Source organism: Nelumbo nucifera, chromosome 1 (assembly GCF_055504915.1).
Source record: "Nelumbo nucifera cultivar China Antique chromosome 1, China Antique-T2T, whole genome shotgun sequence".
In the NCBI taxonomy this organism is placed as follows: domain Eukaryota; kingdom Viridiplantae; phylum Streptophyta; class Magnoliopsida; order Proteales; family Nelumbonaceae; genus Nelumbo; species Nelumbo nucifera.
Window position 1 is genome coordinate 170,625,329 of NC_142649.1, and position 144,179 is coordinate 170,769,507.

Sequence of the window (144,179 nt, forward strand, 5' to 3'; positions counted from 1 at the left end):
ACGGTGATGAAAAAATTTCTCAGAGAAAGAGAAAGTGACAAATAGAACTTTAGAAGATAAAGCCTCAAGCGACAAAAGCAAAACAAAAGGGTAAAGGCCAAGAGGTTTTGAGCTCAAGGGTTTTAAGTGTTAAAAGTAAAATTACAATTTTAGGCATACATATAACTCTAAAACATGTATATATAATCGGTTCAGGTCTAGTCGGTTTGGGACAGTCAAAACTGATCCTAAACTGATATTAATCAGGACACATAAAATAAAACTAAAACCGATCCATCGGAATGAATCATAGAACCAGAACTGATAAATATGATTCGGACGATCCAGATCTATCGGATAGACCCAACCCATTGACAGCCCTATATAAAACGGCTCCTAATGCTGAAGGATTGACAAAAACGATGGAACCTAAACGAATTGGTTATTTTGAAAAGTTACAGGGTGGTTCTCCATCATCCACTACTAATACGAATTCAAATCAACCCCCCATAAGATAGTTGCCCACGCCGTCTATGCCAGTTTATTAAGTTATGCTGCCTCACTGTGTGTAGAAATTGAATCGCGGAAATAATGAAAGCTGTACATTGGGCCTCAGTAGCCTCAAGCCCAGATGGCCCAGACCATGTCTCTCTCAGGCTGGGTTACCCAATTTAAACTTTAAAGCTAAGGCTAAGAATGGGTCATTCTTTGGGCTATGAGTTTAACTTGGGTTGGGCTTGGATTAATGTTGGCCCGCCCGAACTATTTGTTATTGTGGCCTTACTTCCTTTTAGACCTAATTTACAACATCTTTTCCTTCCATTTCATCACCAATTCATAGCTATTTAGCTGCCATATCCCTTCTTTATGCTGTGGCAATTTTATTAATACAATTTGTTAACGATTAATAGCTAAAGAAGAAAATGCAAATGATTTTACGACCACGGGACCCAATATAGGAGTTTTAGCTAAGGGGGCATTCTGCAACATGAAAGTTTTTGTTATCATTTGTTTTTGGAATTGCCACATCAGCAAAAAATTAACCAGATTCAAGAACATGTTTTTGGTTTCAGTTTTGAAAACAGAAAATAAACGCACAATCAAAAACATGGTTTTGTATTTTTGTTTTGAGAAACAATCTGTTTTCAAACCAGATGGTTTTGATATTTCTTTTTTTTTAGAACCGGCAATAAGAAAAACAATCCATGTTGTAGAACACCCTGTAGGTAAAATTGAATTCCAAATTATGTTCATTTTTTGAGGTCACAACATGCATAATCCAAACTTTTATTCCACGCTTGTCCCTGCTGCTGATTGGAAGGAGGTTGCTGGGAGCATAGACCAGTTTAAAACTAGGTTATTTAGACCATGGTTTTAAATTTATCGTTGATCTGAGTGGTTGAACCGTGCAACTCAGTAACCGGTCACCTATCTGGTTCTGTTTTTTACATATCCCCGATTTCTCCAAAAAAACCATTGAATCAGTTAGCGAACTACTGACCCAGATGGTTGAATCGTTAAATCATTGAACCAGATAACAGTTTTTGGGTCTTTTTTTTTAATTTTTAAAAATGTCAAAGGCTGACCATTCGGACCAAATGGTCAAACTGTTCAACCCCAAAACTGGTGGCCACGGTTCCATTTTCGGATTGGTTTTTTAAATTTTGATTTAGATATTGAAATCTTAGGAATGTGAGACCACCACGAAGTCAGCAAATTGCTTAGGCTGCATTTGGAAACAATGCAAATAACTGTGAATGGAAATATGTAGAGTGTAAAACGGTTCATATAAATTGTAAAATTGGGTTAGTTTTGCACTGACAAATTTATTTTCTTACCAAACAGACTTTTTAGCTATAATGGATGTAAACATGAATTCCAATAAAGCATATGTTTTTTTTTTTTATCAAAAGCCCACTTGAATGCAAATTTACTTCTTTTTTATCCATATACTTTTACATCTTATTATCAATGTAAATATGTATTAGTCTGTCATTTGTCAATGCATAAATAATGTTGCCAAACACAGGCAATTGTGAACCAGAGTGCAAATTTACCCTAAACCAGGATTTACACTCCATTTACATCATTTTCAAATGCAGCCTTATGCTCAGTTTGAAAGGAGTACAAATACATATAAAATAATATAAAATATAAATACATATAAAATAATACAAAATACAAGGTTTTGCCTTCTACCTTCCAAACTAGGTATATTATACTGAATGGGCTGAAAGTAAAAGAGCTTCTTAATACTGTATGTTGTACTGTGGATTAGTGAATCCCTTGTAACGAAAGGCTTATACATCCATATATAGTACATTTCATGTACCCACTAAAGCAATCCAAACAAGCACAAGATGGCTCCACCTGTTTGACCAGACGCATGAGAAAGCAACAGAGAGACTGTATGGATGATTGTTATTAAGGGAATTGAGATGGGTTTATCTTTGGTGATGTTAACAGGAACTTGCCTGCAGAAGTCCTGCGGTCTTCTAAGTTACGATTTTCTTTCTCTCCTCTCCTGCATCCCAAACTTACTGCTCGTAACCAGCAAAGCCTTGCAGAATATATATATATACCTATTAATTTGTAGGTAGAACAATATAATTTTGGATTATATAGCTGAAAACTTACACTTTGTCCAGAAGTAGGATGGTTTAGATTGAGATGCTGTTGGGGACTCCCCTACCAGTCAGCCCCCCAACACCGGTATAGTTTGAGGTGTCAGGATACAGCAGCATGTATGGCACTTTGACAGGCCCTACTCGGTTTTTCCACCGTTTGTCATTGTTCATCTCTATGATTCTGTTCTCGATCTCCACAAGTTTCTTTCCAAATCTCTCAAATGCTTCCAGTGCTGCTGCATCTGATGTCCACTCAGGACTCTCTCTTTGGCCTAGATAGACCTCATCAGAGGAATGCCTGGATAATATCTCTATGAGGGACACACCAAGGAGGGTTTGGAGCTGGGCTGTAATTGTTTTCAGGTAGACCTTATCAGGGTTTGACTCAAGCTCAGCATAATCAGGAGTCCCTGGCTCAGGCATGAACCGACGACTTATAGTCGGACGGTTGGGGAGGTAGCCTGCATAAGGATACTGTCCGAAATTCACTGCCGCATGGAAGGCTGAGGCTACCCATATGATGATTGTGCATGTTTGGGTCAAGTCCGAAAGCGTTTGCATCTTGGGCCACCATGGCTCGTCCTTCTTGTCGCCATGCCCCACATTGCGGAGCTCAGTCCACCAGCATTGGAGTTCAGAGTCACCCTGGATCAAGTCATCGTTCGGGTAATAGTAAGAACAGTAGTCATGGACCCATCTTTCAATGGCGGACCATATTTCGAGTCCATCAACGGCATAGGGATAATCTTCAATGAGAAGGCGGAGGCCATGGGGGCTGTTGCTGTCTGGAATTGCTATACCCCTGTACAGAGCAAAATGATCTGAGAGAATTGTCATTCAGTGAAGACCCAAAAGTTCAGTACTGTCTAATGTTCTTTCTAGCCTCTGTACTTTTACCTGTTGATGAGATCTACTGGGAGTGCCAGATCCGTGAAGACCCAGCTCTTGTAGAGCACGGAAGACATTTCCATGGCAAATTTTGCCGGAAACACAGTCTTTTCAAGCACTCCACCAGCATTGATGAGAATCTGCCGGGCCAAGGCATTTATGTTCAGTGTGTCCCGGAAATGAGGATGCAAGAGCTTATGGATCGGATGTAGCACGCTCAACTGTCTATTTGTTGCAATCACAAATGGCTCAATGGTCGCGTGAGTGTTCAACCTGCAAACAGAAGCATGACAGTTGAAGAAATCCATTCCGAATTCTGACTGGCATTTCCCACCAAATTACAGAATTGTATCACGTACGGGATCATACCAGTGGCTGATGAGCTGATGATAGCCGGAGTCATTAACAGCAACATAAGCTTTAGCCAGCTGCCAAATTGAACCCTCGACGCCATGTTCGGATGGAGTGAAGACCTTACTAACTGAACCATGTTGCACTCCTTGTGGGTGTGGTAAGCTCAACTCAATAGCCAACGGCTTCAAGGTCCCATCATCTTTCAGGAAGAGGATTGTTCTGGATGCATAGGTTTTTGTGATAGTCGAATTAATCCTCTCCAGGTAAGGAATCAATGCATCGTGATAATCCAATATGAATAGCTTCTTCTTCCTAATAGCCTACACAAAACAGAGCATTGTTATATCTTCCATCAAGCACCTGCACCTCTAAGCAGAAATTATCACTTTGACTATGAAATATGTTAATATATGAATATAATGCATACCTCGTCGACTGATAGCAGCCCATTCAGGTTATTCTCTATATGTTCTCTGGTTATCGAACTAGTCTGGTTGCCGTATAATTTAGGATCAAGCTTGCTTGCCGGTGGAAACTCCTGCGCGTAAGTCTCTTGTCAATTACTGATCGAAGAAATGAAAATTCATGAGCAGATGCCGGGATTAAAGCAGCAAAAGCAATATTAGAATATGTGGTTAAATTTACTTGAAGACCGCAGATGCAAATTGGGTTCACTCCAGCGAGCATTTCTCTTGCAAATTCTTCGTCTGTCCTCCAAGCAAACTTATCGTCTGCAGTTATGTCATGAAAACAATCTCAAGGACCATATTCTTAATTTTCTCCCTTAGTGTGCTAATTAATTACTCAAATCAGAGAAAAGAAAAAGAAAGTTGGTGGTGAATGTTAACTTAGATGCATACGTTGGATAACTTGAGGCAAAGGGAATTTGAGGAGCTGTTCACCGTCGGTCCGGAAAAGTTCTTTGAGCATCTCGAAGGGGATTGCGTCCTTGAGACGATCAAATGCACCACTGGGTAGCTGGGTTCCTCCTTCATAGAGATTAAACACATCTTGAAAAGTGTCGAACTCGTTAGGGGTTTTGTCACATAAAGCTTTCAGCTCCGGGAGCAAGAATTGAACCAGGGATTTCAGCGCATATGCAAGGAAATCCGACATCTTCAGGTGACCAAACCGTTCATCTCTGGGGACGTAAATGTCCAGACTGGGAAGTGGCGGCAATCTGCTTTCTGAGTTAGGATCTACGACCAATATGGGTAGCGTTGAATTAAGATGCTAATTAGGTTTAAGTTTAACAACAAAAACAATGTACCAATGCTGAAGAGTGAAGATGCCATCGAACTGAGATTCCAGAGAAGAAGCAAACCTGTCATGGTGGGTTTCCGGCCAGTTCTTCCCCTACGAGGATATGGGTACTCTGTGGAACCTCCAAGGATGGGACGGGCGTATTCAGGACCCTTGTCAGGATCACCTAAGTCATTGTAGTAAGCATAATCATAGACTCGGTCCCATTCCTGGAGCTCTTCGGTTCCATCTCCTCTAAGATTAACAAGCTCTTCCTCCCTGTACTTGCGCAAGGGTTCTGGCGTTTTAGCTGGTAGGTAGCTCTGTAACAAAACCACGTTACTTAAAATACCTTCAAGAAAAAGTTGAGAAAATTTGAAAGTTGGTGAACTTTTTACTCCCTCTCTCTCTCTCTCTCTCTCTCACCTGTAATTATATTGCACGTACCTGGTTGGTGAAGAAAACCCGATCATTTTTGTAGCGCTTAGCCGGGTAAATCCAAGAATTACAGAGGAAGTGGAGGCGACCCACTCCTGGAACGTCTTCGAGCGTGACAGTCTTGAGGAAGAACTCACTGTGATGAAAGTTCTTAATAATGAAAGCTCCCGGAACTCCGATATCAGCGTCCCAATCAAAGGTGACCTTGAATGACGATGCACCGGCCGTCAACGGTGTCACGGTTGTAATCCACTCTTCCAAATAAGCAGCCTTTCCAACCTTGCCTCGCATCCCATTGACTGCACAAATGCCCACAAAACAAAATAAATACGTTTGCTTTGGAATCACCTCAAATTTCAATGTGATTTGTAAATCGTAGTTCGTGAGACGCATCACAAAAGTCCAACGTTCACGTTGAATCGTTGATTATGAGTTCGGATCAGGAAGGCACGACGTATAAGCACGTTCAATCGTCACTTTAAAATCAATATAAGGAAAACTTCCTTTGGTTCTCCAACTTTAAATGCAACAAATCAATATCTCAATTTTCAAAATAATACAATCTGGTACCTATTGTTAACAGGTTGTTAATCAGATGTTAATTGGTATTTGACAAATACATAAATGCCTTTGATTGTCATCTAATTTTTTTTTATCAACCAAACAAGAATTGACAAAAAAATTATAATCTTAAATCCTTGCCTCTTCTATTCAAGAAAGTTGGCTCACTCAAACATGATTCCAACTTTTTTGAATGGAAAAGACAAGGATTTAGATGGTTGACAAAGAAAACTAAATAACACTTGAAAGGCATTTATGCCTTTTTCAAATGCCACTTAAAGACTTGTTAACAGCTAGTTAATGTAGGTACTGGATTGTCACGTTTTAAAAGTTTGGGTATTGAATTGTCGAATTTTAAAGTCCGAGGACCAAAGTGGCACTAGGCCCAAAGTACAAGATACCAATCGGGAATTTTCCCTAAAATTTTTTATGACACATTCCTTGAAATACCCCCAACCACCCTAACTTTTAAAGTTTCTGACAATCATTAATCGGAAATTTTCCCAAAAACCTTCCTTAAAGTTTCTGACAATCATTAAAACCTCTTCTATAGTTTTATTTTAGCAAAAATCTTCCCTAAACTTTTAAAGATCTCGACAAAAATCTCCCTTTCATCAATGATTCAGACGAAAAAACCAATAAAAATATGAAATTGCCCCTGATTAATTGCCAGGGAGTCAATAAAATATTTCAAACTATTGGAATTGCCCCTCCTTCCTCTTGCAATAGAATGGAATAGTGTGAAATCCTTCCCCATATCTCCCTTGTGTGTGTGTGTTTTTTTAATTAACCAAAAACCGCACTGGTCCTTTATTTTTCAGAAATACCAAATTGGTCGATTTGATTAACCATATTTTTTTGTTCAGTTTGATTAATCACATTTTTAGATTCCATTTTTTGGGTTTTTTAAGAGCACCCCTAACCAATATATAATACTATGTTTGATATATCCCCATATATGACGATTGTAATTATGATTTGCATTAAGTCAACCTTATACGAAATTTTTACTTTTTATCTCAATTGCACAAGTTAACAATGTAAATTTTTCACGTACCACCTTACACTTACACCTACCACAATTCTCTCTTATGTAATGTAGGATTACATTTATGTTGCCTCCTACAGTCCTACCACACTGATAATTGATATACAGATAACCCTCCTTTCCTCTCTTCTACCAAAAAAAGTAATATAATGGTGGGATGGGGGATGGTACCATTTTAATTCCTATTTGAGGTAATTAAAAACTCTGAAACAAAAGTAAATCAGAACACACTCGGCCCATTTACACTAACCAAACACAGTCAAAAGAATCAGAAAATTTGGAACCCCATGTACATGTTACATGTTGATGAATGATGATACCCGGGAAAAGCACAGAACAAGAGTAGAAACTTTTATGGGCCAAAACTGACATGTAACCTAACAATATTATGGGATTCAGAGAATGGTTGCTAATTTTATTTAAATAGGTTGTCAATAAATGAAAGTTTATTGTGCATCGAAATTTGTTCATCTGTCCATCATCTTCAAATATTAGAAGGTTGCTCTTTTTTTGGGGTAAGGTAAGAAAGAAACTCATCCCCTTAAACCAGACTCAGAAACAGAGTCAAAACGTGATACAGAGAAGGAAGAAAATTCAGGACTAGAAACACCAATAGACCTAACAAAACAGGAACATATCAGACTTAACCAAGCGAGGGCAATGGAAACCCAGCAGCCATCGGGGACAGAGGTTCAAGTTTTAGCCAAGGTTGCTTAAATGGTAGTGGACTGGACCTAACTTTGACTCGTGGGATCCAGGAGGCGACCCTTTTCTCCAAACGGCATTTGAGTTTTGACAGATTAAAAACAATGATCTCCCCCGTGAAGTGTACGCCAGATTCCTTAGCGATCTCTCCCAACACCAAGTCACGAACCAAACAAACATATTTTGATAATTTAATAATTTATCTAGTATACACCACCCAATACATCTTTTGGCAATGTTAGAGAGAGAGAGAGAGAGAGAGAGAGAGAGAGAGAGAGATGGGGTTGTCGTGGATTGCTTAATTAACAAGGCATGGTTCCTTCCGTCCATCCTCTATGAATGGATTTATGCACGTGACATGTTTGTTGCTTGAAATCTATCAAACAATGTTTGTTGCTTGGAGCGTTACAGAGGAGTGTAAATTACTCAACATAGAGTGCTTAAAAATTAAAATCAAGTCAAAATTAGAAGGTCCAATCCAAACTAAGTTTGGTTGTTATTGATTGGCCATTTGAGTCTCCTTGTCACAGCTCGTTGACTAGTTTTTGCATCACAAGTTTCATTTTCTCAGGTACCCCAGACTCTACTACTACACCCAAAACTAAAAGGCCAAAACCTTTAAGCAACAAATATTTATATAACACCAGAAGAGTACTGTTTCTGCTTCCCTTCTACCAAATTCCCAAGCCCATGATGGAAGGTTCTGTTTGTGGGAAATTTAATTGGATTGGCAGCCCATTTCCCATCATCTGTTCTCACTGAGTTCTAAGGTGATCTTATCAGCCCCTGAATCCATTAAAGGTTTGCATCATGGATATTACTCTAGCAGGCCACCCACCTGTCCAACTGCTTGCTAAAATCATGATCTTCGACCCATATAAAATGACTTTTCCTTTTTTTTTATTTCTAGTTACCCTTCTCTTATAATTTCCTTCAGTCTCTCACTAGCTCCTCAACAGAAAACAGAGAAGGAAGAAAAGGCAAAGAAAATCACAAGAGAATGTCCAATGATGATGCACTTAAACTAAAATAAAGAAGAAAAATCAAAAGATAAGTTCTGATAATTATTTTTATGTAAGAAGCACACAGAATCAAGTAAGCACAAAAACAACAAATTAAAGGTTATATTAATTTAACAGAATGCAGGTTTCAATTCCCAACTCCTCAAGTCAGTATCTCATTTCTTCTCTAGTTATGCAACTCAACAAACTTATCAGAATCCTCTACTAAGCTGATTGGGTTACCCAGAGCAAGTGGAAACAACTCACAAGAGAATATGGAAACCAACCAACTGGGAATCAAGGAAGAAAAAGCAGGGTCAAGCCTCAAAGTCTTACCTGGGTCTGCATTAACAGAACTAATGAGCTGCAATGCAACTCCTTCGCCAAGTAACTCATCAAACCGATCGAGGACCGAAGCGTGGAGGTCATTGAAATCCAGCAAGTTCTTCTTCATCAACACAACCGTTCCTCTGATCTTCGTCTTCCCGCCCATCTCATCATTCAACTTGGTTTGGGTTTCCTTCCCTGCAATCGTGTCTACAATCTTGTGAATCATCCCTTCAATTCCTATCGAATAAGCAAAGGAAACCGAACAAGGAAAGTAGAGGAAGCGATTAGGAGATAGTAGAGAAGAAGAAATTTAAAAAAGATTGTGGTAAAACAGTATGTCCAGTTTGTTGGTCATATTTATAAGCAAAGAAAGATTCATCAGCAGTGAAATTTTATCGATCTCGTCTGTCTTCACTGTCTCATCCTTAATTTTCTACTGCCTCCCTGCCAACAAAAAAGTATATATATATATCTACTGCTCGGAACAGTGGTATATAATGTACGCGTAGTGCAGCTCATCCGCTCTGATTTGATATTTGGAAAGCGATTTATTTTATCTTGGCATGCAGTTGTCCTTCGGTCCTTGTTTCTCAATATTTATTGCTTTTATTATACGTTTAAGGAGCTTGTAATCAATAATCCTCTTCCAACCTGGCCAAAAATTTTTCTACATGTGCAAACTAGATCCACCTGTGCATATTAAATTAAAACATTGAAGGATCGAATTGAGTATCTTCATCAGCCAACAAAACACGTTCCAACTCTTTACCACCTTGATCTAACATCGTACATCTCACTACAAATCTAGAACCCACCATAAAAGTGAGACTCATCATGACATGAGATGTGCAGTGTGAAATTATGTTGGTAGAGAGTTGGAACATGTTTTGTTGGCAGGTGATTCGGGCTCCAACATTAGTGATCTACACTATAAATTCGCTTCAGTCAGTGCAAGACACGTTTGAACAGACTTTATGGCCTTGTATTGGGAATATCTCCCCATGAAATCAGGTACATAGTTACGGAGGTATTCGCAGTGCAAGGCTAAAAAAACTGTACAAATAGTGTTCCAACGGGGCCTTGAACTGACTGAAGCCAATCTCTCAAGATAGATGCATGGTTGATATGGATAGGCCACAACATCTCTCCACGTGACAATAATAGGAGGGTTTGTACACGGAAGCTTCCTAGTTGGCCCCCGTAAGTAAATTTCTCTCACAAATCACATCCCATATAATAATGTGTATTTGAATTATTACATATGTTAAAAAAAATAAAAAAGGGGAGCAAAGTTTGGTTGATATGGATAGGCTCACACCATTTACAGTGGAACCCATAAATTTATTATTAGCTAAGAACTTCATCATTGATTCCTGAATAGCCATTGCTTCAATTAATCTCAATTCTTGTAGATGATCCATCGCCAAATATATCAAAATTCGTGATTGCTCTAAATATATAGCACTTTTTTTTGCAAATATATACGTTACTTATGGTTTGAGTGGTTGTGATGGCGCTTCCTTGTGAAATGGTTTAATATGCGTAGATGATTTCTTCTACCACTCTTTTTGAATCCTGATCATCTATTCCTCTGAAAATTATTTTGTTTTTATCTATTGTCTTGTTCTTACGAATGCAGGTCGGGTACCTGAAGAATTTATAGTGTGCCCAAGTGCACTCTTAGTTGTTTTCACTTAACCATTCAAAAATTCTAATAAATGAAAAAACCTTGGCTGTTTGGGACAAGAAACAAAAGAAACAATCTGGGCTTTTGAGAGCTTCTTTATGGTGATACGTGGGATAAAAGAGTACATACTGATAAGGATTACACTCTCAACGGAAGCCTAGAAATTGCGTTTCCAGAATTCACTTGGGCTTATCTATCTCATATCTTCTATAATATCTTACCACTTTTACTATTAGATTTCTACTACTGTATTAGAACCATCTTAGACCTATGCTAAAAACACCATGTCGACTTCATCCATTACCCAATCTATGTCATCTGAGAGTCAAACTATTATCCAAAGTGGAAAGATACTAAATCTTTCAAACAACTTTGTTGTTCGTGTAGATTGAACCAATTAATTTTTCAAGAAAATCATCCATTCTTCTAGTTCTGAGAAGAAATCATCTCTTGGGTTTCACCGATGGCACAGAAAAAATGTCCACCCAAGCAAGGCAACCACAATGATACTGCTGAAATCATCTACTAAAGTCACCGTAAGCTCGGCCTATCGAGACTAGGTGCAGCTAGACCATGTATTAATGGGTTGGTTGCTTATGACACTTAATTGCACAGGTTATTGGGATGCACTTCCTCCCGATCTGTGTGAATAACCTTGGAGCAGTTGTATGCCTCCAAATCAAGTGTTTTCATTTTGAATTGCGCAATTTGAAGAAGGGAACTCTTTCAGTTCCTCGGTGTCTTGAAAAAGTAAAGAATCCCACATATAATTTTGTTGTAGTAGGTGAACCTCTCTATCCTCAACTATTCTTAGTGGACTCAATTCAGAATATGAATCATTTACTACTGTAGTCACTATACGGGTTGATGCCTACACAGTGGAGGACATCAAAGGTATGATAATATTGCAACCACTTATTTAATAGCTAATCCTATTTTTCACGCCCATACAAAGCATATAAAAATTGATTATCACTTTGTATAGGATAAGGTAGCATCCAAACAACTTGAAGTTCGCTTTATCTCATCAAAAGATCAACTAATTGATATACTTATTAAGTCGTTGTCTTCTCAACAGTTTGCTTTTCTAAGATCCAAGCTTCAAGTTGTCAAACCCCTCTTCAGTTTGAGGGGGCTGATAAGGATTATACTCTCAACGAAAGCCCAAAAATGTGTTTCCAGATTTTTCTTGGGCTTATCTATGCTATCCTCTATATTTTATCACTTTTACTATTAGACTTATACTATGACTCACCTACTTGTATATTTCTGCCACTTGTACATAAGATGTATTCAATTAAAATCTATATAAACACACCAACCAAGTGTAAACCCGTGTGTGATCTTTTCTTTCAACCCTCAACCATTTTATATACAATTGATCAACCCAAAATGCAATGGCAACACAATACCACCATACCAAACACCTCCAAAACCTCATTCATCTCATCTAAATGTCTCAAGCCCAATCCCCCCTCAGTTTTTATGGTGTGTATATTTTCCTACAACCTTTGGTGCATGCACTCATTTTTTAATTTGCACCCTTTTGCCAAAACATAGTATATAATGTATTCATTGTCATATATATAGCATAAGAGAGCATTGGTTACAACATCCTTCAACCCTTTTTTTCTTCACTCATATCACACCTTTTTCATCAATATATTGAAGACTATTAGGAGCATTGGGTAAAGAGAGGAATTCTCTTTAGAAAGGAAAAGTAGTCCATATGCCACATTTTCATCAATGCTTTGAAGGCTACCAAATGGAGCATTGAGTAAAGATGGAAATCAGCTATTAACTTTTGTAATTTTTGTGTTCGTCCTCTCAAAGTTTCAATCTAAAACTTAAGCTATTAGGTGAAGTCTTTGAATAGGCTCTCATTCTCTAACATGCCCCTCATAAAAAGCCTATAGGGTTTGAAGTGTGGACAAGCACAAGTTCACCCATACCTTATGTTAAAATTTAATTTATTATAACGGTGGTAGAAAGTATCAAACACTAAACCACTTGGTCAAACAAACTTTAATACTACCTCAAAGAACCACTAAGATGTTAAGTGCACACCCTGAATAAGTTTTTATTCTCTAAAAGGTTCCATCCAGTTTCTAATTTGATCAATCAAGTCGATGATCTAATTGAACCACTTGTGCTCTTATGTTGGTTCCATTCAGCAATTTTAATTTATTAATCCAGCAGTTAGGTAAAGATGATATTTGAAAGTGTGGATATGAGAATTTACTATTATCTTTATTATAGTTCCTATTTTTTTTCCATATCTTTTTGTCTTGCTACAACTTAAAATTGTATTAGTCCATTTAGTGGCCAGGGGTTTTTGTAGGTACTAAAGACCCCCTCTTGTTTACCTACTAACTCATTCACCCATTGTAAGGCCTTGTTCGCTTTTCGGGAAGTTATTTACCCGGGTAAATGCATTTACCTAGGTAAGTGTTTAGCAAAAATATAGGAAAAGCACTATACATTACATCATAGAGAACTAAGGCCCCGTTCGCTTTTCAAGAAATTACTTACCCAAGTAAGTGTATTTACCTATGTTCTTTTATTTCCCAAGTAAATAAGACAATGATTGTTTTAACCATAAAAAACCATTATTAAAAGGTATTGGTGGATATGTTGTTTCAACTCAAAGGCCTAACTTGGTTAAGACATTGATTCTTTTTTTTCTGTATTTTATCCATTTTTGTCTTTACTAACAATAATTATAATTTTTCAAACATATTTTTGTTTGATATGAAGAATATATAATATTAATGCATGTTCAAATTTTTATAAAAAAAAATCTATATTTTTATTTTTATTATTTAATTTATGATATAAATAAAAATTATTTATTTACAAGGTGGAAATTAAATTCTAATATATTGTTTGAATATTGGTTCTTAATATTGTGGTCAAATCAATTGATTAGATTGATCAATCCACCACCCAATTCAAGATTGTAGGTCCATTTACCACCAAACCACTTGCCTACGACGACTTAGATAATTAAATCATTGAACTATTTGACATGGTTAGTGGGGTCATGTGTTAGACTTTAATGCTCTTTATTTTTTTTCTCTTAATTTTTATCCCTTTTCTGTCATTAATGAAAACAATTCTCATTTACACTTTTTTATATGATGATATATAATGTGCCCAAATTTATCTACAAATTTCTACATTTTCTAGAATTTTATGCATTTTATTATTTAATTATAGCATCATGTATTGATCCATTTAAAAATTTTTATTCTTTTTATTATTTTTAAATGAAATTTTGATTAATTTTCAATAAATAAAATTAATTATAAAAGCTAACATTTTTATTAATTTCATTAATAATTAACAATTATATAGGAATGACAAAGGGGTGGGTTCAGGGCAAGGCACCCCATCCCTTTCCCTGCCCCATAGTCAAGACACTCTACCCAATTCCCGCCCCATCCCTAGTGTCACGCGGGTTCAGGGCAAAGGTAATCACTCCTTAATGTCAGGCGAGTTCAGGGGTAAGACATCCCACTCCTCATCAAGGATGAAGAGTCCTCGAATTTCTCTACCCCATCCCCAATATTGGGCGAGTTCAAGTAGAGGTGTAAATTGGGTTGTGCTGGGTCGGCACAACACGATCCGCATGTGGCCCGCACAAAGTGTGCATCGTGTCATGCTGGCCCATGAGGCGTCCTGGGATGTGCCTCCCTCCTCTAGGAAAATTTGGGGGGTCGGTTCGGCACGGCCCACGGATCGAGCCCGCACGAACCTGCACCATGCCGTGAGTCTCGGGCCTTGGTCCAAGCCATGCCACACACCAAGCCAAGCTCGAGGCAAGGCGCCCACTCCCCGTCTAAGGTTTTTAAAATTGGACCGGATAGGGAACCATTCTGTGGTCGAACGGTCTGATTGTTTGGTCTAAACAGATGATCCGCTCTGAGAAAAAATATAAAAAATTAGAAAAACAAAAAAGACCAAAAACTGTTGTCTGGGTTGACAGTTCAACCGCCCAAGTCAGTGGTTCGCTAACCAAAATAAACGGTTTTTGGACAAAAAACGGTTTTGAGGTGAAACGATGTCTGGTTTCCAATTTTTTCGGTCTAACCATCTGGTTTGATCTAGTTTTGAAAACACTATCCCCGTCAACCCAATATTCAATTTGACGATAAAAATGATCAAAATCATATATTGAGTATCAACCACATGGTAAATTTCTAAAAGTACACTAAATTGTCTTTAATATTCAAAAATGTAATTTTATGAAAATTTTAGAAAATTTATTATACGTGTGTAATTTTGAAAATTTATTCAAATTTATTTAAAATCTTATTAAATAATTTGTTTTCTTTTTAAATGGCTTACTTACAGAATTATACTAATTTATCTTATAATTTCTAATATAAACTAACCAATAATTTCCTTTTTCCAATATTATACTAATTTATCTTAATAATTTGTGTAATTAGTTGTTCAAATTATAATTTTCCATTTCCCATAGTCATTTATCTTTGATAATTTTCAATAATTTGCAATGAAAATTACATAATTTTTCAATGGTTTTCCAAACTCTATCATTTTATGAAAATGTAGTTTTATGAAAACTTTTGAAAAATTTATTACAATTGTGTAACTATGGGGATTTATTGAATTTTTTAATTGTTATTAAATATATTTTTATTTGGTAGTTTACTAACAAAATTACATGAACTTATCTTTTATTTTTCAATATAAATTAATTAATAATTTCACTTTCTAATATTATATTATTTTATTCCCCATTTGTATTTGGTTATTAATTATAATAATAACAATAACTAAAATTTTATACTTTTTGATAATTGTTAAATATATATAATTCTCTATTTTATAGAAATTAGTTAAGGAGATTTCAATTTCTATAAAATGTTGTTAATGAGTTAATTAATAACAATATTTATTAATTTTTGGTAATTTACTAACCATACTAATAAGAGGATTTAATTTTTGGTAATTTACTAATTGTATTTATTAACTTTTGGTAATAACACTATTTAATACTCATTGAATATGGGTGGGATTAAATATTAACCATATTTAACTATTTATTAATTAATATGAATATTTTAAATGAGGCAGAGTGGATATAGATTGGGAGGGATGCATTTTAGGAATTGATTAGGGAATGGGGCAATATGATATTTTCCTATTGGTTTAAATGAGATACCTTATAAGAGAGATTATAGGAATATTTTTAGGTAGTTGGGTGACATGGCTTAATGGGAGTGGTGGGAAGGGGAGAGGAGAGAAAGTCAAATAGAATGCAGGGTGGGGATAATGGAGCAAGGAGAGGCATGGTGACGGGGACCCATGCTTTGTTAAGCGAAAGTTAAACAATAGAAATACATAAGAGTATATAAATGTTTTATATTTTAACTTTTTAATAAACAATCTGATCAAACTCAACCTGAGTTGGCCGGTTTTATAGTATTTCAGATCAGCTTTGGTTTAATAATTATATATCAATATTTTATATTTTAAATTTAATTTTTTAATACAAGAAAGTAGGAAAATTCCCATAGTTGTTAGTCTAACATATTTTATATCATAGATTTAATTTTTGTAATTTATTTTTTAATAATATCATTGTAGCTTATGAAATTTAAAGTTAATTTTTAAGTTTAAATATTTTAAATAAACAAATTAAGCCAAAAATAGACCCAAATCGATACAACCTGAGTTGGTGGGTTTTCGCTAATGGTCAATCGGTTTCGAGTGACAAACTGCAGAGTTGACCAGATTGATTTGGTTGGCGAAACAACCTACAACTGAACTAAACCAATCATTGAATACTCCTAATTTCAACTAAATTTTAGTCTAATCTCTAATAAATAACAATAGTTTAATATCCAATGGTTATTGAAAATTTATAGCAAACGTACACAATCATTGAAAATAAGTTTATAATGAAAATATAATAGATATATAATAAAAATACAATAATTACAAAAATATAATAAATACTAAATTAGTCAATAAATAGTGTAATCTTAAATAACAGTTTAATCTCTAATAAGTATTAATCTATAAATTATAAAAAATATATAATTACTAAAAATAAATTTATAACAAAAATACAATAAATACGATAAATTATAATTTAAAAGTTAAATAATAGTTGTTTAATCTCCAATAATTATTGATAATTTTATATTAAATAAAAAAAATAAAAATACATTTATAAATAATTATTGAAAGCATATTTATAAAAAAACAATAATTAATTACTAAAAATAAAATAAATATTAATTGTAGTGTATAAAAATATATAATGAATATACACTATTATTGTAAAATTATTACTAATAAATATAATTTTATTGATAGTTATTTTCTATAATTATTAATTGATATAAGTGAAATTAGTTATTTACAATATTATTTAGTTATTGAAATAATATTGTTATTTAAATTCTTAAAATATTAATTTTTATTGAATTTAATAATCCATAAAATTATAATTATACTATTATTACATAATTCGTTATTAATTTTGTAAGATATTAAATTATTATTAATATAAATATTATGAATTCTATTATAATTATTTTTCTACTTTTAAGAATTCTTTTTAAATTTATTACATAATTTTGTTATTTTAACTATTTAAAATTTTGTCATGTTAGATATTTTGTTATTTAAAATTTTTCGTTATTTTAATTTTATTTATTTTAATGTTAAACTTTTATTATTTGAATAACATTTAAATTGAATGATTCGTAAAATTATAATTTATATTATTACAACATAATCTCATGATGAATTTTGTAAAAATATTGAATTATTAATAATATGAATATTATTAAATCTATTAATTTTTTGCATTTTGAATAAATATTTTAAATTTAGTATATAATTTCGTTATAACATTTAAATAGTTCTGAATTTTTTTATTTGAAACTTTCTTTGGACAGATATAGATAAAAAGTGGGGGAGAAGATAATTAGGAATTAGAGATAGTTTAGGAGAGAATCTCTCTACTAAATTAGAGATAATTTAAGAGATAAATAGGATTTAGAGATTATTTAGGAAATAAATAGGAATTAGAGACAATTTAGGAGGAAGTTGTATATTCCATGTCCATTTTAAGTTATATATTCCATGCCCATCATTAATAACATTATTTCAAAATTTCTTTATTTAATATGTTTTTGTATATTTTATATTTCTAAGTTTGTATTATTTAATTATGGCATCATGGAATTATTCATTGGACCCAAATAGTTGAATTACCTAACCACCACCTAAATTGAAAAATATAATTTCATTTCTAGGTTTATTTTATAAAAGTATAAAATTTCATTATATTAATAATTATTGTGTATGGATTTATTAGTGGAATTTAATGAAGATAAACAAAAGTATAAATTTTATATTCAATGAGAGAGTGAATGTGATTTATTTAATGACTTAAATGTAAGATTTAATGAGAAGTAATTGAATGTACTTAAAGAGTAAATTACAAAGACCCCCCTATACTATGGGATTAGTGATAAAGGCCCCCTTGCACTTTCTTTTGGGACAAAGACCCCCTGAACTTTAGCGTTAGACAAAGACCCACCTCCATTATCGTTCCATTAGTTAATTTCGAAAAAGATTCTGATTCGATTATTTAAAATTTTTTAAATACCCAAACTACCCTTGTATAATTAAATTTACCTTTTTCTTTAATTTATGAAATCACCGTTGTTTGCCCCTTGGCATCCCGGGAAAAGGCCGGTATAGTCTCATGCTCTTACAAAGCGACACATGACTGTAAACCATATTCTTCACCTGAGGGTGACTTAGATATTAACTAGAAGAACCGGGTCAAGGCTGCCATGTCGTGTCTCGACCAGCAAATTTGGGAAACTGTTTCCAGAGCATCAGGTTAATTGAGCTGAACCTTTCATTGCTAAGGCGGACAACACTTCCAAATGCAGTGGTGAATTCTGGCAATGGAAACGAGGGAGACAAGTATTCTGGGTCAAATTCGAAAGCAATCTTGCAAATGTTGTCAAGGCAAATCTCTGGAAGATATCTTACAGATTGATCACGAACTTCTCTATGGCGACCGCTGAGAAATTCTGGCAGTATAACTAAAAATGCAGCATTCGAATCCATGGACGTAGAAACAAAGAGCAATGATCTAGAAGACAAAAGAGAAAAGGGACAACGATACCTCTAACAAGAAAGAATGATTTGACCTTTCGATCGATTGAAATCTAACAATCCTACATCCAGAATGGTCCTCTGTTTTAGCATCATCTTGCAATGGACCTGCAACTAAACCAGTCAAAGTTATTTGGCGTCAACAAATAACAGTTGTAGGTAGAAGTGATGCAAGAGAAAATTAAGAGCTCCATAAATCATTGCATATGGTGCAATAACTTAGCCCCTCCACATCTCCCTTAATTTCTTGACGTCAATGATTAACTATTAGGTCTGCTCTTCAATTTGTTTACCTTCTCTCTAGATTGATGACTTGTATTAATATATACCAAGATGTTAACGTCCCTTGACATTTCACAAGTGTCCTTCATTATTGGATCGATCTTCCATGGAATGGTTATACCTTGACGCAATCACCTTCCAATTAAATCTTTAGCCAAATTAATGGCCTCCCATCCAGCAATATTAATGGCTTCATCCTTGAGCCGTATCTATTGTCATGTTGCATGAAAATCATAATTGTGACCCGTGAAACATTTCCCTACAATCTCGACCATCGTTTTCAAAACTGACGGTCAGATTGGAAAAATCGGGAATCGGTCATGTGATTAGTTTCGGTTTTTCTTAAAATCGAAAAATTTTCTAAAATCATTGATTTTGGTTAGCAAACTACTGACCCGGGCAGTTAATCATTCTAATGGTTTTGACCTTTTTTTATTTTTTAGGCCAACCGTTCAGGACCCCAAACCAGTTCGGTCTCCAGGTCGTTTTTAAAAACCATGATCTCGACCTGCTACTCTTCTTTCAGCATCCCCGTTAGCTCCAACTGAAGCATTGAAATTGATTTTAATTTCTGGGTATGAAAGAGGCTTTCATTAGACCATTACAATGCTTCCCTTTTAAAAAGTTAGTATAGATGAGGACCTCATGTTCTTTGTTTGTTTCTTTTTTTTTTTTTTTTATACAACCAGAAGGGACTACACAGAAAGGGGGTAGCACTTTCCAAAAATCAACACAAGAAATAGCAATTAAACCCCTAAGAGTGTAACTATTGCAGAATTTATTAGAGTGAGCATGATTAACAAGCAAATCTGCGGTTGTCAGACTAATCTTCTCCCTATTTGCTAGAATGAGTATGATTAAGCTTTTAGGTTGAATAATTCTTTGAGAGTCTTTTCATGTGATTGGACTATTTATTCTTTGCAACCCATTTGCTACTGTTGTCAGACTAATCTTCTAATGTGGTTCAGAAATCTCATTTCATGAAAAGACTAATCTTTGCAACCCATGGCATGAAACCATCCCTTTGCTACTTTGGTTCTTTTGGTGAAAGTTTTCTAGAAGTTCAACATATGGACCTCACCACGGAACAAATCTTCAACAGAGGATTGTAAGTTGTAACCCCAGAAGACGCATTTTTAGGTGGCCAGTTTTGGTTGATGTGTTGGTTCAAGATTAAGGATGAATTTGCCGGAGATTTTTCCTTTTCCGACAATGATCACTGAAGAGAAAATTAGATTTCTCACTGTTGGAGGTTTTTCACCAAAGAAAGTTAGATTTTTCCTTTTCTGATGATGATTAGAAGTACTTTTTGATAGGTTTTAAGAGAGAATGTCAAGAAAAAGAAAATAGAGAACGTTTAGTGGGGCATTTTAGTAATTTAATGGCTTTTGTCATCTTGACTTTTTTTTTTTGCTTCATGGGACTACACAACAAGGGGTAGCCCATCCCCTTTCCCTTACCCCCCCTCCCCACCCAACCCCCGGTGGCAGTGGGGTCATCTTGACTTAATGGCCAAGGGGGTCTTTGTCGCAAATTAAAGTATAGGAGGGTATTTGTTACTGACCCTATAGTACAAGGGTGTCCTTATGATTTACCTTTATTTTAATTACATTTTTTGCCCTCTCAATAGAAATAAATGAAATTCAAAAAAATAATATTTTAGTGAAGAAAAATCTATTTCATTCACACTTTTATTTGTAGTATAAAATAGAATAGATATAGATATAAATATAGATGAAGAGATATTTCCGATGTACAGCTGCAAGTGGCTGTGAACATAGTGTGAGAACAAATTTGTGAGGACTGAACCTGATTTGAGCTTAAGGTGATATTTATTTATTTGATAACTTTTCTTTTTCTTTTATTTTTATAAACAAATAAATATAATTATTTATTTTTGTTTTCTCGGAGCAGAAAACATCAGATCAATAAACATTTTCTCCGATGTTCGAACCATTCTGACTACTACTATAAGTCTATAATAATATTAGTATATCGAGTAATGAGCTTTGGGGTTATTCCCCGTGGATCCGAATCGAGTACAAGGTGCGCCTGGTGTTTTCACTTTTTACTTTTACTTGCGTGAGGTGAGGAGAGGAGACAGGTTAATCATGGGCCAGGCCGGGCTTGGAACATATGACATGGGTTACAACTGGGCCAGGCGACTCTGGGTCTAAAAATAAGCCCGGGTTCGGCCTCTCACTTAGGCTGGAACATATGACATGGGTTACATTAGGAGTGCACTTTCAAAACATAGATTGGGTATTTTAAACCTAGGAGCAGCTTTGGTAGGTGATAAAATGAATGCAACATAAATGTGTACTGTGATGGATTGTTGGGAAAATTAGGAATCTAAGGCCATAAATGCAACATAAATGAAGTCATTGAAAGGAATTTAAGGTGATGTTTTGCTCGTCCTAAGTAAGAATGGGCAAAAATGGATAAAGTTAGAGTGTTTGGTTATAAAATTCTTGTCATTAAACTTTTTTTTTATAATGAGAAATCAGCCTATAGCACAAAAGTTGAGGTAGCCTGCATGAAAAATAATCATGCCTTATCTTGCTCATTTTCATTCTTTAAAGAAAATCTATGCTAGTGGTCATAAAATCGCCAACCAAAGTCCACAAAACTATCACCATAGATGTTTACTGGCGGACTCCCATGATAACTTCACTAAGCGGACATTGACCGTCGTCCATCTGCCAGTAAGCATCTATGCCAATGGTTTTGGAGACCTAGGCTGGCAATTTATGGCCTGCTGGCACAGAGTATTTATGAATATTGAAAATGAGCAACACAAGGCATTTGTCGGTCTGAAAAAATAGATCAATTTTAGGGAAAAAACGTTTGGTTCATAGCATTATTTTCTCATTCTGCCCATTTTTGTTCATTTCAGAATTTCATCTTGAGTAAAAATGATAAAAAATGAGAGTTGAACCAAACATGGCCTAAGATGATTTGGGCATGTACATAAAAGACCATCTATAGCACTTAAAAGAAGAGCCCAACTGGAACAAAGCCCAATTTTAGTAGACCCGGATTGGACCAGGACCAGCTCATTGTAGAAAGATTCTTACTTAGTTTCTAGTACTTTATTATGATCGACCATTTCTAGAGTTGTACGTCTTTGGGACCCAAGTTCAACCGCATTGGATTGGGCTCGGGGCCTCGGATGTAGGCCTCAATGCTTAGCCCAGGACCAGCGCAATTACACCTTCAGGGAGGGCTTTCCTCTGAACCAACAACTTGGCCTAAAAGCAGGCAAAAATACATTAAAAAAAATCTGAATTGAGTTATGCTTTTTTACGTCCATCCAATTGGTCAGATGTGTGAAAAACGGTTTTTTTCACTATTTTGGTTCAAAATTCTGGACCAAGGAGGTCAAGGGTACAGTCCGGATCCAATCCGGTCCTAGCTTTCAGTCCAATGCAATCCAGTCCAACTTTGAAAAAAATAATTTGCTTTCACTTTCTTTGATTCCAATACATCCTTTTAGTGAGTAACTCGAATCCAGATTTACTGCTCACTTTCTCCACCCACGCCCCACATATCTGACAATATAAGATGGGGATGTGTGGCTGCAATTCAACCTGGGTAGAGAGTTGTGGGCATGAAATCCAAACACATGATTGACTTCCATAAGAAATATGAGATAGAATTCTGCCTTCACCTATTAACAGTTTAACACATATAAAACTTGAGAAGAGAGAGACCATGAAAGAAATGCCAATACTCAATCCATCATCTTTGCTTTGCTTGCAAGTCTCTTATTCTTTTTTTCCTCTTCTTTCTGGTTTCATCTCAATCACAATATTGATACGTTGATATCGATCGTCTCTATTTATCGCCTAACAACCGGAATGTCTTTTCTTTACCTAAACTAACTTCTAAACAACACAGTACTTAGACAATACAAGACACTTCCATTGAGAAAAAACTTCAATTTTGGACCATAAATCGATCTCATTCGTGCCGACTAAAAAATGTTTCAGCTTTCGCTTTCTGGGTCTATCGTCGTTTTATGTGATAGTCCAAAAGGAGCCGTGGGGGAAATTTTCATGCACGGTGGACTCCTGATAACCAAACAAAATTCGTCATAATGTTGTCCCAAGCAAAATATCCAAATGAGTAATAATTCGTAGAAAAAAGATTATTTTTATTTTTAAATCATAATAGCTGCATAGGATTGATTGTTTGTTTTAGATAGTAAAAAGTGTTGAAATTTACATGTAAGCGGATCATTTTTAAGTTAAAAAGTATTTCTATACAAGATTCACCTACAATCTAATAGCAGATAGCTTAAACTTTTGTGTTGAATATGTTATATAAGTTCTACACACATTTACGAGTTCAGAAAATTTGATGATTTATCCTAAAACTCAGTTTCTAAAGGAGTATAAATACAAAATATAAGGTTTTGTACTCTATTTGTATTCCTTCCAAACTGAATATATGGAAAGAGTACAAATACATGTGTATACAGTATAAATATATATATATATATATATATAAAATAATATAATATATAAGACTTTTCACTCTATATATTTGCATTTATATTCCTTCCAAACTGAACCTATTTTTCTTAACAAATATTTTGCCCCTTAATTTCCTACCATTATCGTGGCCTTTAATTTACATGAAAACAAAACCCTGATTGAATTTTACATCGGCGGAGCCTAGAAAAATAAAACAGAGGGAATTATGGTAGAGCTAATTGCCCTCGGTTGACTATCAAATAAAAAGCTAATTGCCATTAGAAAACCAAAATGGTAGGGAGAATGCTACCAATCGTCATTCTATCTCATGTCCTATTCCTGTTTGGATTTTTTATGAACCTTCCGTTTTTATTAGGAAGGGTCAGCGGTCAGCCCTTTTTTTTTGTACAAATTGGCAGATGGGAAGGGGAACCTCCAATGTCAGAGGGGCACGGTCTGTGAGCAGTGTCAGACCTGATCGCTGAAACCACCGTCTGAATTATGTCTCGTTGGGTTGGTCGGTCAATATATGCCTCTCGGTCAGGATCAGGTTTGGACCAGGGATAGGGTTAAAAATAAAAAACTATGAACCCAATTTTTGGGTTGGGTTAGGGTTGAGACTTTCTTTTTTTAAGAAAGCAAATTTCATTTGCCAACAAACCATATATTTTGGTGAGATTCAGAGTTGACAACTTGGGATCCATTTATTGATTAATATCATGCCAATTCAAATCCCTGAGCACACCTTATAGGTTTGGGGGTTCAACAACTCAAATTCGGGTTGGATTGGGTTGTCCAAACCTTTAATCCTCATCCAATTTGAATTTTTCCCCTTCTGAATGGGTTTGTAACTTTGTATATTTCAACCCAACCCCAATGGCCCAATCCAATTTTTTTGGGTTGGGTTTGGTCTAACCAGTCCAAGTAATGGGTTTTCATAAGGAGTGAATGAGAAAGACCTATTGCAATTTTGAGGCGATTGAGTATCCTTTTTTTCAATATTTGAGTATTATTAACTCTCAAAAATCAACACTTAGGTTCATTTGTTAGTATTCCGTCAGTTAAACATTACATAATATCAAAAATACCCTTTTCATGTATTTTCGAGATCATCCTCACGTAACCGAATGTCTCCCCATGATGACATTCTCACATAGACAGTAAATACCATATTCAAATTTTCTGATGACGACATTCTTCGGTAATGATTTTATTACATAGAATCATCTCAGAAATACATGAGAAGGGTGTTTTTGCTATAAATTTTTAATAATTATTGGAGATTAAAATATTATTATTTATTAGACTATTAATTTAGTCATAATTAGGAATGTTCAAGGATTGGTTTAGTTTGGTTGCAAACTATTTCACCCAAGGTTCAAAATATCGAGACACCCGATATGCCGGTAGGGGCGTATCGGGTGATATTGATAGTGTGTTTTATGCTTTTTTTTTCAAAATTAGTTCATGGAGGCCGGTTTAGGGCTCCTCAACCCCCTAAACCGGTCAAAACCCTGACACACCCCCTGTAGGGCGTATTGGGAAGCCACCAACACGATGCATATCGGCCGATACGGGTGATAGGTAGTGATACTTTGAACCTTGGTTTCACCAACCAAATTGACCTAGTTAGGTCGGGAGTTTGTCACCCGAAATGATTGATCATTACAAAAAACCCGCCAACTCGGGTTGTCTCAGTTTGGGTCTATTTTCGGTTTGGTTTGTTTCTTTAAAAGATTTAAGCTTAAAAGTTAAATTTAAATTTAATAAATTATAGTGGTATTATTAAAAAATTAAATTTATGATATAAAATATTTTAGACTAAGAAATATGGAAAATTTCCCAATTTCTTGTATTAAAAAGTTATATTTAAAATATAATATATATATATATATATGGTCGAGTCAATTCAGTTTTGGTTGGTTTACAAATGGCGAAATCAAAACTTACCTAACTTGGTCAAGTTGAAAAATTGCTAAATCAAAACCGATCAGAAATACTAGAAAACCAACCAACTCGAGTCGAGTTTGACTGGATTGGTTATTAAAAAGTTAAAATATAAAACAATTATATACTTCCTATATATTTCTATTGTTTAACTTTCACTTAACAAAAGCTTGGGCATTGCAAGACGGTCCACGTCAGTATGCCTCTCTTTGCTCTATTACTCTCCCCCTACATTCTCCTTGACTTTTTTTCATTTCTCCTTCCCACCACTCCCATTAAGCCATGTCACCATTCCTAACCCAACTACCCAAAAATATCCCTACAATCTCTCTCATAATTAGGGGTAATCATTTTAGACTGGCCCGCCCCGGAAATTCCAAGCTTGGGCCTTGGTTTTGTGTTCAGGCCCGGCCCGGGCCCGGGCCCACATCAGGTCCGCAAATTTTAGGGTCGGGCTTGGGCTTAATACTTCAAGCCCGACCTGGCCCGCATATATTTAAACTTACACATTTTGTGTATAATGTATACATGCTATTTTACATTATATTCATATATAATTTATATTATATATAATAGTTTATATTATATAATATATAAAATAAAAGTTTATATGCATGTTATGTCATTTAATATAAAATATTATAGATATGTAATGTTTTATATATGAAAGACATTGGCCCGGAATCAGGCATGGCCTGGCCTGGGCCCGTGGAGACCTGGGCTAGGGCTTATGTTACAGGCCTGGAACCTAGGGCCGAGTCCGGCCCAGGCCTAATCTATAGCCCTTATCATAAGTGCAAAGCCCGACCCGGCCCATGATCACCCCTACTCATTGCTAAACAGTTTTGTATGCCCTTAGCTTCAATCAGAATGATGTACTTTATGAGTTTATTGTAAATGAATGAAGATACATGTTTGATTCATGTTCCCTTGGTATGTTTCTGTGTAATACCCTTAAACTGGACACTTAATGAGACTCGTGTTAGTTTAGAATGTTCACAGCCAGTGGGTCGGTCTAGGGAGACCTATCCTGACAAGGTTGACACTGTGGTGCCACCAAGTCGGTTGGGGTGGCCTGTCTCAGCTGCCAGGGTGAGACCCTAGGCACATACAGTGTAGGATTAATTGAATCTTTGAACTGGACCAGATTTCCAGTATTGCCCTGGACCTTGGAGATTGATGGGCAAAACTGGAAAGTTACACCCGACCCCTAGACTCGATTATGATACTGCACTAGGTGTCAGATTGGGCTATCTTTGATGTACCAATCAGTGAGATCCTTAGCGGGGGTCAAAACCTGGGTATGTTGGGACAGTCCGAGAATTCATCTGAGTGGGTGATCATAGTGACAGGATCAACCCCTTTGTCGGACAAAGGTAATGATCGGGGATGCACTCTCACTGATGGAAACCAAGACTGCCGGCAGCCGATTTCAACCGTTGAGATTTGTTTTGCAAAATATATTTTATATAAGATATAAAAGTATATATATTATGGTTTCTAAAATGTTTTCAATAAGGTTTTAATTCCCGGGATCCATATGAGTGGAGAGTGCAACACTGTTCCTTGCAGCCAAGGGAGAGGTCCTCTCTTGTCGGGCAGTGTATGATCATTATGGGCTGAGAGGTTAAGTGTAAGACCATTGAGGATAACACCTGATGGGCTAATCTTGCATCTGCCCACAGTCCCTGGGTGTTACAAGGTGGCTTGGCCCAGGGACCACTTAGTGTAAGTGTTGGGCCCATAGAGCCCATTTGATGGGTTTCAGGGGGTACACTATCTTCAGCAGTGCATTCGGCCAGGCCTTGTAACAAAGGCTGGGCTGAACCCATGTGGCTGATGTGTAGATCAATGCTTGGGTCCCACGCCATACAAGGAAGCCCAACTGGGCAACAGTTTGGAAGGCTTTTTGAGTACATAACCTTAAATGGGTCTTAAGCCCATTTCGAACTGGGCTGATTTGATCAGTCATTTAAAGGGAGCGAATTCTGAAGTGGGTCAGCTAAAAGGATTGGGCTTAGACCCTATCCACTCAGAGAGTCCAAGATCTAAATGAGATTTAGATCTGGAAACCTCCTAATTATATTAGGAGATAGCTGATCTGATCTGCAGATAAGATAAGGATTATCCCTTATCACTAAGGGACTTCTAACCCAAATATGATTTGGATTAGCAACTCCTAATCTGATTAGGAGCTGATCCCTTTGAGATTATAAAAGGGGAAGGGGGCGGCAGCCTTTTAAATCATCAACAGCATTCTTCTCTTTGAAGAAAGAGAGATTGAGAGATTTCCTGCATACAGCAAATTCTCTCCTGCCGCCACCTTCCTGCCATTGCCATTCCTTCAGTTCGATCTCTAGTTCTTGGGAGCAATCAAGATTTGATCTTGATCTCAATCTTTTGGGAAAAGATTGGTTGGAGCTGTACTCACAAGCCATCCAGTTGATTCTTGCGAAGGGTTAAGTTCTTTTGAAGAACATTGTTGATTCTGCTCCATCCTTCACTGCGCCATCTTCAGTGGGAGCAGATTTTGGATCCTTCCTTGGGCGTGAACACCTCCATTGGGAGATAGTATTTCTCCGTATCAGGTATAATCCTCTTCCACTCCTTTTGGTTCAGATCGGGTTTAGTTTATGGTTCAATATTGATCATTGAAAATATGATTTTCTAAATAGGGAATACGATTCCCAGTTGAAGGGAGAGATAAATTTTTGAAATTCGCCCCTTATTCTGCAATCTTTGGGCGTCCATAGGATGGATCTCTCATCCCTTCACTCATAAGGTATCTCCTCTAAGCCATTAGAAACTTATCATGCTACCCCACTCCCTAATCAATTCCTAAAATCTTTGCCTATAATCTATACCCACTCTCTCTCATTTGAAATATTCATATCAATTAATAAATAGTTAAATATTTAATATTTAATCCAACCCTTATTTAATGATCAAGTATTAAATAGTGTTATTATCAAAAGTTAATAAATATGGTTAGTAAATTACCAAAAATTAAATATTCTTATTAGTATAGTTAGTAAATTACCAAAAATTAATAAATAATATTATTAATTAACTCATCATGACTTTTTAAAGTATTTTGGGTAAATATTGTTATATTCATGTTAATTAACAACATTTTGGCTAAATACTGTTAGATTAATTAACTCATCATGTTAATTTCCAAAATTGAGAATTATATATAAGAATTATCAAAAAGTATACAATTTTAGTTATTGATATTATTATAGATAATAACCGAATACAAGTGGGGGAATAAAATATTATAATGTTGGAAAATGAAAATTAATTAATTTATGTGGAAAATAAAAGACAAATTAATGTAATTTTGTTAGTAAACTGCCTAATAAAAATAAATATTTAACAATAATTTAAAATAATTTTCAATAAATCTTCATAATTATATAAATGTAATAAAATTTTCAAAAAACTTCAAAAAACTACATTTTTGTAAAATAATATTTGGAAATTAAAAGATATAAAATTTTTGAAAGTTTATTTAAAATGTATTAAATAATTATTCAAAATTATTGGAATATTTTGGAAAAGTTATTATATTTGATAGATTTTGGAAACTATTGAAAAGTTATATAATTTTCATTGTAAATAATTGAAAATTATTAAAGATAAATGAGTATGGGGAGGGAAATTGTAATTTGAACCAATAATTACACAAATTATTAAGATAAATTAGTATAATATTGGAAAAAAAGTAATTAATGATTAGTTTATATTAGAAAATATAAGATAGATTAGTGTAATTCTGTAAGTAAACCATTTTAAAAGAAAATAAATTATTTAATAACAATTTAAAAACAAATTTGAATAAATTTTCAAAATTACAAAATTGTTATAAATTTTCCAAAATTTTCATAAAATTATATTTTTAAAAATTAAAGACAATTTAGTGTACTTTTATAAATTTACCATGTGGCTGATACTTATATATCCTATTGATTATTTTTGTCATCAATTTGAATATTGGGTTGATAGGGAATGGATGTTTTGCCTTGAACCCACCCAACATTGGGGATGGGGCAAGGAAATTCGAGGATTCCCCGTCCTTAACAAGGAGCGGGTGCCTTGCTTTGAACTCACTTGACATTGGAGACGGGGTGGGATGGGGTAGAGGGTCTTCTACGGAGCAGGGACATGGATGGAATGCCCCGCCTTGAATCCACCTTGTTGCCATTCCTATATAATTGTTAATTATTACTGAAATTAATAAAGATGTTAGCTTTTATAATTATTTTTATTTATTTAAAGTCAACCAAAATTTTATTTAGAAATAATAAAAATAATAATAGTTATTAAAATTAGTACAAATGATTAATAAAATTAAACTTATTAAAAAATATATATTCATATTAAATTAATAATAATTATTTTCTGTAAATCAACATTAAATGAAAAATAGAATTATTAAAATTTTAAATATTAATAATAACTTTGAAAACTTTTAATTGATTAACAACAAATTTTGATTATTAATTTATCAATCGATTAATACTAAATAAAACTATTCAATTATTCAGATTTTCCCGCGCATGGAACGGATCTCCGCTAGTATTATATAAAAATGTAGATATTAATCTTGATTTTGAGATATACCACAAATTAAATTCGATAATATTTATTACTTATGCACTTTTCCTGAACAAGTTAAGACAACATAGTCGAGTAGGAAAATTCCCATAAATAATTGAGTGCACTGACCCTAAAATGGGGGACAAATACACCCAAGAAAGTGAGAAACCACTACGAAACATCGCTGTAATATCCTCCACGAGGAACAATTATTATTTCTCATTATTGTGATCAGAATTAATTTGGCATAAATAGGCAAATGCTCAGGAAGGAGCAAAGCGCCATATATTAATTGCGTTGTATCTTCGGAGAAATGATAGAACAGAACAGAACGCTACAAAACATAACAAGAGACAAAAAGGGTAAGGGGTCGGTGGTTTATCAGTTGAGATATCAGCTCCGTTGGACGTTGGTTGGCCTCCCAAGTCTTCATATCTTTCCAATTGGTGGGCCCGTCCCAAGTCCCAAGTCCCAAACACTTCTCACTTCTTGTGGAGTCAAAAAAGCCACGGTGACTGGGTTTGGGTGAGAGTTTCGACAAACATGTCTGGTCCCTCCTCCTAGCTCCTACCTCCTTAGGATATTATTCTTACCGTGTGGTGTGGGCTACTGGGCTTGGCTTCAGTTCAGTTGGGACTTCATATATCAGATAATCCAGGACTAGGAGGAGATTCATCGTTGAATTGAATGCCGCTCATCTCTGATTATTCCAACCTGATTTAGATATGAAATGAGTTAGTTCCACAAGTGATTGCAATAACTAATTATGACGAGGAAACTTACAACCGGAGGACTACACTGGACAATGAAATAATTCCATTTCAGGTCAATTTCATCATATCATATTGGTAGTTAGAGTAAATAGTAGAGCAGCGTCTGCGTAGGATACTAGGATCCATCCAAACAAGGACAATTGACAGAAACAGAGACGAGACGAACTGCAGCAAGGCCCCCCAACTCGTAAATGATTCCATCTACAGCCACGAGGGGCGTTTAGCTGTTTACAGTTTCTGAGGGGGATTGCAGTCCAAAAACCCTGACAGGGGGTGAGAAGAGGTGTAACAAAGCGTGCGTACAGTCTCTGCCCTGCTGCTACAGCCTACAGTAGTGCTAGACCAGGGGGCTGAGGCGCTGAGCAGAGCAGGACTGCCGTTGCCGTGCGTCACAACGCAACTGCACTATCACGGAAACTTCACTTTTCCCACGCTCCCGTGATCCTGATCCTCATTTTGGACAGAGTAGTAGTCCACCAGTCCGTCCATCTAGGAATCGCAACGGGGCGGGATCCCCATTTCCCATTATTTCTTATAATGTTAATTATTTTGTTTTTGTTTTTTATTTTTTTTAAAAAATAAAAATAAAATAATTAAAATTTATAATCCTATTAAAAAATATTTAAATATATTCAACCATATTTTTTAAAATATTAATATATAAATATAATTATATATATTAATGGAGATTCCAAGGAGCAGGGATCGAGCTTCCCACGGGACGAAGAGTGCTCTCCCCGTCTCTGCCCAGTCCCCATTAACGGGGATGAAAATTTCCACATCCCCGTTTTCGTAGAGGGATGTGGAAATTTAAATATATTCAACCACATCCCCACCCCATTTGGGACGAATCTCCACAGAAATCGAGAAAATGAAAAAAATTGCCATCCTTACGTCCATCCCTAATCCCACCTCATTTTCCCTTTGTTCCTACCCCATTCATTTCTTCTGTCCGTGCCCTGCCTGCCCGGGTGTGCTCAATCCTCAACTGAGACAGACTGAAACCAGATGCCTCTGGCCTGGCCTGGCCGGCTGGCCCTGCCCTGTTTCTTCTTCCTGCTTCTACTACACTCTCTAGATTCTGGACTTAAAACAAAATAAAAAAAATTGGCTCGAATATGATACCGAGAAATGGTAACCGATCAGTTGGTATCATACCTTTCGGCATCGTACATTTATCAAAAACAGAATTTGACCTTCATGATGCTTTGATGAAAGGAATCTACTGATATAACCTTTTTTATTGCCAAAATTGCCCCTAAAGTTGTAGACAATTACGTGGTTTTATCACCTTCGGCGGTTCGGCCGTACCCTACAATTATTATTATTGTTTATTTATTTATTATTTATTTGTATAAGATAACATGGTTAATTCCAAAACTATAAATAACGTTGATGGGCCCCTCTTGTCGCACTGGGCCTGGCTGCACGCTCGGAGCGGTAGTAAAAGGCTAAAAGCTCTGCGTTGCGTTGATCCTTGATCGTCACGCGAACCATCTCTTCCCCCTCCGTTTCTTCTCTTGCCTCCTGCTAGATCTGCAATTCCATTCCTAAACCATTTAAGGATCCGATATATTTCTTTTCTTCTACTTTCTTCCCCCTTTTCAACTTTTTGGATTTGCCTTCAGCCAATCGATCGATCCGGATCTCTGTTTTTGAGGGTCCCGTTTGCGATTTTCGAGGCGGTCTCTGTTTTGTTCGGTATACATATGAAGCATTTTCTAGGGTTTTGAATTCGTTATAGTATGTGATCGGAAATGGGGTCCGGAATGCCTGCCGTGTCCCCTTCGTCCTCTTCCGCTCTCTCTGCAGATATTGCTGATATTACCATCTCAAGTGAGTTTCGCAATTTCTTTTTTATTTGCTTCGTCGCTTCAGTTATCGTTATTTTTACTAGTGTCACAATGACGATGTTCATGTGGAATTCGTTTTCCATAAGTTGAAACCGTAAATATTCTTTTGAACTTAGGAGAATTACTTCTGGCTTTTCCATTGTAAATATATAATTTTCCGTCTTCTTTAGGACGGACCGTGCGGGTTTTAGCTGACGAAATATAGGATGCACTAGATGCTGAAAAGTACAGCCTCCCCAGTGCATTAGTCCAAGCACTGAAGGTCTTAGATGTGTGTGTGGGTCTGTGTGTGTGAGAGAGGGAGAGAGAGCGTAATCTATCGTTGCATTAAAATTTATAAATATATGGTTGACAATTGGAAAGCTTTCAGCCGGTCGGATTAGTAATGTATGGATACTCACCTCGGATGAATGCTGGCATCATTTGGGAGTCTTGTGACGTTGGAATTTATTGGAAGGTGTATTGCAGAGTGCCAGTATAATCTGAAATGATGCAAAGGTTTGGGTAGAGTTTCAGGATTAGAACACTTGGCATATTAATTAATACTGTTAGACATATTTATTGTGGTGAGAGTTTCAGTCTTTGCACGTGGATTGGAAAAAGCGTAATTGCTGAATTGGAGATAAAATGTGTCATTTTGGAAAGGATCTCCTTTTCTTTATTTCTTTCTTTCTCTCCTTTTCTCTCTCTTAAGGAAAAAGGACAAAAAGGAGGGAAGAAAGAGTAATTCCATCATTCCATGCTTAAGCATGTTACATTGTTTCCATGGGCAGAGCACCATATTTTACGCTATCAATAGTAAAAGGGAGAAAGAAGGAAAGAGAAATGACACTCTTATGAATGTTATGTTGTTTCCACAGGAAGTGCACTACTTGTGATGTCAGCATCAGCAATAGTAAAAGGCTAGTTGTTTATTAGAGTTATTTTTGTTTTCCATTCCTATTAAATCTGTTGCAGTCGGTGATATTAAAGGCACACCTCTAGGCGCACAGGTGAGGCGCATTTTAGGGTAGGCACCTTGCCCAGGCCCTAGGCACAGCACTTTCAAAAGGTGCACACATGGTGTGCCTAGGCGTACGCCTGATGCACCTTGCACCTTGGCTCAGGCTTGCGCCTTTTGAAAATTGTACGTTTTTTTTTGCTTTTTCTGAACCTAGCGACTGGGCCAAGGCTCTATTTGCCAATATTATTCATTCATTCGTCTTAGTAAAATATCTTCTTAAAAGGCAATTGAAATTATAAAATCATTATTTTTTGTGTGAGAATTAAGAATTTAAGCCCCTAAAATAGACTTGCCTCGAGGGGCGTGGCACAAAGGTGACTCGTAGAATCAGTAATGTAATATGTTTTACATCACATTAGCTACTTTTGCAATTGAGGAAAAAAAGAGATTGTGGGCTTTACATGCTTGGAAATGTTTTATATGTTGGATTTTATTTTTTAATTTTCATTTGAATATGCTTTACATGTTAAGTTTATGTATTTTAATTTTAGATAATAGGTTTTTTAAACCATTAAATTTAAAACTTAAGTTTATATTTCTTATTAATATTATGTTTAATATTTTTTATTTTTTTGGCATTTTTTTGAATTTTTCTGACTTTTTTTTTTATTTTTTTTAGCAATTTTTTTTTTTGTATTTTTGTGCTTTGCTTCAAAAAGGCGCACACCTCACCTTGCGCCTTGCGCTTTTAAAACACCGGTTGCAGTATCTTGATTGCTTCTTGTATGGATATTCTGGTTCTTTTTCTGCAATTATCTATTAATACAGCTCCAAACATGGTATACATCATGCATTTTCTTACCATTAGAAAAAGAAGGGTGGGGCAGAGATATGCTATGAAAGAAAACAAATTATCATGCTGAGCAAAACTGGAACTTCAAGATTTTTTTTTTGTCTGTAATAATCTGGAAATTCAAGAACTTTTCTCTAAATAATTCAATTGTTGGTATTTGCTTATTTTTGCAGAACTTCGGGAGAGGCATCAGGTGGAACTAGAAAATTTGACCTTAACTACCCAACCATTCAAGACTTCTAAGCTTTTTGTATTGGCTACTGCTCAATATCTTAAGAAGCCAATATTATATATTCTGACAAGAGGTGGTTGGCCTTTTCTTTTGGGTTCTTTGGTAGTGGCTACTGGATTTCTTCTTATTACCTTTGATGGTCCTCATGAAAAGGTATTTTGTTATGTCCCATCTTTCTGCCATTTTCAATATGCTATGTGCTAGTACTAGGTTATAAAACATCATTCGAATGTTATCTTTGCGCAACAAAAAAATGCTTTGTGGAGTTGTTCATTTCACCATTCATTTTCTTTTTTTTTTTATTTTTTGCAAACTATATGGTGGCTAATGTTGTCATACAACATAGTTTGTTGTAGTGGAGCTGATTTTGAGGGTGTTTGGCATAGCTGCATTTTTTAGCTGTTGTGTGTTTTTCTTAACTTGCCATTTCAGCTTTTCAGCATAAACTGTTACTTTTATGACGGGGTGTTTTTGTTGGGGGGGGGTTGCAACAACACCTCTGATGTGGCATATTGAAAGTAAGGTACCAGGAAACTTTTTGAGTTGTTACATCCTAATTGGAGCACAATGTTTTAATAACAAAAGCAGAATTCTTTAAATGTCACATCAGCATTGCCTCTCCCAAACAGTTTTCTACTAGATAAAAGCATAAAAACCTGGGGCATTGGATTGCTGATTGTGGCGAACCAGCAATAACAAAAAACACAGCCATGCCAAACACCATCTCATGTTTTTACCAGTGTTTTTTCCTTAAACCTGTTAATTCTCAATTTTTTTTTCTGGAATAAGTCTGATTAACATAACTAACATTTCATATGTGTCTAGCATGCTCAGGAATTTCTTCATTACTTCCAATTTGGTTTGTGGTGGGTAGCCCTTGGTGTGGCATCATCAATTGGTTTAGGTAAGTAAAATTATATTTAACAGCTACTAGAAGAGTCCCATCATTGCATCTATACATAAAGTATTATTGGTGAATGATTTTTTGTTGCTGGGGTTTAGTGGATATTGTAGCTATTTGCATCTTAGACATCAAGAAATTTACCTCTAGACGGCTGCTAAACAATTAAATTAATTTCGTTCTTTGTCAAAGTCAATATAAACATTTATGTAGATTATTATATTTGTTGTTTTTATGCTAACTCCAATTCTGAATTCTATTGATCATTTCTGTAAGCAGCATGGTTTTTTAACTTTGGTCAGAACTGAAGTATTTTAGCCTAACTGAGTTCCATTTATCATTACTATCAAAAAATGGTTATAGCTGATTTGCAAGGGGGTCAGACCGTGAGTGGGTGGTAGTTATTGCTTTCATGGAAATTATGAACTGAGATCAACTGATAAAAACAACAATTGGGGTTTAGGTTTGACAAAAGCTCTTCCTTTTGTCTTCAAAGTAATTTTAGGTTTTTGTATTCTTATTATCTGCATTGTTTGCAAAAATTTTCCCTTCAATCCACCTCTCTTCAGATACCTACATGCTTGTTCATATGTATTCAGTTTCATGTACCAACTTGTATGGCCTGCTCTAATTTCATTTTTGAATAATGGTGTCATCTGTCAAACATGATAACACAATGTATTATTCTGAGATCTTTTTCTAAGGTTGCCAAACCTTTTACTTGTCTTACTCTTGGGGTTCGAGGGGCTTATCTTTACTTTCTATCCAACAGCCAGACAGAATGTGTCTAGTTCTCTTGTTTGTCAGTCTGCTTTAAACTAATCTTCTTTGCCTTCCTCTCTCTCTCTCTCTCTCCAGGATCTGGTTTGCACACATTTGTGCTGTATCTGGGCCCACATATTGCACTATTTACGATAAAAGCCATGCGCTGTGGCCGAGTTGATTTGAAATATGCTCCCTATGATACAATTCAATTGAACAGGGAACCTTCATGGCTTGAGAAGGATTGCTCAGAATATGGGCCTCCAGTCTTTACATCTTCACATGGTTCAAGGGTTCCACTGGGCAGCATACTACCACAAGTTCAGTTGGAGGCTATTTTGTGGGGCATTGGAACTGCACTTGGAGAACTTCCTCCTTATTTTATCTCAAGGGCAGGTACATTCAATTAGAAGTTGATTTATGTGTTAACTAAGATCTTTAACATCATCATGTCTTCAAACTGTAGAGATGCATACACACATATATTTTACATATGTACATGCATGTTTTCATATGCAGGTATGAGCATGATGAGGAGTAAAAAATTCATGACATTTTCTCTAATAAATGCATGATGTTTTTTATTTTGGTAGTAGCACAGATCATTTGACATGAATGGCTTCCCAATACATGGCTTTACTCAAATTTTAACTAACTTTGAAAATAAAGATTGTATAGCATATTGACTTATTTCTCTATCCAGCAAGTATGTCAGGAAGCAAATTGGATGCCGTGGAAGAACTTGAGACCTTGCCAAGTGAGGACGACAGCATCATATCTAGTCACCTGAAGCAAATCAAACGCTGGCTCCTTTCACACTCCCAGCATCTGAACTTCCTTACGATTTTAGTACTTGCTTCGGTTAGCTTAGCTTCCTTTTCCTCTTTTTATTTAGTGGCATTTTCTCCAGTAGAAAAATTGACCATCATTTCTGGCAAGGGGGAAATAGTATTTTTCTGTGGACTATTTAATATTACATCTCCATAATTAGTAGCCTTTTGTTCAATTAGATGGACTGCCCATCAATTCTTCTGTTGGGCTTTTTGTTGTTCAGCTTTTGGAAGAGTACTGTCTTCTATAAATAACTGCTGTATGTCTGAGATGAGCAGTTTTTTTGTGAAACATTGTCAAGTCCATTCTGAAAATTAACTTCATCTATTCGGTTTTGGATATGAGCTGTGTTCTCATCTTGGTCTTTTAGGGCCTTCTTCCAATCTATATGACAGCACATGTAGATGTACTTGTACAAAAATCCACACTTCATGCCAGCATATTTGGTAAGATTTGCGGGTGAGGCCACAAAGAAAGGTCCAATGCAAATGAAGATGATCTAGAGTCTAGACTTACTAAGTTAAGTTGGCTAAATTCTACAAGACAAATTGTGGGTACTATGTGATAGGTGCAAGTTGAAGGGGCTAGAAGAGCTAGGGAGACCATATTATGTAAATGAACATATAGTTGGGGGGGTAGGTGGGTTCAGCAAAATGCTGTAATTATGCACCCTGCTTCCCATATTCTTGAAAAGTAGGGAATTGTCTTATTTTATTAATAAAATCACATATTACTTTTGCTTACCAATAAAATTGTCTTGAAGTATCATATTCAGTTTGCAGATGGCACTATTTTCTAAAGCCAATGGTAAAATGTCTCTCAAACTCAGGGGTGTCTTTAGATGTTTTGTAGATTTTTAAAAGTGCAAGGCACAAAAAAAAGCACAAGAGGCACAAGGCGAAGCATGCACTTTTTCAAAACAAGGCACACAAATGCAAAAAAATAAATGATTGAAATGCAAAAAATGCCAAATATGAAACATAATATTAATTAAAAATATAAACTATAATTTTAAAATAAAGGAGGGTGACAAAAACACACACTTCTTTCACAAAATGGCAAATGCCCATGCTAGAGTTTCTTCTATTAGCAAGCTGGTGTGGGAAGATAAGAGCGGGGACTTGTGGGCAGAGATTAAATCAGTTGCAACTTCTTTTTATAAGAAGCTCTATAAGGAGAGTTGGAGGTTTAGACCCTTTCTTACTTACCTCCCATTTAGGCAGCTGGATGAAGTTCAGAAAGTTTGGCTTGAGAGATTTTCCGAAGAGGAAGTTTGTTCAGCAATTAAGAAGTTAGAAGGAGATAAATCACTGGGGCCAGATGGCCTCACAAACCTTTTCTACATGAAATGCTGGAATTTTGTGAAAGATGACTTGATGAAAGTGTTCCAGGCGTTTCATTAAAATGCCTCGTTGCAAAGAAGCTTGAATGCCACATTTATTACTCACATTCCAAAAATTGAGGGGGCTGTTAATATTAAGGATTTTAGGTCAATCAGCCTTTTGCACAGTTTTTACAAAATCTTGGCTAAAGTCTTGGCAGAAAGAATGAAAGGTGTGTTAGGAAGTGTAATCTCCAACAACCAAAGTGCATTTGTTCCAGGGAGGCAGATGGTAGACTCAATTCTAATTGCTAATGAGCTAAGCTAATTGACTCGAGAAGAAGAGAGGGAACTCCGGGTGTGATTTGTAAACTTGATATTGAGAAAGCATGTGATTTCATCAACTGGAATTGTCTGGATCGTGTGTTGGACAGAATGAACTTAGGACAGAAATGGAGAAATTGGATCAGAGTTTGCATTAAGACACCAAAATTCTCAATCTTAATTAATGGTCAATCTACGGGTTTCTTTGGCAGCTCTAGGGGTTTGAGGTAGGGAGATCCTTTGTCCCCTTTGCTGTTCATCTGTGTCATGGAAATTCTCACACCTTTTAGTAAAAAGGCGGCAGATTTTGGTTTATGGAATGGGTTTGCAATCTCCCCTGGAAAGGAAAAGGTAATATTCTGCAATTTGCAGATAATACCCTATGTTTTGTTGATGCCTCTGTGATTCAATTGGAATCAGTGTTTGGGATTTTGAGTTAGTTTGAAGTGGTGTCTGGTCTTAAAGTTAATCTGAATAAAAGCTAGATCATCCTAGTGGGCCATGTTTCAAATTTAGAAGAATGTGCAAAGGTGATGGCTTGTCAAATTGACTCCCTCCCGGTAAAATATTTAGGACTGCCTCTCGGGGCTAAATTTTCTTCTTCTTCTTCTTCTTCTTCAATTTGGTGCTCAATTATTGAGAGATTGGAGAAGAAACTGGCCTTGTGGAAGGCAACATACCTTTCATTTGGGGGTAGGCTTACTTTGATTAAGAGTACTCTCTCCGACTCCAACCTATCTACATATTTCCTCTCCCTTTTCCGCATCCCAAACAAAATTGCAAATAGACTGGAGCAACTTCAAAGGAATTTCTTGTGGAGGGGTTGGGAGGATGAGAAGAAGATTCACATTGTAAAGTGGGATCAAGTATGTCTCCCTAAGAATGCTGGTGGGTTAGGAATACGAAAGCTAAAGAAGTTTAATTCTGCCCTTCTTAGCAAATGGTTATGGAGATTTGCTTCTGAGAGGAATGCATGGTTGAGAAATCTTATTGCGGCTAAGTATGGTGTGGAATAGGGTGATTGGAGGTCTAAGGAGCTTAATCTCAATGGGGGAAGATTCCTCTGGGCAGGTATCTTGAAGAACACTCCTCTCTTCCTGGATGGGATCAGATTTAAAGTCGGTAAGGGGGATAGAATCAAATTTTGGAAGGACCCCTGGTGTTTAGTGGGTCCACTGGCTGATGTTTTTCCCCTTATTTTCCAAATTTCTGTGAATCAAGATTCTTCTGTTGCTGAAAATTTTAGCATTTCTGGTGATTCTTTCATTTGGACTCCTCTTTGTAGGAGAAATTTGTTTGACTGGGAGGTGGAAGAGTATGGGGAATTGTTGGGGCTGCTCCAAAATCAGATGATTGATTCGAATTCAGAGGATGAATGGGTTTGGAAGTGGAATGCAGATGGTAGTTTTTCAGTCAAATCCCTATTTCTGAAGCTGTGTGGTTCAGGTCATGAGAATTTCCCTGTTAGACAGGTTTGGAATCCAACTAGTCCCTCAAAGATCAATTTTCTGGTCTGGACTATGGCCCTTGATAAATGTCTGACCAAGACTAATGTGGAGAAACGAGTTATTCAGATCCTGGATCTCTCTTGTGGTTTGTGTGGAAAGAGTGCAGAAACTACAGAGCACTTGTGCATCCACCGTCCGGTTTCGTCTGTGTTCTGGGGGCATTTTCTTAAGGCTTTGGAGATTAGCTGGACCATGCTAAAATCTGTGAAGGAGCTGCTGATGTGTTGGAGAGATGAGGGCCTCAGCAAGAAAGGAAATATTGTTTGGAGTTCCATCTCAGCAGCTGTGTTTTGGTCCATTTGGACTGAAAGGAATAGCAGAATCTTCTGTGGTAAATTTAAAAGCCCGGATGAAATCTTGCAGAGAGCTGTGGAGAAGCTATGCTCCTGGGTGTCTGTGAATGAGGAATTTAAAAATCAGAATGTACCCCTGTTGTTTTGTTCTAAGTCTTGGAACAGCTTGTAATGTGTATTGTGCCCAGGCAGATCTAGTGGTCTGGATCTTGTTGTATCCCTCTTCAATATGATGAATAAAGTGCTTTACCTTTTTCCAAAAAAAAATTATGATCTCCAAGTTAACCTAGAAAGGACAATGTTGCTGGTATCAACTGCAGGGATATAGACACTGGAAGATTTACTGATATCTTTTGGCATTTAGGTGTGGGTATTAGATTATCTTGGTCTCCATTTAGATCGGACATTTCAAATTTCTTGAGTGATCTGCAAATTATGGAGCAGGCGCAAATATGTTTGTCAGAAGATATTTGATTCTGTAGTTGAGGATCATCTGATGAAACTGAACGTGTCTTGGGAGTTGGACTAAATAAAATAAATCTCTAGTTTATCTAAATAGAAAGAAAGAAGAATGTTGGATCTTGTATTTCCAATTCCATTGAATAAAATCTTCTAATAATACAGCTGTGGCAAATAAAATCTATTTATAGATGCAAGTCTGTGCTATCTGGTATACCATCTTGGTACACTGGTCAAAACCAAGCCCTTTAATTTGTTTACACAAACGCTAATAAAGCCATATTGCAATATTATATATATTTTTATTTTGTCAGTCTCAAGCAATCACTATTATGTTAGGACATTGTGTTGATTTTCATGATAGTGTTTTAACTGAAAATATATTTTTCAGGTGCCAAACCCACTATTTGACCTTGCTGGAATTATGTGTGGCCAATTTGGGATCCCCGTTTGGAAGTTCTTTCTTGCAACATTGACTGGAAAGGCAATTATCAAGACCCACATACAGGTTTGTTAACTGTTTATTCATTCTTCAGACCTGGAAAGCAGTGTGGACCAGAGCATTTTTCCTTTATGCTGTTTGCTTTGGTCAGCATGTTTTTCCTATTTTCTGTAACTGAAGGACTGACTTTGGTCTTTCTCTTTGCTTTATTCTGGTTAATAAGATTATATTTCTTTTGATTCTAACCCAAAACTAAGTTTGAAGAAATAACTATATATACTCGTATATATTTATTTTCCTCATATATACTAGTGCTCTTCTATCAAATATCTTGATCTGTTACTAGTTTTGGGAATCTGGATCCAGTGTGAAAATCTGATTTCCCTCTCTGACAAACTTGCAGACAGTTTTTGTCATCTCGGTTTGCAATAATCAACTTCTTGAATGGATAGAAAATGAGTTGATTTGGGTTCTTGGCCATGTCCCTGGTCTCTCATTTATCCTTCCCAGCATTGTTGCTAAGCTGCATTCAGTCAAAGAGAAGTACATAACTCCCCCACCTCCAGTGCACTCTACTGTCAAGGTATTGTCAATGTATTTTGTACTGATATATGCATACAATCTCAGTCCCTGTTACAAGAAAATTACTGCATTGTATTGCAATTCATCTGTTAGAGAGTGATGTAATTTCTCTTTTTTTATTAGTGATATAATTTCTCTTTGTTTTAGAGGTTTTCTGTATTTTTTCCATTTCTTTCTATTTAGAGAGTAAAAAAAAGTAAAAGATTTTACTGCATAGTCTTACAATACAAATTTGGAGTAAAATTGATCAGCAACAGTATCAAAGTTCTATTAATTATTTGAAAAAAATAATTACAATAAATTGTGCCAGGCACCCCTATTGTAGACTTTCAGTTGCTTCCACACCCTCTGGTTTTTGCTATTACAAAGCATTTCCTTCATAAGTCATACCCCTATATAGTGCTCCCTATTACAACTCTTTGGCTGAATTTCTTATTTCCCTTGGCAAGCACTTACAGTCCTAGGTTCCCAACATGTTATCTTTGAACAAGCCTGCACTATTTTAGAATTGCCTTTCACCACCAAATCTTTATTGGAGTGATCTGGGCAGTCTTAAACCATGCAAGACTGCTAAAATTTCTGCCCTTGTAGAGTCTCCAAATAGTGCCTTCAAGAGGAACTTTATTTTTGGTGAAAAAACGAAGGTGATACACAAAACCGGGGGGGGGGGGGTGGTAGAAATTCCCAAGCAATCAGCAAAACATAAATACAACAAACCACTATTACTAGAATGGTTCTTGTGGTTGCCATATTATCTTCTTGGTTCTCTATTCAAGGATGTATCAGCGATTACTTGCCAATTTCTCATGATGTAATTAGTTGAGAATCAGTCAAAGACATGGAGTGATTTTTCCAATGTGCCACTCTCACCATAATAGTCTCAATTACTGTTTTCTTAGTCTAACTTTTGTCTTTGAAAGTTCTTGCATTTCTTTCTTCCCAAACTGTCCAAAGTACTGTAGCCCTTCTGGATCTCTATAGGATTTTGCCCCTTTTCCTAGGTGGTGAGAAAGAATATGACTAAAAGAGATTACCCAAATCTGTTGGGGGATTCCACCTGCACCCAAATATGAGAATAAAAAAATCCCCAATGTCATGCACAAATGAAGAAGAGATCAGTGCATGAAATGTAGATTATCACTTGCTCTGTAGAGAACATGTGGGGAGATTGACACCAATTTGGCCCCTTTCCGTTATGATGTTCACAAGGTATTAACTTTCACTACAATACAGCCTTGACCTATCTAGGATTGGATGAGAAGGCATGAAAGAAGCACAAGAAAACTGACCTGATTGCAAGAGGACCAAACGTTTTTGTCACTACAAGAATCATCCAAAAGAAAACCATTCAAATATTCAATAAGCTCTATTCATCAATATATATATATATATACACAGATATATACTAGTAAACATGTACGTGCATTTGCATGTGACAGTATCTCCAAGACAAAATTATTTACAATTCATGGACAGTTTTTGAACAGTTTTAAGTGGGCAGTTTTTTAACTGTTATAAGTGGGCAGGTTTTGGAGTGAGAGTAAAGGACATATATGCCTTTTTTTATGCCCGTTGTATGTTGCTTAGATAAGGGGTAAAAATGTCTAATGCAAAGTCCAGAAAATGGGGCTATTTGCTCTTTTACTAGTAGCACAGATATATATATATATATATATATATATATATATATATATTCAATAAACTCCTAAACAACTTCAATCTCATTATCCCTTGACCCTCTTCTGAAATCAAAGTTCCAAATAAGTCCTTGGTTAGAAACAGAAATGCACTGAAAAACAACAAACTCTTTATTGTTAACCAAGGATAATAGACTACTAAAACAATCCTTCAAAAGCTGATTGCCCCACCATAAATCAGTACAAAACCTGGTTTTGTTACCAGAGAATACTTAAACAAAACATAATAACAAGCCAGGAGACGTGCATCTAGGTAGGGGTGAGATGCACCTCAAAAAATGAGCCAGGCATGCCTTTAAAACGTTTGAGCCTACCTAGCTAACCTTTAGCAAGGAAATAAGCTAGAGCATTAGCTGATCAGGACCAACCTGAATGAGCAGTTCAGGAGAAGTGCTTCTGAAGAAGGCATCCATGAACCCATGGGCCATCAATTTATGACATCCAACCTGTAACTATGTGATAGACTCCTTTGCCCATCAGGGAAATCCAACCAGAAAAATAGGCCAGCTTTGGACCTTGAGATAGAGAAAGTAATTCATCTCTTAGAGGCCATTACTTGGTTTGATGGTAAAATCTCGGGCTGGAATGCATGAGAATGCAGCCACTTTGTGTGAAAAAATGCCTGAGGTTAGGATTGTACCTTAGTCAAAATGCCACTAGGTGTCCAAGAAACTCCAGAAAGAGGGAAAAAGTGGTCCTATACATCTGCAGTATATCATACTTTTAGATGGGATGATCATTTGCAGCAATGCACAGAAATTTCTGGGTTTGGACCTAGGTTTTGTGTCTAGGCTGGGCCCAAAATCTATTCTATGTACTTATGCAGTTGTCCACATCAGCTTATTTTCTCTCCTCCTAACATTGCTTCTCAACCTCCTCAAAAGTTTGTTTTTTTGAACTTTCATAAGATAAAAAAAATCAAACATGGGGCCGTTTAAACTTATCCACAACCAATTCAGTTTTCTTTTTATTAGGAAACTGAATGTCCCCATTCACAGGCCTCCTCTAGTATATACTTGTGTGTGTGCTATTTTATTTATATAGAATTGTATTTTATATTATATAAAGTATAAGATGAATTTTATAAATATTTAGTATTTTTATTTAATGTCATATAACCAAAGCCCAGCTGGCTTATGATCACCCCTACTTTCAGTGTTTTACTTGTGCCCCCTCTTGTATACATGGGCATTTTGTAATTACTTGATTTTTCATATTTGATTACCATAAAGAGTACTTTTTCAAATGAATTACGTTATACTTTTAAGTTGTTATTTTTGCGTATGTCTAGTCACCTAAATGTGTATTGGTGGTCCAAAGATAAGCAACACAACTATTATAGGTAAAATGAAATAAAGAAGCTTACCCCAGTAAACTGCATTCATCCAAATGTTGTATATTATGGCCTGTCAACGAGGACCGACAGGAATTGAATTAGTCTTTCCTTGGTTAATGTTTTCCAAAATCAAGTCAAACTCTCTTAGTTTTGTTTTGTTATTTATTTATTTTGTAGAGACAAACTCTGTTTGTTTGTTGACCGTTAGATCACAACACCTTCATGGAGTCAGTTTTCTGGCTTCTTTGTTGGAAGAGGGGCAAATTTTCCCTGTTTTATTAGTACAGTTTATATGATGGGTTCTACTTTTAAATGTTATTGTTGCTATGCAAATATCTTTATGTTAGTGTACATCGATCATTTAAAAAATTCAGTTACTCATCAGGTTATCTTCTGTCTGAAAGGAATTGATTAATTCCTTCAACAAAACATAAATGACATTTAATCCCTTTTCTTGTTTGCTGTCACTTGTCAGGTGAAGAAGTGGAATCTGTCATTTGCATCAATCTGGAACACTGTAGTGTGGTTCATGCTTCTCAACTTCTTTGTCAAAATTGTAACAGCAACGGCACAGAAATTTTGTAAGAAACAGCAAGAAAAAGAATTGGCTGCATTAACTGACCAGTTATCAAAATCAAGACATTTAAATGGAGAGAGTGGCCGAGTATCAAATTGAGCTCATGAAACCCCATTGGTTCCATTGGTGTTTTTGTTTCCAGCAATTGTAGTTGATGGCAGTTAAATTTAAAATCTGTCATCATTAAAGCCACCCCAAGCTTTAACTCAGTCTGCATCAAAGGTTCCCTGTTAGAAGTATGTACAAAAAATAAACATATGCGGAAATAGGAAGGAGTTACGGGATTATTTATTTTGTGATATGGGAAGCAGCACGTTGAAGGTGGTGTGGTAGCATTATTTGTACTGTTGGAATTGGAATTGGGAACTTGGGAGGAGTATTATACTCCTCGGGCGATGATGATGCATGCAACACGCCAACGGCCAACACCAATTATTTGCTTTATCAATTATCAACTATGAGCTATCTGGTAAGGCTACATTAGTTGTTAGAGTTTGGTCGCTCAACTCATTGATTTTTCCTAAGAAAGAATTCCGTGCTCGCGTAAGCCCACTTGCTGATGATTGCCTTGATGACCCAGGAGCCAGGACCCTCCTATTTTGTTATGTTGATTGCAATCGCCCTTGCACTTGCATTGTCTGTTTTGTTCATGGAAATGTGGAATGCTGCATGAAGCATTTTTATCATCAGCTTGGAATGGCTTTTTAGCCAATGGTTGCATCTGAGCCTAGTGATTGATCATCCCACTAATGGGATTATGGGACCGGACCCATCCTCGTAACTTCAGGTTCAGGATGCCAATCCACTCTCTAATGGAGGAAATGATACTTTGCCTAATTTGCACGCGTCCTCAAGCCTCACGTACCTAAATTACAATGTTTAAATGTCACTTCGCATTTGGGACAGTTTCTACAGAATGAATCTGATTTCACCAAAGTCGCTGGGTACGCAGGATGCTCACCTTAACTAAACCTTTGGCATTTCTTGCACAAAGTCACCGGCTGCTCTCAAATTTGAAATCGCGTTCTCCTGCTTGCTTATCAGCTTGAGATTTTACCACTACACTAGGCAATTGCCCCTACTCCCCAAGCCTGTGTTTTTGCATAAAACCCAACCATGACTTTCCCCTCAAGAAAGAAGCTGGAAAACATTAAGGTAGCTGAGACAAAAGGTGCAGACTATGTATTGCTTTTGCTTGGTTCCTGGTAGATGGCCACTGAAATATGATAAACATCAAATGCTATACAGTTTCAAATTCGGGAGACATTATTTATGTACATGTTCCTTCGGATAAAAAGCAAGCCAAGTACCATAAAATCCCAATCAGCATTCTTCACTTGACCCAGCATTTAAACATTTCATTTTGCATATTGATTATTTAGGAAAATCTTGCCTGCTCCTCCCACCTAAGATCTGCAGCAAACTCTGAAAATGCAATCCGAGGATTACCATTTGAAATAGACAAGTAATATTCAGCTGTACTATCATCAACATGCATGCTTCTCCTCAATGAGTCGACTACCCTCCTCTTCCCTCTCTCTGTAGCTGACCTATCTGATAGATGGGTGAGCTTTCCACCAGGAATGCCTTCTAAATACAACACAGCAACTTCTCTTTTTGCGCAAGTATCCAACTCTATGTAGCAGATGCTATCTACAAGAAGATCTGGTTTACTTATAGGGATCAACAACCTCTCCCTTGAATATATGCCATGGTCACTCATCATATTGTTCAAGCGTTTAATGTCCATGACCTGCAGATAAAAAAAGTTATCCAGCATGATATTGTATTCATTGTCCATTTAATTAGAAAGGAAAAAAAATTAAAGTTGGGAAGCAAATCTTTTAACAACTGTGAAGCCAATTTCCAGAGGAGAACATGGTAACAGAAACAACAGCACAAGGGAACTAAATGTCAGACTTGGTAAACCAGAGGAGAATATGCTTAAAGAGATGCCCATTTAATCTGATTTAATATGAAGATGCCACACTCTTTTTACATCCACTGAATCCAGCCTTTCTGGAAAGGAAAGGGGGTTAATGGATACCTCCAATCATGATTACCATATGTAATTTTGTAGGACAGATAACAAGAAATCATACCATGAACCTCTGTCAGACTGAAAGAAAAACTAAATCAACTCCCTCACATTCTCAGCTGAGGTAACTAACATCAAATTTGAGCTTAATGGACATTGAAGCTATAAGAATTTCTTTCCATGCCTAAGGAGTCTTGTCCACATTTTTGCAACTGTGCTGTCACTTTGCAATTGTCAATAGATTAATGAAATTACAGTAAAAAAATCTAGTGCCTCTTTATTCTTCCAAGGGCCTCAATATAACACAAATACAGACAGGGTGCCAAGAATTTCATCCAGCTGTTGCTCAATTGTATCCTCAACCAATGCAAACATATTTAATAACAAAGAGATTAGAGGATAAATCTAAATTTCTCTAGTAGTACCCAATTTCAAACTCCCATAGCAGGTGCAGAACAAACGTTGGGACACTCCAAGTTCTCAACCTCTGTAGGCTGTACATCATAAGAAGATCTAGGAAAATGGATATTGTAGATGAATCGTCATCATCTAAACCTTGTCCAACTATGTGGGGCCGGCTACATGAATCGTCAAATGCAGATGTCTGTTTACTCCTTGTTTTGCTAAGGAATCAACTAAGCTGTTACCTTCCCCTGTAAGAAGCAATCTTCCTTCACACTATAGGGATAGATGAAAAGTAAAAACTCTTACATTTCTTATATACAATCTCTTTCCTACATACAAACTTCACAGTGACTTCGCTTCTACCAGATTGAGCCAAATTCTTAGGATCTTCATTCACATATGCTATTGCCATCACTAGTTGTTCACGAGTTTATATCAAATCCTCCTAAAATTCTTGATTATTGTTACATTAATAGAAAAGATGGTCATAAATACTGCCTAATCTCCTTCTTTGACCATTCAAACCCAAGTAATTTGGTAAAAGGGCCATTATCCAATGTTGGTCTCAATTATACAGGGTCTTGGAAAGGGTGCTGGATCCAGATCTAATTTTTGCACAATCAATGGCCCCTAAACCCAAATAATTTAGCAATACAATAATTCTGCAGTTCAATAACCCGATTGTTCAGTAGTTATAGAGGAACTACATTGTCAACTATTCTGCTTGGAGATTCCTCCAATTTGTCCATCTAGGCACCAAGGTCAGTAAATGAAATAGCATATTCTAAAGCTAAGAATGGAGTATGTAGAAATGATTGCTTTAGCAGAGACTTGGTAACACATGATTATATTGTTTCTCCCATCACCATGTAGAGATGAAGTTATGGCAATAAGAAGAAGGTTATAACCATGACATACCTTCAGGTAGACAAACCATTGTGGATCTGTGGTGTTTCTCAAAGACTCATTATATCTTCCTTCGTTTGATTCTCATACACTTGAGGTCCTAGGCCTACTTTAAGGTAACAATTATCAACTACAAAAATTTATCAAAAAAAAAAAAAACCAACTACAAAGCCAGAGAGACAAATCCCAAACAGTCTAATATACGATTCATTTAAGGAATCAATTCTTCTAAAACACACACGCACACATGTGCACACTCTTACCACAACCTCATTTTGTCATACATGCTTCCCATATCCTAAACACTCTGAACAGAACCCAGCTAATAAATGGACCTCTAAACCTTGATTCTGAACCAGTAAGGTCAACCATATACCTTTGTCTCCAATACCAACCACTGCTACCCATGCACTGTTCTCTAGACATTCCCCAGCAACTCCCGAGATATCAATCATTTCCTACGAAGAATCTGGTCCCTCTAAAAGATTTCCACTTCCATATGTTGTCTTCCATTGTGGCTTCAATAATTTATGCCCCACTGCTCAACCTCTCCCCAGAGAAATTTCCCAATCTATATAGCAAGACCGTCCATTTACTCTCCCCAATTCATAATTGTTTTTTGACTTCTCCACCTTTGGTTCAAAAAGCATCCCAGAGGAGTGTATGGAAGCTGTTGAGTTTTCCAATCACACGGGAAAATATGTTTATTTTTAGTCCGGACAAAATCAACAAGCAGCTAATGCATAAAATTCCCTTCATTTTTTTATACCATCTGGACACAGAAACAGAGCGTCACAGCCAATTCAATAGAATCCAAGGATAAATAAGTAATAACAGAAAAGTTAAGCTATTACATAATAACCAACGATGAGAATAATTGTAGAGCAGGAAAACAAAATGACAAGAAAGAAAAGAGTAAACCTGAACGGAATATTTGACAGCGAGGCTAGCGACGGTATCTCCTCGGACCAGTCGGTGAGAGATGGCGAAACGACCAAGGCTGCTATCACGCCAGAAGCTCCTGGAACTGGGATTCCCAATTACGTCCTTCAATTTCCATAGGGTTTTGAAAGCTCTGGTCTGAATCTCTCGGTCAGAGGCAACCGAGTTCCAGAGGCGGCAAACACAGGCAGCTCGAGCGAGGTCCGATACCGGCAAGCGCACAAAGATGCTACGGAGAATGTCACTGCAACTGAGGGCGGTGAAATTCGAGTTCATAGGAGAGATGACGACATCGTCGGTGGAGGCTGGGGAGATACCGCCGGAGGTACCCAGGGTTCCGTTGGAAGTTTGGGGATCTCCCATGGGTAGGGGCAAGTCTTCGGCGGAGGAGGTTGGGTTGTTGGGGATGAGCTGCTTGAATATGTCATCTTCTTCGTCTCCACAACATCCCATAATCGATTTGACTTTAGAGAGAGAGAGAGGCTGTTTGCGGAAGTCTGTCTGTATGTGTGTGTGTGAGAGAGAGAGAGATCAGAGAGCAGAGAGGAAGGAGATCGTCGCCGTGAGTTTTTAACTGAGCTGAACTGCTGAAACTTGGAGTAATCCCAAAATGAGGAAGTTGGTGCTAATGTCACGTCGGATTGGAATCAACTAAACAAGGCCATGCTCTACCTTGCATTGATCGGGATGCCGTCCGACTGATACCAATCTGACGGTGAATAGAACCCGTGAAGATCAAAGCGACTTATAATACCAAATTCTAAAGAGAAATAGGTTGACTTCGTAATGTCGCCCGTGGGGCACCCAGCAAAATGAGATTAGATTGGCGCCCCACAAGCACATTTGAGCGTGATGGGATCTCCTTCTCACAAATGGGCACCTCACATGCACATCCACCGTTTATTGGGAACATTTCTCGTGAATATTTATTAATAAGTGCCGGAGATGTTTCCAATGCATGATAGGATGTGTGTGTGAGGCGCCAGTGAAGCGTCAATTGTGAGGAATAGATCCGATTTTCATTTGAGCGTGTATTAGGAATATCTCGTGTATTTATGATAGGGAGATGTTCTCAATACACGGCCGGGATGGATCCACTCAGTGGAGGCGTTGATGTTAATTCAATAAAGATATTAGATGCATGTAATATCGGCATGTGTCATTTCAGGACCCCTCTAATATGTCCCTACAATGGGTGTATCGAAGGTCTGACCGATTCAAGAGGTGGAGGAATCCTAAATCGGTCCCATGAACCGGTTTCAGAAAAAAAAAATTAATAAAAAGTAAAAACATAAACAGTATCAATTCGCCCGATACTTGCACCTACCTTTAAATTGTATTGTAGTGTATTCTTTTTTATTATCCACCTTCCTTTAAATTGTATTGTAGTATATTCTTTTCTATCATCCACCTACCTTTAAATTAAATTGTATTGTAGTATATTCTTCCACCTGTCATATTATAAATAGTGACAAATTTGGGAGGTGAGGACTGAGGAATCGATAATTTACCCTAAGCAAAAAATTGTAGATATATCATGAGAAGCAGAAGTACATAAAAATTCCTGATGTGCGGTTAGATGCTGTGTTCTCAGTATTTTTTTTTGCTAAAATAAATTAAAAATTATTTTCAACATCTGTCCTACAACCAAATTATAATAAAAAGGTTAACCAATGAAAGCAAATTTTATTTTCTCCCTTTTAAATTTTACCTGGTCTTACAACCCAATTTTATTTTCTCCCGCAGAAAAGAAAAACCGATTTAAAACTTATTTTGATGACCCATTTTTATTTTCCATGCAGACTTAACAGGACAAAGTCATTGATTTAAAATAACCAAGGGGTTGTTTGGCAACATGTATGAACTTGTTTTTTTCTTTTTTGTTTTGAAAAACGAAATCATTTATATTGGCCAACACCCCCTAAACAATTTATTTAAACATCTTATTTTGTTTTTTAAAATGAAATTATTACAAAAAAAAAGTTTATACTTCCATTTTAGCATTCATTTCTAAATAAAATACTTTTTATAAAAAATACCAAAATATAGGGAAGAATTTGTTATAACTTTGGACATAGATCCAAGTTTTGAAATGAAGTAATAACTTTAATTTAATGGGCAGAAATGTAAATTGATAAAGCACAATACAAAATTTTGAATTATAGGCAAACTGGTAAAGTTGAAAGGAGATACTGGAATTTTGTTCAATGTAATTGGAATTCGAAGAGGCCCACTTTGTGCAACTCTTTTTTTTTTTTTTCCTTTGTATTTTCTTATGTTTATTCAAGGGTCCAAGCCAAGGTCCATCAATGTGTATCATGGTTTTTAAAACCGGACTGGCCCAGATGGTCGGACCAAAAAAATCAGGAACCAATCATTTGACCGGTTTTGTTTTTCCCCAAAATCGGGAATTCTCAAAAAATCGTTGATTTTGATAAGCAAACCGCTGACCCGGGCGGTTAACCGTTCGAACGGTTTTGACCATTTCTTATTTTTTTATCAAAACGGGCTGACCATTAGATTTAAACGGTCACATCTGCGCCCCACAAGAAGGTGCCTCACAATGCCCTACAATACATCCCTACTTTGTATTGAGAATATCTCTCAATGATGTCTCATCATTTTCGCCCTTGTTATCGGGAGATATTCCCAATATAAGGTGGGGATGCGCTGTGGGGTATTGTGGGGTGCGGATGTGAACTCGAAAACATGACAAGGTCCGTCCCTATATTTCATTATCCTTAACTAAAGGTGGAGCCCAAGTCACTAGTCGGCCTAGCCTGCCTTCCTTTATATCTGATATGATGATATCAATTAGGGCTATTCATAAGAAGGCCCAACCCGACCAAATCGACCAACCCGGACCAACCCAACCCGAGTCGGCCGGGTTTTCATCAGCACCGGTCGGTTTCGGGTTGTACAAATTCATAAACCGATGGTTCGGGTCAGTTTCGGTTTTCTTGTGTGAAAATCGAAACCAACCCGAACCGAACCAACTTAGTTCCTACTTAACTAAAAACTGAAATATCTGAAAATACATATTCCAATATCTATTTCTAAAAAATATATATTATGAAATATGTCAGATATATATTTCCAGAAAATATATATTCTAATATATTTGTATGTATATTTTTGTTTATATATATATATATATTTCTAAAATACAGATTTCAGTTTTAAATATATTTCCAGAAAACTAGGTGGCCATGGGGGGCATGGATGAACTTAGAACCGAAACCGATCGAAACCGACCCAACCCGACTCAAACCGACCAGATCGGTTTTGCTTAACGCTGGGTCGGTTTCGGTTTCCATCTCAAGTAACCCGACCAGATCGGGTCGGTTGGAAAAATCTCAATAAACCGACCCAACCTGACCCGTGAACAACCCTAATATCAATAATCTCATGGATGTAAATATTTATGCATAGGAAAGTGTTTACTGAAAGGATGAGAGATCCATCATATGGATGGCCGAACCCTATAGGAAGGTTGGGCAAAATTTCAAAAATTTCTCTCTCCCATGTGGGAATCACATTCCCTATTTTAGAAAATTGCATTTTCTACCAAAAGGTAATATCAAGAATACTTCTTGATCACTCCCACAGGTGGAGATTGAACTGGTATGGCGACAAGAGCAGGAAAAAGTAGAAGACAGTAGCAGTCGAACTGCAGATTCTTCTCTCTTTGTAATATCTGAACTGAAAATTGTGAATTGGAGGTTCGCCCTGCTCTTCTATTTATAGCCTTTAAAGAGAGCATCTCCTAATCCCATTAGGAGTTTCCTAATCCAAATCTTGTATTTGGATCTGGACTCTCTTTAAGAGATAATGATAATCTCTTATCGTATCTGTAGATAAAGATCAACCCTCATAATCTAATCAGGAATTTCCTGATCCAAATCTTTATTTGGATCTGGACTCTCTGAGTGGATAGGGACAATCCCTTAATCTATCTGCTGATCTAAATCCCAGAACCACCCCCTTTTAATTAATCTCATTAAGCCAGTTCGAATTGGGCTTTAGGCCCATTAAGTCCATCTGCTCACTTACCCTCCAAACTGCTGCCTAGTTGGATATCATTGTATGGCGTGGGACCCAAACATTGATATACACATCAGCCACATGGGTTCAGCCCAGCCTCTGTTACAAGGCATGGCCGAATTCACTGTAAGAGACAGTGAAGCCCTGAGTCCATCACCATGGGCTCTTAATGGGCCCAACATTTACACTAAATGATCATTGGGTCAAACCATCTTATAAAAACCCAAGGACTATGGGCAGATGCAAGATTAGCCCATCAGGTATTACCCTCAATGGTCTTACACTTAACCTCTCAGCCCATAATGATCAAATACTACTCGACAAGAGATGACCTCTCCCTCGGTTGCAAGGAACAATGATGCACTCTCTACTCACATGAATCCCGGGAATTAAAATATTTTGCAAACATTTTGAAATATTTTGCAAAACAAGTTTCAACGGTTGAAATCAACTATCGGCAGTTTTGGTTTCCATCAGAGAGAGCGCATCCCCGACCATTCACTTTGTCCGACAAAGGGGCTGATCCTGTCACTATGATCACCCACTCAAATGAATTCTCGGACTGTCCCAACATACCTAGGTTTTGACCCCCTCTAAGGATCTCACTGATTGACATATCAAAGACAACCCAATCCGATACTTAGTGTAGTATCATAATTGAGTCTAGGGGTCAAGTGTAACATTGCAATTTTGGCCATCTATCTCCAAGGTCTAGGGCAATACTAGAATTTTGGTTCGGTTCAGGGTTTCAAGAAAACCCACACTACATGTACCTCAGGTCTCACCCTGGCAGCTAAGACAAGCCACCGCAACCAACTTGGCGGCACATCAATATCAGCCTTGGTAGGATAAATCTCCTTAGATCTATCCAACGACTGTAAAGATTCTAAACTAACATGAATCTCATATGTGTCCAGTTTAAGGGTATTACATAGAAACACACCATGATAACATGAATCAAATATGTACTTTATTCATTTATATTAAATGCCATAATGCACATCATTCTAATTAGAGCTAAGGACATACACTGTCTAACATTTACAGGTGGCACAAGTGAGAGAGAGGCTGAAAATAAACTAAGAAAAGAATATTATGAGTAATTATGATCTATCAGATTTTTTTTTTCTTCCTTTAACCCCATCTATACCTGTTCACCACCAAAAACAGGAAACCCATCTATACCTTTCAAGCATTTATACTTTTTCGATGTCAGCTTCCAAAGTATCTATGCATATCATATCATATTATATAGTAATGATAGTAATTTTTGAAAAATTATTCTCAATGTCTACATCTATTAATTGTGAATGCAAATTTATTTGTATTGATGCAAAATTATGATAGTGCAAACGTTTGGGTGCAAATTTTGATTTATTTTATTTGATTGCTATACAAATGAAATAAAGCAAAACTCGAAGCATAATAAAGTAAAATCCTAAACAAATTAAACTAGGATTGATATGGGGATGCAAACGGATCAGATTCTAATCAAGGTATATTCAAATCTGATATGTCACTTATGTTGAATCTAATCCAATCTGAATATCGATTGGATTTGATAGGATTCAATTTGAATTCGAATCCGACCAGTAAGTTAGATCTTTGAATCTGATCCGATTCGAATTGTTTTTTAATTAATAAATTATTAAAAGAAAAATAAAATATATTAATTTAAATAAAGTAAAAACAAAAAATACAAGTACTTTTTAATTATTTTCATCATATATATACATGTTTTTTATAAAAAATAAATAATATAACAAATTTATAAAAATATAATATACAAATATATTTATAAATAAATAAATAACATATATATATGTATTATATATATATATATTTATATTTATAAATATATAATAGATATCGGATCGGATCTTCTCAGATCGGATAGGGGGATCCAAATCTGATCCGATTTCCGATCAGATAATATTATCCAATCCAAAGATTCGAATGGGATGATCTGAATTTGACCAAATAGGATTGGATCTCAGATCTTAGATCGATTATTGATGAGGGCAGATTTGGCCCTCCGCTCACAACATGACATGTGGTATCTTAGAATAGCTGGACGACACCCCGATACCACAAGGGAGATGACTTGCCTTAGACAAAATGATGGAAACACAGTTGCCGACCTACTAAAGACCTAGCTAGCGACCTACCTTCGCCGACCTGATGGAGTCCCAGTTGACGACCTTATACACAACTCGGGCACCTCATTAGGACGGCTAGGAGTACCTCGTCCAAGGCCGACCTATGGTACCTCGTCGTTATCAGTCCAAGGGACCTCAGCGCGAGGAGCGACCTCCCTCGAGGACTTGTCGACTCGATTGAGGTTCAGGTGGCGACCCGCGAGATGTGCTCGCCGACCTCCTCTATGTGTGCATCCCGTCACTCCCGGGTCTTCTGGAGGTCAGCTCCCGCACCGAATGTTTTGGAAGAAACCGAATAAGGCACAAAGATTGGTCTACGTGCGCCACTACCTCCGATGACTTTGGACCGGCCAGCCACATCTTCCCATAGATCTCGGGTGCAGTGCGTGAAGCCCACACCAAACAACGTCTATATAAAGGTTTCATTTCCAACTTTAGAAGGTATGTGCAACTTAGCTCTCGCAGCTCTCTAGCTTTCTAGCATTTTAGCTCTCTCTAAAATCTCCACATCGCTAACTTAAGCATTGGAGTGCCCACCCCGGGTAAAGCAACCCGGGCACTATGACACTGTCTCTTTGCAGGTCGACCCAACAAATTAGCTGGCTCGGCATTTGAGCCACCTTCTAGCAGGGAACTCGCTAGCTCGACGTCCAAGCTGTCCTCTAGTGGGTAGCTGCTAGATTGCGCATCATCAATTGGTGCCTTCTGTATGAAACACTACACAAAAGCTAAGTTCTCACCTGTGTTCTAAGCCTCAAGTAATGACATTCTCAAGCAACAACAACAATGCTTGGATTGAAGGAACCCTCCTAGAGGGCAGAATCAGAATGATCAGCCTGAACAAGTTCTAACAGTCTCGCTCGAACAGAATGTCTTAGCTCTCCATGGTTCCCACGAGATTTGACAACCAATAGATTGTGAGGCCACCCCTATAGGACGAGCCCTCCATGGTTGTAGTGGGAGTTGACGGCTAACAAATTATGGAGCTGCCCTTGTAGGTCGATCCCTCCATTGTTCCTGTGAGAGTTAACGACCAATAGACTGTGGAGCCGCCCTGCCAACCTCAATTCATTTTAAATTTGCACTTAAAAGCCAGGTTCTCAACTCATTTTAAATTTGCATTCAATGGTAATCATCCCGGATGAGACTCGTTAGCTCTGTTCACGAGGTCACCTCTACAGGTCGAGCCCTTCGTGGCTCCCGTGGGAGTCGGCGACCAACGGACTCTACGGTCGCCATTGTGGGTTGAGCCTTTCAAAGCTCCCATGCGAGCTAGCGACCTACAGTTAGTAGAGCCACCCCCGCAGGTTGAGCTCCCTATGGCTTATCGTAGGAGAAGACGATCAACGTTTACGAGTGATGACGTAGTGTAGCCGTGGCACCAATCCATCGTTCATGCGCTAGTAGCAACGCACGTATCAACAATGCTATCACAAGGGGGCAGAAACTAGATGACCAGCCTGGGTGAGCTTTAGCGGTCTGGCCCAGATTGTCTCCCAGCCCAACTGCAAAGCCTCACTACTAATCGAGCCTTCCATGGCTCCCATGAGAGTTGGTAGCTAGCTGAATGTGGAATCGGCCCCATAGGTTGAACCTTTCATGGTTCCCGTGAGAGTAGGCGATCTGCAGACAGTAGAGTCACCCCCTCAAGGTGAGCCCCTCATGGCTCCAGTAGGAGTGGGCGGCCAGTAGTTCCAGGAAAAGGTGCAGTACATGTGTGGCATTGACCCGCGAATGTAGACCTGGGAGAGCCAATCCTACGTGATGGCATAGATGTAGTCGCATTTAAAGCTACTACGGGATGACCATCCGCATTGGTGACCTGGTCAAATCGAATTCTAAGGGGAAGCCAAACCGCTTTTAGCTAAGGCCCCCTATGCTGACCTTGAGATACATCAACAGCTCGATGCCGTTTTGACGGTCGAAATTATGACCATCCGTTTTGGCGACCTGGTCAAATCGAATTAAAGGGAAGCCAAACTACTTTTAGCTAAGGCCCCCTACGCCGACTTTGGAACACTTTGGTAGCTCGGCACCATTTTGGCAGCCAAAATTACGACCATCTGCTTTAGCGACCTAGTCAAACTAAATTTTAAGGGGAAGCCACCCCACTTTTTAGCTAAGGTCTCCTTAAGCCGACCTCAAAACATATCGTTAATAGGTAGACCGATTTAAGCAGGTCAACCCCCATCTATCTAGCTCGATAGTGTTTTGACTACCGTTTCTACACTTAAATCAATCTCAAAAGACGTTGACATCTCATTGTCGACCTAAAAAAAAGGAAAGAGAAATGGAGGAAAGGAAAACTAGTTCGCATTTATAAAAAAAAAACTAATTCACTTTCAACACTGTGACAGACATGCAAATTTGGCTGATTTGTTCACAATCATCCTCCACCTTGGTTTCAAGCTCCGCATCGACCTTATCGGCTACTCCTTTGAGAACCGGATTGAGGGACATTGCGTTGTAGTCTACGTAAGTGGAGTGACCTAACAAGGCAGTCACACAGTTGGAAGCCCCTCTTGAGGACATGCTGAACTCCACGCTTGAGGTATTTGGCTGAATTGCAGAACTCCTTGACAGTTGCATCCCTAGTATGGTAGATATGTCTTTGGGGTGCCTACTCTGCCTCTCCTCGAGCGGATGAGTTCGCTCCTGTGCCTCGATAATCAAGACGACGAAGTCCTGCGTAAGGCTGCATTCAACCCTTAGACTCTTCTGACTTGGGGAGCAAACTGGACTGATGCTTACAAGCTCATCGAACTGGTCATTCCGGGCCAAAAACCTACAGTGAGGTACTTCCTTCACCAAATCGACCTCGTCTCGGGAATGGGGGGGGGGCAATTGATGAGGGTAGATTTGGCTCTCCATTGACATCATGACACGTGGCATCTTAGAACAACTGGACGACACCCCGACACGAGGGTGATGACTTGCCTTAGCCAAAATGATGGAAACCTAGTTGCCGACCTACGAGAGACCTAGCTAATAACCTACCTTTGCTGACTTGATGGATTCCCAACTGGTGACCTCATACACAACTCGGGTACCTTGTCAGGGCAGTTAGGAGCACTTCGTCCAGGGCCGACTTGTGGTACCTCATCGTTATCGGTCCAAGGGACCTCGGTGCGAGGAGTGACCTCCTTTGGCAACCTGCAAGACGTGCTCGCTGACCTCCGTGTGTGCATTCCGTCACTCCCGGGTTTTTTGGAAATCAGCTCCTGTACCGAATGTTTCGAAGGAAACCGAATAAGGCATAAAGCCTGGTCTACGTGTGCCACTACCTTTGAGGACTTCGGACCGGCCAGCCATGACTTCCCAGAGATCTCGAACGCGATGCATGGAACCCACACCAAACAACACTTATACAAATGTCTCATTTCCAACCTTAGAAGGTATGCACAACTTAGCTCTCGCAACTCTTTGGCTCTCTAGCAGTTTAACTCTCTCTAAAATCTCCACCCCAGGTAAAGCAACCCGGACACTCATGCTATCTCTTTGCAGGTTGACCCGACAAACTAGCCGGCTCAACATCCGAGCCACCTTCCAACAGGAAACTCACCAGCTCAACGTCCAAGCTGTCCTCCAATAGAGAGCTGCTAGATCACGCATCATCAGTCATGATACGATCCATTTGCACCCCTAAATTTACATTCTTTTCATTAGCACTCCCATGCATTCCTACTAGTGCAAATAAAATTGCTCTACAACCGAATGCAGCGAAGGACTAACCTGGTTGAGAAGTTCATAGTAGATAATACAAAAAATAAAAATAAAATAAAACAAAAATAATCCAGCAATAGGATTAAATTCTCATTCCGTCACTTTTCATTTGCACCCATCAAACTCCATGTTATCAAAATAGGAGGCAACCTGCTATTCGTAAGTAAAAATAGATTCTCACCCTATGATACCTGAATACTTGTACATGTAGATGGGTGCTATATCATGTCAGATACTACAAATTTTATTATGAATTTCTATCTGATATCATATCCAGCCGTGTCTTTGCCGTATCAAAAGTCTTTAGAACATCTCTTTCAATCTACCAACACTATCAAAAGCCTTTATAACATCTCTTTCAATGATTCAATCTACCAACACTATCAAAAGCCTTTAGAGCATCTCCATTTTGAATCATCAAAAACCTCAAGATGAATGTTCTAATAACCCTGACAAATTATTACTTGCCTCCCTACAGATAAAAAGAAAAAAGCATGAATCATTCTTTAGGTGTGATTTCTTTATATGAAGATCAAAGATTATGGCCTCATAACCCAATTGGATAGGTCACAGTAAAACCCATGTGAGGCTGTGATACATTCTATTGGAATCAGAAGTCAATAATAGAGATAACGGACATTTCTGGAAATTCCCTTGCCTAGATAAAATCAAGATCGTTTCTCAAATTTTTTTTCCTTTTTGTCACAACAAATAGGAGTGCTGACAGGCTGACAGTTAACTTGAGTAGAACTGAAGGCAGGACAAAAACAATTGAAGAATCTAGCTCCTGGATGATATAGCATACAAATACAAGTAGGGCTATTAATGCAATTTCATAACTAATTGGTGCATCTAAACAATCAAAGTAAATTTGTTTATACACCATATGTGGGTTTTGCTAACTAAATACAATCAAGTATAATTGAATTCTAATGCAATGATACAAAAAGAGCAAGACAAATAAACACAAATAGAAAAGGTAAATTTTAACTTATTTAATTCAATTGTTAAAAAATTTATTAATGTTTTAATCAAATAGATTATAAAAACAATAAGTCAGGAGGACGAAAAGGCTTCCAATTGAACCCATTTAAATGAAACTTTATTTGACTTTGTGACCAAATTTTTAGATTAACCACTGCTTCGTTTAAGGTCTCATTTTTTTTTATTACTGACAACTAGTGTGTTAAAACACTTGACACAGTGACACTGAAGTTTCCAGTGACAATTAAACTTCATCAAGGGTCAGCACTTGACACTTATTTGTTTGCTAATGGATACATTCACTAAGGTAGGAGGAGGTTGCATGGTATATGTTGTTTGCTTGTGACTAAATGCAACACTCAGTCTATAAAGAGATGTTCAAGGTTCAAGAGGTTGTAAGATAAGACTAGAATGGAATATATGCAATGTAAAGTTCATCATAATGTAAGTGGGAATCGGGGTACATTCAAAGATGGAGACCAAGAAATACCTAAATGTGACGTTTTTCATGACCTTGGCTTTAATAATCCATAAAAAGGGAATCTATCAAAAGAAAAAAAATCCATAACAAGGGAGAGGTTGAGGATATTGTCCATATAACTAGAGCAAGAGAAATGAAATGAAAGAGTGTATTCATAGTGCTCTATGATAGGTGAATAACACTTGGACTAGAAAGAAATTTTATAAATGACTATGAGGCCAACAATGTTATATTGGAGTACAATGCTTGATAGTCAAGAAACATGTCCAGAAAACAATTGTAGCAAAATTATGAATGTTGAGTTGGATGAGTGAAAAAACTAAAATTAAAAAAAAAGAAGATAAGAAATCCCAAAATGTCCAGAAAACATGTTTTTATAAATCTAGGAGTGGCACTGGTAGATGATAAAATGAGTTGAAGTAGATTAAGATGATTTATTCATGAGCATAGAAGTAATCTATTGTGTTTTCTTGGTGAAGAGGCAGTACAATCCCAGAATAGTGAGAAGAGAAGAAGGAGAAGAGAGAAGAGAAAAGAGAGAAGAGAAAAGAGATTTGAGAGAAGAAAAAGTCAGCTGGCGGTGCTAGCCTTTTTAATATTTATACTAGGGCGACCTTTTGGAAATAAAAAGAGGTTCCCTTGCGGCACTAAATTGAAAGAATTAATGATATCTTCCTTGGGATCAATCACGGAAGGACTCATAGTAGTGGTAGATGATTGAGGTTCTTGAGAGGCTAAGTTTGCTGCATTAAACTTCCTCTAACCTTGCTGTCATGGCTTTTTATTATGGTCTGGCTTTTTACTTAGTTCCTAAGTCCACTTTGGCTTCCCATGAAGCTCCCAACATGTCTCCCGAGTATGTCTAGCCTTCTGACAATGTGTACACCATAGTTTATCTTTGTCATCAACTTTCTTCTGGAAGTCACTCTTCTTGAAGGAATTACCACCACCCATAGCAACACTCCCTTTAGCTACTAATGCAATCTGCTCTCTCTCAGGATTATTCATCACATTTTGTCTACTCTCTTATGACTGTACTAGAGCCTATACTTCTTGTATTGATGGGAGATTTTTACTCCCCAATATCTGAACCCTGATAGATTCATATGTGGAATTCAGCCCTAGGAGAAAGGCAAACACTCGTTGTTGGGAAACCAAAGATTTGTATGTTTTGGCATTTACATCACATTTCCAATCTATATTCTAATAGTGATCTAGTTTCTTCCAAATAGAAGTCAAGTCTGAATAGTAGACGGAGAGACTCCTCTCCCCCTGCTTACAAGTTGAGGAGGCAGCCTGCAACTGATATATTTTGGCATAATGCTGTTGTTTTGAATATGTAGATTTTGCTTGCTCCCATATCTAATGAGTTGTTTCTGCCCACATGAAGGACTTTCTCACCTGTGGCAACATAGACAATAACAGCCATGACATCACCATGCTGTTTTCCTGGTCCCACCTATCATGTTCCACGCCTCCAGACTGGGGTTCTCTGATTCTACCATTAATATACCCCACTTTTCCCCTTGTAGTTATGTAGAGCTTGATTGCCCTTGACCATTCTAGGTAATTGAGGCCATTAAAGGGAATCACAGCCATGGGGAAACTCATGTCAAAACCTCCACTCATCCCACTCTGACTAGAGGTCACACCAGACATACCAGAATTCTTAGAAGACATAGAACCAGATTTCGGTTCAGTCACAATCCAGCTAGAGAACAAGTTCTCAGTTCAGTTCAGACTCACAGTACAGTCAAAACAGGCTGCAGTCTTAGTTCAGCCATAATTCTGGGCACAAAAAACTTGTTCTCACACAGAGTAATCAAAACTGATCACACACCATTACTTGTTCTCAGATTTCAGAACTACTAAACCAGTTCAGATGTGCAAAACATATAAAAAACAGGTCTGACCAGTCCCTCCAGCAATAACTCATCAACTTTTCACACAGCAATTTAGGTTCAATATGAACTGAAGAAGGAAATGAACTGTTGTCACAGCAGTTACAGATCTGCAGACCTAAACAGCCTACCTTTCAGGGCATAAGAAGGATCACTCGATCCACATACATTGAGAGAAGACACTCTCACACCAGCCGCAGGTCATTAGACCCACATAACCCACTCACCTGGGTACAACCGTACAAAGGATTAGTTCAACCCACAAAGCTGAGGAAGAAAGAAAAAAGAAAAAACTCACAGCATTCGGCTTCCCTCCCTTGATGATTTCTGGGCTCACGACCAAGAGAGAAAAAAAAATTGCAGTAAGCTCCCTCACATGTCCACCAGAGACCTTTTTCCTTCGATTCGATCACCAATAGACAAATGTAGAAGTTGGAGGAAGAAGCACACAGTTCGCCCTGCTCCTAAGATTGGATCTGCCGCTTTGATACCATGTTTTCTTGGTGAAGAGGCAGTGCAATCCTAGAATAGTGAGAAGAGAGAAGAGAGAAGAGAGAAAACAGAAAAGAGATTTGAGAGAGGAAAAGGTCAGCTGGTGGCGCCAGCCTTTTTAATATTTATACTAGGGCGACCATTCAAAAATAAAAAGAGGTGTAATTACAAATGTGCCCTTGCAGCACTAAACTGAAAATAGAACTAAGTTATTCAACATATTGCAAGTTGGAAGGTCTATAAGAACTAGGGGCATAACAAAAAGAACATGCATTAGTAGACATGATTTGATGACCTATAATGTAATAATGAAAAATATGGCTCTGAACAGAATGGAATGATGTAACAAGATACAACCAACCCTATATGGTTTGGACAAGGCTTTGTTGAGTTGAGACAGGTCTCCCTTAGACTGACCGCATCACTCCTTTTTGGAAGACACCATGAGAAAGATAGGGTGAGGAACCATAAGGAGAGACCATAAGATTCATGCTAATTTGGAACAAAAAATCAACCTTTATTTATCCTAATTCCTAACCCACAAATGGTTGAACTTTACAAACCAATATCCAAATTTTTCTTTAGTTAGAACAAGGAGATTGAGAAGCTTAATCCTATATGCCACACTTTCAAATTAAGATGGAAATGGGGGATTAACACTATATCAAAATTGAAGTTTTTATCTGACTAATACTCTTTATATCTATTATCTAAAAACTTATGTACCTATTTTTGAATAATATTCTAAGAGAATAATGATGAAAGATGATTTTTTTGTCAACAGAGATTAAATATTTTAAATGTATTGAGATAATTAAATTTTAGAACAAGTATGCACTTATATAAATGCACAACATAATTAACTTCATATTTTAAATGATAAAACCTGACAAATTAAATCTTTCCCCTTTGAACCAAAATGAGAATTCACAAACCATACACTTTGTGCATATATGTGGAAAAAGTTAGCCTGATAGGTCATTTATGCTGCTTCTCTAAGACAAATTCCACCTGTTCCTACCACATGGAGGGGTTACAAGATAAATCCAGATTGTCCATCACAAAAAGAGGGACCTATAAATTGGTAAAGTATTCACTCTGGTTCCTGTCAGCCTATCCCCGCCCCAACTTGTATTGAAAAAATCTTTTTTTCCAAGTAGTGTTAGCACCCAAGATATCAAAACTTTTATTCAAAAGTACCTATAAAAAACTGTTGTACATACATCATAAGGGTGTTGAGCTTGATGTCATATACTTGATGTAATTTGAGATCCTAGACTTCCCAGACCATGTTTGTGTGTGTGTCCACACGCACCGAGTGTTCTATACTTGGTGTAATTTGAGACCCTTTACAAGAATGAATGGCACCTCTATGACCAGACAATGGAGAAGGAAGGTATGTATGTTTGATAAAATGAGTTGAAAGGTTGATCAAATATGCAATATATAAAAATATCGGTGCATGATAAAGCTCGACCAGATTATAAATTCTTGTTTGGAAGGCATAATGAAAACTTTCATGGCTTTCCTTTGGTCTACATTCTCTATTGTTACTGCTCTGGGTCCACTACTAATTCCTTTTGAGAAGATATATTGAAGAATTGTCCCAAAGGACTAGACCTGTTCATGGGCCGAGCTTTCACTCTATATTAACAGAATTTTCTAAGGCCCGAGCCCGAGCCTAGCCCGACCATCGGGCCTACAACTTGGGCCCGAGCCCGGCCCGCATAAAAAGCCCAAAGCCCGGGCCTGGGCCCGAGCCTGAAATTTAGCCCATATTGTTAGCGGCTGAATATATATATATATATATATATATATATATATATATATAGAGAGAGAGAGAGAGAGAGAGAGAGAGAGATTATAAAGAAAAGAATAAAAAATGTATATATTAAATTATAAATATATATTTTAATAAATATTATATTATTCATATATTTTATATAATATATAAAATACATATTATATATTTTATAAAATATATAATGCTAAGTCGGGCCGGGCTTTTTTGACAAATCCCAAGCCCGGCCCGAAACACAGACGGGCTTACCGTGTTAGGCCCGAGGTCAGGCCCGCGGGCCTAATTACATGACCAAACCCGACCGGGGTGTGGGTCGGGCCGGGCCAGGCCATCGGGCTACCCGGCCCATGAACAGGTCTACAAAGGCCTAACTAAACAGATAGAACATATAGAAATATCTCTTAGATGTTTTTTCTGAGCTGAGCCCAATCTCCATGGTTGAATGTTGATCAAAAGGTGGAGAAACAAAATGCCCACCAATTAGATCACACTGAAGTACATAATTTATGTAACCACTAACCAACCATAATATTATTCTCTGTACATAATTTGAAAATTTAGAAGGAAAACCACCCATCAATAACAGATATTAGAAGGCAGAACAAGCCAATCTTTGTAATTTTCTTTTCAAAGTTCAACTATTAAATAACTTGCAAGAAAGAGAATAAAGAGAAGAGAAATGAGCTACATGCTACAAATGACTAGCTTAATAACCTCTGAAAAAATGAAACCTACCCAACTATAGCTCTGAAGATCCATAGGAGTACCATATCTTCCAAAAAAAAAAAAAAAGAAAAGAAAAAAAAGAAGCCTTCAAGGAGACAAGCTTTGCATTCAAATTGATAAAAGGGAAGTGTCACCTAGCAGCTTCGCCATCAGCATACATAGCTAGAGATCTTAAATCCAGTTTTCCATCCACTTGCAAACTGAAAACTATTGATCAACTTCCCCAGCCATGACCTAGACCATAAGCATCCATGTAGCCAGCATGAACATGATCATGATTCTCATGGTGGTCATGTCCACCATGGCCATGATGATGTTCATGACCACTACGTTTTGCTTCATCAAGCATCTTTTGAATATGCTCAGGAATGGGCTCTTGCTCAACTTGTCTGATGGATTTGGGCAACGAGTGTATGAACTGGACAATAATATCAGCTATTTCATCTGCTGCATCCTCCTGGTAGGACATCGGAATAGCAACAAAAATAATGTGGTAAAAAATCACAGTAACAAATGAGATTATTGATCATCCTACACTCGTATGATTTCTAAGAGAAAAGAATCAACAATAAATAACCAAAAGAATCCTACACTCATATGAACAATTAACTTGTTGTATCAACACCAAAACAAATATTGAACATGAATAGTGTACAAAATGATGATATCTGACACCAGAAATGATGATCAGTTGGTTTGCAAAATCACTTGCAATGGTCATATTTGGATATGGTATCGTGCAGGATTCAGGTAATGGTGATTCATCAAAGATTGTGGTCGCTAAGTGGTTGGGATGTTATTCCCAGTCAACCCAAAAACTAGTAAACTAGTAAACCAACTAACTATACAATGTACATCCAGTCAATTCTTTCCATACACAAATGTGACCAAGCAGCTAATTTCAGTTTCTTCAATTTGTGGAATACCTCTTGAATTGGTAGCAGTTCAATGGTACTTAAATAAAATATGCATACCTAATGGATAAAAACCTTTTGCTGAATATTAATTCATTCATCCATGTACCTGTGATGCCCATAAAAAAATCTATGCAGCTGTTCAAAATTGTAGATTTTAATTTCAATGACATGGACTAATGAATTAGTTTTATTTTTTGAAGTGGTCCATCCAAGGAGATGTTTTCCAACAACTGGATAATCTCCAGAAGCATGCTTATGGACCTTGTCTATAAATTCATGAAGGATGATACACAGAAACACAATATTTGACTAGACTATAGCTGCACATTTCTATGAAAACCTGTAAACGATAGAAGACATGATCAGGATTCAGTTTGATTGTTGCCGGGAGACATAATAGGTTTTAATTTATCTAACAATTAATTCTTGATTTGTGTTCTTACAAGTAATTCAATTCTCACCTGAGGCCACCGCCCACCAGAATGCCGGACAAATGTCACCTCCGGAAGAGTATCAGCAACATGACGTCCCTCTTCACTCCATGCTTCAGACCAACGGCTAGACCAAAGCACTTGAAGTGGTACACCCTTTACTGCCTCTGAACTGGCCCATTCACCCAGATTGAAGCTGTAATTCAGAGCTTTCCCTGTTCCAACAACTGCTCTCCTACCATCCCTACCCTTCAAAAGAACCCTATGAGCTTCTGCAGCTGATGAATTAATTGATCTTGAGCAACACAATCTTAGAAATCCCAAATAAGTAAATGAAAACCCCAATACAAACTCTCTGATAACCGGCATTTCTAGTGCCCACAACGGCAAAGCTATGGACTTTGCAGCAGAATCAACAAGAGTTAGGCTACTCACTGATCCTGAATTCTCCATAACCCAACCGGCAGTCATCCCCACAGCTGAATCGTGCAAAACCAAGTGCACAGGAGCGAGACCCATCGCATCGATCACTTGCCCTATGATTCGACCCATTTTCTCAGATCTCAACTGCAAGGGTTTAATACTCTTCCTTGTGGAAACCCTGATTTTATTTTCTTCATAAGGAATTTGCCCTGTTTCGACGAGCTGATCGAATCCCCAAAACAAACCCTTCTCCTTAATATCACTATAAACATCCCAGAACCTACCCAACACCCCAGTCCATCTTTCATCCTCCTCCAATGCAGACTTATCAGAGAAACCAGAACCTGGGAGATCGATCGCAACAGCATAAATTCCACTGGAGCCCAAGGACCGAACCACTTCGCGGAAAGAATACGAGCTACAACCTAATCCATGGACAATTAATACGGCTTCTCCACCTCTGGGACCGTCTTCTATTGCAAAAACTTCAATAGGAGACCGATTTGGGTTCACCTGGACTTTAATTGTTCTACCCTTGGAATAATGAAAGCGCAAATCGTCGGGTAAGCTTAAAAACCATGATTTATCGTTCTGTGGAGTTAGTGAAGAGAGAAATACGAAGACGAGAGTGATGAGAGAAACACCGAGAGTGAAATAAGCCCAGAAGAGGAATGCGTTTGCAGTGGGAGAATCGTTACCACCCGTACCTGGTTTTGAAGATGAGGAAGGTTTTTGCTTCTTCTGCAAGGGCCTTGGTTCTTCCTTCTCTTCTGGTTCTTCTGTTATAATCGCCATTAGTGGAAGCCCCAAGGTGTTGCGAGAACAGATGAACCGCTTTCGAGCTTCAGAGTAGAGTGTTCTCTCAGTTTTGTACCGTAAAATCTGTAAAGTGGAAGCCTGTCCGGGAAAAGTTCTTCAGATTAAAGACTTTTTCTCGCGTGTGTTGGAGGCTTGGTCTCCACTGGGGTCCACTAACGTAAAGTGTGAAGTGCGTAACATTCCGAATGATGGGAACTTGGGAAGTCCATGAATCATACGGCCAATATCACCCATTTATATGAACCTCCAATTAAAGAATCAGAAGTTTAATCTTATCCACACAACATTGGACAAGTATTCTGATCCTTCTCTGGTTCTCTATTCGATCCTTTTTAAAGAGCAGAGAGAGAGAGAGATGGAAGCAACGGCAGCAATGACGGCAATACCTCCACTGTATCACCCCAAAACGTTTTCGACAGCCATGGCTGGTTCTTCGAACTTACAAGCTCGCTGCCTTCACTTCCTCTCTCTATCAGTTCCGTTTTTTGGGAGGATTAAAACCCAACAAAGAATCCACAGAAGATCCCCGAATCTCCAACTTTTGGTCGTCCGGAACTGTGGTTCGATCACTGCCAAACCCTCGTCAGAGATACAGAAGAAGCGTGATGATTCGAAACCCGACGAGAAACTTCGCGCTCTCCGGGAGCTCTTCTCCAGGCCCGGGGTTGGAATTGATGCTTATATTATCCCTTCCCAAGATGCTCACCAGGTTTGGCTTTTCATTTTTTTCTTCAGTATTTGTTTGGTTTTATGCACAAATTTCTTCCCGTGCATGACGATGATGAATTTCATGGTGCGTCTAATAGTAGAGTAGAGGGTTCTTACCCTTATTCTGGAAAGGGACCTACTAAGTGCCATGTTGCTTTTATGGACTCCTGCTCATCTTTAATTAATTGTTTTTCATCTGCTGTCCACAGAGTGAATTCATTGCTGAGTGCTTTATGAGGCGGACATATATATCTGGATTTACTGGTAGTGCAGGAACTGCTGTTGTCACAAAGGATAAAGCAGCTCTTTGGACTGATGGGCGTTATTTTCTTCAGGTTTGGGGGACACATTGATAATAGGAAGAAGATTGTAATTGTAATTGTAATTCAATTCAATTTGATTTTCAAATTTCTTGTTATATGCTACATGCATGTTGAGGAACAATGGACTCTGGTTCCATATGCACTTGGCTGATATTTAGGTTCATCTAAAATGTTCAAGTCAGTTACAGTGAAATTACGTCTTAATTGTTCTCTTATTTCCATCAAGCTTATTCTTATTAGTTTTCTATTCCTCTCTTAGTTCAGTTAGGAAATGGAATATAGGCTCAGTTTGGAAAGAGTACAAATACAAATATGTACAGTACAAATAGATACAAAATAATACAAAATACCAGGTTTTGCACTCTACATATTTGTATTTGTACTCCTTCCAAACTGAGCCATAAGTTCATTTTAACATCTTATGCCTTCTGTGTTTTGACTCCACGGACCTCTCTCCTCAATAGGCAGAAAAGCAGTTAAGCCCTAGTTGGATTCTCATGCGTGCTGGCAATTTTGGAGTCCCTACTACTGGTGAATGGCTTAATGAGGTTCTAGTTCCTGGTTGCAGAGTTGGCATAGATCCTGTGAGTTATTTGTCACCTCCTAATGTGGACTTATCCATAAATTTTTGGTTGTATATTAATGACGTAGGCAGACCAACATACTATACTGTTGAAACAAAAAACATTCAATTATTGATCCAATACTCCAATTGTGTTCCTTTCTTATTAAGTTCTACACTGAAAATTGTTTTCATTTTAATTTGAAATTTGTAAAGCACTTCTAGTCTAGATTAGCCTACAGTTTATTATTAAACTTTGCAGTGTCAATTATTTTCAAAATCTAGTAGCTGCATGGCATTCTTCTTCACCTTGCACAGTGTCTTATGCCATATTTTCTTTGATTTTGTGAAGGGAGCAGTTTCTTTTTTCTTCTGATGCAGCAGAGGAACTTAAAGATACCATTTCTAAGAGGAACCATCAATTGGTTTACTTGTATGATTTGAATCTTGTGGACGAGATATGGAAAGAATCAAGACCGAAGCTTCCTCAAAAACCAATTAGAGTGCACAACATCAAGTATGCCGGTGTTGATGTCTCATCAAAGTTGTCTTCCCTAAGATCTGATCTTGTTGAAGTGGGTTGTTCTGCAATTGTTATTTCTATGCTTGATGAGGTTGCTTGGTTGTTGAACTTGGTAATCCTCATAGCTAGCTTCCTATATGTTCTAAGTGGTTTTTCTCTTGTCATGGTAGACACATGTATCTGTAGGCATGAAGACCAAATATTGTTGGAATGCTGCTGTATTTTTTTGATTGGTAAAACCAATGGATTTATTAATTAAATGAAAAAGAATAGTTAGAATACAGCAGTGTACCAAGCACCCCAATAGTCAGCTAGCCCCTTCCCCCAGGGTAGGGATCTGCTACCAACAGAACGCTCCCAACACTCTCTCAATGGACCACTGCAGCTGCACATTGGGACCATCTCCCTTGTCATTCATGGGGAGATGTTCCTGATGTATGGCTGCAATGGCTAGTTGGGGAGTTGTTGGGACCGCATGTCAGTAGCTCATCCAAACTCCCTCCTCCAACCCCACTGTATTCGTTTTACAAATCCCCCCTGGGAATTAAACCCCAAGAATCTGGTTGTTCCCTGTTTTGCTAATCCATCTTTCAAGAAGTTGGCTGATCACAAGGTCCATCTATATAAAGTCTATAGCCAGCTTCTTGATCTCCATCATAATGTGTCTATATTTCCAAGATCCTGTCCTTCTTGTAAGCCACCCTATTATTACATGTAAATCTCCTTCCACCAATTAATCTGCACAGTTTAAGGATTTGGTGGATCTCAGTCCCTGTGAATCTGCTAGAGTAATTCTGTTCAAGTTGGAAAACTGCTGTATTAAAAAAACAAACAATTTAACTTGGATTTTGTGACATTCTATGGCTTTGTTTGGTTTCTTTAAATATGCATAAAGCACAAGTAGCTTTAGTATAATAAGGGTTTGCCTAACTGCTTTCCCTGGAAATTTCTTCTTGATGCCCTTGTTATCTATGCTATCTGTTCCCCCTTTCTAAATTTTTAGTGGTTATGTTCATTGATATCCTATTTCTATATTTAATGCAATTAATGTATTTTTATCTTACTTGTAGAGAGGAAATGATGTTCCGCATTCACCTGTGATGTATGCCTACTTAAGCATAGAGATTGATGGGGCCAAACTGTTTATTGATAATTCTAAAGTCTCCAAGGAAGTGATGGATCATTTGAAGAACTCAGGAGTAGAGTTGAGACCATATGAATCCATTCTTTCTGAAATAGAAAGGTAATGTTTGGTGGCTCAAGAATTAAAGATAATTAAGAAGCTTAGGCAGTATCTAGGCAACAATAGTTCCCCTGTGTGGTGATTGGCATATACAATTTTCGATAACCAGTTTCACCTTAATTAATAGTAGAATGGAAAGTTCTTAGTGACAAAGAAGCAATGGGAAACAATCATATTATTGGATTATACTATTACTTTCCTGACAAATATTTCATGCCAACCTGTTTGCTCATGGCAAACTCAATGAAAAAACATTCATTTAAGCTCAATATTTAAGTTAAAGCAACTTTTTAAGACCATTGTTGTTTGGAAAATAGTGGGCCTTTCTTCTCCTGCTAGTTCAAAGTTGTTTCAGAATAAAAAAAGGAAGACACATGCTTATTTTCTGTGGTTGCTTCTATCCTACAATATGATTTTCAAAGCAGTAAACTTGTCATGTGTATGAGTAGGATTCTGTAGGTCTCTTGATTGAATCATCTAAGTTATAGTGCATTGGCATGCATGCATGCAACAAGTTCTGTTGCAGTTTAGGTTCTGAATTCATAATCTCCCACACATATAGCATGACAAGGATCCTTCTATCACCATTGTATTTTAAATCATAATTTTCTTTTCAGTTTGGCTACAAAAGGGGCACAACTTTGGTTGGATACATCAAGTGTAAATGCAGCCATAGTCGCAACCTATAGATCTGCTTGTGATAAATTTCTTGGAAATCTTCAGAAGAAAGGCAAAAATAATAAAGGGAAACATGAAGAGCTAATCGGTGAATCTGAAGGACCTGTTGGAATTTACAAGGTTTCTCCTGTCACCTTTGCAAAGGCAGTGAAAAATCCTGCTGAACTGGAAGGAATGCAAAATTCACATTTAAGGTGATATATCCTTTTACTGGAACCACTTATTTTTTATTGAAATAGTTATTTTCTTTTTGCCAAGCATGGCCAAGCTGCTCAGAATTTTCTAATATTGACATGGTCACATGTACCAGTATCAAAATGAAGTAGCACCTCTCAAGTAGTATTTTGCAAGATGGAGATTCGTTTTACTTCCTTAAATTTCATCAATTATGAGAACACATGCTTTTGGGGGGAGGTAGACACAGAATCATAGTGTATAGGGAAAAGAAAAGAGGAAGAAAATTGCCTTATCAATTTTTAATCCTTTCCTCTGCATGAGAGTATGTTACCAAGTCAATCACAAGTGGCATGCGCCTTAGCTTTCTACTGTGTTTTGTAAATTATTTCTGTATCATTCTTGTTCTGCTTTACTCTTCTAATTCAATAATTATCTGCAATGAATATACAGTATATGGGAATAGATCTCCCATCTTATTATGGGGATTCAACACCCTGTATTTCCTTGACCTTGAGGTACCTCAAAATTCTATGGCATGCCAAAGAGGCACTCTAGGTGCATAGAATGTTTAAACTCACTGCCAATGTAAAAAAAAAAATTAAGAAATTGTGGTTCATAGAGAAAAGAGGAAAAGAACATAGAAGAAGTAGAAGATGATAAGAGAGTATGCAATGATATTCTCACAAGCCCATCAATCCTGCATGTTCATTGGGACCTAATGATAAAATAGAGAATTTATTGGCAACAAAGAAGTTCATAAGTGTGATATATGAAAAATGAGCTACTAAAATGAAACTAACTCTTACATATTTTCATCCATTGGACACATTGTTTATTTATTTTTGATCAGTAACTTTGAATTGTTTTAATTATGAAGGAAAGGAGAAACTTCTCTGTATCCAAACAAAATGGAGAGAAGGCATTATTACAAACAGCTCAAAGCTGCCAAGCATCATTGATTTTCTGCTACAGTTAAATTGGATTTGCTTCAGTACCTGTATGTGGTGTCCTCCACAGAAACTGGTCCATGGTTATTCCATTTTTCTTGCAAGGATATTAACTAAAGTATTAGTTGAGACTTGAGAGAGGTGTCCATCTGAATGAGCAGTTCAAATTGGATGCGAAAGATATAACTTCTTTGATCATCTAGTGTGGTACCCAAAGATATAACTAAGGACCTCCTTGCAATCCCTTTCCACAATCAGATTGGACACATTCATTTATAGATGATGCCAATGAAAATATTATGTTTAATTAAGGTGAGCTACCCTCTTTCATGCATCTAGGAGAAATCCTATGCAGCGTACCCTGGTAAGTGGCATATCGCAGGTATTCAGGTTCCACAATTTCCCAGGTTGTTAACCTTTAGAAATTATGGAACCAGAAAATAAATAGTAATTTGGAAATTGGAACTACATTAGGGTTGTAATTGGGTCTAACTCAGATCCAAGGTTTAAAATATTGGTGTTGGTGGAAATGTCAGTCATCTAAATATAGGAAACATGTCAGAAAAGCCAGAAATATTGTAAAAATTATAGGCATGGTGGAAACATTGTAAAATATGCAAAAATATAGAATGATATTTTATGAGATGATAAAAGAAGCATAGGCACACCTTTGCCAAAAAAAAAAAAAAAACCACTTTAGACCCTAAAGAATTAGAAGGGCCATTTTCGTCATCAAACTATGATGGAAAAGTCACTTTAAGACAAAAATAGATGGTGTTAGAGATGTCGTCAACAGATTCGTTAGACAATAAATAAATAATAAAGCATGTTTATGTGCACTGCTTAAGTCAAAAAAAAATTTGGGAAATTACTGGCTACTTTAGACCCTAAAGTTCGAAAAGGCCACTCTAGATGTTGAAAAAATTTATTAGTTAAAAAATAAATTTTATTAACCATGAAGTAAATTACTTCAAGGGTTTTATCAAAATAGAGTCATTAATTAACAATAATTAATTTGATAGTAAATAATTAGCAATTATTAAGAGTAAATTATTAATTAAACACTAACCTGATTAGCTTAACTAATAGTAAATTAGCAATCACTTAATTTACTTAATTAATTTAGTTAACTTTAGGGGTGTTCATGGTTGTGTTAACTGAACCATGGGGTACTTTTTCAAAGCAAAAACGGAAACCGAAACCAAATCAACCGATTAACCAGTTGTATTTTTTAGGTTAACCGAAAGCCGGACTGGTCCTTCAGTTTTTAAAAAATATTATACCAAAACCAAAGCGATCAGTTTGGTTAACCAGATTTTTTCATTCAATTTTCTTGGTTCAGTTTTTCAGTTTTTTATGGGCACTCCTAGTTAACTTAGTAACTCAATTTGCTTAATTGAATTACTTAATTTACCTTAGTGTTGATTATTTATTTACTCTATTTACTTAATTGACTTAATTAAATAGTTAATTTACTTAGTTGACTTAATTTACTTAATCAATTAGTTAATTCACTTAATTGCATGGTTTTAAAATCATTGTTGACCTGAGTGGTCGAGCCATTTGACCCAAGATCCTGTCAATTGTGTGATTACATTTTATACTCAGCCCGGAATTTCCCAAAAAAAATGTTGAATCGGTTTTGGTAAGCAAATTGTTGGCCCAGACAATTGAACTACTAAATTGTACAACCTAATGAATGGTTTTCAGGTTACTTTTATTTTAATTATTTTTTATTTTTTATTTTCAAAACATCACATGCTGATCTGTTCGAACCAGGTGATCAAATCGCTGACCCAAAAAACCTGGCCAAAGCAATTTTGTATTTTGATCGGTTTTTAAAACCTTGCTTAATTTACTTAATTTACTTACTTAGATCGATTAGCTTTGTTTATTTAGTTTACTAAATTAACTTGGTTTCCTTAATTAATTTAATTTACTTATTCAATTGATTAATTTATATAGTTGGCTTAATTTAATTGTCTTAATTAGTGTAATTTATTTAATTTACTTAATTAACTTTATACCATCATAGACCCTGAAATAATTTACTTAACTAACTTTATTAAAGTGGCCTTTTCAAACTTGAGCAATGCCACTTAAGCATTTTTTATTATTTTATTCATTGTCTATAATGGATTCATCAACGATGTCTCTAACATTGTCTATTTTTGCCTTAAAGTGGACTTTTCATCATAATTTGAGAGCAAAAATGACCCTTTTAATTCTTTAGGGTATAATTTAGTTTTTTTTTTTTTTTGGCAAAGGTCAAGGGTTGTCAGATCCAAAAATCCCTTTTTAAATTATTATCTTGTTTGAAATCATTAAATAAAGATAAGAAACTAAGGTTATAGACAAAAGAATGCATTTTGAAGTTGTTCTATAAACCTTATGAATCAAAACTACATGATAGAATGTTCATTGGGGAATATGCCAATTCGTAAAATTTCATGTCGCTCTACAAGGAAATGGAAGTATGCCATGGAACTATCTCTTTTACTCCACATAGTGGTGGTAGTGTTCACTAGGGAATATGTTGATTCCAATAAAATTTCGTGTCACTACCCATGGAAGTGGAAATATTAGGAAATTTAGGGACATTTTAAACCATGCTCAGATCACATTTAGATTTAATCCTCCAACTTATTATACTTAAAATGAAGAAAAAATTAAAATGGTTTTGAGAAATTACTTATTTTTTAACTTGTACATACTTATTAAATTTATATAAATATAATATTTTAAATTTATTAGTTATAAATTTTATATAATTGTATATAATGTCTATGCATGCATATAATTTATTAGTTATTTTGATCAGATTGGTTGGGGTTGAATCTGCATCTGAACTGATATTAATTGGATGCAAGTTCTAACATCCAAATGTGGGATAATAGGATCGGTTATTGAATCGGGTATTGGACTTTTGGAGTCCATTGACAGCCCTAACTACATTAATAACATAAAATACATAGCAAATAAGAAATTAAAGATTGGAAATTTAAAGTGGTTGCACCATATTCAATGTTCCTTTCTCATGATACCTTGTCCAAGACTGAGCATCTTTTCCTAGAATTTGGGGGATAAGAATGATTCTCAGCAGTGTCTGTAATTTGATCTTACTTTCAATATAGCGAACAAGAATAAATGGCTATTCTTGGCTTTCAGATTCAATGGTTTGACCATATGTTTATAACTTTTGGTCATATCTAATTAAATAGCTTTTGGTTAAATTATCTATGGCACCACCAACAAGAAAAGGATCTTTTGAGCATCTTATAAGTATTTTCTTTTCCACTTCCCTTCAGGGATGCAGCTGCGCTGTCACAGTTTTGGGCTTGGCTAGAGGAGGAAATTCATAATAATGTGGTACTTACAGAAGTACAAGTTGCAGACAAACTTCTTGAATTCCGGGCAAAGCAGGCTGGTTTTATGGATACAAGTTTTGATACTATTAGTGGTATGTTTAATGCAAAAAAAAAAATGTTTTCTTCCTTTTTAGCACATTCACTTTGAACATGAAGTGTCGCCTCTTCTTTTTCCAGTTAGCAGCATATTTCTTACAGGTTTGGGGGAACAATTGATAAAAACCTTTAATTTCTGGTGCCTCTTAGGCTCCATTATTTGATGTATGAGGGGTAACAAAAAAGTTCCCATCTATTAATTTTGGTTGCTTTGTTTCAAGTTGAATGGTAAAAATTGATCTCATGGATCTACCCTTTATCAGGGTAAAATACCAGTGAAATTGGGCACAAATAACTTCCAATTTATTTTTGACCAAGATCAAGATGATGATCTGCTTGTGCAATCACTATATCCAATTATTGTAGAACAAAAGGGCTTTCTCCGAGCTTTTTTTTTTTTTTATCTTGTGGTGGTGGTGGTGATGGTCCCTTTAATTCTGAGTCAGATATTTTGGTGATTCTATGAAACTTTAAAGGGATTATTGTACAAATGCTAGCAGTTTCCTTATGACTTTGTCTTTGAAAGAAATTTTTGGCTTGAAAGGGCCAAATTTTTATTTAACTGGTATAACACTCTGGTCCAAAGGGTAAAGGTCTTTTCTGAGTGTTACTGTTTCTGCCTTTTTGTACAACTGTATAGTCTATACATAATAATATATTAGTGAAATTTTGATCAGTTATCAAAAAGGAAAACATCTGAACTGAAACAGAATGGTTGAACAGGATTCATGTAGCCAACCAATATAGTTGGGACAAGGCTTAGATAATGATGGTCAAAAAAAGGAAACACGTTATATGATATGGTGCTATAGCGATGGTACTATGATGATTAGCTTTCATTAAATAATGACCACTGTTGCCATTATTTACCATTTTCAAAAAGTGAGATACTTTTTTATTTATTTTTTATCAGCTCAATAGGCTGGATAGTCATGTTGATATCTGGTTTGCCAATCTGGTTTGCCAATCTGAATGTTGGTATACAGTTTGGACTATGTTTTTGCTATCAAATAATTCATGTGGATTATATTCTTCTAAGGGAGGATGCTTTTTTTTTCATTCTTACTGAAGCGTAATTCTTTCTTTAGTGAAAGGTAGACAAGGGGGTTTATTAGAAACTAATTGAAACTATTTTTATTGGGATTTTGGATGTAAAAAAAAAGACTATAAATGTTTCTTTTACTTAGTTTTTTTCCTAATTCTCGAAGAAAAATGGAAAGAAAGAAAAAGAAACAAACAATATCAGAAAGCAGATGCAAAGTAAATATTTGTATTGTAAAGTTTTCATTCTTAATTATTTAACCACTCATATTTCCTTTTTATTTACAGCAAAAATAAAGGGAGCCTAAGGAGATATACTTCTCATAGAATAAACCATTTTCTTGCAGAACTTAGTAGGTTATTCTGTTTGATACATATTTTCCTTTTTTTTTTGTTTCTTTTTCAGTTTACCAACAGTTGGACTGACGGTAAAAATACTGACAGACCTTGGTTGACTAAACCTCTAATGTTTATATGGTATTTCATTTCATGTCACATATTCATTACCTCATGGTATAAGTCTATTGGGTTCCACAATTTTCCTTGATAAAGTGAATGTTGGAATTTATATTAATTACTTATATGCTTAGAAGTTTTTTGGGAGACCTTTGACAGCACCCATAAGAAGTGATCTGTTGCAAGTTGAAGGGGCTACAAAGGGTAGGGCCATAGGGGGTAAACCAAAAAGAACATGGGTTAAATAGTGAGAAATGATTTAAGTGCTAATAATTTAACAATGGATATGGCATTAAACAAAATGGAATGGTGAAACAGGATTCATGTAGCTGATCCCATATAGTTGGGATAAGGCTTGGGTGACGACGATAATACTTAGAAGTTTTTGGTTAGTTATTTGTATTCCTTACTGGAGAAGGGAAGGGAGTCTAAAAACAAGTAAAGTTTAATGCATTTAAACCTCCTTTTATTCCACTTCAGAAACCATGAGTAGTTTTTTTTTTCCTTTTTTTTTTCCAGCTTCTGGTGGAAATGGTGCTATTATACATTACAAACCAGAGCCCAAGAGCTGCAGTGTGGTGGATGCTAATAAATTATTCCTATTAGATAGTGGTGCACAATATATCGATGGTACAACAGACATAACAAGGACAGTACATTTCGGTGAACCTACTTCACGACAAAAAGAATGTTTCACCCGAGTTTTACAGGTAATAAATCTTGCACTGCTGTCAATCTATATTTTTAGTTAGAAATGTATATTGTATTTTGGATATTTTAGTTGATTCTAAGTTGGCTGTGGTGGTTGTCTTTTTTTTTTTATCAGCAAAAATTTCTTATTAATAACAGAGAAAAAGTTACAAACAGTTACAATAGTTATAGGTTGCTGTAATGCATTAACCCAGTCTGCAAACACATACAAGCAGCTACAGTTCTTCCCAGTACTATTTTCCCCCTGTTTTGCTAGGGTATCCGCCATCCCATTTGCATTCCGTTTGACCCAACCAAACTGAGAGTTGAGCCTCCTTGCAAGTATGTCAATTTCTCTGAAGATAAATTTGAGCTTCCAAGGTGCTGATGTGATGTTTTTAGTCCAAGAAATGACCAGTAGTGAGGGTCCTTCTATTTCTAAATTTGTTGTTCCAATCTGCTCAGCCATCTTTAGACCTTGAAGTAGAGCTAGAGATTCAACCTGTATTGAGTCAATACCTATTGGTCCTGAGAAGAGTGCCACCACCACACCCAGATGATTTCTAATCACACCCCCTATGCCTGCCCTTCCTGGGTTACCAAAAGAACTCCCATCAAAGTTTAGTTTTAGTTTGTTCAGTGCAGGTGGCTTCCATTCCACTCTTACGACTGCTTTGGGTGCATCTGTTTGTGCTACTTCAGTCCAACTTCTTAGAATCTCATTCGTGGAGAAATTTTTGAATAACTCCATGGTCATCACCCAATGTTCAGTTCTGATTTTTATGGCTTCAATAACTTCCTCCTTTGATTTACTTTTTTTCAGAGAAAAGTCTTTGATTTCTTTCCTCCCATATGGTCCATACTGTAGCCAACTCATGCTGCCTTCCATAAGCACTTTCCTCTTTTGTTCTGTTGCCTCAGGAAGGAGGGGCTGAATAGACTTACCACATCTTGTGTGGGAGCCCATCTACATCCAAAGAGAGAACAAACAAAATCTCAAATACCATAAACAAAAGAGCAGGATAAAAGTAAGTGGGGTAGGGTTTCACTACAATCCATACAAAGGACACACACATGAGTAAGGCATTTGTTTGGCCTTCTTTTCTATAGCACATAGGAACACTTCCCAACAGGAAGCTTGTACTTTTGGAGGGATCGGTTTATACCAGATTTCTCTCACTAGGAAGTTCACCCCCAAAGGATCAAAGTGAGTGAGCAAACCAAAGAAAGAGGCACAAGAAAATAAACCATCAGGAGTTGGGGACCAGATTCTACTATCAACTATAGATTGGTCTAAATAGACCTTCTCAGGGGTTGAGATCAAAAGCACTAGGGACTCACATTCATTTTATCCTCAACCCTCTTCTGAAGCCAAAGTCCCAAGAGATATTGATTGGAACCAAGGCCCAGACCTCCACTCACTTGCACTTACATGAGGAAGAACGCACTCAAGCAGTTACAACACCCAACTGCAACAAGCAACACGTCAGCTGGTCCCTCTACATGAATTCGTTAGAACTCAGAGTTTGTTGAGATATTTTGTAACCAAAACCATTATAAATATGGGTTGGCCGAATGAATGAAGCATGAAAATTGAATCCACTCCTCTCTCTCTCTCTCTCTTTTCTCATCATTTCTACGTAGGAGGAAGGGTCTCCCTTGAAGAGACTCCTGAGGTGAGCAGAAACTCATCAGATACCCAAGTTTGAAAGCATGCCAATCCTAGCAACAGGTTTGTTTTTAAGGTTTGATAAGGAGTAGAAGTCCGGGAATTTAACCATAAAAGGCAAATCCCCAACCCAAAGGTCTTGCCACCCAGAACAATGCTTTATTGCCACACCCAACATCAAGCCGGATAAATTGAAGAAAGGTTGGTAGTACCTCAAAGATTTCCTTCTAGGGGGAATTTGGAGCTGCATTGGAAGCTAGTTTTGCATCCCATCCATTATCTGCTTCACCATGAATGCTTTTAATGATCCTGTGCCACAACCTATCTTCTTCACAAGGGAATCTCCATAGTCATTTCCCTAGAAGGGCCTTATTTTTCTTTAATATGTTCCCTATACCTAGGCCACCCTGCTCCTTAGGGTAACAAACTTGCTCCCACTTCACTAAATGATCATTCTTTTCATCGTCAGGTCCCCACAAAAAATCCCTCATAATCTTCTCTAACTTCCTAACTATTTTCACCGGGATCTTAAAGGTGGAGAGGAAATAAGTGGGCAGGTTTGCTAGGGTAGATTTTATCAAGGTGATTCTTCCCCCCAAGGAAATATAATTTCTCATCCACATTGCCAACTTTCAGCTTTTGGATTTCCCCCCAAGGGCATACCTAAGTATTCTAGATGCCAGCTTTTCACTTCACATTCTAGCAAATTTGCCATGGCTTAGATGTCCCCCTTCCGAATGTTTATTCCAGCTACACAGCTTTTTCCCCAATTCACTTTTAGTTTGGAGGCCTATTGAAACTTGTCCACAAACTTTTCAGATTCCTTAAACTGGATTCATTACAACTTTCACAAAAAATGATTGTATCATCAGCAAATTGCAAGTGAGAAACCACCACTTCTAAACTACCAATCCTCCATCCTTTAAACTGATTATCTTGGTCAGCCTTGATGATTTGTCTACTCAAGACCTCAGCCACAAAGGTGAATAAGAATGGGGATAAGGGATCACCCTGTCTGAGTCCTCTTTTAGCCTGGAAGAAATCCTTTGCTACCCCATCCATCATGATAGAAAAATGTGCCGAGCTAATACATCATTTAATCCATAGTCTCCATCTTTCACCTAAACCCACATTTTCCATGAGATTCAATAGGAAGGACCAATCCACCATATCATAAGCTTTTTCTAGGTCCAATTTACAAATCAAACCTTTGCCACCTTGTTTTTTCTTAGCTGCCACACATTCATTTGCCACTAAGATTTGATCCACAATTTGTTTCCCTTCTACAAAAGCTCCTTGGTTCTAAGAGATAACAAAGGGCAGGACAGTCTTCAATTGACCAACCAGGACTTTAGCAAAGATCTTATACAAGCTACCCACAAGACTTATCGGTTTGTAATCCTTAGGGGTTTTGGCCTCTTTCTTTTTTGGCACTAAAGCAATAAAAGTTGCATTTGCTCTTGGCGATAAATCCCCTTTTTTATAGAACTCCACAAATACATCCATTAAATCATCTTTCAAAATTTCCCAACAATCCTGATAGAAAGCTATTGAAAAACCATCCAGCCCCAGAGCTTTAAATCTATCTATCGAGAAAATTGCTTCATGTACCTCCTCTACACTGAAAGCTCTTTCTAGGAGGGAAGCTTCATATTCTGGCACTCTGTCCCACTGTAATTCTCCCAATTCCAAATTGCTTTCAACAGAGGAGGCAAGAATTGACTTGAGATGATCCACAAAGCACCTTTCAATTTCCTCCTTTGAGTTTACTACTCTTTCCTCCACCTCTATTACTGGAGATTTGGTTTTTCTATCTTCTCCCGTTTGCTAGGGAGTGGGAAAATCTGGTATTTCCATCCCCCTCCAGAAGCCATTTACACCTAGATTTTGTCTCCAAGAAATTTCTTCTTTCCTCAGGATCTCCTCTAGTTGCACTTTTAAGTTCCATCTTTTAGATCTATCCTCTAGCCCACACTCTTTCCGGGCCTCCTTTTGGTCCACTTCCTCTATTTTCTTGGCTAATTCCTCCTTTATGACCTCGAGTTTTCCAAATTCCTCTTTATTCCACTCATTGACCTTTTCCTTCAATCTTTTCAATATTTTGGAGAATCTCACCACTTTCTCTCTGGCCCATATTCCACCTTCTGACCACCAATATTGGAACTTCTAGCCACATATTCTCAAATCTAAAAGGTGTGGGGCCTCCAATAAGGTTTTCTTGGTAGAGACTTAGGGAGCAGTGGTCAGAGGTAGACATGTTCATGGGCCGGGTAGCTCGACGGGCCGGCCCGGTCCAGCCTGACCCCCGGACGGGATTGCGCATGGATTTTAGTCCGCGGGCTTGACCTCGGGCCTAAAAGCCCGAGCCCGACTATTTTACGAGTCGGGCTTGAGATTTGTCACAAAAGCCCGACCCAACATTTTGTATTTTATTGTAAACCCTAGTCGATTAACCCTTTCCTATTCCCTCTTTTCATCTTTTATCTTCTCTCATAACTCTCACTCTTAAAAATCGGCGCAAACCCAGGCAGGCAGTCACTGTTCTCAGTCTTAGAGGCGACAGGCGAGCCCAAGCACCGATCGTCTCTCTCTCCGGCAGTGAGTCTTCTCTCTCTCTCTCTCTCTCTCTTTCTCGCCACCGGTCCTCTCTCTTGTCTCTCTTGCAGTTCTCATTCTCACGCATTGTTGCATGTTCTTTGGAACCAACGAACTCAAGCACCAGCAAACTTAGGCACCGGCGCCAGCCGCGCCACCAGTGAATTCAGTCGCCCCTCTCTCCGGTGGCGAGTCCTGCATTTCTCAACATTGTACAAATCATGCATTTCAGCCTCTGTTAGGTTGGTCTTCGGGCTCGGGCCTGAAAAAATCCTGTTAATGAAGAGCAAAAGCCCGGCCTGAGCCCGGCTAGGACTGACCCATGAATAGGTTTAGTCAGAGGTTACTCTAGGCAGGGCTTTCAGTGTTATGTTTCCCCACAACTCTTCCCAATCAATGGAGAAAAGGAACCTATCCAGTTTTGAGCACACTTGATTTTCTTGAAGATTTGACTAGGTGAAAGAGGCTTGTAGCAAGGTAGGTTCTCTTAGTTCTAGGGACTCAATCAAGGAATTGAAGTGTCTCATACTTGTTATGGACTGATTGGGGTTGTTTGTCTCATTTACATACCTTATTACATTGAAATCCCCTCCCAAACACCATGAACCTTCCCAAAGGCCCCTCACTGTAGCTAGCTCTCCCCAGAATGTATCCCTCTCTCTATATGAGTTCGGGCCATACACATTACTCAACACCCAATCCCTTCCATCACTCATCCTTTTTTTTATCAATAATTCTGAAAAGTTTCATTAATTAAGATGTGCCCAAAACATATCTGTTCTTTGAACCCCTTGCTTTGCTAAGCTATTAGCCAAATTGTTGGCCGATCTCCTAACCCAACCCACATGAATAGACATATTCCTTGACATCCATTTGAACCTTCTGAAATCATTCTTCAGTTGTCAGGTCACTCCTTCCCCTTTTTGCAACCATTTTATCACAGTTTTTGAGTCTCCCTCGATGATCAATCTATTAATCCCCAGCTCTTTGGCCTTCTCAACCCCATATACTGCAGCTAGAAACTCTGCCCTAGCTACATCACCCTCCTCCACAGGATCGGAGAACAGAGCAATAATGGAACCATTTTCATTTCTAATGGCCTCCCCCAATACCTGAAGGGCCTGGGTTACCCACACAACTCCCATCAAAATTCAGCTTCTTTCAACCCTCTGATGGAGGGGACCAGGTCTCACAAACCTGTCGCCTCATAGGTGATGAAGCAGCAATAAGCCCCCAAATCCTAAAAAAGTCTTCAATTTTTAAAATCTGAAAACAGCTTTAAACTTTTTACCCAATGTGCCACCCTCAATGTTATTGTTTCCACTAAAGCTTCCTTGCATTTTTCTTTACTTTCAAATATTCTATCATTTCTTTCCTCCCAAATGGTCCAAAGTATTGCTGCTCTAGTGCACCTCCAAAGAATCCTTCCCCTCCTTGTCTTACCACTAAAACCATTAAGGTTGAATAAACCTTCCATCCGGTCAGGAGAAGACCACCTGCACCCAAAAAGGGAAGTAAACCAATTCCAAATAAAACTGACAAAAGGGCATGATATTCTATCTTCACTCATCCTCTTGGCTTTTATTGATATTGATTATTGTCCTATCAATTCCTCTTGACAGTCAACTTCCTCATTCTTCCGAATTGTAAGGATCCCACCCGAGGCACCCAAGACGGGGCAAAAGACCAACTTAGACCCCTGCTACTGCAGATACTTCTTATCCATCTTCCATCCAAATCCGAAAGTTTTGTTTCCTGTATCATGACTATTACCGGTCTCTCTGTTCTTATCACATTCCTGACAATTCTCCTCTTCTTTGCACTCCCTAACCCTCTTACATTCCAACAAAGAATCTTCATTCCACTTGTTTTCTAGGCCCATTCTTATTTCCAATTCCTAGTCTCCTCTTTTCTTCTCCCTCTTTCTATTTACAGTCTTCTCATAGGATACTCCATAGGCTAGCTTTTCCACCACATTCATTCTCCTCTTTCTTTTTTTTGTCATCTTCTGCCTACTTTCTAAGATAGACCTTCCCTTTGGCTTCTTTTTGTTCCTTTCCTTTTATAGTTTGGGTGATTCTCTGCATTCATCTTTTCTCTCATCTAACACACTAAATTCTTTTCCCTTTTCTTCTGTGCCTACAATAGTTTCATTTTCCCCTACTTCCTTCTCAGATTCCATCACTTGAATAATTTTTAGGATTTGTTCCTCCTCCTTGTCTTTATCTCCTCCCCCAACTTCTTTTACTGCCGCACATGGGTCATTATCCGCCACTGGTGAAGTTTCAACAACTGGAGCTGCAAAATCCAAAGGCCGATGATTACTACAAGGATCAATATCAGTTGAATTTTTGACAGTAAAATGGGGAGGAAGAAAGAATTGGAATGAGAGGAAGGGGGGAAGAAACTCCCTGATCCTGATTCTAGTTTTCATCGATTACTCCAAATACAAACCCTGACGGTTCGAGTTCAGGTTCAGTAGCCACCTGCGCAGTTGGGGGGAGCTGTTCCTCACGTGGTTCCATAGTTGGTTTGCAGTGGATACCCATCTCCTCAAACCCGCTACCCTGCCTTTGTTCTTGATTTGTTTCTACTTTCTCCTCTCTCTGAGGATCACCTAAAGGCCTCCCACTTCCCACAATAGAGTCACCATCCCCCGATTCCTGTAGCTCCAGAATTTCCGTACTAGCTTCTTCATTAAAGAGCAATTCAGTTCCAAAAGCTTCGAAATCTATGAAGTTACAGGCCTTTGTTGAGTTGATGCTGCCTATACTCGATGGCTGATCTCCTTCTTCCTCTTTCACATCTCTCAAAACCTCCCAGTCTGAATCATCTTCAGAGTCTCCTTACGAGACCCTATTGTAACGAGAATTTGGCTTTTCAGGGGTCGTGGAGTTCTCTTCAGCAGCCGACCTCCACTGAAGCTTCATTTGGGGGAGAGACGAATGAACAGAGGTCGATGGGGACAATGATAGACCACAAAAATCGCCTCCCAGAGGCGCACAGGACCTATGCACATGAGCTTTTAAAGGGTCACATGACCCAACTTGAATCTTAAGACCCAGATTGAGCAATTGGGCCAGATTATGAGAACCCAACTCAACCTTTCCAGCTTCCTTTGTAAATTGGGCACGAGATGGCCCGCTATTAGATCTCAGCACCTCCACGTAAGATCTCCTTTGGGCCGTTTTAAGGCGAGGCGCGTGCCTTTTTGAAGCAAGGCACAAAATTATAAAAAAAAATGCTAAAAATAAAAAATGTCAGAAAATAAAAAAAATACTAAACATAATATTAATAAAAAATATAAACTTAAATTTTAAAATAATGTTTTACAAAACCTATTATCTAAAATTAAAATACATAAACATAAGATGTAATTATGTAAAGCATATTCAAATGAGAATTTAAAAATAAAATCAAACATATAAAACATTTTCAAGCATTTAAGACCTCTAGTCTCTTTTTAAATCACTACTTGCACCCAAACAAGGAAAAAGACCATTCCCAAATAAAAGTAGTGAAAGAACAAGAGATAAGTGATGGCAACTCTCACCATTACCTTACATAAGATACACCCGTGAGGGGATAAACACCACTTTGGTCGTTTTCTTTGAAGCAAGTCACAAGTATTAATCTTCTGGTAGTTGCTCTCTTTTCGGGACCAATAGGAGTGGGTGATTCTCTCAGAGCTGAGATTTCAACTGTTAGCGAAGGAACTCAAAGGGCGCTTGAACTGAACATCACCAAATTGGTCATAGAGGGTGACTCTAAACTGGTAGTGGATTGGCTCAAAAATGATACAACTAATTTTTGGAACTACATCAATGAGAAGAGGAAATTCAATTGGTTGACTAAGAATATTGAGGTGAAGATGAGTTGGGTTAAAAGAAATGCTAACTCCTTTGCTGATGGAGTGATGGGTTAGCTAAATAGTGGGGCAACTAGGGACTCTTTATTTTGGGCCATCTTGTAATTTTTTTCCCTTGTCTTCTTGTTTGGATGGGGGAGATAAGAGAGGTTATCTCCTCTTTATTGTTCCCTTGTATCTTTTCTCTCTTTTTTAATGAAATCTGTGAGTTATTGATAAAAAAAAAAAAGTATTAATCTTCCCATGGACAACTTCCCAATAGAAAGCACCAACTCTAGGTAGAATAGGCTTATATGATACCTCCTTAGTAGGAAAGGAAGGCAAAGAACTAGAGGAAGGTTGAGATAAGGCTTCGAAAAAGGAAGAACAAGAGAAAGAACCAAAAGGAGTACAAGTCCAGATTCGTTTATCAACCTTAGAAGGATCAAAAAAGGCTTCTTTCAACAGTTCAAGTAGAGTGAGTACATTCTGAAGTTCAGAATCTCTTATACCCCTTCAAAAGCCAAATCCCAATTAAAGCCATTACTCGAAGCTGGAGGAACCAAAAATTTGGAAATAGGCTCAATTTTAAAAAGAGAGTGCAAAAAGTGAGAGAAATTGTTCCTTCAAGGGGGAAGACCTCAACCATACATTTTCCCAAAATTTAATACAATTAGCACTACAAAGATTGTATTTGATAAAAGGAATGAAAAGTGGTAATACCACATTGATGGCCTTAAGGAGAAGCTTGACTTGCCCTTGCCGATGCTCTAACCAAGGTTCAAAATATCGATACAGTCTGAAATGCCTTTGCATCCTTTTTTTTAGTTTTTTTTTTCCAACCTGGTTTAGAGGGGTCAATTTAAGGCCCATCTACCCCTTGAATCAGGTTAGACCTAGAAACACTCCATGTAGGGGCATATCGGGAAGCCTACATTACGATACATATTGGATGATACAGCCCAATATGTATCGAAATTTTGAACCTTGGCTCAAACATCCCAACCGTTATCCAAAAGCTCGTGAATGCTCACTATCACCTTTGTCCATAGTTTGTCCTAATCTGCAACATTCTCTGGCCATTTCCCCAAAATAGCTAAGTTCCTCCTATGTATATTACCTATTCCCAAATCCCAACCCCTTACATTTTTGCCTCTACTGACCACTTCCCAACTGATCCTATGATCCCTCTTAACTTCCCCTGGATCCCAAAGAAAATCTCTCATTGTCTTCTCTACGTTCCTGCTCACACCTACCAGAAGCTTAAAACTTGACATGTAATAGAAAGGCAGGTTGGAGAGGGTTGATCTAATCAATGTCTTTCTATCACTGAAAGATAAGTACCCTTTTCTCTTAGAGAAAATTTGCTCCCTATTGACCCCTTGTTTTGCTAAAGTATCAGCAAAACAGTTTGACATTCTTTTCACACACTTGAAGGTAGCTTCCATCTCCCTTGCTAATTTCCCTCAACATTTGTCTATAGACCCAAGCTCCTTGCTGTTGTTCAACCAGCATACCACAAATTTGGAATCTTCTTCTATCTCAATTATTATTATTTTTTTTTTGTAACTTTGTTGCATGGCTAATGTCAGACCATGCAATACAGATGCTATCTCTGCCCTTAATGATCCTTTATAGCCAATTGGTCCTGAATACAAAACCAAGAAACTATCTTTATTATCTCTAACACTTTGTACCCAGAAGGCCCTGGGCTACCAAGCATACTTCATCAAAGTTCAATTTAATTTTTGTGTTGCTTCATGAAATCCATTGCTGCTGGGTTGTGCTTCTACAAGTTGAGGATGCTGCAATTACATTCCATTATCTCATAATGCTGTCCACTGAGAATGTTTTGAACACTCCCATGGTCTTGATCCAATGAACCACCTTCACAGTTGTGCTTTCAATCACTGCCTCCATGGTCTTATTTTGTTCCTTAAACAACCTGAAATTACTTTCTTCCAATATAGTCCACAAAATTGCTGCTCTTGTCATTAGGTTATTAGGTTATATTATCACTCAAAACTTGTCGATTCCCATTTCTGCAATCCTGAATCTTGTTGATATCAAGACATATTAGTTGTTTTATTTCTAATATTCTAAGTGATTCAGTTTGGCCTTCTCAAACTTTGAAGTAATGGTAATTTCTAACTTGATCTGGATTACAGGGTCATATAGCTCTTGATCAGGCGGTATTCCCTGAAAATACTCCTGGTTTTGTACTGGATGCATTTGCTCGTTCTTCCCTTTGGAAGATTGGACTTGATTACCGGCATGGTACTCTTCATGACCATATCTTGAGATATGAAAGAAAGCTTTTGGCATTGACATTGGGTTCTTCTTCCTCTATGTGTTAGGAACTGGCCACGGTGTAGGAGCAGCATTGAATGTCCATGAAGGCCCTCAGAGTATAAGCTTTCGATTTGGGAATATGACTCCATTGCAGAAAGGCATGATTGTTAGCAATGAACCTGGCTATTATGAAGACCATTCTTTTGGCATTCGGATTGAGGTGAGATTTTCATTTTGCTCAGATGCGCCTGTGTGTAATAAAATGCACTTGCACTTGGTAAAAGTGTTGTCAAACAGTATGTTCCTCCATAGCTAGACAGTGAACCTCACATATAATATCAATTACATCTGCATACTAAATATCATAGTTGTCAAGGCGTCCACTTAGGCGCCCTTGGCTGGGTGCCTCGCCCAAATGCCTTGACTTTTAGCAACTAGGCACCCTTCTAGGTGACTAAGCACCAGCCTAGGCGACAAAAATGACAAGGCAGGCACCTTTTATAGTATCATTTATATTGCTGTATCTTATTAATGTATGTGTTAATACATTTTATTATATGCTATATATATATATAGCAGTATACTTTGTTTTAGTGTTTTATTATTGAAATTTAAAAGATCAAAGGGTTTTGAGGAGAGAAAAAGAAAGAAAGAAAGAAATAAAGGAAGAAAGAAATAAAGAAAGAAAGAATAGAATTATAAAAAGGTTCTGTTTTTTTTTCATTTTCTCTCTCTAATTAAATAAAACAGCAACTCCGTCCTTGCTTTTCTCTATTTTACTTCCCATCTTGAATATTTATTTTTATTTTTTTATCAGAAATGATAACTTTCATTAGAGATAAGTTAAGCTGAAATACAGAATTCAACTCTTATTAGAAAATGATGATCCAATAAACATCAAAGATTACAGAGCTGCCCAATAAAGTCTCTCCCTTACAGTCCCTTGTTTTGCTAGAGCGTTAGCAAAACCATTTGCTCATCTCCTTACCCACTTGAAACAAACACCCACCTCCCTTGTTATGCTAGGTATTTCCCTTATCAGCTGCCTATATTGCCAAATTCCCATCTGCCCTGATTGCATCCACCCAATTACCAATTTAGAGTCTCCCTCTATCTCAACCTGCTGTATCCCCAATTGTTTGGCCAGTTTTACACCTTGATGTAGTGGCAAGATTTCCGCTCTTAAGGAATCTCCAACTCCTACTGGACCAGAATACAGAGCCTTTATCTTGCCTTCATTATCTTTGAACACACCTCCTATACCAAATGGGCCCGGATTACCTATAGAGCTTCCATCAAAGTTCAGTTTTACCCATTGTTGTGCCAGTGGGGACCAAACTTCTTGTATCATAGCTTTGGAAGTAGTAGTAGTAGATGCCACAATATCCCAACTTCTATAAATGTCTTCAGTTGAGAAATCCTTAAAAAGATCATAGGATTTCAACCAATGGATAACCTTGGTAGTTACTCCTTCCACAACCTCTTCCTTGGATCTACAACTACTTTTGAAGTTTGAAGATCCTATTGTTTCTTTCCTGCCACACTGACCACAATGCAGCAGCTCTAATGGCTCTCCACATAATTCTTCCACAAACCATTGGTTGCCCTGCAAAAAGTTGGATCAAAGAGGTTCACCACGCTCGAGGAGGGAGTCCAACTGCAACCAAAGAGAGAAGAGAACTGGTGTATCTGGAAGTGTGTTGTCGTTAACCACTTCGGAACACAAGTTTCAATATTTATAAATTTTTCCGATTCTCAAAATAACTACAAACGTAGTTAGTGGTGAGAAAGGGGTCATATCCATAGGGAAGCGAGGGAAAAATCGTTATGTACTTCAATCCGGACAAAATAACACGATTGGAGATTGCAGAAACACAAAATTTAATTAATTAAACTGGAATCCATTAACATAAAATTCTAACAATGTTGAAAGTGAAACTTGCAAAAAGATAAATAAATGACAGAAATAAATAAATAAATAAATAAGCTAAATAGAAAGTTTGTAACACAGTTAGAGGTAGCCGAATTTCCTTTGACCCTCGAACTCTTCGAGCTAGGCCTTCCATCTTATCTAGCCAAATTTCAGATCTACAGAAAGGAAGACAAAAATTAAACTAGATAAAAGTAAATTGCATAAATAAAAATAAGAATTGGAAATTAAGGAATGGAAAGTAAATCTAAAACTAATGGAAAATTGGTTGGGATCCGAATCTAGAGGTGGTAGTAGTGGCTAGGCGAACTGCAAGCAAGAACCCCTCCTCTTGCCTGGGCGTTCTCCTCTTCCTCTACCCTTGAACTTCTCAAGAACAACCTTCCGTCTTACCTCGGGGTAGAATACAACCCCTTCTCAGGACCCCATTGGGTCCTTTTTATAGAGAAGGGTGGATAAAACTGGGATTAGAGAGAGGGGGGCGGCAGCTGGGTTTTAGCAGAAATATGGGCGCCCTAGGGTTTAGAATGAAGGGTTAGGATTGTTCTATGGTGATCCTAAGGCTGAGAAGAGAAGGAGAGGACGCCCAATATTGTGTAGGGCTGAGATTTGGGCGTCCAGAATTGGATGGTGGAGATTTAGGTGCCTAGGGCTGAAAGGTGGAGATTAAAAGGAGTGGGTGGCGCCCTAGGGTGAATGGCTGAGATAGAGAGTGAAATAGAGGGCTGAGGTCTAGTGGCTAAAGGCTGAATGATGAGGATTAGAAGTTAGGTGGCGCCCTAGGGTTAGAATGCACTCAAAAGAGGGTGCCCTAGAATGGAGGGTGGAGATTAGATGTTAGGAAGGAATGAAAGGTGAGGATTTAGCAGTTAGGGGCGGCTAGGGTTTGTTAGAGATGAAAAGAATGAGTGGAGAGGCACCCTAGGGTTTGCTAGGGAGAGGGGAGTATGCTAATATAGGAGGGGCACCATTCTGGGTTTAGCAAATAGGAGGCGCCCTCCTGTGCTCAATTTTTCACAAAAACACCCCCTCTCTCTGTTGGATTTCACACCAGCTTCCCAAAAACTGCACAAGATTTGCACAGAGACCCTCAGAGGTCACATTATTGAATTTAACTAGGAAATGGGACATTTTGACTATTCTAAGGCCTAAAATACCCCTAAAATGATGCCCTTTGTAGGTGTTCAAGACTGCTATCAGTCTTGATCACTAATAAACTTCAGGTTCGAAGAGAAAAGAAAGTGAAGGAGGAGAAAGAGTGGTGAGAGAGCAGTAGAACACAGGCTTTGAGGAGAAGAACAGAATCTCAATATTCTGCCGCCGCCACTTCAATTTAATATTTATATGTTATGCTAGTTACATGAAAGGACACATCTGCCCTTGGGGTTTACATCATAACACATAACAATATAAAACTGAAAAGTAAATAACAACTAGAATAACAAAATAGTAAATTGACCATCAGCTATGACTAGATACATTCTACCCTACGGACAGAGTGGGACCACAGCTGTGGGCCCACATCAATGTTCTCTACACTCCCCCTCAAGTTGGGAGTAAATGTTCATCATTCCCAACTTGGATAGATCCGCTTCTAGCTTCTTTCTTGATATGGCTTTAGTGAGGATGTCTGCTTGTTGCATACTAGATGTGATGTAAGGGAGGCATACTTCTTGAGATGAGACCCTCTCTCGTACAAAATGGTGGTCAACTTCAATGTGTTTGGTTCTGTCATGTTGCACTAGATTATGTGCTATATTAATGGCTGCTTGATTATCACAATACAGCATCAGGGGCTTCTCATACTCAATACCCAACTCCTCAAGTAGAGATCTTAGCCATAGGATTTCAGCCACTCCATTGTCCATGGACCTATATTCTGCTTCAGCACTTGACTGGGAGACAACACTTTGTTTCTTACTTCTCCAGGAGACAAGGTTTCCTCCCACAAGGGCACAATATCCTGAGGTAGACCTTCTGTCATCAATACTCCCAACCCAATCAGCATCCGTATAGACCTCCACCTTCATGTGGTTGTTGTTCTTGAACAGTATACCCCTACCTGGGCATCTCTTCAAGTAATCTAAGATTCTTTCTGCCGCAAGAAGATGTGTGGTTCTAGGAGAATGCATGTACTGGCTGACCGCACTAACAGCATAAGTAATATCTCGCCGAGTGAGGCAGAGATATAGAAGCTTTCCTACCAATTGCTAGAACATAACTTTGTCTTCAAGAAGCTCCCCACTCTCTGCACTAATCCTGTGGTTCTGTTCAATTGGTGTATCTGTAGGCTTGACACCTAACTTTCCAGTTTCTGCCAACAGGTCTAGGACATATTTCCTCTGAGAGATAAAAATCCCTTGTTTGGATCTAGCAACCTCAATACCCAAAAAATACCGGAGTACACCAAGGTCTTTCACCTCAAATTCTTGATGAAGGAGCTGTTTAAGGGACTCAATCTCATGGCTATCATTCCCTGTGTCCACAATATCATCAACATATACTGCTAGTAGTGTCAAGGAGGACTCCACCCTCTTGATGAATAAAGTATGATCTGACTGGGCCTGTACATAACCAAACTTCACAAGGGCTAGTCTGAATCTATCGAACCAAGCCCTAGGTGACTGTTTCAAACCATACAAAGCCTTGTTGAGCCGGCAGACCTTCTTACCTGTTTCTGCATCATAGAATCCAAGAGGCAAACGCATGTAAACTTCTTTCTGCAGATCTTCATTCAGAAAAGCATTTTTCACGTCCATTTGGTATAAAGGCCAAGTGTGACTTGCTGCAAGGGATAATAGGACTCGAATAGTGGTCATCTTGGCTACCGGGGCAAAGGTCTCCGGGTAATCTATGCCATAAGTTTGTGTAAACCCTCTTGCAACTAACCGAGCTTTATACCTCTCAATGGATCCATCTGCATTATGCTTCACCGTAAATACCCATCTGCATCCAACTGGTTTCTTTCCTTTAGGCAGATCAACTACCTCCCAGGTGTTGTTTTTCAACAGGGCATCCATCTCAACTTGCATTGCATCTTTCCATTCCGGGACGGATAGGGCTTCTTGCACTGTTCTTGGAATAGGGACATTGGAAATGGAACTAAAGTAGGACCTGTAGGTAGGAGATAGGCGATCATAGGATAAAAAATGGGAAATACAGTGGGTTGTAGATGTGGTACAATGTCATTTCCCTTTACGGATTGCAATCGGAAGGTCAAGATCTGTAGGAGGTGAAATGGCAACAATAGAGGAAGTCTTTGTGGGCCCTGGGACTGTAGTACCTGGACTTGGAGCTATAGATGATATTGGAGCTGGCCTGGACTGCTGATGATCAGGATCAACCTACCTGCACCGCCTGTGATAGACCCTCAACTCCTGATCCCTCTGACCACCCTCACCATTGCAGCTCTCATCACCCAATGGAATAGGTAAAGGAACTGCCCCACTTTCACTGCTCTCCCCCTGAAGACAAGGACTCAAACCCCCACTCTCACTACTCTCCCCCTGAGGGAAAACCCGAGGATAATAGGGTGTCCCCTCAAAGAAAGTGACATCCATGGAGACAAACTTCCTCCCTGAGACAGGATCATAGCAGCAATAACCCTTTTGAGTTTGTGCATAACCAAGGAAGATGCATTTGGAGGCTTTGGGTTCGAACTTGGAGTGATGGGGTACGAGAAGCTGAACAAAGCAGGTACAACCGAATGTCTTAAGGGGAAATGAAAACAAGTCCTCACGTGGGTGTAGAAGGGAAAAAGGAGATCTCATATCAAGGACCCTGGAAGGAACCCAATTAATAAGGTATACCGCCATGAGGATAGCATCACCCCAGAAGCGAATAGGAACATTAGAAGTAAACATGAGACTTCTAGCCACTTCCAAAATGTGCCTATTTTTCCTTTCGGCAACTCCATTTTGCTGAGGTGTATGAGGGCAAGAGCTCTGGTGGATAACCCCATGATGAAGAAGATAAGATGTCAATGATTTAGCAAAGTATTCCTTTGCGTTATCAGATCTGAGAACTTTGATCTTGGCATCAAACTGGGTTAGGATCATTTGGTGAAAGTTTTGGATCAGGGAAGGTACCTCATCTCGTGAACGCATGAGATAAACCCAAGAAAACCGAGTATGGTCATCAACAAATAACAAGAAATATCTGTACCCACCCATGGAAGGGATATGATAAGTCCCCCAAACGTCGGTATGCACAATATCAAAAAAATTATCACTCCTTTTATTACTCAATAAATAAGGCTTTCTACAATGCTTAGCAAACTCACAACTTTCACACTGTAACTGAGACAACTCAATAGACTCAAATAAAGCTGGGAACAAACTCTTTAAAGATCGAAAAGACAGATGACTAATCGGTTATGCTTTGGCATAACCGGACTCACACTCTGAGAAACAAAAGACATCTTCTCTACTTTCTCTTCCTGACGGAACCTCTCCCCGAGCAGATAGATCCCATTCGTCTCACGTCCAGTCCCAATCACCTTCTTCGTCTCCAAGTCCTAAAAAACACATCGGTCAAGGAAGAAGGTTACTGAGCAGTTCATATGCTTGGTAATACTACTGACTGAAAGAAGGTTAATATCAAGCTTAGGAACATGCAAGACAGATGACAGGGAGATAGTATCTGATAACTTGATGTCACCCCTCCCAGAATTAGGAACCAGGGAGCCATCAGCAATAGATACTTTATCCCTACCAGAAGACAAATGGTAAGTAGTAAACAGTGAAGGCAAGCTAGTCATGTGATCGGATGCACCTGAATCTATTACCCAACAAGGTTCAGTAGTACCTGGAGCTGAGGCATGATAGGCTGAAGCTCGAGTACTTGAATGTGCGAAGGCAGATGTGGCAGGGGTTGATGGTGACTGCGGTGGCTGAGTTGAATTTCCAACTTCCTTTTCTAACTGTATTAGGGCAGCCCGAACTGCAGCTAAGGTCTCTAAAGATGTTCATTTTGTGCCAGATGAGGATGCTGAATCAGTGTTCATGGCTACATGAGCAGTGCCCTTCTTGCTTCTCAACTTCGCAGGAACCAAGTGTGGATGCAGTTTCCAACATGTTTCTTCTGTATGTTTGGGCTTCTTACAATGTTCACATACCACATCCTTCTTGTCTTCCTTCCTCCTGTCCTTCTCTGAATCACCCCCTGATTTGGGTGTGACCGCTACAAAGGCTGGTGTGGGGGGCTGAGGTTGCATAATAACTTTCCTTCTGGTCTCTTCACTGTGTACGAATGAGTATGCCTGAGAGAGAGTCACACTGTCTCTAGTCAAAATCTGTTGCCGTACAATATCGTACTCTGAATTTAGGCCTGCCAGAAACTCAAACACCCGGTTTGTCTCAACCTGCTTTCTATATATCTGTGCATCTTTGGGACTCTCCCACTCAAGAGTCTCTAAGTGATCAATCTCACGCCACAGGGACTACAAGGTAGAGAAATATACTGAAACCGGTCTCTCTCCTCGTTTAAGATTTTTCACTTCACATTTCAATTCATATGCTCTGGCAACATTAAGGGGTTGGGAATAAGTTTCTTTCATAACATCCCATATCTCCTTAGCTGTCTTTGCCCACAAGTAATTCCGGCTAATATGAGGCTGCATAGAATTACACAGCCATGTCATAACCAAGTAGTTTTCTTGGATCCACTTGGTATATGTCGGGTCTCCCTTGGGAGGTTCTTTCATATCTCCCAAGAGGTACCCTAATTTACCTCTTCCACCAATAGCCATCATGGCTGATTGGGCCCATTCCAAATAGTTTGATCCATCAAACTTTACGGTGGTAATCTGACCACCCATCTCAGAAACACTACCATAACTGATGTTCCCAAGGCTGCCTTCTGCCTGATTTTTAAACTCCATTTCTGTCAAGTCTCAAAACAGCACTTGGACTACCAATCACAATCAAAAACAGTATAGGCCTGATCTGTATTCACAGTGTATGTGCACAAAACTGGGATAATTCTGATCTGAAACCAACTAGCCAACACAACAGTAGCTGTCCGTAGAGCTCTAACCCCTTAGGACTCTGAAAAACAGCTTAAAAGTAGGTTTGATATGCTTGGCAGAGTTAGGGTTTTAATCAGTCCTTAAAGTGAACAATTCAGTTGCACAATCCAATCAGTACCGTATAGATAGACTTGCAGTAGGGTTAATAAGAAACCCTAGAATCTGATCAATGCTAACAATAAACTTGAGGGCAGCTCTAGGTAGATCACAAGATTCAGTCTAACACTAGGGCTTGCCGCAAGATCACAAGGTTCAGACAGTTCGGCCTAGGGTTTGCTGTAAAACCCTAGTGAATCGAAGAGAGAAAACCCTAGAATAGTTCGGCCTCCCCCTCCAGATAGGTCCAACCTATCTTCTCTGATAGAACTTTTCTTAGAAAGTAAATAACTTACAAGGAAAAGATGTTTGCTGCCTTCTAGGGTTACCCGAACCCTAGTCTTCTCTGATCCTTCCTGACCACCAACACTCTGCAACCCTAACAAGCTTCCAATAGCTACTAGCACTTCTGGCGATCTCCAAGAATCAGTCTGCGAACTCCTCCTTTTCAGCTTCCAGTCCTAGGAGATTCTCATGTGGTCGGCTGGTATCAGGCTCACATGAGAAACCCTAACTTGGCTCTGATACCATGTAGGTGTTCAAGACTGCTATCAATCTTGATCACTAAGAAACTTCAGGTTCGAAGAGAAGAGAAAGTGAAGGAAGAGAAAGAGTGGTGAGAGAGCAGTAGAACACAGGCTTTGAGGAGAAGAACAGAATCTCAATATTCTGTCGCCGCCACTTCAATTTAATATTTATATGTTATGCTAGTTACATGAAAGGACACATCTGCCCTTGGTGTTTACATCATAACACATAACAATATAAAACTGAAAAGTAAATAACAACTAGAATAACAGAATAGTAAATTGACCATCAGCTATGACTAGATACATTCTACCCTACGACAGAGTGGGACCACAGCTGTGGGGCCTACATCAATGTTCTCTACACCCTTAAGGCATCAAATTAACGAGTTATCAAGAACCAAGACCAAATAAAGAACACAAAGGAACATGCGATTAGTAAATGTGAAATTGTCTCACCAAAACCCAAGCAGAGACAACAAACATGGGGGGAGAGGCACATATTTGGCCTCTTTTTTTGCAATAAATCCAAGGTGTTGATTTTTTGGAGTGCCACTTCCCAGCAAAAGGCCTGAATTTTTGGGGGTACAGGGCTACCCCACACCTCCTTTGAAGGAAAGTTCCTACAAGGTTAGAGGCCTGAAGCAAAATGTTATAGAAAGAAGCGCAATTGAAAAAACCAGAAGGGGAAGGTCTCCAAATTCTGCTATCTCTACAAGACTGATCAAGAAAGACTTCCCTTAACTGAGACCATCCCCATTTCAGAATCCCTTAGACCTCTTCTCAAGCCCAAATCCTAGGAGTTATCAACAAACACTGAAGAGATCACTTTTCTTTTGTTTTCAGACAAGGAGTAAATAGAAGGAAATCTATATCTTTAGCTGCTAATTGATATGAAATTCTCTATTAAATCCTTATCATAGCAATATTATTTTTGAAAATGATTATATTAATGTATGTAAAAGATTTTTATATTTTAGATGTGATGATTTGTCACGTTTTTAGAGGAAATTTAATGTTCTTAATAAAGAGAATTGCTATTTTTTCAATTAATATACATGCTGAATGGTGTATAAAACTAGGGAACTAGTCAAGAGTTAGATTTTTATATTATAAAATTTTTATCTCCTAGGCGCCCCAGTATCGCCCAGCATCACCTAGGCACCTTGAAAACTATGATACTAATATAAATTATTAATGTAAGAAATGTAATAATAACTTAACAGTTTTCTATACAATTTTGTTTACATGCTTATATTATATAGTTGGTTTAGCTGTTTTTGGGGTTCTCCCTCTATTTAATAGAATTATACTTTTCTTTTTAGAAAATGTAGTTAGTTACAATATATAATATTATCAATTTTATAATGTAATCTATCCAATCTGCTTATGTCCCTGAGTGAGTCCCTACCCAATACCCAAGCCACCCAAGCTTGTCTCTTGCATGGACTAACCCACCAATTGCTGCAATAATGACTGTTAATAGATACTTGCTAAATCCATCAGGGTATATGACAAATTTGTTGAATCAATCTTGAAGAAGCATTCATGACATGGTTCTCTTGTTATGGACTTAAGTGCTCTTTCCCATCATTATTCCTAGTTTGTGTCACTGACTCACTGTATAGCATGTTCGTTCTAGGAAACTACAATTTCATGATGCCTGATATTTCCTAACAAATTGGTGCAAATATTGGATTTCACTCTTCACAGAGACCAGAAATTTCAACGATGCTTAAGAACTCAACTATAATTCTTCACCAAGTATTCTAGTGATTGAACAAGTTCTGAAGACAGTTGCTATGATCTGTACTGTGCTTAACCTAGTGATGCACTTTCAGTTTAAATGTTGTTGATATCCATGATTTATAATACAACATTCTTGTTTGTAGACACATCTAACTTGGATAATTTAGAATTTGTCAATTTCATTTCTTAGCATAGATGAAACTCACAGGCTGTTGGTAGGAAAATATCAACCATGGGCATATTCTTATTCTGGTCTACCATGGTACCGTCCATCTTTTTGTGCAGAATCTCCTTTTTGTGAAAGAGGTTGAGACACCTAACAATTTTGGAGGAAATGCATATCTGGGATTTGAGAAGATGACATTTGTTCCCATTCAGGTATGTTAGAGAACTTCTGGTACTATTTATGTTTTACTCACCACTTTATCAGATTGGAAGTTATCGCATAATATCTGATAAACTCATAATGTGTAAGTTTTTCTCATCAAGTTAAACATCAAACAATTAAGCAACATTTTCAAAATAGAAAAATTAAGAAGCAGATATATTAGAAATAATTTAGATTTCCATTTGCACAAGCACATGGAAAACTTCTCATCAGTGCTTTGAGATCATAATTGATCCAGATGGTTTGAAACAAGGGTGCCAGATTTTTGACAGTTCTGATCATTTCACTAGGCTAACTGCCCATTTGACCAGTGAAACCCACCATCCTTCCAGTTAACTGTGTTGATGTTTGGTTCTGTTTTTAAAACACCGCTTCTTAGATATGTAGCACAGTTACACATACCAATCTTCTAGTTTGGGAAGTTGAGTCTTGAATCCGGATGGGTATTTGGTATTAAAAATATTATGTAGCACAAACACAAACATTTCTAGGGTCATCAAGTAAATGGAGAAGAAAGCATGGGATGGTAATATATAAATTTTAAGTGATTTTGTTCTTTACTTATGGGAATTTTAATCCAAATATAAAGAAACGAGTTTTCTCCACATGCTTTGTGTTTTTTTCTGCTCCTTTTAATTATCCTCTTGCTTGTTCCTCTACTTTCACATTCTTCCAAATTAAGGAGAAACCATGATCAAACAGTAAGATACATTAGCATCATATATGTTCTGAATCTTGAAAATAGGCGTCTTACCTCTGAACCCTCAATAAATAGTTTTCTCATGTCAGTGGTTAGGCTTAAACTGAGTATATGATGGTAATATTTACAAATCTGTAGCAGACGATTGCAATCTTCAATTGTATTCTGGCACATAATTATTGTTATAAGTTCATCTCTCTTTTGTGTGCTGATGTCATGCCATGTAGCAACAATCATTTTAATCTTGAGTTTATTTCTCAAGATTTTCTTCAGCTTTGATTCATACATTTTTAAATGTAGTTGCTTATTTCATTTGCAGAGCAAATTAGTAGATTTGTCTTTATTGTCCATTGCGGAGGTCAATTGGCTCAATGATTATCACTCACAAGTTTGGGAGAAGGTTAGTTATTTATAGATAGTTACAGTATAACTAAAAAAAAAAAAAAAAAAGAGAATTGACACAGACTATAAAAATCCTGTTCTGCCATCCTTATTTCATCGTAATCTTGATAACAAACATCATCGTCATCATTGCCATCCCTTTTACATGAATCTTATCTGTCACTATAGTCAATATCTTTCACTAAACATGCATCCCCAAATTATATGATACCTGGATGCCTAAGCATGCTTAATGGTATATCAACAGAACATTTTATCAATACTGACACTGGTGCTGCATGGGTATTTCTCAATTAAGTGTTAAAATATACTTAATATGGATCCTAATTTGAAGTTACATACTTGTAAATCTATTGTGTGTACATCCCATTTATTCAGAACCTATTCTGTCATTACAATTCTTGTAGGGCCATGTCCTCTGTTTGACTTGTGTCTCCCAACTGTAACACCTGGATAACCAAATATACATGGCATACTCATCCAGTTCAAATTGTTCTCAACTTTTGTTTATCTGGTTACTCAAAATTCTAAGTAGTTTATGTAAACGGATCTCTTAAATTCTTCTTATTGGTCTCTATGCATTGCCATATAGAAAAAAATTCTTATAAGTTCGTTGCATTCTTAAATCTCTTTCTCAGAAACTAGTCTGAGCTGTCTAACTAACTTCTGGGCACACTCGTGCAGGTTTCCCCTTTGCTGGATGGTTCTGCTCGTCAATGGCTTTGGAACAACACAAGGCCACTTGTGAAACCATGATCAAACTTTTTATTGTCCTTAATAAGTCCAAAGGCTTCACTTTGCATGACACAGTAGAAAGAACGATTGTAAATGTCAAATTCTGTTGGAAATGCAAAAAGATTTTTAAGTGTTTACTAATGAGATACTGTTGTTGTTGAGGGTAATAGTTTGGGTGTAGATCACAGGTATTGCACTGTTGGTCCTACTCATGCTTGTTTTTAGGGCAAGTCTATTTGTAGATCACAGATAGATTGAGTCAGATAGGACGCATTGCACTGTTGGTCCTATTCCTGCTTGTTTTGGGGGTAATGGTTTAGTTGTAGATCACAGATAGATTTAAGTCAGACGTGGGCCCATTATACTGATGGGTCCTAGTGCTTGTTCAATCTGAGCAGAACTGAGGAAAATATCCCAAACATGCCTTTGACCTTGAGTCGGGTGTGTTTGGTTGCAGGTCTAACCTAGTGGGGAGAAGGAGAAAGCTCCCAGAGTGAAGATGCATGAACAATGTGAAGGTGAGGCTTTTCATACCCGACTTGAAAGTTGAAAGTAATTGGGTGAATAGATTTCTCTTCGGGATTAGAACACTAGAGTCATCAATTAAAGTAATAATGTAGATTTAGCCTAGGAACTAGGAAGGCAGTGCTGATTAGTGTGCAGTTGTCCCTACTCCCTACAAATATTATAAAATGTTTGAAAAATTAAACTAATCCTTGGAACCTCGGGAGCATTTATTTCTTCCCCCGGTTAAGTTCTTATCTTGGTCATTGCTCCATTTTGGACCAGACGTGTACTTCATATTGTTTGATTAAACAAGTCTGTGTCTGTGTTTGGGATGGACCCTTTATTATAAGGAATAGGGAATATTATTAGGATTCCAGCTGACATGCTAATTTGTCGTAGTTTTGGCCAGCGAACCAACAACACGGTTTAGTTTGCTCTGTTTTGTTTTGTTTTGTTGTGTTGTGTTTTGTTTGCTCTTTGCCTAAAACAAAACAAAAAATGAAAATTATTAATCTTGAAACCCAGAAAGTCATTTCACTGTTTCTCGGGACTGAGAGCCCTCTGCTCTCTTCTCTTCTTGATCCCTTCCTACGGTCGGTCCTACCCATATTTATATTTAAGTCCATGTACAATAACAACTACCCTCTGTTTGAAAAAACGATTTGACTTGACTTCCTATCTCAAGTTTATGCATTTGTTTGTACTTGTATATAATATGAAATTAAAACATTCACTGTTGGAGTAGGCACTGGGCTTAGGCTGTCTTAGAAATTAATTGGAGGAGACAGATTCGCATTTGTTATATTACTTTTTTATTAATTTTTAAAACTAAGTTGCATTGTGCCTTGGATATTCGAGATTTTTATAAATAATAATACTCCCTCCCATAGGCTGAGTGGCCACTGAATGAAGTTAAATAATGCAGGAATCAGGATGGATGAATGGTTCTGGAGTCTTTTGATATACGGAAGGTGTTGGTTCTAAGTTTGCACAGATAACCATTAAAACCAAATTAGTAATTACTTTGACCTATAGATTTTTTTTTTTTTCTCCTCTTATATTTTTTAAATACAAGTGGCTGGGCTAGCATCCATGGTGCCATTTAGACCATCTTCATTGTTCCCAATTAATGTTATTCTTATATTAATTATGAAGAATCTTCTGACTAGAATAAGAGGTTGGATAAATTATTAACGATTAAAATGGTAGAATAGTTAATATCATTCGTCAAACAACAAAAATACATACATATAAATTATTGAACATAAAAAACATGGACTAGGAATGGGTGGGGTTTGAATGCGAGTGTGGATCACAGGGGCTACACACTGGAATGCTGGGTTGGTTTAGATTTTAGATAAAAAACAAGGGACAAGGGATGAAAAACTAATTTCTTCGATAAAAAATAACAGGCGGGCAAGAACTATTCTTAGTAATCCAAAGAAATTTCTTCCAACAACAAGCAATAAGTAGCATAGCATGAGATTGCCCATTTTCTTTCAATATTGTAATTCGAACTTCAAACAGTTAGTTTAGTTGAAATACCTTGTTGTTTGAGTGTGGTGTGAGGAAGAACAGAAAGTTCACCTCCTCGTCGTCGGTCTTGTGTCTATGTCGGTGCAAGGAGCGAAAGTCAACGGACAATGCTACTAAAAATGTGAAGAGGTAAAACAAACGCCAGTGCAAAAGAAAGACGTTCGTTTGATCGGAGTTACAGACATGGGGGAAAATTTACCGCTAAGCGCTTGGGGTGGTTTGTGAAATGAATGGAGATTTAAAACTTCAAAGAATAAAAAACGGTATCTTTTAAATGAATACAATTGTTTTGGAAGTTAATTTTTATGCCCCGGGGCTGAGCGGTAAATTCCCCAATGGCCAATGCAATAATAGGCAGTAGGCAATGTTGTAGCTACCTACCAGAGTCCAGACTTTACGAATTAATATTTGGGCACACACACTGCTTCCGAGTCCAACCCAGAAATTGCTATTAATTTAGACTTTCTTTGTTGTGGGCCGGTGGAGGCCTGGAGTGGAGGGTGGACCACCCTCCGTCCAGTCCAGGCTCCAACTATTAATTGACCGAATGACCGTACACTGTACAGGGTGTGGGGTCCACTCCGTTTTCCTTTCTTCTAGATTCTCCTCTTCCCCAAAGAGGCAAAGAGGACCCCCAAAGTCCCCAACCCCATCTCCCTCTATTTATATGTTGCTCCCACCGCATTAAATTGTAGGATCCCCTTTGTTCCTTCCTCCTACTTCCATGAGACGTGTCAGATTCACAGAGAGAACGAGAAAGAGAAATCAAAGCAGGCACTCTCCCCACTTCGCACTCCCAGTTTTGAGTTTTCAGTCTCACCACTTCATCTTCTCTCTCTCTCTCTCTCTCTCGTCTCAACTGCACCCACTGGGGGCGATTATTCACTTGTCTTTCTGCAACTCTTGTCCTTTTTTTTTCTATTTTATAACAAAAGAAAAACCAGTTCCCATGGATCCTCAGAAACTTTTCTTCATACCGTACCTTGGATTCCATCTCCCTCTCTGGTCGGAACTCGGAAGTAAGCTCCAGCAGTCCAAGCAGTGGGGACCTGTTCCACGACTACCGACACTCGATTTCCATGGATTAACTCCATGAGATCGCCTACCCTTCGCGATAGAGGTTAGATCATCTTTCATTTCTGTTACTTACTTGATTGGGAAAGTAGCGAACAACTTGTCCAGCAGACAGATGCAGGAAGGCCCACAACCCATCGACGGTAATCAAACTGAAACAGGACAGGAATGAAGTTCATTCAAACTTCAAGAGCTCAGTGGGATGCTGGGAGCGGAGATTTTATTGCGAATTGCGACGAAATCACCAAGCCAGAGAGAGAGAGAGAGAGAGAGAGGGACACAGTGACACGACACGCATCTCCATCTGCTTATCTACAAAAAGAAAGAAAAAGGTGGAGAGGGAAACACGTGGTGAAGTCCCACACACCCAGAAATGGCAAATGCTCTCTATCCAATTCCAAAATCCAAATCCAAATTCCAAAAGTGTGTGAGTTAGGCAGCCCAGATGTGTGGTCAAGATGCTTTCTCTGTCACAGACATTTTGACAAGCATCATCAGATCAAAAGTGTGAGTTGGAGATGATAAAGCACATAATTCCATTCATTCAGAAAGGCAGATGGTGGTGGACCCAGGGTCCACAAAATAGACAGGCCACTTCACATCACCAACACCATTCATTCACCAGCACTAACAAGTTTCCAACTCCACCAAAACAAATTTAACAAAATAACCAAAAATGTCTGATGAAGTAAACCCCACACCCACAGGCCACAGACAAGAGGAAAGGGGCTCATTTTATTTATGCCCATCCAACGGCCTAACCCTTACTTTGGCCAAATTTCAATTCCCATCGTCCAAATACAACAAACTAGTCTGATTTCATCAGTTCACTCACCAAAAGCAAATGAGAAAAAATCTAATTAGAATGAATGGTTCCAAGAAACCTCCAGGCTCCAGTTATATCTAATTGAGAGTGGAGAATAATTGGGGGGATATGGCCGTCCTTGGCTTTGGCTATCTCATCTCTATCTATGCATGTGAAATATCATTTTCTGTATACGCAATGCCCTCTCTATGCCTAATTGTCTATTTCTTTATTTGAGGTTGACTCATCATTCATCTCATCAGATGGTAAATAAATAAATAATGCTTGAATTGGACTGACCAATTCACCTCAATCACAAGGGTCTGAAAGGAATTTTGACCCCACTCCAGATATTTAAAGGGACCACCTTACCCTCATTTAGGTAGGAATTATAACTACTCTAACAAAGTAGTCCACCTTCTCCCCCCCCCCCCCCCCCCCCCCCCCCCCCCCTTTTTTTTTTCTTCAAAAAACAAGTTTTCAACTTTCATCTCCATTTTCTATCTCTTAACATCCTCCAGCAAATAAATTAGACCTCAAACTTGCACTGTGTGAGCCCACCTAAATTTACTCCCAAAGCTAACGGTGTGTCAAATAGTTAATAACTAGAACTCATCACTCTTTACTACTGTTAGGCTCATAAAGACAACATGGGATGAGGGGACAGACATGGCTAGGCTACGTCCCCATTCATCCAACAAAACACACGTTTCTTCTTCTTATGGGGTTGTCAAAGGGGGGCCCACCTCAGTTTTAACCATTCCCAGGATACCCTCCGAGATCCCCTTGCCAAAGCCCAATTGCAATACGCAATCATATCAGTCCAGCATCATCATATTCAACTGGGCTTTTTACAAATTATGTTGATTAAGATCACGATTAAAAATAGGGTTGGGTTGGATGAATTCAAGTAGATTCCGATCTGACACCAGAAATGCTCTTTCTCATGCTAGGAGTAGGAGGCCCAAAGCCCCCTTTCACTTAAATCTATCAATTTACTAATGTAGGTCATGTGACTCTAAGCTAAGAATGGGAAATGCCTACCTAACTCACCGCCTCAAACTTGTTTTCCGACCAAAACACACGCACACACAAGATCAGCTATAGCCGCCTAGAGTGGCCATGATTTTCTTCATTTTTTTTTAATTATTTAGTTGCGTGTTTGGTGGTCAAGTGGAGAAGCACTGTCTAGTATCTACAAATTTCTAGAAGATGTACTATAAGGAAATTCGCCCCTTAATCGTAATAGCCAAACATGCCCCAATATTTTAATGATGAGAGAGTGTAGCTTCAAAGACCACAGATAGTTGAATGATTTGTTTAATTGAACATATGCAAAGGTTGTAGAGAGAGAGAGAGAGAGAGAGAGGTAGGGTTGATCATGGGGATATGATGAAACGTATAGTTTAATATATAATAAAGAAAATTCCTCTCTCACAAGTCACAAGTCACAATCTGTTTATTGGGTGTTAGTTTTTAATCTGATCTTATGGAAATATATAAATATATTACATGTGAATAAAATAAAATAAAAAGTACTAATTTATAATAATGATATACCCAAATTTAATATTATAGGGTTTGGGCCCTAGAGGGCATAAAAGGGGACATGGTGGGCTTCCTATTCTTAAAGAGTCTCTGTGTTTCTAACTAAAGTCAATCATCCTTTTCTCTTTTCCGTCTTTGCTTTGATTCTGCCCGTGGGCCCAGCTCATTTGGTTTCAAAATTTCAAAATTACCCAATTAAAAATTACAAATGATAAGGTGAAGTAATAAATACGCTGAATAAATAAACAACCTTTTTTTTTTGAAATTTATAGGGGAGTAGATGCAAATGAGAGTAATGATAATGTGCTAACTGAAGTACAGGAATATATACACGATCGTACATCTCCCGGACCCAATGGTTGGAAGAATTTTGAAGAGCCCAAACCATTTGACCTTGTAAAATAGATCATGTACATGTTGGCTGAGGCGAAGGATATAGAAGGCTGTGATCGTCCAACTTTGTTGACTTTGAGTGAGAGAGAGAGAGAGAGATCAGAGAAGTGAAGGGCCATGGCATTGAATTTGAAAATTGAAACTGCGCGCTGCCGATGACACACACAATAGCAGAATATGGAGCACGGGATCAAACCCCAAACCCGCTTTCCGACTCCGAATATGGGCTGTGATCGTTCAACTTGTACGTATGTATCATAAATTCAGGATATAATATTAGTATATTACATACAAGTTGGGATTAAGGTAAGGGTATCTGGATTCAGGTTATGGAAAAAAACCCACCCAGCAACAAGAAGCAATGATTCTCACTCGTTTGGGGTGGGGGTTCTGGCCTGTGGTCTGTCGGGTTCGACCCGATCACCCGAACAAACTCATCCAATCCCCAACGACGTGATACCCACCTTTCCTAATTTCTTTTTGATTTTGGAAGACTTAGAAGTTTGAAAAGCCATCTCTCATTTTCAAGATTTCAATTTTCAACTCAACCTATCAATCATTTTCTCGAACCAAATGAGCATTTCTTTCTTTTAATAGAGAGGAGGGGAGGGGGGGACGACGCGGCTTATCGTGATTGGCCCAGTATCCTCAGGGACCCCACGTAGTAGACTGACGTGGGATATCATTATTGGAACAGTATAGACTATAGAAGAGGAATGGGAGTGCTTTAATTGGAAGGGATGACGTGTTCCGGTTGCAGACAAAAGTAGTATTGATTTGTGTTCTTGTGGGAAACTGATAGAAGGTTGGAAGTATTAGGCTATTAGCTACAGGAGGGAGTGATGATGGACAGATAACTAGCACAGCCATGTTTTTCTCATATACACAAATACAAAGACCGCCCGTGGGAAGCACATGGGATGAAAGAGAAAATCTTGAAAGGGGGCAAAGGTGTGTGGCAGAGACGCGATGTCTTTACTCTTTAATGGCTAACCACTTGAGCAGTAGAAGATTGCGTTTATTTCATTTCATGTGGAGAAAGCAAAGCTATGAATTGAAAGAGCGTGAACATAACGTAATTGGGTTGAGGGTATTTGCCTTGCGCTAACCATGTGAAGACATGCGTACCACTGCATCGAGATCGGACATCTTCAGATAACAGAAACTAACTAGTGCCAGTGTGGCTGTGTGGGGGACTGGGGGGGTACCACTCCACTCTACGGCCTACTGTCCGTAGTAGTAGATTCTTCTTTCATTATAAATTTATGTATTCCACCATTACATTATTTTAATGTCTTTTTAAACAACAAAGTTTGAAAGGAAGCCACGTGTTTGATACTGACAATAAAGAGCCAATAGTAGTCCTTTTCAACTACCCTACTTTATAAATGTATCTATATTTTTAGAGAGAAAGGAGAGAGGAGAGAGAGAATCCAATCTCCCTCCCTCTCAGAAACAAAACAAAAAGCTCAAATCTCAAAGCCCAAGGACCCCATAAAAGAAGTAAAAAACGACAAACCTGACTTGCCTTGGCGCTGTCCTGCCCTCTTTTCCACACCCCTTATCATATTCTCCTTATCAAAATCTGATGACGTCCACCAATTTCATTAATCAAATCAATTAAAATTAAACAAACACAGGTCCGCAACGAAGCAAAGAAGCCGCATCAAAACTAGGAAAAAAGCCAATTTCCTAACAGCAAAAATCATCAACAAGAATAACCCAGTAATCTCATCTCTTTATAATAATGATAATGGTGATGATCATAGTTATGATGTTAATTTAGACATGGAAATATTAAAACGAACAAGGGACGCACACAGCGACACCGACCCAATCAAACCGAGTTGATGACACACCCACGTCTCTTGGGGAACCTTTTAGCTTTTCTTCAACACCCCACCTTCCGTGCCATCATGAACCCATTACCCATCCATCCACATCCCTCCAGAACCAGAAAAGGGTAAAGAAGTGAGGAACAAAATATGTAAATAAAAAGGAAAGAATTAAATTGACAGAAAAGAAAAAAAAATTGAGTCACTGTTTTCTTCTATGTGCCAGATATATATACACATCCTTCATCACAAAATATAAGTCATAATTAAAAAACGTTTTCAATATCTTCCAATAAAAGAAATTAACACCCTTCCCTACAACCCCACATAAAAAGGTGGGTCTGGCCGGACTTGTCTTTCCAACTTTTTCTACTGCTGCACTGTCGATCATTGTGCATGCATGCCTACCATATCTGTCTTTTCCATCTTCTCCACTGTATCTGTTCCTTCTCCGTCAAAACCAATCAAACTAATTCTCTCAATCGACCCACGAAAACCATGTTAATTCAGGGTATGAATACAGCTTACACACTATCGGATCAGTTGCTGACGATGATGATGAACCTCCGTAGTGTTCATTCACACAAAATTGCATTCCCCAAACAAAGAATCCTCAAGCTGCCTTCCCCCCAGTCCTCTCCTCCCCCTGCGCACTCCGGACGCTGCTCCAAGGATCTCTTAAAAGCATAGCAGCAGGTCTGGGTTGTACCGCGCCAGCGGTCCCTGACGACTCCAAGAGCGTCTTCTTCGCCTTCACATTCAATGGGTTGCTTCATTCATCTCTTGTCAGGCTGCCAGCAGGCATGCAAATTGTCATTTCCTGGGCAAGAAACCGTGTCTCCTTGATAAATATACAAAGCCCCAACAAAAGTTCCTATTCCGTTTTTCTTTCACCTCAAGATTTCCAATTAGGGGGGGGGGGGGGGGGGGAAGGGAAGAAATAAATAACAAACAAAATCAATCTACTTACCAGCAGGTTGCTTCTGTTCAGCTGGTTTGACAGGTACAGGCGGCACGGCATGTATGTATGGAAAAGCTGCAGACATGAGCTGGTGTGAGTTTCCAGTAGCCGGTGTAGTAAACTGTGCAGCGAGAAGGCTTGGTGGCGGCAAGCCCACTTTCATGTTATTGGCAGCTGCAGCTGCTGCAGCCGCAGCAGCAACCGCTTTTGCAGGATCAGACGTGGCACCAGCTAGTGAGAGGGAGGGAGGGCACAATGACAGCATCCCATTAGATGCAGTCGACCCTTGATGTTGGTGTTGATCAGATCGCCTCTGACAGTAAAATCCAGTAGTGGCGGTGTTGGCGTTCGTTGTGGCGGTGTTCATAGACTGTGGAGACTGAGCTTGCATATAGGCATTGGTGAAGAATAGCTGTGGCTGCTGCAATGCTTGCTTCTGTAGCTGCTGCTGCTGCTGCGACTGGGATTGAGATTTGGAACTAGAGCTAGGTGCACTGGTAACGATGGAGTTGCCAAGTATAGAAGGTACATTCCTTCCACCAACGGGAGAGGACTTCCTGCTGGGCCCTGATGGCGAGTTCTTGCTCTGTTGTTGAGATGATAATGCTGGTGATGGGCCTGTTGTTTTGCTACCCGTAGATGTAGTTCTCGGACTTCCCCCAGCACTCTTAGTAGTAGTTGGGGGTGACCCCACAACGACAGGGGGTGACGTTGACTGGTTAGTGGGAAGCTGTTGTCCTGGGGCGGCCGATTTTGCATTCACTCCAAATGATATCTGTGTGTGGCCTTGAGTCCTGCCCTGCTGTTGAGGGAGATTCTTAATGGAAGAAGTGGTCGATGATGCCAGAGAAGGGGAAGGTATGGGAGAGGCCGTTGCCCTTGCTGAGTTCTTCCACTGGGAAGACTGGGCAGAGCTGCTGCTTTGGATAAGAGCCTGCGAAAAAAGTGTATTTGGGAACTTAGTGGCAACAGAAGAGGCAGGCAGGCGATCAGAGTAAACACTGCTACTACTAGTTGCTGATGTTTTGCTTCTAGCTACTGCTGCCGCTGCTGCAGCCGCAAAATGCTGTAGTTGTTGTTGCTGCATATGTTGTTGTTGTTGCTGTTGCTGCTTCTGAATCTGAATTAATTGCTGTTGCTGTTGCTGCTGCTGCTGCTGCTGCTGCTGAGAATTGGGGTTACTAGATGGGGCAGAAGCAGTAGCCATTGTAGAATTTGTATTGGAACGAGATGCTCTATTGCAATTGACGGGAGCTGAGATAAGGTTGAGAGTGCGAGAGCTATCAAAAACAGCATTGCCTAGAATTGTGGACACTGATGGCTCGGTGGAATCTGGCTTGGAGAAGGCAAGAGACTGCCCAACACTCGCTGGGGCTTTTCCACTCAAACCCTTCTTTTCATCCTCAGCATTAGTTGCTTCACCAGCCTTGGCTTCTTCAGTGATCTGGTGATTCTTCTTTTGATGTGCTACCTGAGCAGCAGCTGCTGCTGCTGCTGCATAGCCATGCCTTACTGTCTCTGGTAGGCTCTGGAAAATTGCATGGTTCTGAGGCATGGAAGAGAAATCAAGCCCCATTGCTGTAGAAGCTCCATTGAAGGAGGCAAAGGACATAGCAAATGCCTGAGATGGAAGGAGTTCCACTCCACCTTTCAATCCATGTTGCTGTGATTGTTGTTGCTTCTCGCCATTACTTCCGGTGCTTCCACCACCACCCAAAGCTGCAGGAGACATCAATGCAAAGTTCTGTGGGTGAAACTGCAAGGCATAGTTCTGGCCATAGATATTCTTCTGAGCATGAGAGACTCTACTATCGGCAGTTGATGGACTATCTTCCCCACCAACTTCTGCCTCAAGTTGGCGAGCCTGATGGGGTGGCGGCACATGCAAGTTCTGCTGCAGAGCCTGCTGCTGGGGAGGTCGATTCTTCGAGGCAGGAAAGTTATGCGAGTTTCCACCACCACCACTGCTGCCACCACCTTGCAGGCGCTGTTGTTGATTCTGTTGATGCTTGTGTGATGATGAGGAACCACTTGATGTGCTCGTGTTCTGGTGGCCCTGTTGGATTGGTTTTGAATGAGAATGAGGTTGTTGCTGCTGCTGTTGCTGCTGAAGTTGAGAGGGATGGAGCATCTGGGAAGAATAGAAAGACCCATTGAAGAAAGTCATTGCCTGAGCATGGGCTCCTCCTCTATAAGGTGGTGGTGCTCCAACATGAGCAGGGATAGGGAATGGATATCCATTGTTCTGTAATATTGCCAAGTACTGAGCATCATTGGCAGGCAGATTTGGATAACTGAAGCTCATGGTTGTGGTAGCAGCTGCTTGCGATGACGAGTTTGCTGGAACACACTGAGCTGAACTAGCTGCACTTGAGGAAGAAGCATTGCTGGTAACAGTAGGAGATTTCACAGGACCCGATCGGTTGGTGGCCACAGTGGCAGCTGCTGCTGCCTGCTGATGACTCAATGGGAAGATGAAAGTAGGACCATGCTAACGCAGAGCAAATAAAATTAATAAATTTCTTAAACCATCACCAGTAAATTATTCAGTGAAGAGGATAGGGACATACCAGCAGATTTCCAGAAGAAGCAGACTGCGGAGCTTGCTGAAGCACATGCTGCTTTCTCTGGGCATCCACAAAGTTGGCTGCAGCCGCTGCAGAGTTCTTATCCTTTGTAGTATGACCAGAAAATGTGCTAGCAACTTGGCCCTTGTCTGAGACCGAGTTCAAATTCCTACCTGGTAAGCTTCCCTGCAATGGGTTTCCAAGAATAGTGGCTTCTGTTGGGGGCACAACATTGAGATTGTATGGTTTGGCCCCATAAAGAGATGCAGAACCAGCCGCTGCATGCCAGAAAGGATTCATCCTTGTAAACTGCTGATGACAGTAGATGTTTCGAGCAATGTGGTAATGAGTTGCGCACCTCTTTTGCCGCTGTTGGGAGAGAAACAAATGGGGTACCTAAATTTTTTTAACACCAGATCACCACAACATCATCAGAGAACTTTTGGTACATCGCCCAAGTGGACACCACATAAAGAAAGTGACACATACCTGTCCAGGCGTCGAAGATCCAGAACTCCCATCCATGGACACAACAGCTTGAAGTGGTGGCATGTATCTGCTTAAGAAGATGGAGGTAATTTCTTAGCTATGAAATATTTATTGTTACGGTTACAATGATAAATAACCAAAACAGCCAGGGAAACATAACAAGGTAATCGGATTCGCACCCCAGAGAAGTAAGCCCGCCTGGCCAGCCCGCTACAGTCATCGGCAACGGCAAAGAGGTGGATTGACCTGAAAACAGAGAAGAAAATTATGAGAAAAGCAAAGATAAGCTGGAAAAAGGAAGCCACTCACTGCGATAACGTGGGGCCAATAAAACAGACACCCTGCATTGCAAAAATTGGAACTTCAAGTAGGTTTACCAGGTTTCTCCGCCTTCAAATCATTTCTTCCAGATTTTGGTTGGGCTGGCGGCGGCGGAAGCGGCTGCTGCTGCTGAACTTGCTGCGCTTGTTGCTGTTTGGTGCCACCAACACTGCAACTTTCCCTATCAACCTTCTCTAAATCAAGTTGCAGATCAAGAACCCTCTCCCTATTTTCAATCGGTTTCTGTGATTCAGGTTCTTCCGCCATTGTCTCCATCTTCTTGTCTTCCAACCCAACCTCCGACGCGTCCTGCTTATCAATTTCATTGACGTTCTCTTCTGCCTGAACCGCAGTCTCCAACTTATGTCCCTGGAATATGACACAGAAAATATTTAACCAAAGATAATAAAAACATAGAGGAAATATATAGAAACATATTTGCAACCTATCGCTCACCAAGAGGTTGTTGGAAAGAATAAAGAGAAGCCTACTCACCGCATCAACATCTTGAGCCATAGATTTAGCATCTGCTACAAAATCGGTAACACCATCCCCTTCTGGAGAAGATTTCAAAGGAGGAGGAGCCTGTATGGAAGAAATTTTTCTAAGTAAAACTTCGTGGAAGAAATAACTGCAAAAATCCTATCTATATATTACGAGAAAAAATCCACACCATCAAGTCGATCTGAAATTTTTCCTCCCGCTTGTTTTCAACCTCCGGTACTGTTGACACCCTGTATGATCAAAAAATCAAAACTTCAGAAATCACATTAACAATAATGGCCGAAGAAAAAACTGCAAAAGGCGACGGATCTATGGTGCTCACGCTTTTGTCGCTGTATTATCCTCAAGATCAACGTCCAATTTCGCACAAGGAGATTCCATCTTCGGCGACAGGATATCCTCCCTCGTCTGAATCGCATCTCGAATTTCTGATTCTTCGACCACGGGCTTAGAATCCGAGATTGTATTGCTCTCTGGCTTACTTGATTCCGATGCGGGTGGTTCCGATGATGATACAGGAGCAGCAGCAGCCTGGGAGGAGCACAAATCCAAAGAAACCCCACCATTTTCCTCGCTTGATCCTGGAATTTTCTCCAATTTTGGGGAGGAAATATCGATTTTTTGAGGCAGTTCATTCTCAACTTTAGCTGCAGAAGATGAAATGGAACCATTTCGGACTGGAAAATGAGAGGGGCCCTCCTCCTCAAACTTCACAGGTCGCGGCCTTTTCCTCTTCGGGGCTGCATATACCAGCATCATCAGACGCAGAAGGTTTTCAATGTAATAACAGAAAAACAGTTGGGAAACGAATCCAACTTTGTTGACTAGTAGTTTAAGATACTCACCCACAGCCGGTAACGGAGTGGCCGAAGTGCCAGAATTCTGAGGTAACAAAGACGACTGAGGTGGCGCGGCCGATTGTGAGATTGAGACCGGAGAGGAAACTCTCGACTTGGCCTCATTACTCGATCCATTGTTCTCCTTTGAATCCAACTTCTGTGATGAATTTAGTGTGATTTCTTCGTTAGAAGGGCACTGTGATTGCCTCTTCAAACCATATAAAACCTCTGCAACCTCGATCTCAATCTCCTGAATTGAAGAGGATGAAGATTTGGCTACCTTCGGTGGCCGGTGCTTGGGTCCAATAGGTTTCTGCCACAAAATCTGAAACATTTAGTGGACAATCTCCAGAGAGATTGAAAAAAAAAGCAAAAGATAGGAACAAAATAAAGAGTAAAACATTAGAAACTAACCATCTTCTTCCGAGCAGAAGCATTGGAAGAAGACGGAGAGATCGGAGCCGGTGATGCTACTGCAACACTTGGTCTCGCCGGTGATGTTGAAGCTTGCCGGTGAAACTGCTCACTACCACCGCCTCCACTTGAGGTCCAACATTCATGTGACCTTTTCGCAGAAGCTGCAAAAAACAAAAGCAATGAAAATTTTTTACCTATTAATTTCCAAGCCAGGAGGACAGCATAGAATATCAGTTCTCTTTTATTCACCCTCCTCATTCCTCATTTCTTTCTTTTTACCTGAACGAGCTTTTCTCGGCACCGACATCTCATCAGGGACCTTCCACGTTGGGGCCGCCCTAACAACCTTTGCAGGCGGAAAGCTCTTCCGATGGTGGTGATTCGAGAGTGAGGACGATGATGACGGATTCGGAGGAAGAATCCGAACAGCACCAGTATCTTCGTCTTCATCCTCCTCGTCATCATCTACACTTTCTTCGGAACTTTCTTCTCCTCCTTCCTCTCTATTACTGCCATGCATCAATCTATCCCCTCTTCTTCGTTTGTTACGACTCGACCGATCTCGATCTCTATCTTTCTTATTCCCTCGATCTCTCAATCTTGCCGTTTCCTGCAATTCCATCGGTCCATCTTCCTCTGTAAATTGAACAAAAAGGGAAAAAAGAAGCAACGTCAAGATCAGAGAAAAAATGAAAAAGTATTGTTATAAACAGTATAAAAGGCAGATCTGAGAAGTCCGAACCAGGAGAATCCCTAAGACTGCTACTCCTCTGTCTCCTTCTTGACAATCCATTTGACGCTGCTAAGGTTCCTCTTCTTGCTTCTCTGTTTCTATCCATCCCTTACCGCTATTTCTCATGAAATCGAATACAGTGAACCATAAACCGATATTCCGACCAAATTTCTACAATAATTCGCCGGAGTTCAATGGAACAAAACTTCAGATTCCGGCCGACCTCGACCAACAAAATGATTCAAGTATCAAACTCCTCTGAACCAGTGAACAAGAAAAAGACGGAAAAAATCTCAGCCTTTACTTATTCTCTCTACTTCCGCCTCGCCTCCTCTCTCCCTCTCCCTCTCCCTCTCTGCTTTTCTTGTCTTGCTTTTCAGCTTGCTCTCTAATCTCATCTCCTTATGGTTTTTCACTCTTCGCGAGCGGCCAAGATCACTTGCTTCCGTCAAAGATTTAATCTTAGCCGTTGAGATCACAAGAAAACCTACGGTTATGGTTGGCTAGTGCCAACATGGCAGAAAAGACGCCGTCGGAGCCTTAGCTCTTCTGAACATTACCGCCACGTGTCAAAGTCTATATCGCTTTTCATCTATCCCAAGCTTCGGTCAGTATTCTTTTTTTTGGGTAGAAAACGGTCAGTATTCACTACCATCCTCTTTTTTATTTTATTTTATTTTTTGGTTTTGTGGGGGTGGGTGTAATTTGTAAAAACCAAAAGACTCACAGCCTTCCTCGACTTTATTCTAATCGCTCGCTTGACGATACCGACAACAGACCGTCAAATGCAGATATATCTCTCCCCTTCCGTACGATTTCCCACTGGCTATTGCCTGTTACTCGGTGCCATGTTAAAAGCTACAGCGCAATCACATGGGACATAAGTAAACGCTTCCCACCGGAAAATATCAGCTCAAGCCGCTCAAATCCATTATTTCCTCCTCCATGCTTTCATTTTCTTTTATTTTATATTTCCAGATTTCTTTTACCATTCTACTATATCTTGTGTCCTTTTTATGTGGAAGTTGACTCCTGGGCCCACCACGAAAGCTACGGCATTGGCACCCGACGGTTTGGATGTTTGTGGAGAATTTGTGGAATTTCATCAGTCGTTGGATTGTAATCTGACGTGGCGTCACATAACGGTGCGCGGAGCCCAATGCACGAAGCACTAGTCCGAGCTGGCACCAAATAACCTGCCTCGATGCGTGTTGAATGGACCATGAGATTCGTGCCACCGGTATCCACCCATCGAACGGTGGAAGGAACTAGCACTGCCGGAAAGGAGAAACCCGAACCATGGTCACGGAACTTCCCAGAAGGATGGGCCCACGTCTAGAATTATTTCCTCGCGGGCCCCATTGTTTCGGTAGCTCACGTGGCAGTTTGAGTGACGTCATCAACCCACTCCCCACTCAAAATTATAAATGGGAAAAACAAAAAAAAAAAATGAATATTAATGACTTTTCTCCACGAGGTAATAATATAAAAGAGGTGCCGTAAATCCAGGATGCCAACATACAAACGTTTCAGGCTTGCTCGCAGCAAAATTGGACACGTGGCAAGCGATTTCATGTATTACTATTCATCTCTCCTCTCAGATCCGGTTATTTGCTATCCGCTCCACTTTCCCAATGCCAGCAAATATCTTGCACTCTCATTAAATAATTAGAAAAATTGTCGGCTACGTCAGACGAGAGACCCACCTTAAGTAGTGGAGCCCACTCCAGTGGATCCCTTTCTCCTTGTGTTTTGTCGCCTTTGAATCTTTCTTCATTCTCTAATCTCTACTCGCTTTCGGATGGTGAAGGACCTAGGGCCACGTATACAACAAGGAACCATATCAGCGAACCTACGTGGACGTCCCTTTACGAAATTTTCGTAGACCAAGCCGTCGACTACGACAGTACCACCATTTAATATAATAATTTAATCGTAAATTCAACAAAGAAAATAAAAGGGAGTAAACAGATCTAGCATGTACTAATTATTTATTGGCCTTTGCACCGTTTTATGTATCAAAACTCAAAAGCATGCAGGCGCCTCAATCCTTATTGCCTTGAAGCTTTTGTAGCCCCCTAGAATTGAATTGAATTGAATTGGAGAGATAATGCTTGATATGAAACCCTAGACAAAGGAATCCATCCATCCCTACCTTTCATCGTCTGCCCAGGACGACAATACATTGATTGTTATTCCTTTCCACACTACCGTTTTTTTCTTTTCTGTTCTTTTTAATTTGATTAAATTTTTTTGAATATATTTTTAATTTAATTAAAGCCTTAGAATAGAAAAAGTTTGATGTATTCTATGTAGGTTAAATTATTTTGACCTAAGAAATAGAATAATATATGCAAGTTTGTAACTCCGATCAAACAAAAAAAATAACAAGTATAAAATGAAGTATGGCCCCGCCCACAACAGACAAGTTGATTGATTCTCTGACTCTTTAGAAAAGGGAAACTAATAGTGAAATAAAATATACATGCATTTTTATGTTATGGATCTCAGCTTACATCAATATGGATGGTCGTATCTCATATGCTATGGTCTACCGTTTTAAATTGACGAGGTGGTGGCACGTGGATGGGGAAAACACGGCAGATCAGAAGGTGGTATCTCATTTTGTCTTTGTCATCATTGTTGCATGGGGATGGGGTGGGTCAATTGTTTATATAAGCTTTAGTTAGTAGGAAGTAGTAGGAACCCAGGGGTTTGGCCGTTTGGGAGGTGAGGGGACGCAACCACTACTATTAATTTTCTTTTCTCCACAATGTTTGAATTGAAGACACAAAGACTAAGCGCTTGGACTTTTGATGAATGAAGCCTGAAATTTTGACTTGCACAACTGAAGCCGGGCTTTCCAATGGGTTTCTTGGAATTTCTCAACTTTTCTCGGCTAAACAAATGCAACTTTTATACGGGCGGTCATTGCTATCGAGTATCAACTCCCTACATTGCAATGTGGATTAAATTAGGGTTCCAGCAAAATTATTATGCCCTCTGTTTGTTTGCAATGTAATTCCATTTGCATAAGCGTATGAAAGTGAAAATGAGAAAAATGCAAATTCAACTCCTCTTTTTACTTGAATTTTAGCTTCAGATTTTATTTTCACTCCGAAGCAAAAATGAATTAGAATCTATGCTGAAATTATTTTCACTCTCATACTTTTGCATCAGTGTACTGCAAATAAACAAACGAGCCCTCAAGGGCAAAAAGTGTGGTGGCAATAACCAAGTGTCATCCAAAAAAATTATAGTGTGATATGATATAATTTATTTATAAAAAACATAAAAAGGTTACACGTAAGTGGGTTATAATCAAAGTTGGATATTGGCTAATTATTTAGCTCATTTACAAATAAAATGAAAATTCTTGATTTTTTTTTATTCTTTTGATAATTAAATGTTTGTTTGAGAAATTTACAAAGAAAACCCTAGCTTCACTAAGATTCTTATTGCCAGAAATGATACTCATCCATCAATTGATTGTGTTCAGCAAAATGATAGCTTAGATCTGCCATGTCAGCGCACAACCAGCTGGCCATAAAGACCTACCTATTCTCATGACGATACTTGGTTTTCATTCCTTTCCATGTGTGGAGTGCTGAAGTGGCAAATTTAGATTTCCGTTGGTGTGTCAGTTTTTCATTCGTTTTTCCTTTTGGGTCCGCGTTTGGCCCCACAAACTTGCCATGTATGGGATTTTCTGGCTTATAGTAGCAAGGATAAACAGTTCTTATTGGATTCTTTTCTAGAGCGAGAAAGAGCGCGCAATTGAGTGATAAAACATAAAAGCTTGTCACATGGAAGGAGACCGGGCACATGAATAAATTGTTACAGCCACATCAGCAAGTGCATGTAAGAAGCCTGATTTGTCTAAGCAGCAAGAAACTGAATTAGTATTTTAATTTGGCCACGCGATATTTTATTAATCATCTGCACTCGTGATCTACCATATTAACTAGTCGGTAATGCATTTCCCAAATTACCAGAATAAACAAATGAATCCACCTTTGTTAAAGCAATCACAGTCGTCCAGAAAACAATCCAATATTGGTTGGGACTTGGGAGAAACACGCACACATAAATATTATAGAAAGATAGATAGACAGATATCTACAAACCTTATTTAATAAATAAATTTCTATATTAAAAGCTAACCTTAGAGTTAAAGCAATCTATAATTTAAAATATAAAACAGGGTCTAATTATCATATCCATGCCACTAATAAAAATTCTTATCTCAACTTTATAAAGAGTAATTGGGGTCGAATCATGGTTTAAAGTATTGATACATTTAAATAACGACCAATAATCAAAAAACGCCACATGCCCTGAGGCCTGAGCTAGTAGCAAATTTGAAAATTTATCAACCAAGCTAGTCGAGGAGGAGAAAGGAATCAGAAATGAAAGCAAAAAACCACGATTAAGTAAAGAAAGAGGTCGTTTTAGATACGAGACCTAAGCCAACCAATTAGTCCTTTGGTCCTCCTCCTGAGTTTTACTTTGCTCCTCAATGAAATCACGCTTTTGTCCTAAAAATGTTTATTATTGCCCCACATCATTTATCCTGCTGCCACATCAGATTAATGAATCACGATAGGACTTATAAATGGTGTTAGGGTAATTTGCCCCCCAAAACCCGTTGGGGACAAGGACCTTGTTATTCTTCTCATTCATTCTCTTCTCTGAATCATCGGCATGACTAGCAGCAGATGGGAATTGAGCTTTTTCGTCGGACAAATTCAATGGGAAATACGAAACGTGGTAATAAATAAATCATAGGTTTGACTATGATATAGAAAGATATGATCAATATTTGAATCAATTAGAATCATAAAACATAATAGCCAATTTAGATGGATTTTGATTGGTCAAAATTTTTCCCATATCATATCTTTTTCGCATTATATATTTTCTCATAAATTATAGATCAGTTCTTCTTCCTCGTCTTCCTATCCTCATCTCCCTTCACTAGCATGATTATACAAGGTATGGTGTCTGAAATGTACTGCAACTTTATTCAAGAAATCATACAAAGCCTATATGCAAGCTCTTCAACAGAGATGGCCTGAACATTATTGGCGGCAACGAACTCACCTTTGTTGCCATTTTGCAGCCGAATCCCTGCTACATCACTCGCATGCACATGGTCTACCCGGTACTAATTACAAATCTTATTTTATAATAAAATATTAGACCCAATGGTAACTATAAACCAAGAATGATGGCAATGCTGTGAGCAAGACAACATGGACTGTGATGTCTATTAACTTGCACCATCATGTTTTAGGGCTTAAAGAGATTCAGGAAGTATTATATGGATTATTTCTCAAGATTGCAAACTTAGATCCACTCTTCCTTTTTGTTTCTATTCTAGCATATATTGTTGTGTTAAATTGATTTGAGCAATGATTTAATAGTGATTTAAGTTTTCTAGTGGGAGGAGCCGGTGATGGTCACGCCACATAAGGGGAGAAGAAAGAGGATAAGGATTTTTAGGGTTTTGGGAACAAATTAACCTAACGCCGAAGAACATGGACCGATAATTTTAGTCTTTAGGACGAAAGTGTCTTTTGTTCAAGGAGCAAAGTATTTCTCCCTCCTCCTCCTCTATATAAGGACATAGAACTAGGAGTCAAGCCGAGCTTAGTCGAATAGTATGAGGCACTCAAATTTGAGCTCGGTTCGAGCTAGAACCTTGAGTTTGAGCTCGACTAGTTCGAACCGAGCTCAATTTGAGAAAAAATGTTTTATAAAAATAAAAAATTATACATAAAAATATTTTTTACTTGATATTTAAAAATTAAAAATTATAATATTTTTATTATATATATTATTTTCTATAATTATATATATATATATATTTGAGTTCGGCTCGTTTATTAATTGAACTTATAAATTGGGCTTGAATTCAGCTCGAATCTCGATTGAAACCGAGTCAAACTTGAATAGCTCATAAAAAACTCGACTCGTGGCCGCCCCTACATAGAACCCAAGGCATAACACATGACAATACATCATATATACTATACTATGATACACTACATTTTATTGGCTTTTTGTTGTGATAGTACAACTTCTCACTCTCTTTACACACTCTTTATCCCACTTGAGCATCAAAGACTCCACCTTGAAGAACTCTAGGGACTTTTAACATGATCACAATAATAAATTTGAATAAGTGAGGATCTTCTATTCGGTTATGTTTGGTTAGAGGTGTATCTCTCAAAAGCAAGGGCATCAAAGACAAAATAAAGAAAAGAAAATTATACACCAAATAGAAAAGGAAATATATTACCATATAAATCTCATGACTGTCGGTTTGGGATTGTGATTAGTCTTTAATACCCAAGTCATTGGAACCCCAAGTCTTCCAACATTGTCCTTGTTGTAGATCTGAGCAGCAATAATAACATTATATATTAATTTTTATGATCATTGAAATGCTAAATGCTAGGATTGAAGACATATGAACATATTCAATGGTTAATACACCTTCAAGAAATCATCTCATTCGAAACTTAAAACTTTAAACAATTGTAATTCACGAGTACCGCCCCTTTGAATTGTATGGTATGTAATTTTTGTGTATCACACATACTGATACTTTGAACCATGGGTCCAATTCATGGTGAGTCATGGGCACGGCTGATTGAGTTTGAAGATGAATTGAGGCGTTTTTTTTCTTGATAAGTGAATGAAGGTTGTTTGGAATATTAGATAGGAATATGAGGATTAAGGTATAATTTGAGACATTAGACATCAAAAATGATTCCTTAGGCTTTGTTGGCAAGAGTGATAATGCAAGTTTGGTAGTGTTTGACAAGAATGCATTTATGTCTTGACAAATGACAATAAATACAGATTCCAAGATATATTTGCATTCAAAATGAAAGCAAAATTTGCATAAAAAAAAAAAAAGTATATTAACTATAAAGTCATTGTGAGATCGTTGTGAGGTGCCCTATCCCAATTCCCACTTTCCACGAATAGGTGGAAAGCAGCATTAGCGTTAGCAGGATATTACATGCAAATAACAAGGTACTTTACGAAGAAGAGATATTTGCACGAACACGTATGCAGAGGGTGGGGTAGGAATTTTCCAACGTCCAAGGCTGCTGCGTGTGTGTGACGTAGATACATCACATCGAACGCCACATTTCACTGACCACTGACCTCACTCTCTCCCTATATCTCTTCCTCTCTTATACTCCACCCTCTTCTTTATTCTTAATCACACTTTTGCCCTCCCATCATGAGGTGGGTTTTGGGACATTACCCCAACAGCAGAAAAAGTTTGAAAGTTTTGCCATCTGGACAGCTAAGTGAGCAACAAGAGTTAAGTCCTTAGGTCTAAATAAAATATTTACAGAACCAAAATCATTAAATAAGTTGAGAATTCTTACCAAATTCTATCTTTATCACCCCACCTATATTTGTTTTCTGGCGCTATGGACAGTTCCTTTGGCAAATCTAAGACCATCTATTTAATTGTCTACATGTTTAATCCAATGGCCAATACTTACCCAAACTCGACTTTGTAATGCAGGTTCTACCCAGTCAGTCAGTAATAGTTATTCATGCTTTCAATTTTTAATGAAAGAGGCAAGGTGGTCTTTTGGTCAATTTCATTCCTTAATGACCACCCTCACCCTGTATTGATTACAAGGCAATTCTTAGTTAATGACCACCTCGTATATTGAATAAAAGGCGACTATACTTTTTTCAAACTTTTTTGGTTGGACTTGAATATATAAATTAGGTATGATTTTGCAATTAACAAACCCCATTTTATCTAAAAAAGAATATGACCCATACCGGTGTAACATTGAAAAAAATTAAGAAACTAACTTACGATATGTTTGGTTCGCGATTGGAATTCGAATTGGAATCCGAATCCTGGAATCGGACTGGAATGATATATTCTTTTTATCTATTTGGTTCACACAGGAATTATAATCAGATTTCGATTTATGCTGTTTGATTTATTTAGAATTTGAAGTCCGAATCAATCATAATTTTTAATTTTGTCTCTAATAAAAATAAAATTGCAGAAAATGGATAAAAATGTCAGAAAATGACAGAAATTTTGTTGAAGTTCTCCGCTTAATGCAACCATCAGGTTGGTTTGATCTAGTCGAACCTTGATAAGTTGGAATCAATGTTGAACAGTGTTATAAAATAATATTAATTAAAATATTATAAAATAATATTTTTTTTATTTTTAATTTGTCTTCAAAATGTTAATATTTGCATTCAATTATTAATATTATAAAAATAATAATTTAAAATATTAATATAAAATAATATTTATAAAATGCTAATACTATTAATATTATAAAAATATTAATAAGCAAAAGTGAATGGTGTGGTGAAGATCTTTTGATCCTCCTTCGTCCATTGTCTTATTTTATTCTCTTGAAAAATTGTTCCTGTGTTTTCTGGTTGGCCTCATCGGCCTTTTTTTGTATCAATTTCTTGGTTGAATGAAATATGATGCTTATAAGCGATTTAAAAAAAAAATGACAGTGAAGTAGGGAACAACCCCAAGAGCAACAAGGAGAAGCAACGGTGATGTTCATCAGACCATCGTCACCAGACACACCACCACCGATCAAACTGCCATCACTGTCATCAACGACAGTTGAAGCTAGAAACAAAGTCGCCGCCATCCCCATCTCCCTCTATTCCTCCCTCTCTCCCCCCTCTTTCTCTCTCCCTTCCAATCCTTTCCCATGCTCATCCTCAAAGTCCCTAAGTCCCATTTCCATAAGACCAACACCAAAACAATCCACTCTATCCTTCGACCACACCATCAGCCTCGACACCCTGATTGATGACCCAGAGGACGATCATTTCCGATCAGATGCAGACATCGTCATTGCCAGGCTCATTTATTCAATTTCATTGTGGTCTGGTCTAGTCTGCAATAGAAAGATAAGGAAGGAATGAAAAAGAGTGTGAGGGGAGAAAAAGAAAAAGAGGAGAGAAGACACAGAGCAAAATCAACGTGACCTACCTTGTCGTTTTCAGTGCTTTGGTCCAAATTCATTCTTCAAATTTCAGCTACAAGGAGAGAGGGTTAAAAAGTTGGAACCAGGTAGTGAGAAGGGTTTGAGGGATTTTATGTTATTTTGTTTTTTATTATTTTAAGAAGCATGAATGGGATTCCGATTCTTAGGGGGTGGGTCGGAAATTACCATTCCCTCAAATGGGGGATTGTCATTCTACTCAGACTGATAGCTTTGTGTCATGAAGAGAGTGCATTTCTGTATCCATTTTTTAGATACAAAGTTGTGCTCTTTGAAAACCTAAGTAAACAGGCTTATTGATTGTCTCCGTCGAGTAAGAGGAGAAACAGTGCTCCTGGGGGTTCCGCCAACGGTAACTTCTTGTCTTCATCTCTGACCACTACGTGGTCATCACCGTCCATGATTGATCGTCGATTTTTTTGAATCGTTTGCTTTTGCAGATCTCCTCCACTCATCTGATGTGGTGATACTCTTTCGCTTTTGCAGATCTCTCGTCTATTTCGTTGTGCTCTTCGGCAGAGGCATAGTCCATCTTCTTCTACAGATCGACCATTCACTACTCTCAGATTCAACCTCAATACACCCATACATAGGGATGTCAATTGGACTGGATCTGGTCTAATTCAATCCAGTTCAATGTGAGTCCATTATAAATGGACCAGGTCCAATCCAGTCCAATGAATATTTTGGATCATTTTGGACCAGTCCAATTCAATGTCTAGACCATCAAATCTGTTCAAATTTATTTTGATTTAGATTGGTTGAAACCCAAACCTGGTTCATATTAACTTAATTCAACCCAATCCAATATAAATTTATTACGGATGGACCGGATCCAATCCAATCCAATAAATATTTTGGACCGGATTGGTCCAATCCAATTTGATTTTGAACTGGACGGGGTTCAATCCAAAACCGGCCTGATGAAGGAAGATTTGGCCCGACCTCTTGACCACCCAACACGTGGAAACAACCGAGGGTGGCTTGACAGAAGTAACAGCTCGGCATGACGGTATGCTCAAGGCGCGAGCTCCGAGAGGAGGAACCAGCAGTCTGAGCTCCCCAAAAGGAGCCCGAACTCTCCCTTTGACCCCGAGCCTTGTGAGGAGCACAAAGGGCAACAACCCGAACTGGCCCGCCCCAGGGCAGTTCGGGCCACACCTCTATCCGAACTCAAGACTTCACCTCGCACACCACTCCAACACTTGGTCTTCGGGGCACCGAACTGAACAACCGTACCTGACACCAAGGGAGTCCGTATCCTGAGGCGGCGCACCTAACTGATTTAGGATCTGACGCTTGACAGCTGCACTTCAACGCCCACCTGCCACCGCCACCTCCAGTCACAGAGACGGCTCCGACAAAGAGAGTAGTGGCGATTGTCTGCCCCAGCAGAGGTGATGACACCCGAACTGGCAGAAGTGCAGAGGTAATGATACCCGACCTGACAGGAGCTTGGGAGTGAGTGCGCGAAGTGGTTATAAAAAGCTCTCTTCCCCCCAAGAACGAGGTATGTGATAACTTTGCGCCATCTGGTTTTTTATCTTGCCTTTGAGGAAATACTAACTTGAGCTTCGGAGCACTCTCACCGGGTTCCTCCTCGGAGATTACTCGCTTTCTTCTCCGTTTCAGGCATGCTTTGCTCCAGCCAGAGGCAAGATCGTTGACAGTTAGGACCGGCCGGATTGCGTTCCATCAATTGGTATCGTCTGTGGGATAACGCTTCTAAAAGCCTCCCTCTAAAACTTTCATAACCCATTTTTTTCCAAGAAACCCCAACACTCATGGCTTCTTCCAGCAATGTCGGGCGTAGCACGGAGATAAACGCCACTGGGGAACAACTTCAAGTCCTCGTGGTGTGCATCGGCCAGTTCACCATCCCCCTTCCGCTGGATGGGATCCCCAGCCTGAATGCGCCACGAACAGTGGCGCCTGTGAACCTTTCCGCCATGAACGTCCCCCTTCCTCTCCCTGTCGAGACAACCTTTACCGAACCAACCATTGTCCCCCTAGTGACTAGCCAAAACCAGTTTGATGACTTGATGCAGTGCATGCGGGCAATGCAAGCCCAAGTGCAGCAATTCCAATAGCATCAGCTCCAGCAGCACCAAGTACTGCACCACATCTCTTAGTATCACTATCAGCAACAGTTCCCCCAACTGCCTCTGAACCAACCACAGCTTCCACCTCGGCACCCCGCTCCAAAGCCGGTTAAGCCCTCCCCTCAGGGCGGATGCCATCACCGAGGAGAAGCCTCCCAACTTCAGAACCCCCCCAAGAGCCAGGCCTCATCCTCGGGCCAGGGGGAAAGAAAAATCACCTCCGTCTCGTAGCTCGCCGGCGGGTCGGGAACCTCGCCCGAAAAATCAGCACCTCGACACTCCAAGTCTGAGCTCCCGCCCATAGAGAACCGATTCAGCGTCCTAGCGGCGGACTACCAACAGTCCGGGCCCATCGAGCTCCGCAACACAGAGGCCAGCAGCGCTAGTACCAGGCCCACTCAGCAACAAAGACGCCGGCGAAGTCGCCGAACTACCACCCGTGTCCTGCCCGAGCTCCGAGGTAAAGAAGAGACAGGCTCGGACGAGAGCCCTAGTCCCTTCCCCACTCTCATCAGAACTCCTTGTAGTCCCCATGCCCAGAGATTTCAAACTCCCCCCTTTAGACAAGTATGATGGGTCCTTCGACCCCAACGACCACGTCGATGCCTTCCAGTCACAAATGCACCTGGCAAGGGCCAGTGAATCATGCATGTACGTGGCCTTCACTACCACCTTCAGAGGGGTGGCCCGCACCTGGTATAGGAAACTGGCCCCCGAATCAGTAAGAATCTGGACCCAGTTCGTGTAAGTCTTCACCGTGCACTTCGTTACCAGAAAGCGGTGCCCCAGAACCGAGGAGAGCATATTCGGAGTAGTCCAGAGGGAAGGAGAGTCCATCCGGGGCTACATCAAGCGGTTCAATGATGCGTGCTTGCAGATACCGCGACTAGACCCTGCGGTGCAGCTTGCGGCAGCCAAGAGAGGAGTGACACACAAGGACACAAGGAGTTCAAGTGGCACATGGTAGTTAGCCAGCCCGCGACCGTAGTTGAATTCCTCAAGCTCGCGGATAAATTCATGAGAACAGAGGAGGAGATCAACCAAAGGACCGAAAGCGGGATCAAGAAAAGGAAGAGGGAAGGCGAGCCCTCCAACCTGGATGACAGAAGAAGGAAAGATCCAGCCCGGGAGACGAAGCCAAGCCAGCTGTTCCGAGCTCCCTTAGCAGCTCGGACAGACTACACACCCTTAAACGCAAAGCGGGTTGAGATCTTGATGACGATCAAAGATGCCCCGTACGTAAAATGGCCACCTCGCCTAAAAGGGAACCCAAACGAGAGGAACAAAAACTTGTACTGCTGTTTCCATAGAGACCACGATCATAGTACCGAACATTGTAATAATCTCCGGGACGAGATAGAGGGACTCATCTGTCGCGGGTACTTGAGAAATTTTGTACAGCATAATAATAATAGTAATAATAAGACAGGTCAGCAAGGGGAGCACGGTAATGATGCCCCCGAGTCCAGCAGCAGGCCGGCCGAACCGTCGCAAAGACAACCTTCAGAAGAGAGGCCAGTTCAGGGAACCATCCACGTGATAGTGGGAGGTTTGGTGGTAGCAGGTTGTACTTCGGTAGCGGCCCGGGCGTCAGTTCACGAAGCTGCCCGAGAAGAACAGAACCCTCCGAAGAGGCCAAAGACGAAGGAACCGATTTTCTTCACGGAAGACAATGCGCGAGGGGTCCACTACCCCCACAATGATGCGCTTGTCATAAAACTTAATACTGACCGGTATTGACCCCAGCCTTATAACTAACAAACTTAATACTGACCCTGTAGTCAAACCCATTAGAGAGAAGAAATGCAACTTAGCCCCAGAGCGCTGGAGGGCGGTCGACGAGGAGGTCGAAAAGCTCCTTGCAACAGATTTCATAAGGGAAGTTCATTACCCGAGCTGGGTAGCCAACCCAGTGCGGGTAAAAAAGGCAAACGGCAAGTGGCGCATGTGTGTCGACTACACCGACCTGAACCGAGCTTGCCTGAAAGATTGCTTCCCCCTCCCCAGAATTGACCGCCTAGTGGACTCGACCTTGGGACATGAGTTGCTAAGCTTCCTGGACGCCTACTCGGGCTATAACCAAATCAGGATGAACCAGTCCGATGAGGGAAAAACCACCTTCATAACCGAGTTCGGCCTGTACTGCTACAAGGTCATGCCCTTTGGACTGAAGAATGTTGGGGCGACCTTCCAAAGACTTGTGAATAAGCTGTTTCAGCCCTTAATTGGCACAAAGATAGAATGTTATGTAGACGACATGGTCGTCAAGACATAGTTTTCGCATGAATTAATACAAGATTTAGATTCTGTCTTCCAAATTCTGCGTCAATTTAGCATGAAATTGAACCCAAACAAGTGTGTCTTTGGAGTCACCTCAGGGTAAACGGCCTCCCTACTTTTTTGAAGAGCGTGGTTCGGCGACAACATGCTCCTGAACTCGCCTTGGCCTCCCGAGCTTGAAGGCCCAGCTCGCGTATAAGCAATCTCAATGTAAGGAGCCCCCGTATAAGCAGCCTCTGCGTAAGGGGCCCCTGCCACTTCTTGTATTGGAGGGGCCATCTCGGGCTCCCTGGGCGGATCCACTGGCGGGTAGCCCGGTACCTCGGGCTCCGCATCTCGGGGCAGTTCGGCACGAGTCCGTTTGGCAACTCGCTTCCTTCTCTTCATGACATGAAACAAGTTCCCACCGCGAGTCTTTTCTGCGTCCATCACACCTGCAAAAAGAGCTCGGCATCAGAAAAATGAAAGAACAGAAAGCAAAACAAAAGGCAAGCCTCTGAGCAAGGAACCTACCCGAACTCAGGCCGGCCTGGATGAGCTTGGCCTCCGTCAGATAATGGTGGCATTTTAGCCCAAGCCAGGCCCATTCCCGGAGGCCCTTCGCCGTCTCCCTATCAAGCGTAACACCGGCATCGGGGGCAGCCATCCCCCACCCGGTTTGGAATGGCCACCCCGTTGCACTTCGCACCCCGAAGTAGTCCCGTTTCCACGCCGGGACTTTGTTGGGAAGATCATGTAAAAGCTTGAACCCCGGGGGGGGGAGACAAATAGTACGCCCGCCTACGCCCGGGAAGGGGACCCCGCTTGCTTCTTAAGCATTAGAATGGAAGAAAAGATTTTCAGGTCTAAAGGCAAAATCTCTTCGCAAAAGATAGCCGACGGTAACGCCGAAGTGGTTCATAACATCGACGATGAGGGGGTGGAAAGGTAGGTGCAACCAAGCAACGAGCTGCTCCCGGAATATCACGATCTCGTCGGGACCGTGTTCCCAAGGGAAGTTGCTCGAGGGTATAAAGTAAGTGTACTCCCTAGGCAGGTCGAACTAGGTGATAAGGGAGTAAAGCCCCTCAGGCGTCATGGTTGAGGGCCCAAACTTGTCTAACGTCCGACCTCGACGGGAGGAGGACGCCAAACTACCCGAGGCGACTCGGCCTATGGGTTCGAACTCTTCCTCGAGCTCTACCTCGGGTTCACTAAGGCTGTCGAGGGATGCAGCTCGGTTTGTAGGACCTGCATCTAACCCCCTCGAAGAACTATCTAAGCTGTTCGAGCTAGACATCGGGAGGAAAAGAATACCAGGAAGAAAGTACTGACTCACCCGGATAAAGCAAACGGACTACGGAAGGTTGACGCGAGCTAAAAACTTGGACGCGAGCTCAAGAAGCAAACGTAGGAGAATGGCAATGAAAAGCGACTGGGGTCCCCCACTATTTATACCCACAGTGACTGAAAACCATCGGTTCTAATTGAGGCAAATCCAACGGCCCACGATCAAGCTGACCGCACACCTCCTAAGACCGAGACGTGACTAACTGCACGTCTTTTGAAACTGAAGCAGTGCCGGCGCACGTCTCCCTGCATCGAAGGCAGCAGCGGCGCACGTCTCCCGGCATTGAAGGCAACAACGACGCATTTTTTCAAATTTGAAATAACGCCCGCTGTCACGTCTCCCAGCGACGCGTTTTTTAAATTTTAAAATAACATGCGTTGTCACATCTCCCAACATTTAAAGACGGATTGGCGCGTTTCCTAACTTTTTGGCGCTCAAGAAACCCGAAAATCTCCTAATGAGCGCATACTTCGCGCCATCAGTCAAACCGGTTCGAAGTACAGGTCAAATCCACCCATCACCTCACGAACTCCCCGTGCTAGGGCAAGCCCCTTGGCGCGAGGAGTGGGGGGCAATTGATGAAGGAAGATTTGGCCCGACTTATTGACCACCCAACACGTGGAAGCAACCAAGGGTGGCCTGACAGAAGTAACAGCTCGGCGCAACTGTACGCTCAAGGCGCGAGCTTCGAGAGGAGGAACCAGCGGTCTGAGCTCCCCAAAAGGAGCCCGAACTCTCCCTTTGACCCCTAGCCTTGTGAGGAGCGCAAAGGGCAACAACCCGAACTGGCCTGCCCCAGGGCAGTTCGGGCCACACCCCTATCCGAACTCAAGACTTCACCTCGCACACCACTCCAGCACTTCATCTCTAGGGCGCCGAATTGAACAACCGTACTTGACACCAAGGGAGTCCGTATCCTGAGGCGGCGCACCTGACTGATTTAGGATCTGACGCTTGATAGCCGCACTTCAACGGCCACCTGCCACCGCCACCTCCAGTCACAGAGACGGCTCCGACAAAGAGAGTAGTGGCGGTTGTTTGCCCCAGCAGAGGTGATGACACCCGAACTGGCAGAAGTGCAGAGGTAATGATACCCGACTTGACAGGAGCTTGGGAGTGAGTGCGCAAAGTGGTTATAAAAGGCTCTCTTCCCCCCAAGAACGAAGTATATGATAACTTTGTGCCATCTGGTTTTTTATCTTGCCTTTGAGGAAATACTAACTTGAGTTTCGGAGCACTTTCACCGGGTTCCTCCTCGGAGATTACTCGCTTTCTTCTCCGTTTCAGGCACGCTTTGCTCCAGCCAGAGGCAAGATCGTTGACAGTTAGGACCGGCCGGATTGCGCTCCATCATGGCCCATTGACACCCTTACATACATCCTCTCATTATTTCTCGACTTGGAACCCAAAATGGTTGCATTGGTAGTCCAACTTCCTTTTTTTTTTTCTGATCTGGACATTGCGCGTGAAGATGCAAATCTGCGTTTGCGCACTGTAGTTTTCCCTTGTTTTTCTTCATTTCGAACTCAGACATCCGATGTCTGCCCAAACCATCTGCAATCGTTCATGTATTTGAGATCCAAATCAAGGGTGTTTGTCTTTGTAGGATGTAGATCTGTTTTCCCTTTGGACGGTTCCTGTCTAAATCTCTTTTATATATTTGGGTATTTTTTTATAGGTTTAGTCAAGGTTCCTACCTGTTCATTTGCTCACATTGCATTCTCCCAAACACCAGCAAATTTGTATATGTATTTGCACCAATTGAAACAAACAACAAGAATACAAAATCGGTGAATCCAGATTGCAATTATGAACCGGAAAGAGCATATTTATACATTCTACATATTTGCATTTGCATCACAACCAAACGAAGAAATGACTGGGCCCTTTGGGAGGGTTAAAGTTTTGATTGAACTGCTTTATCTGCTTTGAAGAAATGACTGGATCCTTTGGGAGGGCTTCAGTTTTGAATGAGCTACATTGATTGAGGCACTTTGGAGAGTTACCAAAAATAGTTTCACTCAAAAGTGAATTTCTCAGCTCATGTAAGCATATTTCTGATTTTCCAGGTTTTTCACCAAACATGGCTTCATGCCTTTTGGTGTGGGGCTTACCTTGCAATGCCAGAAGTCACCATGTAAAAGCCCTCCCAGACAGGCATTACATTTATGCATTGGGAACGATGCAAATGGAGTGTAAATTCCAGTTCGGGGTAAATTTGTACCTTGGTTCACTTTTACTTGTGTTTGGCAACATTACATTTATGCATTGGGAACGATGCAAATGGAGTGTAAATTCCAGTTCGGGGTAAATTTGTACCCTGGTTCACTTTTACTTGTGTTTGGCAATATTACATTTATGCATTGGGAACGATGCAAATGGAGTGTAAATTCCAGTTCGGGGTAAATTTGTACCCTGGTTCACTTTTACTTGTGTTTGGCAACATTACATTTACGCATTTACAAATGACACACCAATGCATATTTACATTGATAATAAGATGTAAAAGTACATCAATGAAAAAGAAGTAAATTTGCATTCAAGTGGGCTTTTGATAAAAAAAAAAAAGAAAACATATGCTTTATTGGAATTTATTTTTGCATCCATTACAGCTAAAAATTTGTTTGATAAAAAGGTAAATTTGTCGGTGCAAAACTAACTTAATTTTATAATTTATATAAACCGTTTTACATTCTATATATTTGCATTCACACTTATTTGCATCATTTCCAAACACAACCTGAAGCTCAAAATATTTAAACTTTCAATTTTTTCCACCAAAAATTACTTTGAAGGAGTCAGTATAAGGTATTAAATATAACCTATTAACCTTTCTTCATATCTCAAACAAATAAATAAATAAAAGCATGAAAAATATTGTTTACAATGTTACAAACTACCGAAATTAGCTCCTTTAGCTTTGCTTCATAGAAAGCGTTATTTTTATTCAAGGGTTCACACCAATGTCCCGGTAGTTGAGATGGTTACTTGGCATCCTTCAAATAGGTGTGAACTATCTCCTTGGTAGGGTAATGGGTTTCACGTGCATCCTTCTCTGCCCCCCACACCTCCCCCACCCCCCCCCCCCCCCACCCCCCCCAAAAAATAAGGGTTAATAATTTAATAATGGGCATCATATTAAACAAAATGGAATTACAAAACATAGACATAATTGGGACAAGGTTTGATGATGATGAAGCGTATTGTTGACAAATTTAACTGATAAAATGAAATATGCCCATGCTTTTTTTCATAGGCTTGGGGAATAACAATATTAAAAAAAAAAAATGAAGGGATCTAAATTAAACTTTAATTTTGCAAGTGGATATGTAATTTTGGATATACTCTTACAGAGGTAATGGAAGTATGTTTATTAAACAAGTATAATAATTGGCATGGTTCAAGGTATCGATTATTTAGATCCGTAAATATATATAGTACAGTCAGAGTTTTCAAGAATTGATAATGTTTTTATTTTATTTCAATTTGATAATTCACAAAATATATATATATATATATATATATATATATATATATATATATTAAGGTGAATACTCTCGATTTTAAATACATGTATTTTATACAATATAAAGTGGATATCTCTCTACAAATTATAAAAGTGAAATTCAAATATCCTTAATACTTATTTCTATATGCTGCTGTTACCGTAGTTAAATTTGATTTTCCAACTCAAATACAAAAATCCAGTCCAATGCCATGTGGATGGTGGGTCCTATAGGAACATGTTTAATAAAAATAAAGCCATTAATTATGACTATTATTAACTACCAATAAAAAAATTAAGATTATGGTGTAGGTGGAATTATATAATTTAGTATTTTAATCTCAATGTCTCTATCTTTGTTCACAGGGACTAAAATTATTGGCAAACAGTTGCAATAGTTTCAAGCTGAAGGAAACAAATATGGAGGCCATCACTATCCCTTAATTAAAATCATTAGACAAGGGCATTTTCATATTCTAATTATATAAATACTTGTTGTCTTTTATCACAACAGAATGCTCATTTGAGTGGGAGAAAAATACCGGGACATGACCAAACGACCACTACTTTAAATCAGACAATGGACAATGGATGGATTCCCCCTTTTTTGTGACAAAGTAGAAAAAGAGAAAGATTGATGGATCATGGTGTAGATACCTGGAGATTGCGAGAGTTGGCTCTCAACACAACGACCCCCTCGGCTCCATCACCTCACCTATCACATAAATTTGAGAAATAAAAAAGTATTAAGAGAGTCTGGATTTTCTACTCACAGCCACACATGTGGAATATCTCAACATCGCAGCCCACATAAATAGTGTTTTCAACCCAATCAGTCCAATTGGTAACCTTTTTATGGTGCTGATCATTTCACGGGGTTATTGAAGATCTGGTTGAAACCCAATCAGTCCAACATCGCAGCCCACGCTGTTAAGTGTCATCCAGGTCAGTTTTAGGATGTTCTCGGTACTGTGGTCTTTCGTCTCATGTGGTGTGTTTGAATTCTCAGAAAACCGTTTTCATACGGTCTTTACAGCCTTTTGCAGCTTGCATTGTAAATAAAAACATATAAATACTGATGTAATTCCCAATACTGTAAAATGGCTGAGGGAAAGGTTTACTTTGAAAGGATGAAATCTGAATTCGTCTCTATTGTTGTGTGTGGTTGAAATTGCCAAATCGCATTGTTTGAACCACGAGACCCTCTATAGTTGTTTTGTATTGTAAAGTGGATATTTTGTGGATCAAGATTTTCAAATCATCATTGACCTGCATAGTCAGATTGTTCCCTGAACCATTATTTTGTCAAAAATAACGGCTAGATGATTGAATTGTTAATTCATTCAACGCAAACAATGGTTTTTTGTTGAATTTTTTACATTTTAATTTTTTTAAATGTTATTGGCTGAGTGATTCATTTGGATCCAACGATTGAACTGTTGATCCGAAAAATGGTGGGAGCAAAAGCAGTTGCGTTCGAATTGGTTTGTAAGACATTGGTTTGAATCAAGGTTCAAAGTATCGCCTTTGTGTATCAGTAGAGGTATATTGGTACTTAAACAAGTGGATCAAGGTTCAAGCATATTTTTTATTAAAAAAGAGTAAGATTCCAAAATACCTGCAAACAAGTGTATCGGACCCCCAAAAATATAATACGGTATATCCAATACAGGGCATAGTATATTGATACTTTGAACCTTGGTTTGAATATATTGCCAAAAAAAATTTTAATAAAATATCTTAATGACTTATTCAATATATTATGCTATGAAATTTAACTATAGACAAAAAATTTCAATATTACCTAATTCAATCCACGCTATATATAGTGTGTGTTGTTCAAATTGGCCTATATATAGCGTGACATGGACTGACACCAAGCAATTGACGAAGTTTGTACTAAACACCCCCTAATTATTAGCTTTTACCACCCTTTCCAGGCGGTCAAACTATTTTTTCCTTGGCTTCAAGGCGGCCAAACCATTTGACCTATCATCATTCATAGCTGTTCTAACACTCAATTCGCTTAATGTCAAACAAGGTTCAGAAATAGAATATACATTGCAAGGTTTTTTAAACTGGACTGGACTGGACAGGAAACCGTTCTGAGACCGAATTCTGGGTTAAATGATTCAACCATTAGGTTCGAATTGACAGTTTATTTGACTTAAAAAATAAATTTGATACGTGAATCACTAAAGAATCAGCAAATCACCCATATCGGACACAAGAATAGAAATACTTCAACCGATCTCAAAACCCCACTAGTCAAAATTTAAAACCCATCAATCCAGGTGGTCAAACAGTTGAATCAATTAACCCCTTTAGTGGGTGATATAGGTCAAACCATAACCACTTAATTCTATACCACCAACTAGGCTTTATGTACTTTATTATTTCCCAAATCTCACCCCTATTACAATTTAGATTTTAGCCATTTAGACAAAACCCTAATTAACAGTAGGTTTATTGGCTGTCACCGCTACTTCTAGGATCCAAGGTCAACCTATTATTCCACTACAATAGCCCAAATTTGATTTATTGATAAAATGGACTGTCCTGTTCAACCTGGATGGTTGAACCAGTAAACCGTCACCCAGAAAGAAAAGTGGTTCAACCATCCAGACTTTAAAGCATTATTTTTTATGGCACTCAATGAAAAAAAACTCCTTTTATGCATCCATGGTGTTGGTGTTGCAGTTAGACTTGTTCATGGGCTGGGCTGGGCTGGGCTAAGCTGGGCCAGGCTCGGGCTAGACTTTGTCTCTGTATTAATAAAATATATTCAGGCCCGAGCCCGAGCCCGATTAGAAAATTGAAAAAAGATTTTTTTTTTCTTTTTTTATTCAATAAAAAACTATTTTATTTATATTAAAAGACCTCAAAACCTTAAAAATAATAAAAAAATCTCACTGTTACTTGAAAAAAGATAAAAATAATAAAGAAAAAATGTATTTTTTATATATATTATCAAGTCGGATTCAGGCTAGGCCAGGCTTTTTTGAGAAAATCCGAACCCATGAGCCTGATATCTTGTGCAACCCGACTTAGATCGGGCCGGGATACAATATTGCCATTCTGAACCATTTACCAAACAAAGTGGGGGGCTTTTGTGTTGGCCACTTATTCAAATCTCACAGCTCACATCTATCGAGAGAAGATTTTTTATTTTTGGACTGAAATTCTTATTCGCCTATCCAATATCCATACAGGATTAGAAAGGGAAATTTGTAGGGCTATTTGGGGCCCCAAGTTTTAATTCTAGTCCATACATAAATGTGATTTATTTTTATGGGTCTCTTTCACTCACTCTCCACCACATTGTCTGCTGTTGTAGTTGTAGGTAGGAGTAGAAGTTAGGAGGAGGTATGAAATTCAATAAGAATAAGCCTGAGATTCAGAGTCAGGTTCCATGGATTTAAGCAGTGTTACACGCGTATAAGCAACTTCCTTCACAAAGTGGGTCCCTGAGGTTTTGTTGTATTCCCAGTACCACAATCTGTCAAACTCAAATCAATACAAGAATAATCGACTCTAGGAAACACATTAGCTCTTCGGGTTCTTAGTCAACCCGGTTCAACTGTGAGAATGCTGAATGCCACCCATTAGGAAAATGCCAAATGTACTACTCCCCTCAACCCACTGCCTACTGCTTCTGGCTACTAAGTGTCTGCCTAAACAGAGCAAGATGTGCGTGTGCCTGTGTGCCTGTATGCTTGTGTCTCATAGAGAGAGAGAGCGTCGCCACCTGACCTTCACGGGCTGGAATGGCAGACCTGTTGGCCGGGCTCTCTCCCTCTCTCTCTCTCTCTCTCTCTATATCTATCTATCTATTTCAGAATTCAGAGTCACCGACTTCTCTCAATCCCAAGACACCACCGGAATATCTGATTGAAACACGGCCACTGTACAATCTTTCTCTTGCACTCTGCCTCTTCACCTGAACAACCCAAAGTAGAGAAATTAACAGTGTCAAAAAGCGAACACCGTGGGTGGCAACGAAAAAAGCATCCAAACTTCTTATGCATGTTGGTGTCCAATGTCCATGTTTCAAAAACACACGAAGTGAGCAGAAAATTGAAATTTATCCCATCTCTTTTAGAGCGGAATGGCTTTTATTATGTTGCAGAGGTCAACATTTAAGACTTCTTGTGCTTTACTGGATTGAAAAGGCGGAGATTAAAGGGTGTCTACTAACCCGTGATGCAGTTATTTGTTATTGGAATTTGGACGCCATCCATGATCCCTCCTTCAATAAAGCTTCCGATGATTCTGCTCACTTTGCCCTTTTATGCTTCAGGTCGTTCATAAATCTCTGCATCTATTGGTTTATAACTTTATAGAGCTTATAATTCACTCAGTATTCCATTTTATTTTTTGATCTGGGTTCTTTGGAGAATTCGTTTTAAATAGATTCCGCAACTGCTAACATCATTTCTTGGAAACATATGGTGATTTTCTTCTGATTCACAAATCTGCAGTTAGCTTTCAATTTTGGCTGAAGACAAACACAAAGATGCGAGCAGATGGTTTTGGTCGTGGAGGCCAGTTTGCAACGCAAAAAGTCAAAATTGGTCGCCGTTGGTTGATTCTGCCGGCGGTGGAGGTGGAGACCAGGTGAAATGAGGAGAATCGATTGACCTCAGTACTGTAATTTTGTCCTGTGAACAGTAGAGCAGAGGATTAGGAATCCGCGAGAGCAGGGTGTATCACAAACCGTACAATGATTTGAGTTGAAGTCCTAGATCTAATCTAATGGTTAAAGGCTATAATCCTCAATCGATTGGACTAATTTACAGAAGAATTGCTGTAGATGGCGCAAAAGACACGAACGCATAATTGAAGCATAGAATAGAGAGGAAAAGATTGAAGAGAAGCGTAAGTATGACTGGTGGAGTCTGGACATATTTTGCTTTTGTTCCTTTCTATGTCTGAATGTGAAGCTGAAGAAAGAGGAGAGATCCTCAGTCCTCTCTAGATCTGCATCTGCCTCGGCCAACCTCAATGCTGTTGGGGCTCCACCTAAAAAGGGAAAATGACGTGCCTTTTGTCTTTTCTGGACCACAACCACCGATAAGATATGCGCCTGTTCTGTAGTACTAGAGCAGTTGTTGCTTGCCGAACGTGTGGCATCTCTGCATTTGAGCTTTTCTAAGGGCTAGTACCCTGGTAGGGTCATTCATTCTGCTCACTCCTGAGAGGTCCAGATTCCAGACACAGAGAAAGAGGCGTTTCCTATACGGGATCGTCCAGATAGGAATAGGAGATACTCAGATACCACCCTTATTTCTTTTTTTACTTCTGTGGTTGGACTTGGCCGGTTGGCCCCCACCATATATAACATGTCCAATGATCGATAGTTGAATGTAGTAATTCCACATCAGCTTAAATACCAGTCACTGTATTTGCCACGTGGCATTTCACTATAAGAAGAGATTATTGAAGGAGATAAGGGTGGGGGGGAATAAGAAACCAGAAAGGGAAATGTGCTTTGGTTGGGACTGAAAGATTCAAATAGAAAGGGGAGCGATAGTTGCTGTGCCTGTACGTGGTGGTGTGCCATACGCAATGTCGTGTAATCAAAGAATTGAAGACTGATGGATCCAACATCCAAGTATTCAATGAGAATCGTTGAAGAAGATGTAGGTGAGGACAAAAGACAGGGCCGGGTGATCCCAACCGTTAAAATCTACAACATGGTACAGGTGTATGTGACATACTCCCGGCACAGAGTTGGTTCATGGGTTGGAAGACTGTTTGTTCCCATTCTCCTGTCTCCTTGCACTTATCCTTGAGAGAAAGGATAATAATTTAGGGGTATCAAACTATCAATGGACCAGTTTTGGGTTGAACCCCCTGAAAATCAAAATTAAAATCAATTTGTACAGATTAGATAGATCAATAAGATATATTGAATTGGACCAGTCTAGACTCTAGACTTAATGGTCCTCAATTTGGACAGATTGGATAGATCAATAATATATATTGAATTTGACCAATCTAGACTCTAGACTTAATGGTCCCAAGTATTTAATGAATTGAACTGGACCTTGTCTATCTGTAATAGATTTATATTAGATTGGGTCGGATTGAACCAATATCCGATCCATTGATAGAAGATAAGAATATAGGTATTAATGAATTAGGCTTGATTTGAAACCAACCCAAATTAAAACCAACTTGAACATATTGAACAGTCCAAACATTGAATTGGACCATTCTAAATTGGTCCAAAGTATTCATTGGATTGAATTGTACCCGATCCATCTATGATAGATTCATATTGGATTGGACTAAATCCGGTCCAATTGACACCCTAGTTAAGTAGTTATACTTACCGTTGGAAAAATAACCCATCAATAGAAAATTAAATCTTCAGAGAAGTACGGATTTGCCCAATACAGATTTCTAATTTACACTGTAGAACTATAAACATTCAAAAGGACCACAACCTACACTCTATGCACCAATGCCCGCCCGTGAATTGACATCAATTCCGAACTAGCCTACAAATTCTGACCCTGGGCTGATCGGTCATTCTCCCTTAAATCTTTTTTTTTTTTTAAATATTAATGATTCGGATTGGACTAAAAATCGAAATGCTTAGTAGATCAAATATTTTAAAAATTGACCCAAAACTCAAACTGCTTTGACCACCGGTTTGTGGGATATGACCATTTGGTTCAAACAAATGGCCCATTCCAATTTAAAAAAATAAAAATAATTAAAATAAAAAAACATTCAAAATCATTGTTCGAATTAAACAACCGCCCAGATCAGTAAGTCACTAACCAAATCAACGATTTTGACCAAAGAGCAGATTAAAAGTAAAACCGAATCAATTACCTAAACGGTTCCCATGCCAAACGGCCAGACCATCTGGATCAACAACTGAATAGATCACGGTTTCATTGATTAATCGGATTATTAACCCGTTGAACTCGTAAAAAACGTCATTTAACCAGGATCCGGAATACCTACCGGCCCTACCGTCGGCGTAAGGTCCTATCGAAATCTTAGGACACTATTTTAGGATCAGAACCTTCCAACCTTGCCATGAAATAAATTAGATAAGTATGAAAATATTTCCAACGTAAGACTGTAAAAGGTGTTGGAACGGACTTTGCCCTACCATGGCCCCCTTGTGGAATCCTCTTTACTTGATTGGCCCATTTAACCACGTGCATCAGCAGTGCGAATATTTTAGGACATTGACATGTGGGGAAGGATGGTGACAAGTGGCACAATGGATGATGCCATGTCAGCTTGGATGAAGGAGACACTATAGTTAGGTTTATGAGGAGGAGGTAAAGTAAGTGGTATGGTTGGTTGATAGATTATTAATATGTGCTTCAACTTCAAGGCTAAGTCAAAAGTTTCAATTTTTCTAAATAAATCCAAAAGGGGGCAGGTTGCCCTATTCGGGAGAATCATGAATCAAAAGTAGATGATATTTCATCATCCTAACCATTCATTTGTCGCATTGAATATCGAAATGTCTCAATCTAATGGTTGTGATCTTACAACCATGTTGACTTATAAACAGGAAATTTCATTAAAAATATTTCGAAGGTGGGCCGTGGGCCCCCAGGCCTGATATTTTGAAAAATAATGGAACCTCATGGTCTGTGCAATATTCGAACTAGCTAGCAGCCTAGCACCTAGACCAACTCTTTTTACTAGAAGCATTGGATCAGAATCTTTTGCTTTGGGCAGAGATAAGAAATGCAGAAAAAACACTTTATTCATCTCAACTACAAAGAGAAAGAGATAAAAGATTCTGATCCAATGGCTGCTGCTAGAACCAACTCTCCTCTGTTCAATCAAATATTGGGGGGGGGGGGGGATTTAAAAAAAGTATTTTGTTTTATAATCAAGTCCAAGTACGACGTGTTAGGGTTTAGTGAGTTTGGAAAAATGGTTTTCTAATCAGTACACGTTTAATAAGCCAAAACCCTTTTAGGTTTATTCTTTGATCGCATAATACATACAAAACACCTTTTAAAAATTGGATGAGCGGTCTGGCCCTATCCTTTACTAAAGCAGTTTTCTATACTTTAACAAGTACAGGATTTCACTTTCAATAGTTTATGGATCTATCGATACTTTGAAAAATAGTTTATAAAAATAAGATCATTAACATATCTTTTATGTTATATTAGATGAGCGGCACGTAAAAGAGAACAGAGATGAATAGGGTGGACTGTGGAGAGAAAAAAATAAATATACAAATTTCATTTGCATGGTGGTCTGGAGGTGAAGCCAATGGCAATCCTCGGTGTTATATACAAGGTTCGAAATATTATAATGTATCGGCGCTTATTGTGTTATCTGTATCAATTTTTAAATCCGTCGAAATGCTGTTTATAGGGAGTTAGATGGTGTTTCTATGTTTAAACATA

General features: G+C 38.8%; 6 protein-coding genes and 1 long non-coding RNA gene across 11 annotated transcripts; 3 read left to right on the plus strand and 4 right to left on the minus strand.

Moving 5' to 3' along the window:
• Positions 1-1,980: 1,980 nt before the first annotated feature.
• Positions 1,981-9,510, minus strand: LOC104596509 (putative linoleate 9S-lipoxygenase 5). Of its 2 annotated transcripts, XM_010257703.3 has the most exons (10): positions 9,180-9,510; positions 5,538-5,827; positions 5,173-5,413; positions 4,709-5,047; positions 4,494-4,579; positions 4,276-4,386; positions 3,864-4,168; positions 3,504-3,767; positions 2,617-3,408; positions 2,114-2,503 (listed from the first exon to the last, which is right to left on the minus strand). In XM_010257703.3, exons 1-9 carry the CDS (start codon positions 9,397-9,399, stop codon positions 2,640-2,642), a joined length of 2,625 nt encoding a protein of 874 aa, XP_010256005.1. In that variant the 5' UTR covers positions 9,400-9,510; the 3' UTR covers positions 2,114-2,503; positions 2,617-2,639. The 2 variants fall into 2 exon arrangements, with proteins under 2 accessions (XP_010256003.1, XP_010256005.1); XM_010257701.3 differs by having other exon boundaries at positions 1,981-3,408.
• A 22,953-nt stretch (positions 9,511-32,463) lies between these two features.
• Positions 32,464-46,509, plus strand: LOC104596508 (vacuole membrane protein KMS1-like). 2 transcript variants are annotated; one of them, XM_010257699.3, is made up of 8 exons: positions 32,464-32,953; positions 34,940-35,151; positions 35,824-35,902; positions 36,758-37,057; positions 37,365-37,522; positions 41,789-41,905; positions 42,243-42,422; positions 45,930-46,509. In XM_010257699.3, the coding sequence occupies exons 1-8, from the start codon at positions 32,875-32,877 to the stop codon at positions 46,128-46,130; spliced, it is 1,326 nt and encodes a 441-aa protein (XP_010256001.1). In that variant the 5' UTR covers positions 32,464-32,874; the 3' UTR covers positions 46,131-46,509. The 2 variants fall into 2 exon arrangements, with proteins under 2 accessions (XP_010256001.1, XP_088751350.1); XM_088895224.1 differs by having other exon boundaries at positions 32,553-32,953; positions 35,833-35,902.
• Positions 46,510-47,189: 680 nt separating this feature from the next.
• LOC104596507 (F-box protein At1g55000) lies at positions 47,190-51,743 on the minus strand. Its single transcript, XM_010257698.3, has 2 exons — positions 50,302-51,743; positions 47,190-47,784 (listed from the first exon to the last, which is right to left on the minus strand). The coding sequence occupies exons 1-2, from the start codon at positions 50,773-50,775 to the stop codon at positions 47,410-47,412; spliced, it is 849 nt and encodes a 282-aa protein (XP_010256000.1). The 5' UTR covers positions 50,776-51,743; the 3' UTR covers positions 47,190-47,409.
• A 14,751-nt stretch (positions 51,744-66,494) lies between these two features.
• AXR4 (alpha/beta-Hydrolases superfamily protein) lies at positions 66,495-69,199 on the minus strand. Its single transcript, XM_010257696.3, has 2 exons — positions 68,012-69,199; positions 66,495-67,090 (listed from the first exon to the last, which is right to left on the minus strand). The coding sequence occupies exons 1-2, from the start codon at positions 69,197-69,199 to the stop codon at positions 66,848-66,850; spliced, it is 1,431 nt and encodes a 476-aa protein (XP_010255998.1). The 3' UTR covers positions 66,495-66,847.
• Positions 69,200-69,461: 262 nt separating this feature from the next.
• LOC104596506 (Metallopeptidase M24 family protein) lies at positions 69,462-103,160 on the plus strand. 2 transcript variants are annotated; one of them, XM_088895225.1, is made up of 14 exons: positions 69,462-69,609; positions 69,655-69,932; positions 70,141-70,266; positions 70,719-70,838; positions 71,176-71,451; positions 72,410-72,582; positions 73,200-73,454; positions 77,693-77,844; positions 79,865-80,055; positions 90,315-90,423; positions 90,504-90,658; positions 101,054-101,146; positions 102,176-102,256; positions 102,943-103,160. In XM_088895225.1, exons 1-14 carry the CDS (start codon positions 69,462-69,464, stop codon positions 103,012-103,014), a joined length of 2,229 nt encoding a protein of 742 aa, XP_088751351.1. In that variant the 3' UTR covers positions 103,015-103,160. The 2 variants fall into 2 exon arrangements, with proteins under 2 accessions (XP_088751351.1, XP_010255999.2); XM_010257697.3 differs by having other exon boundaries at positions 69,462-69,932.
• A 7,684-nt stretch (positions 103,161-110,844) lies between these two features.
• LOC104596504 (protein TIME FOR COFFEE-like) lies at positions 110,845-117,912 on the minus strand. 2 transcript variants are annotated; one of them, XM_010257694.3, is made up of 13 exons: positions 117,532-117,912; positions 117,069-117,425; positions 116,787-116,950; positions 116,379-116,685; positions 115,856-116,273; positions 115,703-115,763; positions 115,525-115,614; positions 115,086-115,398; positions 114,888-114,954; positions 114,709-114,775; positions 114,223-114,615; positions 111,662-114,143; positions 110,845-111,482 (listed from the first exon to the last, which is right to left on the minus strand). In XM_010257694.3, the coding sequence occupies exons 1-13, from the start codon at positions 117,626-117,628 to the stop codon at positions 111,478-111,480; spliced, it is 4,821 nt and encodes a 1,606-aa protein (XP_010255996.1). In that variant the 5' UTR covers positions 117,629-117,912; the 3' UTR covers positions 110,845-111,477. The 2 variants fall into 2 exon arrangements, with proteins under 2 accessions (XP_010255996.1, XP_010255994.1); XM_010257692.3 differs by having other exon boundaries at positions 110,845-111,511.
• Positions 117,913-139,937: 22,025 nt separating this feature from the next.
• Positions 139,938-141,169, plus strand: LOC104596503 (uncharacterized). The gene is made up of 2 exons (XR_735059.2): positions 139,938-140,077; positions 140,259-141,169. It is a non-coding gene; the product is annotated as an uncharacterized LOC104596503 (long non-coding RNA).
• The last annotated feature ends 3,010 nt before the right edge of the window (positions 141,170-144,179 follow it).

Excerpts from the sequence above, each read along its gene's own strand:
- LOC104596504 (XM_010257692.3), bottom strand. The coding sequence starts at position 117,628 with ATGGATAGAAACAGAGAAGCAAGAAGAGGAACCTTAGCAGCGTCAAAT. Across the intron at positions 115,764-115,855 it reads GATAATACAGCGACAAAAGC|GGTGTCAACAGTACCGGAGG; the intron begins GTGAGCACCATA and ends TTGATCATACAG. Across the intron at positions 115,399-115,524 it reads TGGCTCAAGATGTTGATGCG|GGACATAAGTTGGAGACTGC; the intron begins GTGAGTAGGCTT and ends GTCATATTCCAG.
- AXR4 (XM_010257696.3), bottom strand. The coding sequence starts at position 69,199 with ATGGCGATTATAACAGAAGAACCAGAAGAGAAGGAAGAACCAAGGCCC. Across the intron at positions 67,091-68,011 it reads CTGGTGGGCGGTGGCCTCAG|GAGGATGCAGCAGATGAAAT; the intron begins GTGAGAATTGAA and ends ATGTCCTACCAG.
- LOC104596508 (XM_010257699.3), top strand. The coding sequence starts at position 32,875 with ATGGGGTCCGGAATGCCTGCCGTGTCCCCTTCGTCCTCTTCCGCTCTC. Across the intron at positions 37,058-37,364 it reads TTATTTTATCTCAAGGGCAG|CAAGTATGTCAGGAAGCAAA; the intron begins GTACATTCAATT and ends TTCTCTATCCAG. Across the intron at positions 37,523-41,788 it reads CGATTTTAGTACTTGCTTCG|GTGCCAAACCCACTATTTGA; the intron begins GTTAGCTTAGCT and ends TATATTTTTCAG.
- LOC104596507 (XM_010257698.3), bottom strand. The coding sequence starts at position 50,775 with ATGGGATGTTGTGGAGACGAAGAAGATGACATATTCAAGCAGCTCATC. Across the intron at positions 47,785-50,301 it reads CTGTCAAATATTCCGTTCAG|GTCATGGACATTAAACGCTT; the intron begins GTTTACTCTTTT and ends TTTTATCTGCAG.
- LOC104596506 (XM_010257697.3), top strand. The coding sequence starts at position 69,462 with ATGAACCTCCAATTAAAGAATCAGAAGTTTAATCTTATCCACACAACA. Across the intron at positions 71,452-72,409 it reads TTGCTTGGTTGTTGAACTTG|AGAGGAAATGATGTTCCGCA; the intron begins GTAATCCTCATA and ends TCTTACTTGTAG. Across the intron at positions 72,583-73,199 it reads ATTCTTTCTGAAATAGAAAG|TTTGGCTACAAAAGGGGCAC; the intron begins GTAATGTTTGGT and ends TTTTCTTTTCAG.
- LOC104596509 (XM_010257701.3), bottom strand. The coding sequence starts at position 9,399 with ATGATTCACAAGATTGTAGACACGATTGCAGGGAAGGAAACCCAAACC. Across the intron at positions 4,387-4,493 it reads TTTGCATCTGCGGTCTTCAA|GAGTTTCCACCGGCAAGCAA; the intron begins GTAAATTTAACC and ends ACTTACGCGCAG. Across the intron at positions 4,169-4,275 it reads GGCTGCTATCAGTCGACGAG|GCTATTAGGAAGAAGAAGCT; the intron begins GTATGCATTATA and ends TGTTTTGTGTAG.